The sequence below is a fragment of the Anolis sagrei genome, chromosome 1 (genome assembly GCF_037176765.1).
Source record: "Anolis sagrei isolate rAnoSag1 chromosome 1, rAnoSag1.mat, whole genome shotgun sequence".
Lineage (NCBI taxonomy): Eukaryota > Metazoa > Chordata > Lepidosauria > Squamata > Dactyloidae > Anolis > Anolis sagrei.
In genome coordinates, this window is record NC_090021.1 from 157837417 (window position 1) to 157981595 (window position 144179).

The window sequence follows — 144179 nt, forward strand, 5'->3', positions numbered from 1 at the left end:
CCAAACTGCACTAGTGTTCACATTTGGGCATATTATGTATTCGTGTAGAGTTTGGTCCAGAGCCATTATTTTGTGAGTCCACAGTGATCTCTGGATGTAGGTGAACTACAACTCCAAAACCAAAGGACAGTGCCCACCAAGCCCTTCCAGTATTTTCTGTTGCTCATGGGAGTCCTGTGTGCCAAGTTTGGTTCAATTCCATCATTGGTGGGGTTCAGAATGTTCTTTGATTGTAGGTGAACTATAAATCCCAGCAACTATAACTCCCAAATGACAAAATCAATTTTTTGAGTGAAGGACATACATTGGGTTGTTAGGTGTCTTTTGTCCAAATTTGGTGTCAATTTGTCCAGTGGTTTTTGAGTTCTGTTAATCCCACAAATGAACATTACATTTTTATTTATATAGATTTATTTATTTGCTATATTTGTATACCTCTCTTCTCAGCTCTCGGGCGACTCAGAGCAGTTAACAATAGCAAAATTCAATACTCAAAAACATCATAAAACAGTTAAATACAATTAAAACAGTAGCATAATAGTCAATATAAATCAATAAAACATTTCATTAGCGTCTCATAGTTAAAATCAAGATCTAGTCTCATCATCTGATTGTTCCATATTTCTATGTTCAATACACTGCCTATTGAGATGCCTGCTCGAACAGCCAGGTCTTCACTTTCCTCCAAAATATCAACAGGGAGGGGGCCAATCTAATATCCCTAGGAAGGGCTTTCCACAGCTGAGGGGCCACCACTGAGAAGGCCTTGTCTCTCGTCCCCACCAAACGTACTTGTGACACAGGTGGGACCGAGAGCAGGGCCTCCCCAGATGATCTTAACACCCTAATAAACATTGAACCCACTGATGCTTCAATTAATGAAATTAATATATTGATATCTATTTTTATTTCGAAACTGATCCGTAGCTGCTGCATTTCCCATCCTCGGCTTATACTCGAGTCAACAAGTTTTCCCAGTTTTTTGTGGAAAAATCAGGTGCCTCGGATTATATTCGGGTCGGCTTATACTCGAGTATATACGGTATCGTTTTCTTTGCTTTTTCATACACTTCGAAATCTTTGTAAATATTCTCACAGCTGTATTAACTTTCCAGCTACCAAACTATGTCCAGTGGAATTGATTCATCGTCTTGAATTTGGCCTTGGACACACTTTGTTCTCTTATACTGTGCCAGACCATATGTCAATCCAACTCAGGATTGGACAGCGATATCTCTTTTGTAGAGATGGGTGGCCCACGCATTCTTGTGATCTTTGATGTCACCAACAGCCCCTTTCTGGCCGCAAAATGATCATGTAGGTTGTTGTCTACCCGCCTCACCCTTTTAAAATGGTTAAAGTGCTAGCTTTTTGAAAACAGAAGAAAATTTCTGGAGATTTGTGGATTTATTTATAACTAGCTGTACCCTGCCACGCGTTGCTGTGGCCCAGTCTAGTGATCTGAAAAATAAAGTAATGAGAAAGTGTTGGTTTCTAATATATGTAATTCCTTTATGCTTGTGAATAAACAGTATTTCTTGTTGTTTCTTTGTCAGTATTGATGTGGAGAGTGTCTGGTTTGCCTACTCTGGAATATGCAACATATCATAGTCCTTCTTTAGGGGTCTCTTTCAAATCTGTGATACTATATCTGTGTGTGAGAGAATCATATCTATCTATCTATATCTATAGCTGGATGGCTCTTGTCAGGAGGGCTCTGATTACATATTCTTGCCCTGGTGAAGAGAGTTGGACTGGATGGCCTTAAGTATTTCTGTTGGTCATGGGGGTTCTGTGTGGGAAGTTTGCCCCATTTCTGTTTCACAATGCTCTTTAATTGTAGTTAACTATAAATCCCAGTAACTACAAATCCCAAATGTCAAGGCCTATTTCCTCCAAACTCCATCTGTGTTCATATTTCAGCATATGGAATATTTGTGTCAAGTTTGGTCCAGATCCATCATTGTTTGAGTCCACAGTGCTCTCTGGATGTAGGTGAACTACAACTCCCAAACTCAAGGCCAATGCCCACCAAACCCTTCCAGTGTGTTCTGTTAGTCATGGAAGTCCTGTATGCCATATTTGGTTCAATTCCATCATTGGTGGAGTTCAGAATGCTCTTTGATTGTAGGTGAACTATAAATCCCAGCAATGACAACTCCCAAATGTCAAGGTCTATTTTCCCTAAACTTCACCAATGTTCACATTTAGGCATATGGAGTATTCGTACCGAGATTGGTCCAGATCCATCATTGTTTGAGTCCACAGTGCTCTCTGGATGTGGGTGAACTATAATTCCCAACTCAAGGTCAATGTCCACCAAACCTTTCCAGTTTTTTTCTGTTGGTCATGGGAGCCCTGTGTGCTAAGTTTGGCCCAATTCCACCATTGGTGGAGTTCAGAATGCTCTTTGATAGTAGGTAAACTATAAATCCCAGCAACGACAATTCCCAAATGACAAAATCATTTTTTTGAGTGGAGGACCTAAATTGGACTGTTAGGTATCTTGTGTCCAAATTTGGTGTCAATTCCCCCAGTGGTTTTTGAGTTCTGATGGTAGCATGAACTAACATTACATTTTTATTTATATAGATATTTATACCCTGCCCTTCAACCGTTAATAAATTAATAAAGTTGGCTTCTTTCATCTCATATCTTGTTATTCCTTTGGTAGGACAGCAAATGCCTTCAAAGTCAAGAGTACATTTGTCACTCAAATGACATGGTAACCACTTGCCAGCTGCTTTTGCGACATCTATCACGAAGTATTTCTGAGGTTTCACAGTCACAAGATTGATAACAGCGAAACTGGGGAAGGCTGCTGTCTTCAACCCATACCTCAACCAGGGCCATGCCAGGCTGCCATCTACAAAATGGATTCACAGTTGAAATGATATCGAAATCACCAGGCTCTAGTGAAAAGAAGTAATCTATATAAATAAAAAATGTAATGTTCGTTTGTGGGATTATTTACTTTATTATTTATTATTTTATTTACTTTATTTCTATACCGCTTTTCTCAGCCCTTAGGCGACTCAAAGCGGTTTACACAACAATGCAAAATATCACAAAACAGTATAATGCAATTAAAATAGATTATAACATCAACAATTAACAACAGTATAACACTCATAACGCCTCAACAATAAAATCAGAATCCACTCTCATTATCCATTGTTCCGTATTCCTATGTTCAATTTCACTGTTTAGTCAAACGCTTGTTCGAATAGCCAGGTCTTCACCTTCCTCTGAAACGCCAACAGCAAGGGGGCCGATCTGATGTCTGCAGGAAGGGCATTCCACAGCCGAGGGGCCACCACTGAAAAGGCCCTCTTGTCCCCGCCAGGCATTGCAGGTGCGACCAAGAGCAGGGCCTTCCCAGACGATCTTAGTATCCTGATTAGCATAACTCAAAAAACACTGGACGAATTGACACCAAATTTGGACACAATACACATATCAAACCAATAAGTTTGATATTCCAGTGTTTTTATGAGTGACCATCACTCATAAAAACACTGGAAAACACAGCAGAAGAGACTTAAAAAGCAAAAAAACGAAAAACAAAACATTACAACACATGTGCAAAACATATACACAAATAAACACACACAAAACACATATACACAGACTGGGCCACAGCAACGCATGGCAGGGGATGGCTAGTTGTATAAATAAAAATGTATTGTTAGTTTGTGATATTAACATAACTCAAAAACCACTGGGCCAATTGACACCAAATTTGGACACAATACACCTTTCAGGCCAACAAGTGACCATCACTCATAAAAACACTGAAAAACACAGCGGAAAAGACTTAAAAAGCCAAAAAAAAATACATTGCAATGCACACACAAAACCACAAATATGCAAATATACAATATATACACAGACTTGGCCACAGCAACGCATGATAGGGGATGGCTATAAAAATGTAATGCTTGTTTGTGGGATTAATAGAACTCAAAAACCACTGGGCGAATTGACACTAAATTTGGACACAATTCACCCCCACACACACAAACACACAAAAACCCCAGCAAAACAGACTTTAAAACCCCAAAATACACTATATATATATATCCTCCCCCTTTCTCTCCTTTCTTCCTTCTCTACCTCTTTCTTTCTTTCCTTTCACTACTTGGTTTCATCCTTCTCTCTTTCCTTCATTCCCTCCCCCTTTCTTCCTTTGCCTTTCTTCCCTCCCTGTTTGCTTCCTTCTTTCTCTTTTTATTTCCTTTTATTTCACCACCATCATAACAATAACAATAATGCAATGCATTGCCTCTGGGACCTGACACCTCTCCCATTCCCCCTAAAAGGGTCTCAGAGGAACAATAGCATAATAATAATAATAGAAATAACAACCTTTACCCGCCACGTGTTGCTGTGGCCAATCTTCCCTCTTTCTCTCCTTCTTTCCCTCCCTCCCTCCCTCCCTCCCTCCTTCCCTCCTTCCTTCCTTCCTTCCTTCCTTCCTTCCTTCCTTCCTTCCTTCCTTCCTTCCCATCTTTCCTTCTCCTCTTCTTTCTCTATCTCTTTCCTTCCTTCCCCCTTTTTCTTTCTCTTCTGCTGTCTCTTTTCTTTCCTTCCATCTTTCCTTTTCTTTCCTTTTCTTCTTCCTCTAACTTTCCTTCCTTCCCCCTTTTTCTTTACCTCCCTTTCTTTACCTAGTTTCCGCAGAGGGAACGTTGGCCGGAAGGCCATGTGCGCGCGCCAGGGAACTTGCGGCTGGGCGCCAATGCGCATGCTCAGTTGTTTTGCCATTTTGTGAGTGTGTTGTTGTGTTGTTTTTCATTTTGAGTAGATATGTTTGTACCTTGTGGGTTGTGTTATGGGCACGGGGATTTTGGTTAAGTTTCGTTGGGGGATTTTTGAGTTTTGTTGTTTTGCCATTTTGTGAGTGTGTTGTTGTGTTGTTTTTCATTTTGAGTAGGTATGTTTGTACCTTGTGGGTTGTGTTATGGGCATGGGGATTTTGGTTAAGTTTCGTTGGGGGATTTTTGAGTTTTGTTGTTTTGCCATTTTGTGAGTGTGTTGTTGTGTTGTTTTTCATTTTGAGTAGATATGTTTGTACCTTGTGGGTTGTGTTATGGGCACGGGGATTTTGGTTAAGTTTCGTTGGGGTTTTTTTGAGTTTTGTTGTTTTGCCGTTTTGTGAGTGTGTTGTTGTGTTGTTTTTCATTTTGAGTAGATATGTTTGTACCTTGTGGGTTGTGTTATGGGCATGGGAATTTTGGTTAAGTTTCGTTGGGGGGTTTTTGAGTTTTGTTTCCTCGTTGGATGCCCCTAACAAATTTATATATATAGATATATATATATATATACACATACACTCATATTCATATACACATGCACACATTCATACACACACACGTATATATATGCACAAACACCCATAAATATATACACATACATATACATACACACGTGCAATTACACACATACATGCACACATGCATATATACACATGCATACACATATAAAAATCCACATACATACATATATACACACAAATATGCATATGGACAAGCACACACATATACACAATATGCATGTACACATATAAACACACAAATACACAAATATATACACACACATATATACACAAACATATACACATATATACACACAAAACACATATACACAGACTGGGCCAAGCAACGCGTAGCAGGGGACAGCTAGTACAAATATAATATAGAAATGAAATGCTGACAGTTATTCTCAACTTAAAATTCAGACACTTAAACTGAGCTTTTCTTATGTTTCAAATGGTACATTTTGAGTTGAGGTTTTTGTGCTTTGAGTTATATGTTATACTAAATTTTGACATAAATCTAGTCATTACTCCCAACTAAATCAGACCCAATGAATCAATGGTAACTTGGGAAGCCAAAATCTCTGAAATTTCTGCTGATTTGGTGGGCTTGCCCTGGTTGAAAATAAAATTGAAACTAGGATGGTGATCAAGCTGCCAGTTGCGCCCGTATCTTGGGAAGTCAGACTTGGCCACGGTGGTCTACACTCTCGTTACAAATAGATTACTGCAACACACTCTATGTGGGGTTGCCTTTGAAGACTGCTCAGAAGCTTCAAATAGTCCAACGAGAGGCAGCCAGGTTAATAACTGGAGCGGCATACAGGGAGCATACAACTCCCATGTTACGCCAGCTCTACTGGCTGCCGGTTTGCTACCAGGCACAATTCAAAGTGCTGTCTTTGGCCTATAAAGCCCTAAATGGCCTCAGCCCAAATTACCTGTCTGAACGCATCTCCCCCCATATACCATCACAGAGATTAAGATCCTCCAGGGAGGCCCTACTTTCTGTCCCGCCATTGTCACAGGAGCGATTGGTGGGGACGAGAGACAGGGCCTTCTCGGTGATTGTTCCCTGGCTATGGAACTACCTTCCTGGTGAGATCAGGTCAGTCCCCTCTCTCCTGTCCTTTAGAAGGATGGTAAAAACTTGGCTGTGGGACCAAGCTTTCGGGACAGGGCAATGAAGCGGCAATAGGAAAGATGACCAGGCCAGTTAGATTTGACGCGGATGATGGTTTGAAATGGTGTATTTTAATATTTTGATATTTTTTTTAATGTTTATGTATGTATATATGAATTTGTGTCCCGGCATTGAATGTTTTCTGTGTATATGCTGTGTATATAAATGTTTTAAATAAATAATTAATAAATAAACCCACGCACCCCATGGACTGCAATTGCCAGCATTTCTTGTCTACATATCCAGTGGTGAGACATACTGGGAATTGTGGTGAGGAACATCTGGAGAACTACATTATCTCTACCTCTAATATCTTTTTAGACTGGATTTACACTGCTAAATAATTCAGTATAATTACATTGAACTGTGTAGACTCACATAATCCAGTTCAATGCAGTTAAACTGCATTCTGAAACTGCACTATTTAGCAGTGTAGATTCAGCCTTTATGCAAAAATTAAGTTCTGTATATTCGAGCTCTGTTTAAAATAATTAAAATATTCTAAGCTGTTCCCATCCCTAAAATGGAGAAAAAGTTACTCCATATTCCTCAAATCAATGTATTCTATGTATGTTTTTCCGCTCCTGTTTGCAATTACAATAAAAAGCTACACCCTACACTAACTTTTATTGCAATTTTATACAGAGAGGGACAGAGATTCAGAGATGGCATTTTGGGGAGCAACTATCTTCCATATATATCATAGGTTTAGCACAGCTGGTAAATCATCAGCAATTCTAAGATCTATCAACCAAAATGTTGCAAGTTCGAAGCCCCAGGTTGGCGTGAGCTGCCAACTGTCAGCCTAGCGCATTGTTTACCTAAGAATTCAAAAACAGCTTTAGCTTTGAGTAGAGAAATTAGGTACCGCTAAAAGTGGGGGAGGTGTTTTACGACGCCATAAAGAAAGAAGATCAGAAAATGCTGGGCGACCAAAAGGAAGGAGGAAGTCCTGATGGCTCTTCATCATAGAGGATAGAGCAACAGCACCCCCTGGACTCAAGCCCAACCTACCATGGCACCAAAAACAGCTGAAACAAACCACCTCCTTCTGTTCTGTCTGTCTGTGTATTGTTTATACAAAGCGGCATTGAATGTTTGCCATGTATGTGTACTGTGATCCGCCCTGAGTCCCATTCGGGGTGAGAAGGGTGGAATATAAATAAAGTATTGCTGTTGTTGTTGTTGTTGTTGTTGTTGTTATCATCATGTAAGTTGTTTTGTTGCTACTGTTGCTGCTATTTGTTGCTTGCACATCAGTTAGAGCTTACTTTACATGTTAATAAATTAATGGCAACAACTAACGCTAAAAAAAGAAAATGTAAAATATTAATGCCTGACTTCTATTGCTATGAGGTTCCTTATCATTAAAACATGAAAAGAAGGAAGGGATGAGCACCATTTGGTCTGGCTGCAGACAGGATTTTTGTCACCGAGCTTATTTAGTTCATGAATTCATAATGAAGGAGATGCTGAAAAACATTGTCAGGCATATATGATGTTACTACACTAACTAACCATAAAACAGTAAAAAAAATAGTTTATTGATTAGATGACAAGGAAGGTACAGGAATACGAATTCAAAAAAGATAGTGCCCAATCTATATGCATATAATGACTTTTATTCTATGGGAAGGTGCTAACAGAGGAAAATATTAGGATATTGAATAGAGCAGCCTGAAAGTTTAGATTGGTGTTCAATAATTGCTTTGTATGGTGCTTAGAGCACTTAGAGCTAGCTGTTACATTTTTTTATCTGTTCCATCAACAGCTGTGCATAATCCTTCATGAACAGATCGATAGAAGCCAGAGGTAGTGTGCTAAGAGATGGTAATTCCCAAGGAAAAAAGGGAACATGCATTTAGGAATGCTTTGTAAATAAATGAGCAAGCTAAAAGCTAGTGATGAATCCACCCTTGAAATATAGATCATTCAGAAAGTTTGTGTTTGCTTGGCTGCATGTACAAGCATATGGAAAACAAGCAAAAACACTAAGGGAATTAAAAATGAAAGAGGATACACTGGGTTGTAGGTTTTTTCGGGCTATATGGCCATGGTCTAGAGGCATTCTCTCCTGACGTTTTGCCTGCATCTATGGCAAGCATCCTCAGAGGTAGTGAGGTCTGTTGGAACTAGGAAAAAGGGTTTATATATCTGTGGAAAGACCAGGGTAGGACAAAGAACACTTGTATGTTGGAGCTAGGTGTGAATGTTTCAATTGACCACCTTGATTAGCATATAATGCCCTGACAGTGCCTGGAGCAAACGTTTGTTGAAAGGTGATTAGATGTCCTTGTTTGTTTCCTCTCTGTTGTTGTGCTGTTGTAATTTTAGAGTTTTTTAATACTGGTAGCCAGATTTTGTTCATTTTCATGGTTTCCTCCTTTCTGTTGAAATTGTCCACATGCTTGTAGATTTCAATGGCTTCTCTGTGTAGCCTGACGTGGTGGTTGTGAGAGTGGTCCAGCATTTCTGTGTTCTCAAATAAAATGCTGTGTCCAGGCTGGTTCATCAGGTGCTCTGCTATGGCTGATTTCACTGGTTGAAGTAGTCTGCAGTGCCTTTCATGTTCCTCGATTCGTGTTTGGGCAATGCTGCATTTGGTGGAACATGAACATGTTGTCGTTGTTGTTGTTGTGTGCTTTCAAGTCATTTCAGACTTAGGTTGACCCTGAGCGAGGGCTGGGTAAATGACCTTGGAGGGCTGTATCCGGCCCCCGGGCCATAATTTGAGGACCCCCAGTCTAGCCGATGTGGTCTCAGCACAGATGGTGAATGTGAATTGTGCCCATCACCATCTGGCTAGTCCAAAGCATTTTTGCTCCAGACTAGCTGGGATTTAACAACCTGTGTAGACACTTCCCCAACCGAGAAAATGAACTTGGTAGCATAAGGTTTCATATACTAATTCTCCTTCCTCATATTCCACATAAGTCATAGAATCATAGAATCAAAGAGTTGGAAGAGACCTCATGGGCCATCCAGTCCAACCCCCTGCCAAGAAGCAGGAATATTGCATTCAAATCACCCCTGACAGATGGCCATCCAGCCTCTGTTTAAAAGCTTCCAAAGAAGGAGCCTCCACCACACTCCGGGGCAGAGAGTTCCACTGCTGAACGGCTCTCACAGTCAGGAAGTTCTTCCTCATGTTCAGATGGAATCTCCTCTCTTGTAGTTTGAAGCCATTGTTCCACGTCCTAGTCTCCAGTAAGAGATGTGATCTTCCTCCAGGCACAGCAAGAGTTACTGCAAGTTTGGTGTTCCATTTTTGTCCTTGAATGGGAGACCTTTACTGTGTCTCATGGATCAAAAGAGTAAAGCCTCAGGGATTAACTGGATATGAAATGGCCACCTTTAATCCTGAAATGGTGTTACTGAGATGTTTTTATCCTTTTATACAAACTGTGGCAGTATGTCTGTTAAGAGAGGCAAAGCTGTTCATTAAAAAGAGCTGGATGAATGTGGTAAAAACAATTAGATTCAAAGAATGGGTAAATAATATTTGAGAGTAAGAGCATTTATTAAAACGAGTGAGATAAATTAAGCCATGGTAGAGTGCAGAATCCCATATTCATAAAAAGAGTGCAGTCCTTTCATGGATTAATAAAGAATAAATTTTAAATGTGGGAATCAATACACATTCATATTTTAATTAACAGCTTAATCAGATTGCACGGCATTCATGTACAATTTTATAAATGGAAATATTGTGTAATATCATAAATTAATCATGTTGGCAATATTGCACCATTTTATTACTTATACATTATGGCGAGAAAATTAATATGTATTTATTTTTTCTGCATTCTGTTCAATGATTTAATTAGATGGATCATTTTGTATTACTTAGTTAATGAATTATATACAGAATGTTAATATTAATATGATATTCTATCTACTTTTTTTTTTAAGAATTCCTATGTAACAAATCCTGAATACATGCAGAACAGATGAAAAGGAAACAAAACTGACAAAACCTTGAAACATATCTTAAAACAACTTAATCTTGTAATAGTGGCAATAATTGACAGATCGTGGAAACAGAATCTCAGAATGCTATCTCCTCCAGGATGGACTAGACCTGTGATGGGCAACCTTTTGAGCTTGGTGTGTCAAAATTCGCCAAAAAACAAAGCATAATTCAGGTGGTGTGTCACTTCAAGAAAAAACCCATAATTTCGCAATATTTAGTTTAAATAACAAAAAATATATAATTGTAATATATAACTATATGTAATAAACCAAAACCTAATTATAAAACTTACCTGATTTGGTATGCCCAGACCACCAAGAACTTGCCACAATTTATTATGATCCACAGTCAAGGGCTTTAGAATAGTCAATGAAGCAGAAACAGGTGTTTTTCTGAAACTCCTGTCCTTTCTCCATTATCCAGCATCCAGATATTGGCCATTTGGTCTCTCGTTCCTCTGCCTTTTCTGAACCCAGCTTGTCCATCTGGCAACTCTCTCTCCATGTCTTGCTGGAGAGGGATTAGGCTTTCGGATATCTATATCTATTCCTAGAGAGCTCTCACCCCCTGAGGGTGCCTTTAACCACAAATGTGGGCAAAACGTCAGGAGAGCATGGTTCTGGAGCAGGACCAGGCAGCCCTATGGAACACTCGCCGCAGCCTCTCTGCTTGCAGCCTGAACTCAGCCCTGCTTTGGCAGCAACAGGCCGAGGAGTCTCCCAAAGCCTGGTGCGGCCTAGTCAGGCCGAGCCTCCGAACCCAAGGTTAGCCAGATGCCTCAGGCTGGCCAAGGGGAGGGAGGCCTAGCTTTGGGATGGCTCTTGGCCTCACCTCCCCTCCTCCTCCTCCTCCTGGAGGTGCTTCCTCCCGAGGCCGGATCCCTCCGTCGCTCCCGCTCATCTCGAGGAGGGCGCCTGGCGGCCTGCTTTCTCTTCAGACACTCTTCCATGTCCATTGTGGGCGTGAGGCATTGTGGGCGCAGAAGCACCAAAGGCCTGGGGGGCCGAAGGCTCCTCACTGCCCCTTTTGGCGGTGGCAACCACTCAACCAAGGGCCAAGCCAGAGGGAGGGAAGAAGGCCCACGCAGAGGAAAGGCCTGCTTCCCATTTAAACATGCAAATAAGGCCCATGGGAGGGAGGGAGGGCAGCTCTGAAGGGAGGAAGAGAAGGCAGTGGTGATATCACCCAGGTCCTGCCCCCTCTGCAGCCGGTGCCATTTTCGGAGGAAGAAGCGGGAGCGATGATGGAGGCGAGGAGGAGAAGGCCTGTTTGGGAGACGAGGGAAGGAAGGAAGGAAGCAGGAAAAAGGAATTTGACATGTGATATATATTCATAATGTAATTTAGCAACTGAATTTCTAACAATGATCGTATGTGATGGTACTATTTTTGTGTCGGAAAAAATAATTTTTAAAAAAAGAAAAGAAAAGGAATTTGAGGTGAGAGAGAGGTGGAGGGGAGGGGTGGATGGGCGAGTGGGCGCGTGTCAGTAGAAATGGCTACGCATGTCAGTACTGACACGCATGTCATAGGTTCACCATCATGGGACTAGACCATCTAAACTAGGCTCTACAGGCCAATGGATATTCCACTACAGACATCAGAAGAGCTGCAAGACCAAGAACAAATGACAAGAATAAGGATAAAGATCAACCCAGAGGAAAAGTATTCTTACCATCCATGAAGGGAACCACTGACCACATAGGGAAACTGATGAAGAAACACAACCTACATACAATCTACAGATCCACCAAAAAAAATCCAACAAATGCTACTTTCTGCAAAGGATAAGAGGGATCTGCAGCAGTCTACCGTATATCATGCAACTGAGGACAAGTCTACATAGGGACCACCAAACGCATTGTCCAAACACGAATCAAATAACATGAAAGGCTAATTCAACCAGAGAAGCCAGCTATAGCAGAGCACGTGATGAACCAACCTGGACACAGAATATTATTTGAGAACACAGAAATGCTGGACCACTCTGACAACCATCATGTCAGACTACACAGAGAAGCCATTGAAATCCACAAGCATGTGGACAATTTCAGCAGAAAGGAACAAAATCTGGTTACCAATATTTTGAAAACACCAGAACCAAGACAGTAAATAAAGAAGACCAGTAAGAAACAGGGGAATTCCAGGCAGCAAACAATCAAGTGCCAGTGAACACCTCCCAAACAGAAGATACCCCCAGGCTTTGCAGCTAGAGTCTGCAGCTGCAAGGCTACTCAATGCGAATCAAGCTGGCTAATTGCAACATTCACACATGCTTCAAAAAGACAAGAGTTCTTTCTCCCACCCTGGACATTCCACAGATAGATAGATAGATAGATAGATAGATAGATAGATAGATAGATAGATAGATAGACAGATAGACAGATAGATAGATAGACAGATAGATAGAATAGATCAGTGGTTCTCAACCTGGGGTCCTCAGATGTTTTGGCCTTCAACTTCCAGAATGATATACTGGCTGGGATTTCTGGGAGTTGTAGGCCAAAAGCATCTGGGGACCCCAGGTTGAGAACTACTGGAATAGATAGATAGATATAGACAGACACACACACATCCCACTTGCCTCTGAACAAACCTCTGAGGATGCTTGCCATAGAAGCAGGCAAAATATCAGGAGAGAAAGCTACTGGAACATGGCCATACAACCCAAAAATCTCACAGCAACCTAATAGTAGCTGTGTACCATTGGGTGGAAATTGAGCAGCCCTCCAGATATTGTTATACTAAAACTATCAGCATTCCTCGCCATTAGCCACTGTTGGATGGAGTGGTGGGAGCTGCACTTCAACAACAGGTAGAGGTCCATATTATTCTCACCTTGTCCTACTTTTTAAATATAAAACACTGTGATGAAGCTGTTTACATTTTGAAAGAAGTGAGTGAAGGTTAGACTTCCCACCACACATTCCTAAGAAATCTGTCTATGACTAAAGGCTAAACACTTTTGGACAATGTATTGTCGAAGGCTTTCATGGCTGGAATCTCTAGGTTCTTGTGGGTTTTTTCGGGCTATATGGCCATGTTCTAGAGGCATTTTCTCCTGACATTTCGCCTGCATCTATGGCAAGCATCCTCAGAGGTAGTGAGGACCTCACTACCTCTGAGGATGCTTGCCATAGATGCAGGTGAAACGTCAGGAGAAAATGCCTCTAGAGCATGGCCATATAGCCCGAAAACCCCCACAAGAACCACTTTTGGACAACTTTGGACATGGAATTGGATATGGAATTGACTGGAATGGTGATACGGCTATTACTGTTTTTTTTACTGTTTTAAAGAATGTTTTACTTATTGTTTTAATTGTTATTATATTGCACTGTTATATGTAGTGGCATCGAATTGCTGCCGAATGTAAGCTGTCCTGAGTCCCCCTTCGGGGGTTGAGAAGGAACAGGATAGAAATAGCGGAAATAAATAAAATAAATAAATACGCGCATCGGTAATTAGAAAAACGTGTGTGTTTGTGCCTTCAAGTCAGATGTTGACTTTTGGTGGCTTAACTATACAAGCTCAAACCTTCAGATTAGATTAGGAGTCACTGCTGGATGTCTACATAACATCTAGGGACCTCTGGTTCTGATTGTGCATTGCTCCAGGAGAGCACCCGTGTTGGCATCAGAAAAGACACTTATCTCTCTTTGATACCTTCTTAGAGGATAAAATTCCCTAGAAAGAAGTGTCTCATTGATATAAAGTATCTAAGTCAGAATTTGTTATCTAAATTAACCCTGTTATTTCATAGACCTTAATCAAACTGCACAGTTACATCAGAACTACCCAGATGTCTTCATCCTCCTTAAAGTGTGCAGACAACTTATTTGAGTCACATATCCCAGTAGATATTATATGCTGCTGGGCAACAGTGTCCAAATACGTTCAACATGATATTAAATGGAACAAAATGGATTCTTACCAAGGGTGCGCGAGTACACACACACTATCTTAAGATCCTTGCAGATTTGTAAAGAATACAGTCCTTTAAATACCCTGGCCTTGAGCTATATGGGGCTTTATAGGTCATGGCCAACATTTTGAATTGTGCCCAGAAACAAATCAGTAGCCAGTGAGGCTGTTTTGGTACGGTTGTACCAGGAGCTCCAACTCTATTTCCTTTGTATTAAATGTTTGTTTTCAGTCCTAGGTTTCAGGGACTTCCTTTAGTTGCAGTCATAGGGCAAGTCACCTGTCCATCATCGTTAAGTTTTGGTCCCGCCCCTTGCTCAGGGCAATTGGGAAGGGAAGGGAGCCATTTTTAGTTAGTCTCAGCAAGGAAAGCTAATGTACAGGACGTGTGCAACCTTCCCCTGTACAAAAGCTTCAACCCTTAAGACATTCTGGGGGGAAACAGTCTTAAGAGCATCAAGACCTTCTGGGGGAGAACAGTCTCAAGAGTCTCCAAAGAATTTCCAGGAAAACAGCCCTAAAGACCAAGGAACTCCAGCTGGAGAACATCTAAGCCTTTACTGGTAGGTCCACTCGGCGTTCGAGAAGCGGTTCGACCCGGTAGCGGATCCCACATCAGTAAGGGTTAGATTACAGTCAGCCTGGGAGAAGTTAAAAAGAGGATTTTCCTTTAAAGAAGAAGTTATTGAAGACAGTTGCCTGTCCTTCATGGGCAAGATTAGGAATTCACCAGTTGCCTAAAAGCTTGGAATCATTTGCTTAACTTTATTGAAGACAAGAGAAGTTTCTGTTTGATTTTTCATTAATAAAAGACTTTGTTGTACTTCACAAGCTATCTAAAGACTATTTGTGGTGAAAAACCTCTGAGAACTTCTCCTTGGGGCCCCTGGCTTCCCGCTGGGCAAAGGTTGCACGTCCTGTTCTAAAGGAAATTCTTCACAGGCCCAGTGCGCGACAGAACAGAGGCTGTTTTAGCAGGGAGATATATGCACCCTGTAACTAATCCAAATCAGCATTCTGGACATAGTATTTTGGACCTGCTGAAGCTTTCAAACAGTTTCCAAAAGCTGTTGCATATAGAGTACATTTCAGTAATCCAAATGGGATGTAATCAATGCATATGTCACCGTAGCCAAATATGACTGTCATCCCATTAGTTAGTCACAACTGAGTAGACCCATTTAATCAGACAACACATAGGTACATCCCATTTAACAGTCTGGTCTAGTGAGGACTAACAATGGGGGGCCATTCTACATTGCCTTCAAAAGAAGTTGAACAGTTCAGGTGGAACATGCTGCAAGACGGCTTGTTCTGACAGGGACAACAAAACGTGACAAATCTATGTTGAATCAATTATTCAGCTTCCACATCCCTCAGTCTCTCTGTATATCAAAGGTGGCTGTCTGTACTTGGCTCAGCATGGCAGAAGAATCAGCAGACCAGCTTCTTAGGTGGCCACTTCATGCCAGTTGCCTGCATGAATTGATACTTCTCCATGAAAATATGACTGTATTTAATAATTCCATGAAAGAAGGGAAACTAGGAATGGTGGTAGCATTGGGAGATAATTGGAACTTTGTTCTTGTGTACCTTCAAGTCATTCCTTAGAAACCTTTAAAAAGAATCTCAAGACCTGGCTCTGCCATTGCACTTTTGGAAAGTAGTCACATTAAGCTATTGCTCCCCTCAATGTTCTTGTCCTAGGAGTACACCCCCCTTGTACGAAGGTCTGTCTATCACCCTGTCTCTCTATGATTTCTCTCTTACAAATAATTCTGCTCCTTTATCTCACCTTGAATTTTTAAATCATTTTATGTACATGCGGTCCGCTCACTGTCACTATTTGGTTTACGGGTTTTTTTTTAATGTTTTGTGTATATTGTTTATTATATATGTTGTTTATTTTTGTCAAAACTTTAAAAAATTCTCAAAAATCAGTACATGTATGAATATTTCTGAAACTTGGGGGGAATGATCCCCTGTTACTTTGTGTCATTGTACAAAAAATTCAAGGAAATAGCTCTTGTAGTTTTGTAAAAAAATGTTGTTTGTAAGAAAATTCTCCAAAAATCCATGGATGAGAGAAACATTTTGAAACTGGATGGGCTAACCATGGTAAATCTGTTTTATAATCGTAGCGAGTTTCATGCCAATAGCTCTAACAACGAGGGAGAAAGGCACCCCAGAAGTTTACTGAAAAGAAAAATGGGTTGCCCTGAAGCTTTGGAGACCAAAATCCATTGATTATGGTAATGCGAATGTATCTAAATTAACGCAATGTATACTTACAAATACACATAACAAAACACAAAGCTGCCACATTCACATTAAGCAGAAACAATTGGTTCTTCTCTTAAAGTATGAAACAAAACCTTCATGTGAGGAAGAATAGACCTTGAATGTTAATAAATGTTCTATTCTTTATTGCATACGAGTAGACTCCAGTAATCAGAATAGGTGTCCTATTTCCTTCGTTACACACACATCGACTCAAACCTGCAACCGGTTTCGACTCACATGAGCCTTCATCAGGGGGTTGGGTCTACAAAAATACATATCATTAATACACACATACAGTTGAACAAATTGTAACAACAAATTTGTAAGTATATATACAGGCACTCTACTTACTCGTTTATCAAAAAAGGCTCAACTTTAGAGGTAAGTGATTCACCAACAATGTTCTTGGGAAGTGGATCCTAAGGGGACATACATAGTGACTAGAGGTAGTATTGCATTGTAACATGAATTATAAGCCATTCATAACAAGAATGTAATATCTATGAAATAAAAATAAACTATAATACTCACAACTAGTCTTTGCTGATCAGTATACTCTGCAAAACGTTTTATTCTGTAGCGAGTATGGGATCGAAATAACTCAACCCATTACTAATATAGCAAGTCCATTGGTCAGGTGATGATGACATCATTATCAATTCAGAAGTTTACCCATTGGCGCAATTACTTAATGAAAAGTAATGAAAAAGTAGTTAATTCATAGTAGTTACGATACAGACCCATCCAATTTTGGACACACTTTAGAAATGATTTTCCTTCCCCCCCCCCACCCCTTAATTTCATAATGAGTATTGATTTTTTTTCCTCATTAATAAAACAAGCCTAGTATAGGAAAAAAAAAGCAAACCTGGACAAAAACCACCCTGTCTCCTTTCACCATCTTCTCCTTTATGTTATCCACCAGTTCCCATGTCCACCAACCTATACTTGTTCCCACAAAGGTGTCAGGATTATTTAGTTATGTATGTGTGTTTTTCAATGTGTTTCTATGTAATTCAAGATGAATTAAGATGTATTTCAAGATGGATTCTATTCAGTTCAATTGTGTATTAGAAATACTGTGCTGAGACTGTGTAATGTAACCTTGACAGAAATGAGATAACGTGTTCTCTGACTGGGAAGAAGAGGGAGGAACTGGTCTCAGCCAGAAGTCAGATAAGCAGATGTTCAGAGACTATTGTTTTTGCCTATGAGTTCGTGTCTGTAGCTTGCTGTGAATAGACATGTGTAGATGTACTTAGTAAACTTAGTTTTCTGTTGTAACTGAAAGCTTGCGGAGTCCTTATTTTGGAACACAGTGTCTGCTGATCTAGCAATCCTTCCGCTGGCAAGCGTCAATACTCTGACAAAAGGCACCACAGCCCTGGTGGGTGTTTAAGGCCCCATTCACAGGACTGCTAGTCACAACCATCAATACAAAATTGCATTTTAGTTTTAGAAAATGGGAAATTCTCCTCTGCTAAACCACAGAAGTTTAAGCAGTTGGAACTGTAAATAAAAAGTATTATTGTTTGCATCATTATGATTATTAAGCCAAAACACATCAATAGCTCATAAAAAAGAAGTAAAAACATGCCAGGAAGGCCAAAAGTTACAGTGCTAATTGGATCAGTGGCTGCTTCTAGGCAAGGACTTGACATTCAGAATCAATTACTGAAGGACCTCAGCTTTCCCTTTTCAAAAGCTGCCTTTGAAAAAGCAAAAGCAGAGAAGATGGTGATTATTTTTGAAGTATTGGTGGTAATGATTTCCTATCAGTTGTGGACTGGAGAGACAGAGAAGAGGGAGGCTTTTTGTGCCTGCTCTGCCATTGCTGAGACCTGTCTTTTAAATGACAAAATACTTATTTTCTTACTGAAAAGCTCGGTCAGCAGGACATCCTCATTAACCTGATAATAAAGCTGTCCCTTTGCAGAGCCATTTAGAAACGTCCCTCCAGGTTCTGAAAGCTGTCTTTATAATCCATAGGTCAGGCCAGGCCAAAAGGGAGGGGAAAACCCAGCAGACTCCGTAAAATCTGAGCCGAGAACAGAAAGGGTTGGAACATTTCTGCCTCCTGGGGTTAATCATGGCACACGCCAGTGTTAGCGACAACACAGAGTTTCTCACTTAGTAAGCAGCATTTCTGAAAATGCAGCAGAAAAGACAACACACTTCTTAGCCCTGCCTGCTCCTCCACTCTTGGCTTTGCTTCAGTGTTTTTGACCCTTGGTCTACACACAGAGTATCCAAACAGATTCCCCCTTTAGAAAGCAAGTAAACAAAGTGATTGGCAGAAATCTCTGAGGTGCTAGAAGGAAAGCAATTGCATGAGTACCCTGGGTGGCACGATGCAGTATTGAAAGCCCTTGGTTCATAATCTCATTTATTATCAGAAATTGTGTTGCCCTGAAACACTAGACTATCTACCGAGATAGGCTAATTTTAATGATTAACTGAGGAACTGTTAAATTTTACTCCAGTGTTCCACTGTCATCATGGAATTAGTATTAACAGCCATGTGCTGCGAGAATCCTAATGAGGCCAACTGTGATCGACAGCTCAGAGGGGCAGCCGAAGAACCACAAAATATAAAACCAGGATAAAGCTGGTATCCTTGGCAGCAGGAGAGGGAAGGAGAGGCCATTAGAGTCCTGCCATTTGATGCCCCAATGATTTCGGCTCTGCTAAAAAATCATTGCTCTCTCTCCTCCCATCTCCGACTGCCTTTAATTGAACGTGGATAAAATTAGCAAGCAGAAAATCAACACTTGTAAAAGGAGAAACTCATTACAAAATGATAGGCAGCCCAGGTGCTTTAAAATTTAGTAGTTTTTATTTTATTTTGATTTTTTGTTTTTATATGTTCCATTTTTATTTTGTTTCATTTTGAGGCTTTCATTTTTTGGGGGGGGATTAGCTGAGATATAAAATCTTGCAATCCCATGCTTTAAAAATTTAGTAGATTTTATTTTATTTTATTTTATTTTGACTTTTTGTTTTTATATGTTCCATTTTTAATTTGTTTCATTCTGAGGCTTTCATTTTTTGCGGGTGGGTGGGATTAGCTAAGTATCCGTAGGTGGGATTAGCTTGGTATCCATAGGGATACCAAGGTGCTTGTCTGTAAAGCTATTGTCCTCCCAACCCTGCTCTATGCCTGCGAAACGTGGACTGTCTACAGACGTCACATGCAACTCCTGGAACGATTCCATCAGCGCTGCCTCCGGAAAATACTGCAAATCTCTTGGGAAGACAGGCGGACAAACGTCAGTGTGCTGGAAGAAGCAAAGACCACCAGCACTGAAGCGATGATCCTCTGCCATCAACTCCGCTGGACCGGCCACGTTGTCCAGATGCCTGACCACCGTCTCCCAAAGCAGTTGCTCTACTCTGAACTTAAGAACGGAAAACAGAACGTTGGTGGACAGGAAAAGAGATTTAAAGATGGGCAATTAAAAACTCTGGCATAGACACTGAGAACTGGGAAGCCCTGGCCCTTGAGCGCTCCAGCTGAAGGTCAGCTGTGACCAGCAGTGCTGCAGAATTCGAGGAGGCACGAGTGGAGGGTGAAAGAGAGAAACGTGCCAGGAGGAAGGTGTGCCAAGCCAACCCCGACCAGGACCGCTTTCCACCTGGAATCCAATGCCTTCACTGTGGGAGAAGATGCGGGTCAAGAATAGGGCTCTACAGCCACCTACAAACCCACAAAAATAGTCATCAAGTAAGACCATCTTACTCATCCAACGAAGGATCGCCTAAGCTAAAGAAAATCTTCCAATCCCATATTTGTAGAATAACATGCAAATGCAGAAATGCTATAAGCAGGAGAAATTTGGGAAGTTTGACCCTTATATTTATCTGTTTCCTTCTCTGTTATGTAAGAGGGAGGGAAAGAAAGAAGGGAAGGGAGAAGGAAGTATGGAAGCAAAGAGAGAAGGAAGGAAGGAAGGAAGGAAGGAAGGAAGGAAGGAAGGAAGGAAGGAGGCAGAGAAGAAAGAAAGGAGAAAAGAGGGAGGGAAAGAAAAAGGGGGAAGGAAGGAAAGTTAGAGAAGGAAAGAAGGAGATAAGGAAAGAAAAAAGGGAAAGAAGGAAGGAAAGAGGGAGTGAAGGAAGGGGGGAAGATGCAGAGAAAGAGGAAGGTAAGGAAAGAAGGAAAGAGAAGGAAGAAAAGAGAGACAGCAGAAGAAAAAGAAAAAGGGGAAAGGAAGGAAAGAGGTAGAGAAGGAAGGAAGAAGAGAAGGAAAGAGGGAGTGAAGGGAGGAGGAAAAGAAGGAGAGAAAGAGGGTAAAGTTTGCCACAACAAAGTGTGGCAGGTACAGCTAGTAATAATATAAATAAAAATGTAATGTTCGTTTGTGGGATTAACAGAACGCAAAAACCACTGGACAAAATGGCACCAAATTTGGACACGACAAACCTAATAACACAATGTCTGTTCTTCACTAAAAAAAAATGATTTTGTCATTTGGGAGTTGTAGTTGCTGGGATTTATAGTTCACCTACAATCAAAGAGCATTCTGAACCTCATTAATGATGGAATTGAACCAAACTTGGCACACAGGACTCCCGTGACCAATAGAAAACACTAGAAGGGTTTGGTGGGCAGCGTCCTTTGGTTTTGGAGCTGTAGTTCACCTACATCCAGAGATCACTGTGGACTCAAACAATGATGGCTCTGGAACAAACTTGGCACAATATCCCATATGCCCACAAACGACAGAAATGGAGCAAACTTCCCACACAGAACCTCCATGACCAACAGAAAATACTTAAGGCCATCCAGTCCAAGTCTCTTCACCAGGGCAATAAAATGTAATCAAAGCCCTCCTGATAAAGAGTCATCCGGTCATAAATATAGATAGATAGATATGATTCACACACAGAGAGAGATATAGTATCATCGATTTGAAAGGGACCCCTAAAGAAGGACAATTATATGTTCCATATTCCAGAGTAGGCAAACCAGACAATCTACACATCAACACTGACAAAAAAAACAACAAGAAATTACATATATTAGAAACCCACACTTTCACATTACTTTATTTTCCAGATCACCAGACTGGGCCACAGCAACATGTGGCAGGGGATGGCTAGTAGCTATATAAATAAAAATGTAATGTTTGTTTGTGGGATTAGAATAACTCAAAAATCATTGAACGAATTGACACCAAATTTGGACACAATACACCTCTCAGGCCAACGAGTGACCATCACTCATAAAAACGCTGAAAAACACAGCAGAAGCAACCTAGAGAGCAAAAAAACCCAACAAAAATACATTACAGCACATGTGCAAAACCACATATGTATATACAAACACACATATACACAAATATACACACACACATATATACACGCACAAAACACATATACACAGACTGGGCCACAGCAACACGTGGTAGGAGACAGCTAGTATAAATAAAAATTGTAATGTCCATTTGTGGGATTAACATAACTCAAAAAACACTGGATGAATTGACACCAAATTTGGACACAATACACCTAGCAGGTTAATGAGTGACCATCACTCATAAAACATTGGAAAACACAGCAGAACTTAAAAGATACTTAAAAAGCCAAAAAATTAAACAATACATTACAACATGTGTGCAAAACTACATATATATGCATGTATATACATATACACATTTGTGTACATGTATACACATATACACAAATATATACACACATATATACACACATATACATACACAAAACACATATACACAGACTGAGGGGACAGCTAGTATTAAATATATTAAATGCTGCAATTTAATCTATTCCCCATTTTTCAGATTTCGTCTGACTTTTTAGAAAGCCTCTCTTCAAAACTTTGGCAATCTTTGAGAAATTGTCTTCTTGGCATTCTCCTCTGAGTTGAAGCCCATCCAATTCTGTCCCAGATGTTCAATTCCCATCTTGAGGAACCAGCTTGCACTCCATCACTTCCTATGACAAGTGAAGGTTCAACCCCAAATGTTTCCTCTTCTTTGACAGCTATTTATGCTTCATTATCTTCTAGACAGTTTTCATTTTTCACTCTGTCCACATAACTGCGTGGAAACATTTGTTTTCCAAGTAGTTGGAATGCCTCATTCTTTAATTTTTTTATGAGTTGCAATCTTGAGATGGACCCAGAACTCACCGTGGCTGAAGCTCTTTATTACACTGGATTTGATCTGAAGAAGAAGGATATCTAATAGGAAGGTCCATGAATCAATGCCAGGGTGTATACATGACACCTGGCACCTACAGAAAGGAAACACCAAACTGAAGCAGCACAGCTACGAAAGAATACTGTTCACTGGAGAAATGCCACACACTGCATAACATGGTTCAATGACTATACATCAGTGGCAGCATGAAATCTTTGGTTTTCAAACATCTCCACTCCACTTAATGGAGGCTCAGTGGTGAAGGGTTATCATGAAGAATGACTCCTACTCTAGGACTCATTGTGAACACTATCTGTTCTGTCATGCGCTAAGCCTGTAAATAGTTGTCTTTAAAACAGGACATCCAACCTTTGCCCAATGGGAGGCCAGGGGGCCTAAAGAGAAGTTCTCAGAGGTTTCCACCACAAACAGTCTTTAGATGGTTTGAGAAGTTGTTGTTGTTAGGGAGCTGTGGTGGCACAGTGGATTAAATCCTCGTGCTGCTGAACTGCTGAGCTGAAGGTTGGCAGTTTGAATCTGCAAGATGGGTGAATTTCTGTCAGCTCTAGTTCCTGATAACCTAGCAGTTTGAAAACATGCAAATCTGAGTAGATAAATAGGTACCGCTTTGATGGGAAAAGGCAAAGAGGCACTCCAAACAATCTTACCAGCCACACAACCAGGAGGTGACAACACAGGCTCCTCGGCTTGAAAATGGAAAAAGCACCTCCCCAGAGCAAGAGATGAGCACTGTCTCCAGAAAACAGAAATGAAAGGAAAAGACTCTGCCTTTGTGTCTGTGTGTGTCTCATTGTGTATGATTATAAAGGCATTGAATGATGGCGGAGACCAGTAACTGATTAATGTATTGACCACAAAGTGTGGATTGAGTCGGACGTTGTTTTTAACTTGGCGAACTGGTTTTATATGTATGTTTTTTTATTGTATTTTTATCTATTGTTATGTATGATGTTTAAATGGTTTTATTTGTTAGCATTGAATCCTTGCTGTGAACCGTCCTGAGTCCCTCTATGGAGGTTAGAGAAGAACAGTATATAAAAGTTTTAAATAAATATATAATAAACAAATGCTGTAATCTGCTCTAAATCCTCTAGGGGAGAAGGATGGAATATAAATAAAGTGTATTATTATTATTACTATTTTACTGACACAAAAACACAGTATGTCACAACAAATTATATATATATAGCTATCATCATCATCATCATCATCATTATTAGGGTGAGTCTATAATGTAGATTTAGTGCAGTTTGATTCCATTTTAATTACCATGGCCTAATGCTATGGAAACATGGTGACGTTGAGCATGTCACACACCCCCCCCCCCCAACAAGGGATGGTGACCTATAGTTCTGCAAAGGACAAAGGTACCAGACTGCACAATAGGGGTTAAGTCTTGGTCAATTTGCCAAGGCCTTAACAACAATGAGGACCCCATGAAACTTTGGGAATAGCTAGATCTTGGGGTCTCTGCCTCTCTCGAGAGAGAGCTGTAGTTTTCCAAGGACCATGGGACCGGCTTCCATCCCAGCACTGCAGGGCTTTGCGTCTTGGCCCAGTGGAACTCCATAGACTCCCTTTGGTGGCTTTTTGAATTCTGCTACATTCCTGGACTTCACTCTCTTCAAGGACTCGCTCTCTACCCATGAACGTTCTTCAAGACAACTTATGAATTCATGCTGTGTCCTGATATCATCTGCTTTTTATAATTGGTATTATTAATCTCTCTGGGGTCCTGGATGGGAAGATAACTGCATATGATTTCCCTGTGTATAATGTCTATATGATTTTTATGTTTCCTTGTATTCCTGACCCTTTGCCCCTTCTCCCTCCAAAGAAATATGTAAGGGAAGCCCCTGGCCTTCAGAAACAAAAGCCATTAGTGATTACTGAAACCTCCCGGCAAAGACACACTTGCATGGATAAAAGAAGGAGATTCTTATCTCTAGCATCGGAAGATGGCCCACTAGAGTGAAGAATTGTTTGATAAAAGTTTCTGTAAGATAAGGTGAAATCTTCCCCTCTGCTTTTGTTTACTTAGCATTAACCTCAGGCTGCCATCATTGTTTTCCTGTCTCACAGCCAGAAAGGATCAGGACACATGTTGATTCACAACACCCAAAGCAGCCCTGCTTGAGCTCTTTGTCTCAGGCTACATGGCATTTCCTTTATTTACTCCTTTCCCAGATTCCATTGTGTTCCCTCATCCCGCCTCAATCTCTCCTGATTGGCTGTCACCACCAGGAGGCAGAGGTCTCCCCATTGGTTCCTACGGACCACTGGAGCTTCCTGATTGGTCCAGAGGCACCGGGGGTGGGAGGGCCCCCTCCCAACTGTTTGCCCATCGCCCAATCATGGCAGGGAACAACAGGGAAGCCGGGGCGGGGAGTTTGAACTTTGCAACTTTGAATTTGCTATAAATATGACTGTATTGGTGTACTCCCCTCATGCTTAGCTTTGGCGAATTATTGCAGCTTTGCATCAGTTTCAGCTGAATCGCATTAAACCTCGATGGCTTTTCTTCAACTGGTGAGACTTTTCATTGGGAAATCAGGGGAAAATATGATATACTTCTTTGTCTCGCCAGGGAAAAAGAACTCTTTGATGAGTCTAATTGGTCTCTGCCTCCTGGGAAAGATCCCTAAATTTTAGCTCTATAACAATGGGAGTTATTTATAGTTTTACAAGTTTTGAGCGTACCTTGCTGGTGCCTCATCAAACTACAACTACCAGGAATTCATAGTGTTGAACCATGGCTGTTAAAATGTCAAATTGCATGAATTCTACAGTGTAGATGCACTCTAAATAAAATAAATCAATTCTGAACTGTGGATTACTAAGGAAGAAACACACAGTAAAGCATGTGTGTGTACAATAATTATGTCCATAAAGGTATGATCTACTTTGTGTACTTCTGATGGCTCATTCACACATTACACTGAACCAAGAAACGAATTGTATTCCTGCCCTCAGCATGAGGGAGGGGAAGCGTGGTGTTGTCTTGTGATTTCACTGGTGGGAGAGCAAATACCAGCACTTGCGTTTTTCTCGTCAGTGTTTGGAAGAGAAAAAAAAAACCTACCAGCTTTGTAGAGTATATAAAGAGGGCATTCAGCCCATTCTTTAAAAGACCATAATTTTTTAAAGGCAATATGAAATTCACTAGCAATGGCTATTAAGATAACAACTATGGTTAGTGAAAGAAAGATAGTGTGATGCCAGAAGAGGTGAATAATTTACTGTTCCATCTGCTACAGCAAACACTGCATTTAAAAATTATTTACTATCTCAGCATGTTGATATTACTGCTTAGGGCATTTTATTTTTCCCCTCTCCAAAATGAAGGAAAGAAAAAGAAAACAAGAAAAAGCTAGCGGCAGATTATCTGAACTGTGTCAAATATGGAATAGACTGGAAACTTCAGGAAGTGTGATGCAGTAGTCGGCCTTAGCATTTCTGCCAAGGAAGAACTGAGGTGGATTTTGTTTGATTCGACCTTTGCAGCTTTGCATCCCACATAGGATTTGTCAAGATAGAAATCTTATGATGTTGTGCATGATTAGCATTGCTAGTGGTATTACTCAGCCACCTTACTCACCAAATACGGCCTTTAGTTGGCTCCCTGCCCTTATCCCTCAAGCAACTGACCTCTTACCCTTCTCATTTCAAGGATAATTTGAGAAAAGGTTCTGAAATGCTGTTCTCCCCTTCCTAAAATGATGGTTCAGCCAGATGCTTGAAGCAACATGTTAAACTTGTCTGATATTTGCTCCTTAAAGAAAAGGAAAGGGAAAAAAAACCCTTATACCCAGGGAATACAGGAGAATTGGCTTCCCCAGAAATAGTTCTAGCAGAAATGCTAAATTAAAGTGAAGATATGTCAAAAGAAATCTCATAGGGAACACCCATTCATTCCTTCAAGCACTATTCCAAGAAACCACCCTTAAGCCAAACCTGAAAGCTGACATGCATGGAGGACCAGCCAAGTGCCACACAAACAGGTTCTGCCTCCTATATCAAAAGTTACCTATCTTCTTTTGCCTCTACGATATGTGGAAGTTATCTTCTTCCCCCCCCCCCGAAATTCTCATAGTGGTTCGCGAAAAGGCCTTACTGGTGCATTATTTAAACTGTTATGTTTATTCATATCATTATCTGATCACCATACTCAATATATCCCATATGCATGGGGGTATTGGGGTAACGATACAAAAGGTTTGCTAGGGTAGACCCTCTTTCACTCAGACTCAGCCCCCCCGAAACTCAGCCCCCCGAACTCCCCCTGAAAAAAATTCACCACCCCCCCCCTGAAACGAAATCCTGGCTACGGGCCTGATCACCACCATAGGTAATCATCATTCATGGACAAATATTATTTCTTAGTGGTGGATCTGTGACGGCGCGAGTGGTGCCACCTATGTATAGAACTGTTAGTTGCAAGGTTTTAACTGTTGTATCATGCTTAATCCTGCCCCTTTTTACCCTGCTTTTGTATAGTTGTATGGATTGGTTGCTTGTAGCTGTCAATCAGTACAGTTTGGCTCCACCTCTTCCTGAAAGAGGGGAGAACTTCCTTTTTCTCTTCATTCTTCCTTCAGAGTTCGTACCAGATGGAAGTGAGTAAGAGACCTGACTCTAAAGGACCCTGATTTAAGTTACCTCTTAGCACCAGTTCTGAGGTTTCTTACCCCTGGGACTCATGCTTTATGTCCAGATTGTCCTGGACAGTTATTGAGGAGACCCAGGTGCCTTCAAGCTGGTTCTTTTGGCACCAAAGGTAGATCCTGAATCTTCAAGACATAGGCCATCTGAACTGGGGTTGTGGTTTGCTCCGGCATTCACAGCCATTGAGGAAAGAGGAAACTTGATGAGGCTTCTCAGCTTCAAACCCCTTGGACCCAGGACTGATTGAGACTGTAACGTATGTTTTCCTTCACCCCTCTAAAGTTTTCCAGCTCATTGCTTTGAAGAAATGACTTTGTGATAAATAAAACTTATTTTGAGCTATTTACAGCGTTTTGGGTTTTTGGGAGTTCCAGTTTCCTATAGGAGGGCAAGAAACACTCCCCTGGGGGAAAGATGCCACATCCATCCCTCCTTCATTAAGAAAAATAGCCCCCAGGCGCGACGGCACAGGATCTGTAAGTGACTGTGAAGATCTATCCTAGATCCACATGGTCTTTTGCATGGCACATCCACACATGCCAGAAATGTGCACTAAAGTTGATTTTTAAAATTCACTTTGGCATGCATTTCTGTCCCCACAACCTGGAAAGCCCCCCAAAAGAACTTCAAAACTCATTTCCCCACCATTATGGTCCTCCTCATACCCTCCTAGCATGAGGAAATGACACATCGGGAGACTGGGGGGGGGGGGGGGGGAGGAGCTCAACCTGTAAATGGCATTCATCGACCTTGCAAAGGCATTTGACACAGTGAACCGCAGTGCTCTCTGGACCATCCTCCAAAAAATTGGTTGCCCTAACAAATTTGTGAACATTCTGCGGCTCCTCCATGATGACATGATGGCAACTGTTTTGGACAGCAATGGCTCCCAAAGTGACCCATTTAAGGTGGAATCGGGTGTCAAACAGGGATGTGTTATTGCCCCAACTCTATTCTCCATCTTCATTGCCATGATACTTCACCTTGTTGACGGGAAGCTTCCCACTGGAGTAGAAGTCATCTATCGGACAGATGGCAAGCTGTTTAACCTCAGCAGACTGAAAGCCAAAACCAAGGTTACAACAACACCTGTTATAGAACTCCAGTATGCTGATGACAATGTCGTCTGTGCGCATTCAGAAGAAGATCTACAAGCCACTCTAAACACCTTCGCAGAAGCATACACGAAGCTTGGCCTGTCACTGAACATCGAGAAAACCAAAGTGCTGTTCCAGCAGTCACCAGCCATCCCCTCCCCAATGCCAGAGATACAGCTTAATGATGTAACATTAGAAAATGTGGACCATTTCCGCTACCTTGGCAGCCACCTCTCCACCAAAGTCAACATCGACACCGAAATACAACACTGCCTGAGCTCTGAGAGTGCAGCACTTTCCCGAATGAAGCAGAGAGTGTTTGAGGACCGAGACATCCGTAGGGATATCAAGGTGCTTGTCTACAAAGCTATTGTCCTCCCAACCCTGTTCTATGCCTGCGAAACGTGGACTGTCTACAGAGTCACATGCAACTCCTGCAGATCTCCTGGGAAGAAAAGCGGACAAACGTCTGCGTGCTGGAAGAAACAAAGACCACCAGCATTGAAGTGATGGTCCTCTGCTATCAACTCCACTGGGCTGGCCACGTTGTCCGGATGCCTGACCACCGTCTCCCAAAGCAGTTGCTCTACTCCGAACTTAAGAATGGAAAACAGAATGTTGGTGGACAGGAAAAGAGATTTAAAGATTGCCTCAAAGCCAACCTTAAAATCTCTGGCATAGACACTGAGAACTGGGAAGCCCTGGCCCTTGAGCGCTCCAGCTGGAGGTCAGCTGTGACCAGCAGTGCTACAGAATTCGAGGAGGCACGAGTGGAGGGTGAAAGAGAGAAACGTGCCAGGAGGAAGGCGTGTCAAGCCAACCCCGACCGGCACCACCTTCCACCTGGAAACCAATGCCCTCACTGTGGGAGAAGATGCGGGTCAAGAATAGGGCTCCACAGCCACCTACGAACCCACAAGGAAATGCATAATGGAAGACCATCTTACTCGTCCAACGAGGGATCACCTAAGTAAGTAAGCATACCCTCCTAGCATGAGGAAATGACACATCAGGAGACTGGGGGGGGGGGGGGGGGGGGAGGAAGGGGAGGAGGAACTCACCCTCCCAATGTTTTGGTGAATGTATTTTATAATGCTGTATACGTATTTTGTTGTATGCATTTTATGGCAATCTGTTTTAATTGTGCTGTGCCCTGCATCAAGCTGCGAGGAGAGGTGGGCAACAAATAAAATTTATTATTATTATTATTAATAATAATAATAATAATAATTTGTTATGTATATGAGTCTATCATTTCTTTCCATGGTATTACCTCCCACCCCGAAATTGAGCCACACCAATTTGGATTGCTTCAGACTTCCTCAATTTCCCCTTGTTGGATCCAGTTCATTTTGGAATTGAGCATTTGTCTGAATTGAGATGCCCACCCCTACTAAGTAGTTACTATAAAATATCAACCCATTTCATTAGTCCCTTAAGGTAGGTGGTGTCCCGGCCATCAATTTGCCCAGTTGACCCATCTGTGGGCTTTTACAAGTGAGATAAAAAAAGCTGTTAAAATAAATCTAGCAATATTTCCCTCTTTCTCTTAGTGTTTTTGTTTTTATTGATCCAAGGTTTTACATTTTCCTCTTTTGAAACACATTTGCTCTCCTCCTGGGCAATATAAATTTGCCTTCCTCTTGAACTACGGTGCCGTAAGCTCCCTGAATACAGTCATGCATTCTATATGCTGTTTCCTTTCCCCAAGGAAAAAGAAACCTAAGTCTGAAGAGCTATATAGTACTTCTTTATGACATACACATTCTTCCAATTTCCCACATAGCTTTTTGATTCAACTTTTACACAGCGAGAATGTCTTAATTTTTCATTCAAATGGTCTGCTAATTTCCAGCATATTGGGAAAGTGATTTTTCTCTCTGTCATCTTCTTCAACATGATTGCCCAACTGGTTTCTTTTGTATTTTGAAATATTTTATTCATACTGTGCAAGAAAATGTCAGTGAAAGAGGAATATAACTATTTAAATTTTCCAGCAAAGTGGAAGTTGGGTGGAGGATTCAGCCAAAAATCTATTTTCATTGAATTTCCCCAAAACAGAAAAAAAACAACAAAGCAAACACAAAGGAAAGTAAAATACAACAGTCAGCTTTCCATGAGTGTAGGTGTGCTGATTATTTGTGGTTTCTCTAAAAAATTCTGGGCCTTTAAGTGGAACTATATGGTCAACTTCTGTTAGATGTTGACCATAAAATTGTTAGCCACCTTGAGTCCCTATGGGGAGAAAGGTAGGGTAAAAAAAGTCAACAACAAGAGCAATAGAGTTGTGCAGCAAAATCCTGAGATTCGTAGAAAATGTTCTCTCATGTTAAAAAGGACATTTTTTAAAATTCTTGGTTTTTCCACTTTTGCAGGGATCTTTTGCTCCTAAACCCATGTGAATAGATGCAGGGATAGATGCAGGGAATGCTGTGGATGTAGCCTACCTGGATTTCAGTAAGGCCTTCGACAAGGTCCCCCATGACCTTCAGGCAAGGAAACTAGTCCAATGTGGGCTAGGCAAAACTACGGTGAGGTGGATCTGTAATTGATTAAATGGACGAACCCAGAGGGTGATTCTCCCCAATGCTTCCTCTTCATCCTGGAAAGAAGTAACAAGTGGAGTGCCACAAGCAGAGTTCTGTCCTGGGCCCGGTCCTGTTCAACATCTTTATTAATGACTTAGATGAAGGGTTAGAAGGCAGGATCATCAAGTTTGCAGACGACACCAAATTGGGAGGGATAGCCAATACTCCAGAGGACAGGAGCAGGATTCAAAACGATCTTGACAGATTAGAGAGATGGGCCAAAACTAACAAAATGAAGTTCAACAGGGACAAATGCAAGATACTCCACTTTGGCAGGAAAAACAAAATGCAAAGATACAGAATGGGGGACAATGCCTGGCTCGAGAGCAGTACATGCGAAAAAGATCTTGGAGTCCTTGTCGACAACAAGTTAAACATGAGCCAACAATGTGATGTGGCGACAAAAAAAGCCACTTTTTTTGGCCTGCATCAAGAGGAGCACAGTGTCTAGATCTAGGGAAGTAATGCTACCCCTATATTCTGCTTTGGTTAGACCACACCTGGAATATTGTGTCCAGTTCTGGGCACCACAATTCAAGAGAGATATTGACAAGCTGAAATGTGTCCAGAGCAGGGCGACTAAAATGATCAAGGGTCTGGAGAACAAGCCCTATGAGGAGCGGCTTAAGGAGCTGGGCATGTTTAGCCTGAAGAAGAGAAGGCTGAGAGGAGATATGATAGCCATGTATAAATATGTGAGAGGAAGCCACAGGGAGGAGGAAGCAAGCTTGTTTTCTGCTTCCCTGGAGACTAGGACACGGAACAATGGCTTCAAACTACAAGAGAGGAGATTCCATTTGAACATGAGGAAGAACATCCTGACTGTGAGAGCCGTTCAGCAGTGGAACTCTCTGCCCCGGAGTGTGGTGGAGGCTCCTTCTTTGGAAGCTTTTAAACAGAGGCTGGATGGCCATCTCTCAGGGGTGATTTAAATGCATTATTCCTGCTTCTTGGACTGGATGGCCCAAGAGGTCTCTTCCAACTCTTTGATTCTATGATTCTATGAATGACGAGGTCCTACCATAACTGAAATCTCATTATTAACAGACAGAACTATATTTAAAGTTTTCTTTCCTATATATTTCACTATTATACATATAAATTAAATATCTTAATGGCTTGGATAGCATTCTTCATATTCTGATTTGTATTTAATCTCTTTCCATAATCTAAGACAGGAGTTCTACAACTTTTAAGCCAAGGGTGAGCTTTAAATTTTTTAATCTACATCTGGTCCTGCCATAATGTTTTTAAATCTTTTGTGTGTTATTGCAATTGTATTATTTGTATTGTTTTATTTCCTTGCTAGCTTGTGGATGTATTGTTGTGTTGTATTTTATGGGCTTGGCCTCATGTAAGCCACCCCGAGTCCCTTCGGGGAGATTTTTTTTTGTTGTGTCAGGAATGACTTGAGAAATTGCAAGTCGCTTCTGGTGTGAGAGAATTGGCCATCTGCAAGGACGTTGCCCAGGGGACGCCCAGATGATTTGAGGTTTTATCATCCTTGTGGGAGGCTTCTCTCATGTCCCCGCTGAGGAGCTGGAGCTGATAAAGGGAGCTCATCCACCTCTCCCTGGATTCAAACCTGCGACTTTTCGGTCTTCAGTCCTGCCGGCACAGGGGTTTAACCCACTGCGCCACCAGGGGCTCCTTTGGGGAGATGGTGGCAGGGTATAAATAAATTATTATTATTATTATTATTATTATTGGTCCCTCAAACTGTTGAGGAGGCAGACTATAAATTGAAAAAAAAAAACCATGAATGAATTCCTAGGCATACACAGCACATATCTTAGTTGTAGTACAGAAAAACCAACGAAAGAACAATACAATGTTTAAATCCCTCTCCAATGCCAGAAATACAGCTTAATGGTGTAACATTAGAAAATTTCAATTATTTCCAATACCTTGGTAGTCACCTCTCCACAAAAGTCAACATTGACATTGAAATACAACACTGAGCTCTGCAAGTGCAGCATTTTTTTGAATGAAGCAGAGGTGTTTGAGGACCGGGACATCTGTAGGGATATCAAGGTGCTTTTTTATTAAGCTATTGCCCTCCCAATCCTGCTATACACCTGCAAGACGTGGACTATCTTCAGATGTCACATGCAATTCCTAGAACAATTCCATCAGTGTTGCCTCCAAAAAATCCTTCAAATCTCTTGGGAAGACAGGCGGACAAACGTCAGTGTGCTGGAAGAAGCAAAGACCACCAGCACTGAAGCGATGGTCCTCCATCATCAACTCCGCTGGACCGGCCACGTTGTCCGGATGCCTGACCACCATCTCCCAAAGCAGTTGCTCTACTCCAAACTCAAGAACAGAAAATGGAATGTAGGTGGGCAGGAAAAGAGATTTAAAGACGGGCTCAAAGCCAACCTTAAAAACTCTGGCATAGACACTGAGAATGGGGAAGCCCTGGCCCTTGAGCACTCCAGCTGGAGGTCAGCTGTGACCAGCAGTGCTGCAGAATTTAAAGGATTAAAGGATTGGTAATATGGACGACGAAACTGGATCACGATTTTAGTCAGGAGATGCATTGGATTGTTATTGATGTACCAATATTGTGTATTATGTTTTTATGGTTTTAAATTGTATACTGTTGACTATTGTATTTGGTATTTTGTTGTAAACCGCGTTGAGTCGCCAGCTAGGCTGAGAAACAGCGGTATACAAGTACAGTAAATAAATAAATAAATAAATAAATAAATAAAATTGAAGAGGCATGAATAGAAGGTAAAAGAGAGAAACATGCCAAGTGGAAGGTGCATCAGTCCAACCCCAACCGGGACCGCCTTCCACCTGGAAACCAATGCCCTCACTGCGGGAGAACATGCCGGTGAAGAATAGGGCTCCACAGTCATCTACGGACCCACCACCAGTACACCGATCTTGGAAGACAATCCTACTCAGACAACGAGGGATCACCTAAGTATATAAGTATAATGAAGAACAATTTTAACCAATATAAACTTACCAATATTTCAATGGAAAGTGGGCTCCTGCTTTGACTGATGAAATAGTTAAGTAATAATTAGGATTGTTGTTTTTGTCTGACTTTGGGTCATTTCAGATTTAGGGTGATTCTAAATCTAAAGTTTAGGGCTGGGATCAAGTAAATTACCTTGGAGGGCTGCAGTTCTCCAATTTGTGTACAAGGTAAAGTCATGAAATACTTGGGAGAAATCAGATACTTCAATTAATGTAAGTTGGTGTGTCTCTTTTCTTGCCATATTGATTTGCTGCACCTCTATAAGCCAAAAATGTAAAGGATTTTAATGTTAAATAATCTGCAGTTTTCAAACCACATGCTATTAAGCTGTGGGGTGCCCTGAGCATAGACAACATTAATCCTTTAGATGTCATTTTTTTCCATTTTCCAGATTGTTAACAAAGTCAATGCTAAGACAAAGTGAAGAGTCTGTAAATAAATATATTTCCTCAAAAATGTAACACTACATGATATGACTGTCATACATTCTCCAGCATTTTGAGCTATTTGTCTTTGTTATTTTTGCCACAAGCACCGGAACAGTGCACTATCCATATAATAATTTTCAAGAATTCTCTAAGCTGCATTCTTGAACACTGTGAGCTACTTTACTATCTCTATTGTTTTTTATCACCATTACAAAGTACTCTAGGTTTATAGCAACTGCTATTATATGTGGCACACATGAGACCTTCAAGCTGGAGTCTTTTATAATAAAAATATTGCTTCTCTTTCAATTGGTACTTTCGCCTTCTAACACACTCTTGCTTCCTGCAAGTCATATTTACTGGAACAGCCACCCATTATCTTTTCAAACTGGGACACTCCATTTGTGTTCTTCAGAAGAAAAAACATGCAAAAAATTTATTGTGTCCACTTTATCAATGGCTATCTGCTAGAAATCTTGCCGATTAACAACTATTCAAGTGAAATGCTTCTTTGGTAGCTGTTCCATCAGTATTTCTGTTTTTATCTGATTATGGAAGAACTGACAGTCTGGATTTGTAGAACTGAAGGAAAGTACTTGTCAGGTTTTACAATGTATTGTAATGTAATATAGCTGAGTCATGCACTGCTAATAGGCTTCTATTGGAAATGCTGAGTCATGCATTAACTGTATATAGAGAATCATTTGGGGAATGTGTTCTGGCCTAGTCCAGGTGATTGTGAATGATGTAATCCTGGGTCTGAGTTAAGTCAATGAGTTGGGAACCAATCAGAGATTGCTATGTGTAATTGTATAGAATTGTATATAAGGAAGTCATGTACAGTGTATATTCCTCCTTGTGCTGTGATGTTGTTCGTTGAAGGCTATATGTAATTAAAAGAACCTGTCTGCTAAGACAAGATATAACTGTGTGCTGTGGTAAGTCTGTAATATCATCTAGACTGGGGAAAAGACAATGGTAAAACTGACAATGGCCGGGCATGTGCTCAAGTGTCTGTAAAAGGTTCCAGCGTGTCTGCAGGCTGTGGGAGCAGTTGACTAAAAATACTGTGCAGGAAGAAGCTACTGGAAAGCGCTGAAGTTGTGCAACTGATCTGCTGCTGAATTGTGAAGTTAATCTCAACAGTACTTTCTTAGCTTGGCTATGAACTTTGGGAGGGAGCAAGGACCATTGAGGAGGGGAAAGTGGCAAGAAGGCTGCAACCTTCCCTGACTCACAAAACGACATCATAAGATGTTGGAAGCTGCAAGGAAGAGATGTAGGATGCTTGTTTCCTTTTCAGAAAAGATGCCTGATCTGTTGTCCCCTGAAAGTAGAGCTAATGGAAACATAAGTCACAACCTTCTATTAGCTGGATACAACGCACACCATCAGCACAACACACACAGGCACCTCCTTAAGAATATATATGAACAAAACATTCACCCAAAAATATATGAAGCCATCAAAAGGAAGAGGGAGTATGTTTGCTGAACCAACTGTATATTCAAATAATAGGAACTGAGAATCAATGGAACTGAGAGACTTAAAATGAACTTTCAAATGAATTCCGCTGCCACCATTTCAATATTAATCAGGCTGAGGTAATATTAAGATTTTGTTCTGTAACACACACTGTCCCACTGTAGTTTCTTAGAGGCTGCTGTGAAGCTGTTTTTAACCACAAAAGTACTCACATTGAGGCTGGCATAAGTTGATAAAATAACAAGAATGTTTATTGAACAAGCTTGAAGTAATTCAGGTACAAATGCTTAATGGTTTCAGTAAAATACTGGCATAAAAAGCTTGTGGTTGTGTTAGAGTCAAAATCTTAAAATCTTCTGGGTTACAAGTCTTCAAAGTTCCACCACGGAAAAATACTTCAGGAAATGAATCTCTGAAAGTAACTCCCAAAAATGCCCCTCAGGAATCTCGCCAAAAATACCCTGAACTAGACTTTCCTAGGAATTGAACAGACCACTAACTGGGTACTGCTCCTCCACAGTATTCTAGCTATTTACTCAATAGCTATTCGGAATACTTCACAAAAGACTAATCCAATCTTATTCTCTAAACCCAAACTTGCTCTCACTAACACCAACTCTTCTTTTCTAACACCCAAACTCCAACTGACTAACCTGGGATTTCAAGTCCCAGTTTAAAAGGATACTTTCCCCCTCTAGACCACTTAGCCTCCGCCCCATCTTCCTAGCCAATCGTAGCCTTCTTATTTTCCCTCTAAGACTTGAACATGGCCCCTCAAGGCAAACTTAACTAAAATGGCTGCCCCCTGTCTCCCTTTTCTAAAATGGATGCCGTAGCTTCGCCAGGCCCACTCCCTTAGTCTTTAGGCAGCCAGCTAAGGTAAGGGTTTCATTACAACGTATAACTGTGTTCTGCACATGTGTGTCTTTACAGATATATATGCAAAAATATGCAGTTAGCCAACAAAATGTATTTCTCTAGATCAGATGATGTTGAAATTATATAACTTCAAGAATTAGTGGCTAGAATTATTTGCTTTTCCTTTTCCTTTGCTTTCTTCTTTGGTGTCGTCTTTTGAATTATGATTGTCAAAGCAGGAATGGTCCTATTCCTTATGTCCTGTTCAGCCATGGAAACCTGCTAGGTGATCTTGGGTAAATCTCTCAGTCTTTGAGAAAGGCAATGGCCACCTTCTTATGAATTAATCTTGCCAAGAAAAAAATGAATGCAGGGTCACTTTAACTTAGAATTGACTTGAGAGTATGTAACAACAAACACCTGCCAAATTATTAGCCCCCTTCTACACCACCATATAATCCAGATTATCTGCTTTGAAATGTATTATATAAAATCCAGTTGACCTATATCAGTGTTCAGCAAACTTTGGTTTTCCAGTGTTGCCATGCCTCTATGCTCAATATGGGATTCTAGAGAGAGTTAATCTACAGCAGTGGTTCTCAACCTGTGGGTCCCCAGGTGTTTTGGCCTACAACTCCCAGAAATCCCAGCCAGTTTACCAGCTGTTAGGATTTCTGGGAGTTGAAGGCCAAAACATCTGTGGACCCACAGGTTGGGAACCACTGATCTATAGTATACCAGTGTGTTTCCAACTCCGGTCTTCCAGGTGTTTGGGATTTCAAACATGATGGTTTGGTGCTTAATTTGTAAAACCATAATGTAATTTGACAATTAATAGGCCTTTCCTTAATCCCTCCTTATTGTCCAACATTTACACTTATCCAACATTCTGCCAGCCCATTTATGTTGGATAAGTGGGACTATACTGTAGTAACAACCTTCCCAATAATCACACATGGCTATCATGCCATGTCTTAAGCTTCTCTGAGGTGGTAGGGAGTACCTACTGCTTATGTTTATTTATTTTTTTATTTTATATACTTGTACCCTGCCCTTCTCACCCCTGAGGGGGGACTCAGGGCAGCCTGAGCCACACCAAACATGGTTTGGTGCTGTTGGAAAAGCCACACTAGTTCTCTCTTCCGCCGCCCCCACCCCATCTTTTGTCATGGTGGTGTCTTGTTGTGACTTAGTACAGGGTGAGGCAGCAAATCTTCCTTTTTTCAAAACTTAATAAAACCCATTGTATGAATCAGATTTTTTTTATAATGTAGGCGCATACCTAAAGTTTTGTTTTACGTAGTTTTGAACATCAAATTAGGTATGTGACATCCCCCATTCTCCATACATTGAGTAAACCAATTTCTGGTGTTTGTCATGACTCTTGCCAGCATAGCAGGCGTTGCGTTGGCAATTTCTTCCTGGATGTTGGTCTTCAAATCTTGTAGGGTCCTTAGGTGGTTTACAGAAACATGGGATTTCAAAAAGCCTCATAGAAAAAAAAATAACAAGGGGCCAAATCTGGAGAGCGGGCCGGCCACTCCAAATCCTCTCAAAAAGTAGGCCTTAACAGCAAAAGCATGCTCCTCACTGTTCCAATGCATGATGGTGATTGAACTGTGTCAGGACAAAACTTTATACTCCCACCTCTTGAAAAGGTATGGCCCGACTTACCGGGCCAAAGAAGTTGCGGGGCAGGGCGTCCCCCACCCCCATTCTTGCCTCGGGGGGGGGGCTTCTTTCTCCCAGAATCCCCCTCTGATGGCGGGAAGGTTTCCCGCCGGCAGGTCAAGGGGCCAATGGCCAGCTGACCACGCCCACCGCAGGTGAGGCCTGAGCTGGCCTCTCCCTCCTTGTGGGCAGCCTTCATTACGCTGCCCCAGGCTCCCCAGCAGGCATTCGGCCTGCAACAGCTGATCCATCCCACCCACCCTGCATGCGGTTTATGTTTTCTTTGGCAGTTAACTTTTGTTGGTTAACTTGTCATGGTTACCTGTTAACAGTTACTTGTTTGTTATGCTCCTTGTCACAACTCCTTGTTGGCGTGGGGCATGGGCCCTGGATCTGGTTTGGTATCCCCCTCTAGCGGTTAAGGGGGGGCGCCCGGTGGTCCCAGGGGTGCCGAGTTGCGTCTGCCCGGTATTGTGCCGGCGGCACCCTGGTGTGTGCGGATCGGGCAGTATTGGGCTGCCCGATCATGATCCAGGACCCATACTTGGCTGCCAACCCTTGTTCCTGTTATCAATAAATGAGTTGTGGCCATTGTTCATCCCACATCTTGTGTGAGTGTACTTCTTGGGTTGGCTGTGGGAGGTGTATTGCACTTGCACACACAACAAGACTACTAGCGCTCTGCTGCGTCTTCAACCAACTGAATGGCGCACATTTTAAAAAAGGAAGTTATGCCGCCTCACCCTGTACTTACCTTTCCCTGGTGTTGACTCTGACATCAGTCAGGGTGATGGTGCACCAAGGAGAAGAAAAGGGGGAAGAGCAGGAAAGCCATTCAGCACTCATTCCCCTTCCCTCCCAGCCTCTCACTGCTTTGTAGTTATTTCTAACTTTGCTCAAAAATATCTGAGATCCATAAATAATAAAAAATAGCAAATAAAAATGTGCTTCATTGTGTAGGAATACAATCAGAAGTCTAAGCAATGCATATACATTCAAAGAAGAAACTGAGATTTTAAAAAGGATGATTTTCAGCATTGTTTCCCTGTAGTTAGACAGTGTGGGAAAATGTGTGTGTGGGAAGGGCTGTACATATGATAGATCAAACTTTTTTTTAAAAAGGGTTTTTTTTAACCAATTCTACTGAGAAAACAGAAGGGTATAGAAAAAAACCCAATTAAAGTACAAAACATCCTTAAAAGAACAGTAATGATTAAATGGGCTGCCAGTAGGAAGTATAAATATTTAACAAAGATGACTGAACTCAGGGATGGAACAAAGACAGTAAAATAAGGAAAGAGAATCAGAGTCTCAAAGTATGTTAGAAATCAAAAAAACTAATCAGGTTCAGACTACTACAGAAAAGGAAAAAGAAGCTGGCAACGCAAAGACGAGAGTGCATTAAGCTGCAATTATTTTTTACTTCACAGTTCAAAGGAGTATAACAATTACAAATACGATCTCACAGAAAGCAAGACAAGGAAAGGAATCGTTGTGGGTTTAAGAGAAATATTGGAAGGTGGAGATTCAAGAACCTCCAAATAGCTATAAATTCCACTGCCTTGTCAAATGAATACAGAAAATATACTATATGTATTATTAATAGAAACTGTGCCCTTCAAGATTGTGCAGGATGGATTATAAAAATCAATCGAAATCAAGATATTAAAAAAGAATCACAGGTTTGGAAGAGACAACAGGGCTATCTAATCCAACTCCCTCCCATGCAGGAATATATCATAGCATAACATTATAAACCTTGGCCAGAATTCTGTATAGCAGTTATGAATGCACAACATGCAGTTATGCACTTATGAGTGTTATGTATTCACAATCCCTACATAGCCCAACTTTTTACTTACTAGAAAGCAGCTGCTGTGATCAGTTCAGCTCTAGTCTCCTGTCCCTCAGGAAGCAGCTGTCTGATAATCTAATTGCCCCATGCACAAATAATCTCTTGGACAAGGAGGAATTGTGACAGGAATCCTGTTTCTGCTCCTCCCAATAGGGATTACTCATGGGATGGGATGGAAATGACAGCCAGCTAATTCTCATAAAGAGGGTAACAGACCCTATTGATCAACTGGCGACTGCTGCTTGGTAAGTGCGTATTCATTCCATATTGTGTTACTGCAGTGTTTATGATTGCACATATATACAAGCCATACAAGATTCCAACGAATTTGAAATTAACAGCTCCTCAGACCTATACAAGTAAGTGCAATTAAAGCCATATCATCAGCGTATAAAATAATAGAAACTCTTTTACTCAACAATTCTGAGCCAGACAAAAATGCTAGAATCATTTTATTTATTTATTTATTTATTTATTTATTATTTAAACTTATATGCCGCCACTCCCCTGGGGCTCGGAGCGGCTTACAAGAATAGCTAAAATCTAACAAAATTTAAAAGCATGTCATTCGGGTATAAATTTAAAAAGCAATACTGCCAATAGATATCCTTGTTTTACTTCTTTGGATCAATTTATGAGCAAGTAATGCAAACCGTTAGTCTTGTAGTTGTATTAGAATAAATAACTTTGATTAAAAATCATTATTATATATATTAGTGTTTGGCCAGTTTATGCCTCAATAGGTTTCTGTCACTTGAGTGCTGCTAATGGCAAAAGTAACAAATAAATGTTTGACATTACCAGCTATTCCTTGTTAAGCCTAAAAATAAAGAGTCCAACAATGGTCAATAATATTCTTATTTTTATTATGTTTATTATTATTATTATTATTATTATTATTATTATTATTATTATTGAGTTGTAGTTCACCTACATCCAGAGAGCACTGTGGACTCAAACAATGATGGATCTGGACCAAACTTGGCACGAATACTCAGTATGCCCAAATCTGGGCCAAACTTCCCACACAGAAGCCCCATGATCAACAGAAAATACTGTCTTTTTCTGATGGTATTTGGTGACCCCTCTGACACCCCTCAGGGGCCCCAACTCCTAGGTTGGGAAACGCTGCAGTAGACAGAGGGGGCTCATCACACCCCTTTAAGAGTAGCTATAGGGCCCTTCCACACAGCCATATAACTCAGAACATCAAGGCAGATAATCCACAATACCTGCTTTGAACTGGAATATCTGTTGTCCATACTGCCATATAATCCAGTTCAATGTAGATTTTATACAGCTGTGTGAAAGGGACCATAGAGTGTGCAAACCACTTTAAATCCTATGACTGCTTCCTGCAGAATTCTGGGTTTTGTAATTTAGGGAGTTGCCTTTAAAATGCTCAGCCAGGGAGGCCCTGAGTCTCAATTAACTGCAGCTGCACCAAGCAAAGGAGTTTCAAGAGCTGAGAATGGAGCAGTGAATGATGAATTAACCAGCCTCTTGCAAGGTATGATGCAATAACCAATTGATGTATAGATTATGCCTTACTTCACAAACAGAAACAATGGGTGCTCCTGGTGAAATGGGGGTTGTGCAAACCCCAGCCTTAATATTTTTCTTTGGAGAATATTCCATCTGCAAAATTCCAGAATCTTGAATCCCAGAAGAAAATTGTGTTCAATTCTCCTTTATTCTTCCTGATGGGGTTTAGCATGTATTGTCGAAGGCTTTCATGGCTGGAATCACTGGGTTGTTGTAGGTTTTTTTCCGGTTATATGGCTATGTCTAGAGGCATTCTCTCCTGATGTTTTGCCTGCATCTATGGCAAGCATCCTCAAAGATAGTGACATGCTGCTTTCCTCTCTAATGACAAAAGGCCATTAATTTAAAGAGGAATGGCAACCTTTTAGACTTTGCTTTGTTTGCTTATGTGGAAAATGAAATTGACTTTGGGAGGCTTTCGAGGTGTACAAAATTCTGATGAAAAAGTATTGGGTAAGTTCCTCACTACCTCTGAGGATGTTTGCCATAGATGCAGGCGAAATATCAGGAGAAATGCCTCTAGAACATGGCCCTATAGCCCGAAAAAACCCACAAGAACTTAAGTTTTGATTCTTGGGTAAGTTTTTGGCCATGGCCATGTGTCGGATTTTGCATCCTAAGTATGAATTTAACTAATGTGATCCAACTTATGAGGACTTATGAGCCAACAATGTGATGTGGCGGCAAAAAAAGCCAATGGGATTTTGGCCTGCATCAATAGGAGGATAGTGTCTAGATCCAGGGAAATCATCTTACCCCTCTATTCCGCCTTGGTTAGATGACACCTGGAATATTGTGTCCAATTCTGGGCACCACAATTCAAGAGAGATATTGACACGCTGGAATGTGTCCAGAGGAGGGTGACTAAAATAATCAAGGGTCTGGAGAACAAGCCCTATGAGGAGTGACTTAAGGAGCTGGGCATGTTTAGCCTGAAGAAGAGAAGGCTGAGAGGAGATATGATAGCCATGTATAAATATGTGAAAGGAAGCCACAGGGAGGAGGGAGCAAGCTTGTTTTCTGCTTCCCTGGAGACTAAGACACGAAACAATGGCTTCAAACTATAAAAGAGGAGATTCCATCTGAACATTGGGGGACTCCTGTTCCGCACCACAACCTTTGACTTGTGGGGTTCCTCAGGGTTCAATACTGTCCCCCATGTTGTTTAACATCTACATGAAGCCGCTGGGTGAGATCATCCGGAGTTTCGGGGTGCGGTGTCATCTGTACGCAGATGATGTCCAACTCTGTCACTCCTTCCCACCTGCTACTAAGGAGGCTGTCGAGGTCCTGGCCGCTGTAACGGTCTGGATGAGGGCGAACAAACTGAAACTAAATCCAGACAAGACAGAGGTACTCCTGGTCAGTCGCAAGGCCGAACGGGGTATAGGGTTACAGCCTGTGCTGGACGGGGTCGCACTCCCCTTGAAGGCGCAGGTTCGCAGCTTGGGTGTGACCCTGGACTCATCGTTGAGCCTGGACCCCCAGGTTTCAGCGGTGACCAGGGGAGCATTTGCACAGCTCAGGCTCGTGCGCCAGCTGCGCCCGTATCTCGGGAAGTCTGACTTGGCCACGGTGGTACACGCTCTTGTCACATCCCGCCTGGACTACTGCAACGCTCTCTACATGGGGCTGCCCTTGAAGACGGCCCGGAAGCTTCAGCTGGTTCAGCGCGCGGCAGCCATGTTACTAACTGGAGCGGGTGGCAGGGAGCACACAACGCCCTTGTTGTCCCAGCTCCACTGGCTGCCGATTTGCTACCGGACCCAATTCAAGGTGCTGGTTTTGGCCTACAAAGCCCTAAACGGTTCCGGCCCAAAATACCTTTCCGACCGCATCTTGGCCTACGAGCCCACGAGGACCTTGAGATCGTCTGGGGAGGCCCTTCTCTCGATCCCGCCTGCCTCACAGGCACGGCTGGCGGGGACGAGGGAGAGGGCCTTCTCGGTGGTGGCCCCCCGGCTGTGGAACACTCTCCCTGCACACATCAGACAAGCGCCTTCCCTCATGTCCTTTCGAAAAAGCCTTAAGACATGGCTGTTCGAGAGGGCATTTAATTAAGTGCTAAACAATACGGTAATGAGAACTGGAATGGAACAAGGAATATGAGACTGGCTATGATTCCACTAAGAGACGAAGCGGATTTTTAGTGTCGTCTGTAATTGTTGTATAGTTTATATGTTGTTGAAACTGGCTTTTTGTAATTGTCTTTTATGTGTACTGTACACCGCCATGAGTCGCCCTTATGGGCTGAGAATGGCGATTAATAAGTGCATCAAATAAATAAAAATAAATAAACATGAGGAAGAACTTCCTGACTGTGAGAGCCGTTCAGCAGTGGAACTCTCTGCCCCGGAGTGTGGTGGAGGTTCCTTCTTTGGAAGCTTTTAAACAGAGGCTGGATGGCCATCTGTCAGGGGTGCTTTGAATGCAATATTCCTGCTTCTTGGCAGTGGGTTGGACTGGATGGCCCATGAGGTCTCTTCCAACTCTTTGAGCAGAGTAGCAGCAGAGTAGCATAGCGCAAGGGCAGATGTCTTCACTGTGCCTGGTTGTGATCCCCAGGTTCTGCCAGTCACCTTTCGTATGATATTGTTTCTAGTGCCCACTTATTGCTTGATGTTCAGGCAGTGCTTCTTGTAGGTCAGAGCACGGTCCAGAGTGACTCCCAGGTATTTGGGTGCGCTGCAATGCTCCAGTGGGATTCCTTCCCAGGTAATCCTCAGAGCTCGGGATGCTTGTCTGTTCTTAATGTGAAAGGCACATGTCTGTGTTTTAGATGGATTAGGGATCCGTTGGTTTTCCCTGTAATAGGCAGTAAGAGCACCTAGAGCTTCGGAGAGCTTCTGTTCAACCATCTCAAAGCTCCCTGCTTGAGCGGTAATGGCATGATTATCAGCATAGATTAAACTCTCTGTCCCTTCTGGCAGTGGCTGGTCATTTGTGTAAATGTTGAACACACTTCCCTGAGGCAGGCCATTCTTTTGTTTCCGCCATCTGCTTCTCTGGCCCTGGAACTCAACAAAAAAGCTCCTGTTCTGTAGCAGGTTTCCTATGAGGCGGGTGAGGTGCTAGTCCTTTGTGATATTATACATTTTTCTCAGGAGGAGGCGGTGGTTCACAGTATCATAAGCCGCTGACAGGTCTATGAAGACAGCTCCTGTGATCTGCTGCCTTTCAAAGCCATCTTCTATGTGCTGAGTCATGTTCAGCACTTGGGATGTGCAGCTTTTGCCTTTCCTGAAGCCAGCTTGCTGTGGAATCAGACAGGGGCCTATTTTTTCCCGTAATTCTATGCAAAATAAGTCTCTCCAGAACTTATTTTGGTGGCACAACAGGGAGATTGGTCTGTAGCCTTTTGGATCATTACGGTCTTTGCCTATTCCCCTGACAGCTGGAAAATCACCTGGTTGATGTTCCCACTCAACTCGAGGTGAGAAAATGTGTATCTGCTCTGGTAATGACCACAATTACGGATGTGAGAGCTGGACCTTAGGGAAGGCTGAGCGAAGGAAGAGAGATGCTTTAGAACTGTGGTGTTGGAGGAAAGTTCTGAGAGTGCCTTGGACTGCGAGAAGACCCAACCAGTCCATCCTCCAGGAAATAAAGCCCGACTGCTCACTGGAGGGAAGGATACTAGAGACAAAGTTGAAGTACTTTGGCCACATCATGAGGAGACAGGAAAGCCCAGAGAAGACAATTATGCTGGGGAAAGTGGAAGGTAAAAGGAAGACAAGTCTGAAGATTGTAAGTCTCTAACTGCCATTCACTGACAAAAAGTGTAGTGTGTAGCATGTGTGAAACAATGCTGTAATGGGGGAGGAAAGCGCCAGACACTCCAAACTATGGAGACCTGTCCTTCACTGTCAGAGACATTGTCGTCTCATGCATTGTGCTTCTCACAACACTGGTGCCACAACATTGAGATGTATTCTTATCATGCCACTTGCTGTGGTGTGTACCAAAAATATATGGAACATCTCCCTATTGTTCATCCCATTTCGGGACTTTGATATGAAAGCAGTGAACTTGTGGACAAAGGAATGGAAATGCCTTCTTTAATTCCCCCCTTTCTACATATATATGTGTTGTGAATATAGCTCTTAGTAGAATCTTAGTTGAAGTACTTTGGCCACATCATGAGGAGACAGCAAAGTCTGGAGAAGACAATTATGCTGGGGAAAGTGGAAGGTAAAAGGAAGAGGGGCCGACCAAGGGCAAGATGGATGGATGGCATCCTTGAAGTGACTGTATTGACCTTGGAGCTGGGGGTGGTGACGGCCGACAGGGAGCTCTGGCGTGGGCTGGTCGTCACGAAGAGTCGGAGACGACTGAACGAATGAACACAATGACCACAGCCTTCTCCAAAGCCAATGGGGTATCAGTCAGAGCAAGGAGGTCTCCAACTCATTGACTCTTCATGGAAATGCATCTTGCACCCTCACCTCAATAGTTCTGTTTTGAAAAGGCTGCGTTGGCATCCTCCATTTTCTCTTTTAAAAATTATCTTCAGCAAATGGCGGTTTCCAAAGCACTGCTGCATAAAATTAGTAAAAATTAGATTGCTTTTCTATGAGTAACTGATCAGGCCCCCTTAAGCCTTTTAAAAGAGTGTCAGTCCCCACATTTAAACAAATGACAAGCTGAAGGATAATTTCAGTTCTGTGGCTTTATTAAAAAAAAAAGTTCAGGCAATAAATGCATTTGAGCGTCCTCCCTGAGCAGCGAAAGCCTGGGCGCCTTTCCATTTTATTTCCTACAGGACTAGTAATTCATGTCATTTAGACCCTGCACTCATTTAATTCTGAGAGCTGCTAGCCTTCCCCTCCACATTTCCCCACCCCTCCAAGTGTTTGGTCCCTCCGGATGCTCACTAATTCAAGCAGAAGGGTTCATTAAAGGCTGAACTCTCTTTAGGGACATGCCATTTTCACCATTTGTCCTTGTTCCTCCTTCACCAAGCCCATACATTCATAGCACAGTCCTTGCTGGATAAGAGAGAGGTGGCAGGGCGGGCAGGGGGAACAAAAGCAAACTGTATGAGCCTGGAAGTGAAAGAAAACCGAAACTCTCCCAATTGGACCAGAGGGAGCATCTGTAATTCATTTTGTTGGAAAAACAACATCCAATCACCCGCACACATATGGTGTTAGTGTTTGAAAAGTTCACAGCCTGGCAAACAGAGCCACTGTGGTCCCATCCAAGTTTGCAGGAAACAGAAAGGTCCATCTGTGAGCTAAGTCCTTGGCTGGCTTTCTTACTTGATGGAATATATAAGTTACTGTGCTTCGGCAAGGCCGGGTAGGCAGCAGGATCAGATTTATGGCACCAATGCTATCTAGTTCTCATTAATATTGAGTTTTGCATATTTCATCTCTAACTGCAGTGGGGTGAGCCAACACGATACTTTCCTTCCCATTTCCTCATCTGCAAAAGGAAAAGGGATATGCCTTCTTTATTTAAATTGGGGGGGGGGGGGGCATTAGCTGCTGTTTGACTGACTTCATTACTATAACAGTGAGCCCCCAGTGGCGCAGTGGGTTAAACCCCTGTGCTGGCAGGACTGAAGGTCGCAGGTCGCAGGTTCGAATCTGGGGAGAGGTAGATGAGCTCCCTCTATCAGCTCCAGCTCCTCATGCGGGGACATGAGAGAAGCCTCCCACAAGGATGATAAAAACATTAAAATCATCCAGGCGTCCCCTGGGCAACGTCCTTGCAGACGGCCAATTCTCTCACACCAGGAGTCACTCCTGACACGACAAAAAAACAACAAACTATAACAGTATTTCCATTGAACAAATTGTTTGAAGTGCTGGGCTCTTGTAGTATTTTTCGGGCTATATGGCTATGTTCTAGAGCAGGGGTCCTCAAACTATGGCCCGGGGGCTGGATACGGCACTCCAAGGTCATTTACCTGGCCCTCGCTCAGGGTCAACCTAAGTCTGAAATGACTTGAAAGCACACAACAATAACAAGAACAATCCTATCTCATCAACCAAAAACAGGCCCACACTTCCCATTGAAATACTAATAAGTTTATATTTGTTTAAATTGTTCTTCATTTTAATTATTGTATTGTTTTTAAATGTCTTTTGCACTACAAAATAAGATATGTGTCGTATGCAAAAGAATTCATTCATGCTTTTTTTTCAAATTATAATCTGCCCCCCCAACAGTTTGAGGGACTGTGACTTGGCCCTCTGTTTAAAAAGCTTGAGGACCCCTGTTCTAGAGGCATACTCTTCTGACGTTTCACCTGCATCTACAGCAAGCATCCTCAGAGGTGTCAGAGGTGGACCCCCCAGTGGCGCAGTGGTTTAAATCCTTGTGCCGGCAGGACTGAAGACCGACAGGTCGCAGGTTCAAATCCGGGGAGAGGCGGATGAGCTCCTTCTATCAACTCCAGCTCCCCAAGCGGGAACATGAGAGAAGCCGCCCACAAGGATGATAAAAACATCAAATCATCCGGGTGTCCCCTGGGCAACGTCCTTGCAGATGGCCAATTCTCTCACACCAGAAGCGACTTGCAGTTTCTCAAGTCGCTCCAGACACGACAAAAAAAAAATCCTCAGAGGTTTTGAGGTCTGAGGATGCTTGCCATAGATGCAGGCGAAATGTCAGGAGAGAATGCCTCTAGAACATGGCCATATAGCCCGAAAAAAACCCTACAACAACTCAGTGATTCCAGTCATGAAACTCTTCGATAATACATTGTTTGAAGTGCATTGAAAATTACTATTACAAAATAACAAAAACAACACCAATGTACAGAGTGAGGAAGCATAACTTCCTTTTTTTAAATGTGTGCCATTCAGTTGGTTGAAGACGTAGCGGAGCGCCAGTAGTCTCGTTTGAGAGGCAGGAGTATAAAGTTTTGTCCTGACACAGTTCAGTCGCCATCATGCGTTGGAACAGTGAGGAGCGTGCTTTTGCCGTTGAGGCCGACTTTTCGAGCGGATTTGGAGTGGCCGGCCCACTCTCCAGATTTGGCCCCTTCTGATTTTTTTCTATAGTTTTTTTTTTTAATCCCATGTTTATGTGAACTGTCCAAGGACAAGATTTGAAGACCAACATTCAGGAAGAAATTGCCAACATAACGCCTGCTGTGCTGGCAAGAGTCATGACAAATACCAGAAATCGGTTTACTCAGTGTATGGGGAATGGAGAATGGGGGACATCACCTACCTAATTTGATCTTCAAAACTATGTAAAACAAAACTTTAGGCATGTGCCTACATTATAAAAAAAATCTGATTCATACAATGGGTTTTATTAAGTTTTGAAAAAAGGAAGTTATGCTGCCTCACCCTGTATATGTATCAGGTGAATTGATGCCGTATTACTCCTAGTAATATAGCCATGATATAAAACCACAATAATGAAAACTCTTGAGCCTACAGAATTAACCGATGAAATAACCTTGAAAGCCTGATAGAATACTTCTGTGTTCTTGTAGGAAGCCCACCCTAGCTTGGTGCTTCTCCGGCCATCTGATATGGGACACCAGCAACTTTGTCTCCATATTCATATTGATTACAAACTTTCCAAGGATCAGCAGCCAGGAACCATCATTTTGGTTAGCACTGATTTAGATGCTACCCATGTTCTGTGGCTATTGGTAGAGTGATTACACATAAGCTTGAATCCTATTGTTAGTCCTATGCTAGAGTATAAGCATGGGATTACGGGGAAATTATCCACATCCTGTCTTACCATCCAACAAATGAATAAATAGGTCTACTGAGATTGGGACCAACTAAGAGGGTTTGGGAAGTAATAGCTATTGCATCACTGCATTCATTCAGTCAACAACAACAATAATAGAGTGACCTAAACCATAGTAAATAACTATATACAAAGTGAAACAATAAAAACAATACTTTTATGGATATGAGCGCTTCTTAACTGTAGAATTAATATAATGTTTAATATATTGTCGAAGGCTTTCATGGCTGGAATCACTGGGTTGTTGTAGGTTTTTTCGGGCTATATGGCCATGTTCTAGAGCAGTGTTTCTCAACCTGGGGGTCGGGACCCCTGGAGGGGTCGCAAGGGGGTGCCAGAGGGGTCACCAAAGACCATCAGAAAACACAGTATTTTTTGTTGGTCAAGGGGTTTCTGTGTGGGAAGTTTGGCCCAATTCTATCGTTGGTGGGGTTCAGAATGCTCTTTGATTGTAGGTTAACTATAAATCCCAGTAACTACAACTCCCAAATGTCAAGATCTATTTTCCACAAACTCCACCAGTGTTTACATTTGGACATATTGAGTATTCGTGCCAAGTTTGGTCCAGATCCATCATTGTTCGAATCCACAGAGCTCTCTGGGTATAGGTGAACTACAATTCCAAAACTCAAGGTCAATGCCCACCAAACCCTTCCAATATTTTCTGTTGGTCATGGGAGTTCTCTATGCCAAGTCTGTTTCAATTCCATCATTGGTGGAGTTCAGAATGTTCTTTGATCGTAGGTGAACTATAAATCCCAGCAACTACAACTTCCAAATGACAAAATCAATCCCCCATCCAACTCCACCAGTATTCAAATTTGGGCGTATTGTGTATTTGTGCCAAATTTGGTCTAGTGAATGAGACTACATCCTGCATATCAGATATTTACATTACGATTCGTAACAGGTGCAAGATTACAGTTGTGAAGTAGCAACAAAAATGATGTTATGGTTGGGGGTCACCACAACATGATGAACTGTATTAAGGGGTCGAGGCACCAGGAAGGATGAGAACCACTGTTCTAGAGGCATTCTCTCCTTACGTTTCACCTGCATCTATGGCAAGCATCCTCAGAGGTAGTGAGGGGATGCTCATCTCACTACCTCTGAGGATGCTTGCCATAGATGCAGGCAAAACGTAAGGAGAGAATGGCCATATAGCCTAGAACATGGCCATATAGCCCGAAAAAACCTACAACAACCCAATATAATGTTTACTGCCATTGCCCATTGCTATGCAATTCTAGTTGGGTGAGACACTAGCACTCTTTTGCAGAACTCCCATGATTCCATAATGTCGAGCCATGCCAATTGAGGTGATAGCAAACTGTATTAATTTTACAATGTAGATGCACTCTGTGTGTGGTTTTTTACTTCCTTATTAATTCAAGGCAAATTGTATAACCAGCTCCCCCCTCACTAAAGTTAATCTCCGAAGGGACTGAGAAATTGCACATTCCCCAATCTTTGCTTCTGAGAGCAATTTTCGCTCCATTGTATAAATCACTTGGACTCCCATTTCCTTACTGAGAAGAACATTTCTTGGCTCAGCTATCATCTGAAGAATGGTTTTGTTTTTGCTTCCCTTGTACCTGAATGGAGATGCATTTTGTCAGCACCATGCCAACTTTTAATCACTGGCATTGTGCTATTCCTGCTCAAGATGTCTTGCTTGGTGCTCAGCCTGGACACTGGCAACCATAAAGGGCATGTGTGTGGTGGGCACGTCTACAGGTTACCTGTCAACTCAGCACACAGTTGTGCAAATCAGATTTAAGCAAGATGTGCCTGTATTGGAATTTATGGGCTTACATTTGTGCTATAGAAATATGCTCTGACTGAAGGCAAATGTTAAAGCACGTGTGCTGGTTTTCTAGCCGCTTGACAGAAAGCAGAACTCCAAGGCAACTCAAAAATAGCAATTAGGAAATTCTGCTGAGAACGTTTGCTGACTGAAGGCAGGAGTAAGAGTATCGACAGACCTTCAAATACTGGATTACTTGCAAGGTTCTTAGAAACATGTTGCAAGATTATCAATAGTTCTCATGAACCATTGAGTGCATTTATTGCTTCCGTAGCAGTCAGGAACTTTAAATTGGCATGATGGATTGGTTGCAGAGCAGGCTGCAATCAATATGGCACATTTCAATGAATATCATGGCTTTAAGGTTCATTAAGGGTGAGTGGCTTATTTAGCATTTCAAGGCAGTGAGACGGCTTAGATCAGCTGTGCGATTTGTTAACAATGGTTCTTCTGACTCATTTGGAAGCTTTTGTTCATTATGTCTGTAGGCAATATTCTTTGGCGTTTTTATGAAGGGTATCATTGCTGTGTTTTGCATTTTCAGACTAGGGAAAAAAATGTCCTTCCGGGAAAGTTGGAAAGAAAGACCCTTGTGGGCAAAACTTTGCCGAAAATGAAGTGCAATGCATATATAATCCATTTAAGTTCTTCTTCTGCAAGACCCACTAAAACAAATGGAAATTGAGCAAGAGAGCGCAAGTATTGACACTGTCATTCCTTGTAGTGGAACTAGGGCTGGGCAACCACGGAAAAATTTGTTTCTAAACTCGATTCGTTTTTTGGGGGTTTTTGCGTTTTGATATTTAAAAGAATTCCAAAATTTTTCTTTAAAAAAGTTAGATATTTACGAAATTTCGTAAATTACGAAACAATTACGAAACGATTTCGAAACAAATACGAATCGATTCGTTAATGGCGGACGCGACCGCGCAATACGCTAAAAAACCTCCATATGGGACAGGGGGAACTTTTGAAGCTTCCCTCTCCCTCTGTTGTTGACTGTTGGTGTGATATTTATAATTTTTTTTCACTGATTAAACAAACAACAGCTATAAAACTTGCCCCAGACATGCGGAAATAATAACGAAACGATTTCGAAACGATTTCGAAACGAATACGAAGCAATTACGAAACGAATTGAAAAATTCGTTTCGTTTTTTAGATGCTCCCGAATGGTTCAAAATTGCTTCATTATAAAAAAATAACGAATTTTTAACGAATTACGAAATTACGAAATGAAACCGCCCAGCCCTAAGTGGAACTCATAGGGAGAAACTTTCCCTTTTATCTGTAGGCCAGCAGGCATCACACCCATAATGAGTTTCTAGAATGAAACTCATTTCAACCATTTATTGTGGAATAAAAATAAAAATCCAACTCTTGTGCTGACAAATTAAAACATGTGCCATAGACATTTTTCTTCTAATATCTCTTGAATAGGACTGGAAACTGTAATACCCAAACTGAAGTGGCTTGCTTTTACAGTAGACCTCCTTTTGGATTCTGCATCCATAAATTCAACTATCCATGGTTTGTGAATGTTTTAAAAATCCAGACAGTATATCTTAATTTTTACCATCTATATAAATAAAAATGTAATGTAAGTGTACATAGTCTACATACATATGTAAGTCTACATAGGGACCACCAAACGCAGCATTGCCCAAACACGAATCAAGGAACATGAAAGGCACTGCAGACTACTTCAGCCAGAGATATCAGCCATAGCAGAGCACCTGATGAACCAACCTGGACACAGCAGATTATTTGAGAACACAGAAATGCTGGACCACTCCGACAACCACCATGTCAGACTACACAGAAAAGCCATTGAAATCCACAAGCATGTGGACAATTTCAACAGAAAGGAAGAGACCATGAAAATGAACAAAATCTGGCTACCAGTATTAAAAAAAACCTCTAAAATTATAACAGCAAAACAGCAGAGAGGAAACAACCAGGGACATCTTAACACCTATCAGCAAGAGATTTTCCCAGGCTCAGCCAGGCCTTCAAATGCTAATGAAGATGGTCAGTTGAAACATTCACACCTAGCTCCAGCAGAGAAGAGCTCCTTGCCCCACCCCAGCCATTCCACAGATATATAAACCCATTGTCCTAATTCCAACAGACCTCACTACCTCTGAGGATGCTTGCTATAGATGCAGGCGAAACGTCAGGAGAAATGCCTCTAGAACATGGCCATATAGCCCGAAAAAACCCACAAGAACCTAATGTAATGTTTGTTTGTGGGATTAACATAACTCAAAACCACAGGATGAATTGACGCATTATTCACCGATACATCACACAGTCTTAGACACTTGGGAAGTGTCCAATGTGTGTTCCAATAAAAGAGCCAGCAGAGTGATCTTGTTTGCTTTGGACCCATCTTGTTGTGTTTTTAATAATAATAATAATTATAATAATAATACCACCTTTATTTGTATACTGCCCTGTCTCCTCAAAGGGACTTACGGTGGTTTTCAGCATGTAAGGCACACATTGAATCTATATTTTTTAAAATGTTCTGTGCATAATGAGTTCCTTAAAAACAAAAGAACCAATGAACGAAATCACACCAAATTTGGCAACAAAACGTCTCACAACAAAAGGAGTGACCATCACTCAAAAAATTATGATTGTGTCATTTGGGAGTTGTAGTTGCTGAGATTTATAGTTCACCTACAATCAAAGAGCATTCTGAACTCCACCAGTGATGGCATTGAACCAAACTTGGCACACAGAATTCCCATGACCAACAGAAAACACTGGAAGGGTTTGGTGGGCATTGACCTTGAATTTGGGAGTTGTAGTTCACCTACATCCAGAGAGCACTGTGGACTCAAACAATAATGGATCTGGACCAAACTTGGCACAAGCACCCAATACGCCCGAATATGAACACAGATGGAGATTGGGGGAAATAGACCTTAACATTTGGGAGTTGTAGTCACTGGGATTCACAGTTCACCTACAATCAAAGAGCATTCTGAACCCCACGAACGACAGAATTGGGGCAAACTTTCCACACAGAACCCCCATAACCAACAGAAAATACTTAAGGCCATCCAATCCAACTCCCTTCATCAGGGTAAGAAAACGTAATCAAAGTCCTCCTGACAAAGAGCCATCCAGCCATAGATATAGAAAGAAAGAAAGAAAGAAAGAAAGAAAGAAAGAAAGAAAGAAAGAAAGAAAGAAAGACAGACAGACAGACAGACAGACAGACAGACAGACAGACAGACAGATAGTGAGTTGTAGTTGCTGGGTTTTATAGTTCACCTACAATCAAATAGCATGATAGAATTGAATCAACCGGGGCATACAGGACTCCCGTGACCAACAGAAAACACTAGAAGGGTTTGGTGAGCATTGACCTTGAGTTTGGGAGTTGTAGTTCACCTACATCCAGGGAGAAATGTGGACTTAAACAATGATGGATCTGGACCAAACTTGGCACGAATATTCCATATGCCCAAATATGGACACAGATGGAGTTTGGGGGAAATAGACCTTGACATTTGGGAGTTGTAGTTACTGGGATTTATAGTTCACCTACAATCAAAGAGCATTCCCGAATCCCACGAACGACAGAATCAGGGCAAACTTCCGACACAGAACCCCCGTGACCAACAGAAAATATTTAAGGCCATCCAGTCCAACTCCCTTCACCAGGGCAAGAAAATGTAATCAAAGCCCTCCTGACAAAGAGACATCCAGCCATAGATATAGATAGATATGATTCACACACAGAGACATAGATATAGTATCATAGATTTGAAAGGGACACCTGAAGAAGGACAATTATATGTTGCATGTTCCAGACAAACTAGACACTCTCCACATCAACACTGACAAAGAAACAGCAAGAAATACCGTTTACCCACATACATAAAGAAATTACATATATTAGAAACCAACACTTTCTCATTACTTTATTTTCCAGATCAAAAGACTGGGCCACAGCAACACGTGGTAGGGGACAGCTAGTTGTCTATATGTGTGTAATGGTCTTGCTAATTATTGTCTTCCTCCTTTCCTTGCCTCTTTTCCATACAGAGAAAGAAAGCCCCTCGTCCACAGTTGGAAAGTTAAAATCCTTTCATGTATAAGAGCCAGTCAATGTCTCTGATCCAAATCTTCTGGGCAAGCACTCACTAACCATGAACCCCTCTGCTATTCATCTAATTCCACTGTCTCTGTGGCTGGGGATTCATACTAGAGAAGAAACCATAACAACAATCAGTAAATCGGCCCTTTGGCTGCAAACCTGACATTCCAAAGGGTCTATTTAAACTTTTCCATGTAAGCAACCTTCTTTTAAGTACTTTTTAGACAGCAAGTCAAGGAGAGGAGTGGAGACTGTGCCTCCTAAACTGTCAGAACAATATTGCTTGGCTTAGCTGGGTTCAGAGTGCAACAGGAAGGATAGTGGCTGCAATATTGCAAATGACAAATGGACCCCTGTCGGCTCATCAAGATAAATTAGTTCTATAAACCACTGCTCTGTCCACCCCCAGCTTGCCTTTAGCGCACTTTAACCTGCATCAAATGCAATCTAAGACAGGGCTGGGGAGCATCGCCTACGTTAATGGAAGCCTTGACGAGGCATACATGGAGGACTCTCAGCGCTGGTCTGTACCGTTGTCCCATTTCAATTGTCTGCTCTCACAAGGCTTTGTATTCTTTGAAGCTTGTCAATTAGTTGTAAATCTGCTGCCAGGAGAGCTGGTCCCAGCTCGGGAATTTGATCATTGTCAGACCTGGTTGAAGATTTTTGAAAAGGAAGAAGAATGGGGGAGAAGGGAGAAACAGAATGACAACAGGAAAAAAAAATCATGTTTCGGTACATTGGTAACTAATAGCTTTTGGAGTTGGTGCATGGTCCCCTTGCTTGCTGTGTTTCATTGTTGTGATGTGCAGGGCCCACCTTTCCACTGTCTGTCACAGGGCATCAGAGTCAGTGATAGAAAACCTCCCTTACATGCTGAAATCAGTATGACCTGCCTCTTACCAGTGGGCATAACTCTACAACATGTTCTTTGGCACATTTTCAGTTCATTGTTGGAGGGTGATGAGTAGGAACTTTTCTTTAGCCCAGCAGGTGCCTTTTACTAGTATTTCCACTACTCTGATTTCCTTTTTTTTTTTTTTGCAGTCACTCCATAATTTTTCAGAGTTTCTTCACTGCTATTGTAAGATAAAAGAAGACATAGCTTTATGTAACTGCTTTATGTAACTTGAGCTTGGAGAAAACTGTTACAGGTAAATAGTAGATACTAGGGCTGGGCGGTTTCGTTCGTTAATTTCGTAATTCGTTATTAATTTGTATTTAAATTAGCTTACAATCCGATATTGAGCCATGCAGGAATAGTGTGAGGAGTAATTAAAAATCAAAACAATTTTTCCAATTGTTTCGAAATTGTTTCGTAATTGTTTCGTAATTATTTCCGTATGTCTGGTGCAAGTTTTATAGTTGTTGATTGTTTTATCAGTGATAAAAAATAAATTATCACACCAACAGTCAACAACAGAAGGAGAGGGAAGCTTCAGAAGTTCCCCCTGTCCCATTTGGAGGGTTTTTTAGCATATTGCACAATTGCGTCCGCCATTAACGAATCGATTCGAAATAAATGAAATTTCGTAAATAACGAAATTTTGAAATCTCAAAATTTCGGAAGTATTAAGAATTTGGAAACGCTAGCGCCCCCTGGAAATGAATCGAGTTTAGAAACAAATTTTTCCGTGGTTACCCAGCCCTAGTAGATACTCTAAACTTATTACTTTTTCTTTTTAAAAATGTAATTACATGACATTAGAGTTTATCACACGAGGCAAGGCAATTACAATTACAGCAAGACTGCAGAACTTTCATATGATGTTGCTCTCCCAGTAAGTAGGAGACCATTAGAAAGTGTTTCTTTTACAAGAGCAGTGATTAATGGATTTTTGTATTCGTATTTTTGTATCCTTAAACGACTCCGGCCCAGTTTACCTGTCCGAACAAATTCTCCCCTATGAACCATGAAGGTTGTTAAGATCTTCTGGAGGGGCCTTTCTCTCAGTCCCACCATCCTCGCAAGTGTGTCTGGTGGGGACGAGGGATAGGGCCTTCTCGGTGGTGGCCCCTCGGCTCTGGAACTCTCTCCCACTGGAGATTAGAACTGCCCCTTCTCTCCTGACTTTTAAAAAATTGGTGAAATCCTGGCTCTGGAATTTAGCATTTGATGAGTGAGTCAAGAACTTCTGACCACACGGACGGATGGTAATGAATTGTGATTTCCTTTTTGGATGACTTGGCTTTATGTAATTATATGATTGCTTTTTAATATATTTTATGTATTAGTGTGTTATATGGTCTGATGTTTTAAAACTACTGTTTATGAATCTTGTTGTAAACCGGCCTGAGTCCCTCTCTGGAGGTTGAGAAGACCGGTATATAAAAGTTCTATATAATAATAATAAATAAAGGAAAGGCTTTCCAGGCTGTTTCCTATCAGGAAAGCAATGGCAAAAGAGTGATCATGTAGTAAGTTCAAAACAAAGAAGTCCTTCTGAAAATGCAGTTGGTCTGTCTCATATGCTATACTCCATTTATCTATATAAATAAACATGTAATGTTCGTTTGTGGGATTAACATAACTCAAAAACCACTTGACAAATTGACACGAAATTTGGACACTACACCCCCAACAGACCAATGAGTGACCATCACTAATAAAATCCCCACCCTCAAAACAGTGGAAAGGACTTAACCCCCCCCCCCAAAAAAAAAGCTAAATGGTGAAAAACTAAATGACAATACAGAAAAAACAGAAGGAAAAGGGAGGGAAGGAAGGGGAGAAAGAAAATAAGAAAGAAAGAAAGAAAGAAAGAAAGAAAGAAAGAAAGAAAGAAAGAAAGAAAGGAGGATGGAAAGGGAAGTAAGGAAAGAGGTAGAGAAAGAAGAAAGGAGAAAGAAAAGAAAAAGGGGGAAGAAAGGAAAGAAGTAGAGAAGGAAGGAAAGAGAGAAGGAAAGAAAATAAGGGAAGGAAGGAAAGAAGGAGCGAAGGAAGAGGGAGAGAAGGAAAAAGAGAAAGAAGGAAGGAAAGAGGTAGAGAAGGAAGAAAGGAGAGGAAAAAGGGGAAAGAAAAAGGGAGGAAAAGGAAGGAAAAGGTAGAGAAGGAAAGAAGGAAAGAGAGAAAGAAGGAAGACGGAAGGAAGGAAAGAGGTAGAGAAGGAAGGAAGGAGAGAAAGAAAGAAAAAAAGGGAAGGAAAGAGCGAGGGAAGGAAGGAGAGAAAGAAAGAAGAGAAAGAGGGAGGGAAGGTTGGCCACAGCAATGCGTGGCAGGTACAGCTAGTAATAAATATAACTATAAATATAAATGTAATGTTCATTTATGGGATGAACTTAACTCAAAAACCACTGGACGAATTGACACCAAATTTGGACACAATACACATATCAGGCCAATGAGTGACTGTCACTCATAAAAACACTGAAAATCACAGCAGAAGAGACTTAAAAAGCCAAGAAACAAAAAACAACAACATTACAACACATGCACAAAACCACATATATACACAAACACACACACATATACATATAAACAAATATATATACACACATATATACACACACAAAACACATATACACAGACTGGGCCACAAAAACATGTGGCAGGAGATGGCATTGTTGTGGCCCAGTCTGTGTATATGTATTTTGTGTGTGTGTATGTATATATATGTGTTTGTATATATTTGTGTATATGTGTAAATATGTTGTTTTGTGCATGCATTGTATTTTTTTTTGCTTTTTTGTCTCTTGTGCTGTGTTTTTCAGTGTTTTTATAAGTGATGGTCACTTGTTGGCATGATATATGTATTTTGTCCAAATGTGTGTATTCTCCCAGGGTTTTTTTATTTATGTTAACCATAAATACATAGACAGTATTTTATTTATTTTTATAGGATGTCTTTAGCAGTGTTTCTTTACTTTTTTAATGGCACAGCCTCTTAAAGCAGTTCCTCATGTTGTGGTGACCCCCAACCATAATCCTATTTTCGTTGCTCCTTCATAACTATAATTTTGCTACTCTTCTGAATCATCATGTAAATATCTGATATGCAAGATGTATTTATGTTGAAAGCCTTCGACAATACATTGTTTTTCAGTTGTTATAAATTGAACATAATTAAAGCAAACTGATTAATCACAAAAACAATAAGTTTGGGGTGTATGGACAACGGATGATGGGGTTTGGAGTATCTTCAACTGATTCAGCTCAGACTTCCACAAACCATGAAGACAGTCTCTGTGGCCATCTGTTAGCAGTTAATGACAGATCTGAGCCAAACTTGGCACACAGAACCTTCATGGCCATCAGAAAATACTGGAGGGGTTTGGGAGGAATCCACTGTAAAAGAATCCTAGTGTTGCAAGAGATCTCCAAGGGCCATCCAGTCCAACCTCCCTCTGTCATAAGGGAAAAACACAATCCAAGCACTCCTAACAGATGGCCATAGAGACTCTGATTAATATTATTATTATTAGAAATAGAATCCAAGGGCCATCCAGTCCAACCTCCCTCTGCCATTAGGGGAAAGCACAGCAAAACACTCCTGATAGATGGCCATTTAGACTCTCCGTAATAATAATAATAATAATAATAATAATAATAATAATATAATAATAATGATAACAATAATAATACATATTATTATACATAAATACATAAATACATCTTGCATATCAGATATTTACATGATGATTCAGAAGAGTAGCAATAATAATAATAATTCCTTTCTTCCTCCCTTCCTTCCTTTCTCCTTTCTCTTCCTTCCTTCCTTTCCTCTCCCATCCCTGCCTCCTTTCCTTTCCTTCCTCTTTCTTCTACCTTTCCTTCCATTCCTATCCTTCTCTTCACCAGTCCTTTTCTTCCTGTCTTCTCTCCTTTCTTTCCCTTCCTTCCTCCCTTCCTTCTGTGGCAGTTTGTAAGGGGTTTGCATCCTCCCTTCATCCGACGGTTCTGAGTGGGGGGACGGGCGTGTGCAGCCAGGCTTCCCTTTCAAACCTCTGCCGGGGCTTGCCCTCCCTCTCTCCTTTCTTCCTTCCCACTTTCTTTTCCTCAATCTCTCCCCTCCCGAAAAGAAAGAGGAGTCTGCCTTCTTACTTGGAAAGGGACTCCATGGAGAGGCAAGGCAGCCCCTTTCTCTCTCGACGGTTGGTGCCTCAGGCTTCTCGCGTGCGTGCTGGGGAGAGGGACTTTTGAGCGTGCTCGGTTAAGTACTTTTTTTGGGGGGGGGATATTAAAGTTATTTCCCCTTCATTTTTAAAGATTTTTTCCTTTGGAAGACATAGATCAGATAAGAATGTGTTTTGCTACCAAATTTGGTGCCAATTGGTCCAGGGGTTTTTGAGTTCTGAGAATAGCACAAACACAGACGTCTACAGACGTCACATGCAACTCCTGGAACGATTCCATCAGCGCTGCCTCCGGAAAATCCTGCAAATCTCTTGGGAAGACAGGCGGACAAACGTCAGCATGCTGGAAGAAGCAAAGACTACCAGCATTGAAGCGATGGTCCTCCGCCATCAACTCCGCTGGACCGGCCACGTTGTCCGGATGCCCGACTACCGTCTCCCAAAGCAGTTGCTCTACTCCGAACTCAAGAACGGAAAACGGAATATTGGTGGGCAGGAAAAGAGATTTAAAGATGGGCTCAAAGCCAACCTTAAAAACTCTGGCATAGACACTGAGAACTGGGAAGCCCTGGCCCTTGACCGCTCCTGCTGGAGGTCAGCTGTGACCAGCAGTGCTGCAGAATTTGAAGAGGCACGAATGGAGGGCGAAAGGGAGAAGCGTGCCAAGACGAAGGCGCTTCAAGCCAACCCCGACCGTAGACCACCTTCCACCTGGAAACCAATGCCCTCACTGCGGGAGAAGATGCAGAGCAAGAATAGGGCTCCACAGCCACATACGGACCCACAAGAATACTGGAAGACAATCATCCTCGGAAAGCGAGGGATCGCCTAAGTAAGTAAATAGCACAAACGAACATTACATTTTTTTATTTATATAGATTACCAGGGTTCCTGTAGACATAAAGGAATGACTTCATAGCAAGTGAGTATGTAATTAGATGTTCAAGACTCAAGGGGAAATGGTAGGATGGGTAAACACAGAAAATGAGAACTATTTGGCTTTGCCTCTGGTGACCTCTTGGCCATTTCACCAGTGACCTCGCCTTAGTTAGCATAAAACATTGCTATATATGTTTGCCTGTAAATCGCTTAAAAATCTAGTGTTGCATAGTAAGAAATAGCATCAGAGGCCAATAAAAACATTAAAATGAATATTCCGTATAGACCTTTATTTGAGAACTGATGTAGTGTAGTAGAGCGGGCTAGAGAATGAATTTTGTTCCAGGAAGGCCATGTTTCAAAGAGTGACTCAGTCATAAGCTCACAAGGTGCCCTCAAGGCAACCCTTTGCTCTTCCCATTTCGGTCTTCTTCCCTTCATCTATTGTGGGGTGTGTAATTCTGCCGACCTTCCACACAGACATTGTTATAAGGGTTACGGAGCTGTGAAGCTTTTTGAAGACTCTGCAGTGCTCTATGAATGTTAAACATTATATTCACATCTTTCCCTCAGGTTTTCCTCACAGAACATTACAAATACCTCACAGTCTCTTTAGGTCTGCCATAAACCTAATACGTTTCAGTAAATTAATGGTAGTCACACTGCTTTCGTTAGACACTTCTTGCCAATATATAATCCTGTTATGAAAGGTCATCACCTTATGAAACTGTTTGTCTTCTGGGCAACGATATTGGGAATCCCAGCTTTCTTCTTGGCATGCCAATGTCCTGAGTGCAAGAAAAGCTTTCAGATATATAAACCCCATCTGCAATCTGATATGAAGTATTCCAGTCTAGGGGTAACATACGCTTGCATGTTAATGAGGACTAGGCTTATGTGAAATTGTTATTGTTATGTACCATCAAATAATGTTTGGCTTAGGATGCCTCTGAGAATGAAAGACTTCTGTAACAGAGGATAACGGTCTTTTATCACATGTGACAGGGGGGAACCTTTCTTTTCAATCCCACCGCTGCCACCAATGTAAAAGAAAATACGAGGGAATTACAGGTGATGAGAGAGAATGATGTGTGTGTAATGGTAGGTTTGCTGCCACCACCCCAAACTACAGTTTGAGGAATTGTCTTGTTGTTGTACTTGAGGTAAAATGTCCCTATACACCGGCTCTTCCTTTTAGCTCCCTTTCTGGTGACTGAACTGTAGAGATGTGGAGGCTTACTGGATCTAACTTTATATGATGAAACAAGGCTGAGACAGATTAACAGTAAACTAGAGAACAGGTTTATTGAAGTATTTGAAGCAAACAACTGACTACTGAGGTACATATGCGTAGTTTGTTTCTGAAGCACAGACTTATTTAGAAGGAGTAACTTTTCCTTAACATGAGCTACTTTTCTCTCTTTATTCTGTAATAAGTAACAGTGCGACTCTGACCAGCCGCCCCTGGCTGCCTTCCAGAGTATCTAGGTTTCCTCTAGACTACTCTGACTTATAGGGAAATAACCCCACTTGTATTCTGTCCTAATACAAGTAAACAAGCCTTCACTTTGACTGCCCTAGTCAACCTATACAGAAGCACTTGCCCTTTAATTATTCCCTTATAGTCTAATTCCTAGCTCACTAAGAAACTCTCTTCTCCCTGTCTGAAATCCTAATCTTTTCTCTGCTAGATCAAATCCTTCTCTCTTCTGTCAGAAATGACAGCCTATTTACACTCTCTTTCAACTCCTCCCCTTGGGGTCTAAACCAATCAGGAGTTAGCTGACTCCTCCCCTTGCCTCTCTGCCTATACCATCATGTCCGCCATCCTGAGCTGCCTTCCCAACATGGAGGCCAGCTCACTGATTTCCAGGCTGTGGCCTACGAAGCAAAGGTATGAGTTCATTACAACTTCCAATACTTCTTCATCTTAACAGCCTTGCTGTAATCTTGCAAGCTGAGGGCCATCCATGCAACCCAGCTATAACATTGCTCCCCTCTTTTCCTACTGCTTTCAACTTCACTGAACATTATTATTGTCTTTCCAAAAGAGTCATACTGAATCATGTTATATCCAAAGTAAAATTGCCCCAGTTTAGTTATTCTGGCTTTGGTACAGGCTTGATTTGCTCTGAGACCTACAACCTCATCAGATGGGCTGCTGGAATTGCCACACATCATGGAGAATCCAGCAGTGCCCATTAAGGGGACGTGGGGAACCCATCACCCCACGCCTTCCATCATCTGATTTATTCATGGCCCCTTACTTACGTGATCCCTCATTGTCTGAGTAGGATAGTATTCCTAGATCAGTGTACTGGTGGTTCTGTAGGTGACTATTCTTGATCTGCATCTTCTCCTGTAGTGAGGGCATTGGTTTCTAGGTGGAAAGCGGTCTCAGTCAGGGTTGGATTGACGTGCTTTCCTCTTGGCAAGTTTCTCTCTTTCGTCCTCCATTCATGCCTCTTCAAATTCTACAGCACTGCTAGTCCCAGCTGACCTCCAGCTGGAACGCTCAAGGGCCAGGGCTTCCCAGTTCTCAGCGCCTATGCCAGAGTTTTTAAGGTTGGCTTTGTGCCATCTTTCAATCTTTTTTTCCTGTCCACCAACACTCCTTTTTCCATTCTTGAGTTCGGAGTAGAGGAACTGCTTTGGGAGACGGTGGTCGGGCATCTGGACAATGTGGCCAGTCCAGCGGAGTTGATGGCGGAGGACCATCGCTTCAGTCCTGGTGGTCTTTGCTTCTTCCAGCACACTCACATTTGTCCGCTTGTCGTCCCAAGAGATTTGCAGGATTTTCTGGAGGCAGCGCTGATGGAATTGTTCCAGGAGTTGCATGTGATGTCTGTAGATAGTCCACGTCTCGCAGGCATATAGCAGGGTTGGGAGGACAATAGCTTTGTAAATAAGCACCATGATATCCCTACGAATGTCCTGTCTGTGCTTATGTACTTTTGGAGGTTTTACCTTGGGGAGATTCCTGTGTTCATCTTCATGGAAATATCTTGGATTACTTCTGTATTCTGGATTTTGGGGTTTACCATGATATTTTTGCATTCCTGCTACTGAACACTGGCTTATTTTGTAGATTGCATTTTATATTCTGATTGTCTCTTTTGGATTTGACCTTTCCCCCCTTTTATGCTTCAATAAACATTTTATTATTGGACCATTGGACCCTGGTGTGGTGATGGATGAAAGGGTATCTCAGTGCTAGGGTGCAACACTGGCACATACTACTGAAAATACCCCACCTAATGAGGTCGCTATTTATTTATTTGGTTGCCCATAACATCTTAAAACTCCAGCACCACATTTGAAAGAACTTCATTTTTCAATATATGGATGTAAAGTTTGTACATCCTATACATACTATGGCATGGATGATTCTGATGTGGTATTAGTAAATCCAGAGGCGGCCCTAGGTAATTTTCAATGGTAAGCAAACAGTATTTTGCCCCCCCCCCCCCCCAAACCAATCACTGATATATATTTTCTGTTCATCATGGAAATTCTGTGTGTCATATTTGGTTCAATTCCATCATTGGTGGAGTTCAGAATGCTCTTTGATTGTAGGTGAACTATACATCCCAGTAACTACAACTCACATATGCCAAGGTCTATTTTCCCCCAAGAGCGCCTCAAGAGCGCCCCTGGGCAAAGTCAACTATACTGCAAATGCCTACTTTGCGTAACGGTTGAGCCGCCCCTGAGTAAATCTTTGCATGTGAGAATCTTATTTAGTTTCTTTGTAGTCACTTTTGAAGTCTTAGCCAAATCCTGGTTGCTTAACTACAGTCTCCATTTTGAGTAACGGAATAGAAAATCTTTTAACTATTCGATGTCTTCACTCATTTTAACGTTTTGTAAACCTTCTGTGGTCATTTCTTATTTTCTCAATATTCAGCCACTGTCTTGCTTTCCTATCTAACTTCCACCAGTAGTTGTTCCAAGTCTTTGCTATTCTCATTTAGTAATATGGTGAGCTGCATATCTTAAATTATTGATGTTTCTTCCTCTAATTTTCATACAGCCTTTCTTTGAATGTAATCAGCATGATATATTCTGCATATAAATTAAACACATAAAGTAATAAAAGACATCTTTGTCTGACCCCTTTGCCTGGGCCTGTGACCATCCAAGGTTGGGGCATTCTTATTCTTTTAGAGCTATCCATAGTTTTTCATGATGTACACAGTCAAAGACTGCTCATGTTTTTAAAAATATGATCAGCAGACTTTGTATTAAACAAAGCTGTACTCCAAACACAATTCCAAAATCTTTCTCTGGAATGTGTGATCACAGTGAAAAAGGTAAACAATTCTAATAATATTTTTACATGCATTGAGGGACCACCAGAGATCAGAAATAAAAGATTTGATTAATATCATGATAGTATAATGACTAATAATAAAATTCTAACTGGCAAAAAAGGCCAAGGGTGAAAACCGTGTTGACTCCAAATCCCACTCAAGCTATTGGTGTTGCAATTTGAGGTTGTGTCTATTTATTTATTTATTTATTTATTTATTTCGGGTACTTTTACCCCGCCCTTCTCAACCCCCGAGGGGGGACTCAGGGCGGCTTACAAAAAGGCACAATTCGATGCCTATACAAATTACACATAATGTACAAAACCATACTTAAAGCAATTATCACAGTTAAAACAATCAAAACAATCAGTATATAACACAATCAGTCTACACAGCCAAGTACTTTTCCAGTGTGTGATGGGAGCGGCGGCAGCGGCGGCGGGGGGGGGGGGGGGCATGGCAAAACCGCAAAAAACCCATTGCCACCGATTTATAGCCCATAACTATCCTTAACTCCCTATAGCCAGATATCCTTGAGTTAAGAGTGTTCTGCCCATTCTGATGAAACCACTTGGAAAAAATGGTTTAAATTCTTAACCAAGTTGCTTCTCAGGGTATAAAATACAAAAATGGCCAGTACGCTTGAGAGCAATTTGAACAACCAATTAGAACGCAGCTGTCCCACTGCGGTGGAATTTAAACGAGGCTGTGAATCATGTTAGTGATATCTGTCTCTTTCCCATATTGGCTTTTTCTTCCCTGTAAGAATTAATTCATCTACATTTCAAAATACTTTGATTTGTATCTTCATTGATTAAGTGAAAAGTCAGGAGGTTTAAATTGCAGTGATTGATTGATACAAATGTTAGCTCCAATCAATGCTGCACCTTGGAACGAAGATAGCCTTTGTACACTTAATTAAAGGCAACTTGGCAATTTCCCAGAGGATGGTGAGGCAGATAGCTGGTCAGGTGTAAGTACTTTCAGTTTTAGAAACCAATATTGCCAGACTGTGACTGTAGCTTGACTTGCAAACTAATGTTTATCTCATTATTTTCACAGGAACAATGTATGAAAGGGCTTGTTAAGGAATGCTTTGCATATTGAATAAAGACTAGCATTATGAATTGCAGTTATGGATGTGCAATCTAGGATTATAGATCCATAACTGCTTTGTATTCAGTGACACTATGTGATCTCAGTGTAAGGCTGTGTTGGACGGAGTTACACTCCCCATGAAGATGCAGGTTCGCAGCTTGGGTGTGATCTTGGACTCATTGCTGAGCCTGGAACCCCAGGTTTTGGCAGTGACCAGGGGAGCAGTCGCACAGTTAAAACTTAGGCACTAGTTGCGCCCGTATCTTGGGAAGTCTGACTTGGTCATGGTAGTCCACCCTCTGGTTACATCCTGTATAGACTACTGCAACACTCTCTATGTGGGGTTGCCTTTGAAGACTGTCCGGAAGCTTCAAATGGTCCAACGGATGGCAGCCAGGATACTGACAGGAGTGGCGCTCAGGGAGCATACAACTCCTCTGTTGCGCCAGCTCCACTGGCTGCCAGTTTGCTACTGGGCACAATTCAAAGTGCTGGCTTTGGCAGGTAGGTGGGACCCGCCTACTTGTGAGACCGCATCTCTGTATATGAACCCACACAATCTCTTCATTCATTTGGAGAGGCCCTGCTCTTGATCCCACCAGCATTGCAGGCATGATTGGTGGGGACGAGAGAGAGGGCCTTTTCGGTGGTGGCCCCTCGACTCTGGAACTCACTCCCTAAGGACATCAGGCAGGCCCTGGCAGTCTTCAGGAGGAGCTTGAAGATGTGGTTGTTCCAGTGTGCCTTCCCGGAATAATGATTTCATAGCACTTTGTCCCTTCAAAGCACTTTACATTTTTTAGGTCTGCTCGTATGTCTTTCCACAAACTCTACTATCACCTTTTTATCCATGCTTCAGCACTAATTCCAATTTTAATTTTACATTTGGCCTTCCCACAGTTTTAATTGTATGTTGTCTTATTGATAATGTTATATGTTTATTGTCTATGTTCTTATTTTAATTGCTTGTATTGTTGTGATTATTGCTTGTATTGTTGTGTTTGGGCTCGGCCTCATGTAAGCCGCACCAAGTCCCTTGGGGAGATGGTAGTGGGGTACAAATAAAGTGTTATTATTATTATTATTATTATAAACGGTTCTGGCCCAACTTACCTGTCTGAATGCATCTCCTCCTATGAACCAGTTAGGACGTTAAGATTGTCTGGGGAGGCCCTTCTCTCGATCCCACCTGCGTCACAAATACGTGGCGGGGACGAGAGACAGGGCCTTCTCAGTGGTGGCCCCTTGGCTATGGAACACCCTTCCTATAGACATTAGATCAGTCCCTTCCTTGTTAGCATTTCGAAGGAAAGTGAAAACCTGGTTGTTTGCGCAGGCATTTCAAAAGGCAGTGTAATGAACATAGGAATATGGAACAATTGGATGATGAGATTGGATCTTGATTTTAACCAAGAGATGCTAATGAGGTATGTTTTATTGATTTTGTAATGGTTGTCTGTTATGCTATTGTTTTAATTGTTTTTAACTGTTTGATGATGTTTTGAGCATTGAATTTTTGCTACTGTAAACCGCTTTGAGTCACCCAAGGGCTGAGAAAAGCGGTATATAAATATAGTAAACAAACAAACAAACAAACAAACAAATAAATAAATGTCACTCCAAACCACCTTAAGAGCCAGCAGTCGACCTGAGTGAAGGATGTCCATTCAGTTTCTATTCTGGGGACAAGGAGGAGCCAGACAAATCAGAAGTAGGACCACTGTCCAAGCCCTTGTCATAGCCACACTCATAGATGGGAGAAGGCAGAAATGTCATCTTCCTGGCATCTTTATCATGAGCTTGAATGGACTTCCTACCTCTGATCTGATGGCTGGATTTTAAGGTGTTCTGGAATGGTCATGGCAGAATACATACACTGTCATATAACACAGCTTCAGATTGCAGTTTAACTATATTGAATAATTTAGTTCAACGCAGTTAGATTGCATTCTGAAACTGTGTTATATGGCAGTGTAGATGGGGCCTCAGGAAAGTACATGGAGACATAACTAATCGCAATGTGCATTTCTTTGTTAGTCCTCATAATTTGGATCAAATTTGTTAAATTCATACTTACAGGGCATTATCTGATATGTGGGTATGGCCCGCATAAAAAATTTAAGAATCAAAACTTACCCCATACTGGGTTGTTGTAGGTTTTTTCGGGCTATATGGCCATGCTCTAGAGGCATTCTCTCCTGACGTTTCGCCTGCATCTATGGCAAGCATCCTCACTACCTCTGAGGATGCTTGCCATAGATGCAGGTGAAACGTCAGGAGAGAATGCCTCTAGACCATGGCTATATAGCCCGAAAAACCTATAACAACCCAGTGATTCCGGCCATGAAAGCCTTCGACAATACATTACCCCATCCTTTTTTTGTTTTAATTTTGTAAATCTCTGAAGACTCCCAAAGTCAGTTTCATATTCAGTGCAAGGAAGCAAAGCTGAAAAAACAAAGCCAAAAAGGCTGCCTTAGTGTCTGCCTTGACTTTCCTTTGTAAATTAATTTCTTTATTTTATTTATCATGTCAGAAGCAAATGAATTAATGGCCTCTCACAATTAGGAGCGGGAAAAAGATGAAGCAGTGTTTTCTCAGAATAGCACAGATCTCTGTGAAATGTAGTTTTGGAAGGGAAGAGCCAAATGCCAGAAAATTCAAAAGGCTCTGCCTCAACCTATGTTTCCCAGAATGCAGTGCATTGCTCAGCATCAGAGAGATTTGCCCCTCCATCACCAGCCAGAGTTCCAATAAATTATGTTTTTTTGTTATAAATGTCATGTTCTAATTGATTCTATCATAAAAATGTGGCAAAAGTTTATTAAACTGCAAAAACTTTGTCTTTGCACAAGGAACATCATGTTATAGGACATTTTGCTATCCAGTCCACCTATTTATTTATTTATTTATTTATTTATTTATTTATTTCGAGTATTTCTACCCCGCCCTTCTCAACCCTCAAAGGGGGACTCAGGGCAGCTTACAAAAGGCACAATTCAATGCCAGCAATACACATAGTAAGATAAAATACATAGCAGCAACAATGATAAAACAATTAAAACAATCCAGTTATACAGTACAACTAATAAAAACCAATCTAGTGATCAACGTTCGCCAAGCTCAAAATCCGTAAGTTCATTCCGCATTGTCATAATCCTATCCAGTTCTAGTCGTCATTGTCCTTTGTCGGTCTGCCAGGTTACCCAAAGGCCTGGTTCCATATCCATGTTTTAGTTTCCTTCTAAAAGAGAGGAGAGATGTCGATGACCTAATTTCCCCAGGAAGCAAATTCCACAGGCGAGGGGCCATCACCGAGAAGGCCCTGCTCCTCGTCCCCACCAACCTCACTTGTGATAGAGGTGGGGCCGAGAGCAGGGCCTCCCCAGAAGATCTTAAACTCCGAGGTGGGACATAGAAGGAGATACCTTCCGACAGGTACGCTGGGCCAGAGCCGTATAGGGTTTTGTAGGTCAAAACCAGCCATTTAACCATCATCCACCCATTTAACAAAGTTTTTGGCACAAAAACAAAGTCATGTTGTAGAACCACTACTTTAGAAGTAAGGACTACACCATTAAACAGGAAATAATACAGCCAAACTAGGAACATTTCTTAATTATTAAAAATATTGTTTATAAAAACTTTGAAAATTTGCCAAAATGCCGTGGATAAGTGAAACGTTCTGAAATTTAGTGGGCTAATAGCAGTAAATGTATTCTACTATTGTAGTGAGTTTCACCCAAATAGCTAGAGAAATGAGGAAGATATGAGCCCCTGACATTTCCCCAATTATGGTTGTTATGTGCAATTCCTATAACAAAATAGTAATGAAATGTCATTATTTACCTTATAGCAAAGAATTTTTCACTAACTATACTTTAGAAATGAAATGCAAGTGCCCCCCCCCCCCCAGTTCTGTGATGACATTCGAACCATTTTTATGCATCACATATCCCTAATAACTAACATCTTAGATACATTGTTTTATGTGTGTAACTAAGCAGCAGAGGTAGAATTTTTTTCAGTGAAATGCCTCCCTCCAAATGTTTCACCATCTCAACTGGAAAGCAATGAATTGTAAATACACTGTTACTGGAACTAGGAATGTAGAGAATATGCACCAATTTACTTACTCTTGGTGACAAAGTATGTTCCAATCCATTTCAAGACGTTATGAGCCGTTTTGAACATTTTTTGTTTTTGTTCCTTTAATTTAAGGACTTTTCACAGCTGCTTCGTTTGTACAAAACCAAAAACTTATATTCTTAGTCTCAAACACAGTGAACACATGGTATAAGTGGTAACTAAATCAGCAGATCTATAAAATCCAATTCAATAGGTTTGCTCTAGATGAGAATAACAATAGAATCCAGGCCATTGCATTTGGTACAGAATGCATTTTTTGTACTAAACAATGTGTATATGGGCATACTGCAGGGCCATAGAACCCTATGCAAGTTCCTGACCATTACGCTGACGATATTCTGACATCAACAAAGACATTTGTTCAAGCAGAAATTCAGGGGCTAGATCACTCCTTGCTTTCTTACTGCATGAATGGGCATATCAACTGAATATCAAGCAAAAAGTGAGCGCTAGAAATAATATCATACGAAAGCTGACTGGCACAACCAGGAAATCACTACCAGACACTGTGAAGACATCTGCCCTTGTGCTATGCTACTCTGCTGCTGAGTACGCATGCCCAGTGTGGAACACATCTCACCACACTAAAACAGTAGATGTGGCTCTTAATGAGACATGCCTGCAATGCCTACCAGTTCACACAGAGCTCTGTGGCCAGCTGGGAGTGGTGGTGAGGTGACAGTCCAGCAGAAATGATGTGATTCTAGCCCGGCTGGATTGTATGGAAGCCAGTCTGGCATCACATTTATGCTCTTCACTGGCCCTGGATTTAGCATCTGGTTTAGAAATGTCTCCAGCCACATAACCCTGGACTTGTCAAAGAAATTGTAGAGTTCAAATGTAACAAATAGATATACTCCTAAATTAATGTATTGATGATATTATGGGAGTGATAATATTCCCATATCAACAGGATATCTACATAATCTTTAATGTGGAATAAACCAATCAAATATCAAATATGAGACAACTCCTTAACAGAAGTTGGATAAGCTTCTTTATTGGCCTATAATCCAAGTCCTCCATCGCAGCAGTATTTTGTGAGTAGTCCATATATTTAAGTTTTCCAAGACATCAATTAATCACAACATAGCAAGCCAAATGACAAGAGTGTGGGGTATACACTAGTACAGTGTTTCTCAACCTGGAGGTCGGGACCCCTGAGGGGGTCGTGAAGGGGTGTCAGAGGGGTTGCCAAAGACCATCAGAAAATACAGTATTTTCTGTTGGTCATGGGGATTCTGTGTGGGAAGTTTGGCCCAATTCTATCATTGGTGAGATTCAGAATGCCCCTTGATTGTAGGTGAACTATAAATCCCAGCAACTATGTCAAGGTCTATTTTCCCCAAACCCCATCAGTGTTCACATTTGGGCCTACTGAGTATCCATGCCAAGTTTGGTCCAGATCCAACATTGTTTGAGCCCACAGTGCTCTCTGGATGCAGGCGAACTACAACTCCCAAACTCAAGGTCAATGCCCACCAAACCCTTCCAGTATTTTCTGTTGATCGTGGGAGTTCTCTGTGCCAACTTTGGTTCAATTTCATTGTTGGTGGGGTTCAGAATGCTCTTTGTTTACATGTTAACTATAAATCCCAGCAACTACAACTCCCAAATGACAAAATCAATCCCCCCTCCAACCCCACCAGTATTCAAATTTGGGCATACCGGATATTTGTACCAAATTTGCTCCAGTGAATGAAAATACATCCTGCAGATCATTATTTACATGACGATTCATAATATTAGGGTTATAGTTGGGGGTCATCACAACATGAGGAACTGTATTAAGGGGTCGTGGCATTAGGAAGGTTGGGAAACACTCCACTAGTATGTCCTTTAGGATCAGTTAGAAATGGCTGCAGCCCAACATATCCATGAAATATCATTATTCAGAAGGCATTCAGATGTCAACAAATGGTAATATTTGAGCTTTTGGTACATACAGAGGAAAAGAGTAATTGGCATTTACAAGAGTACTCTGAATTTCGTGTAGAAGTAAAGGTTATAGTCAATAGTATGACAAAGCTTATTCCTGTCTAAAGGCTCATTATATGATCATCAATAATATCCACAATCTTCACACACCTTAGGTGAATGTCCAGGCAGATGTCAATGTTAAAGCCTTTGCTACCCATTCCCTTTGCAATCAGGTATCAGTCTTCTACTCTTTATTATTACTTGAATTTCAACAGAAGAGCTTGTTACTTTGTAATACATTTTTTAAAGAACCCCTCCCCCCCCCTTCTGGGAATATATTATTTTGACATGAATGCTGGCACTGTTTTCATATGCAGATAGAATCCCACACAGGGTAGGAAAGCATGGTCTAATGCCTTTATGGCTTCTCCACAGTAATGTGATGCTAATATAACTTCCCTGAAGGGTTTTACCAATGTAAAAGTTCCTTGAGTTACGAATACTTTTGCTGATCAACCCACAAGCATATTTTAATATGCCTCAGACTCAAAGTATAAAAGAATTAGTTGCTAAGAACATAAGAAGAGCCATGCCGATCAAATCAAAGACCCATCTAGTCCAGCAGTTTCTTCATGAAGTGGTCATACACTTACTTATGGGAATCTCACTTGAATGGAAGAGTACTCCAGCAATTCAAATGAGAATCTCCTCACCGTGGAGAAGACTGTATAGGCTATAACGGTTAAACGGTTCTTGCCCAACTTACCTGTCCGAACGAATCTCCCCTTATGAACCTGCGAGGACTTTAAGATCATCTGGAGAGGCCCTGCTCTCGGTCCCGCCACCATCACAAGTACGGCGGAGACAGGGCCTTCTCAGTGGTGGCCCCTCAGCTATGGAACACCCTTCCTAGGGAGATTAGATCGGATTCTTCCCTCCTATCATTTCAGAAGAATCTTAAGACATGGCTACTTGAGCAGGCATTTGTGAATACTGAGTAATGGATATAATAACGGAACAACTACATGAACATTGGATATTGGTTTAATGAGTATCGATTGAAGTATGTTTTATTATAATGTGATGATTTTATTGTTGATCTTTTATACTGTATATTGTATCTATGTTTTTGATGGCATTGAATTTTTGCCTTGTAAACCGCTTCAAATCGCCGGAAGGCTGAGAGGGGCAGTATATAAATATACTAAACAAATAAATAAGCATAATTTATCTGGAATTTGAAATCCAAAATGCTCTAACATTCAAAATTGTCCACGTGAGTGGCTGAGATAATAATATTTTTGCTTTCTTTGTTTCATGAACAAAATTATTAAAATTATATTAAATTACCATAATTTATAGGAGCCTCCAAAGGCGCAGTGGGTTAAACCCCTGTGCCAGTGAAGGGAACTATTTCTAATTGGCAAATTGATGATTCCAAAAAGACAAGCAGTCTCCATGAGGTTTGAAGCAAAAATCCTTTTATTTCAAGTGCGGCTGCACAAGGACAGAAACAGCCAAACAAATCAGATGTCTATCAAAAGGCTGCCTGTGCCATTTGATTATCCAGTTCCATTCTTTATACCCTTTTCTCCTGCCGTGTCATGAACAGATCATGAACAGATCCACCCTCTTCCAAACTTCCTTTCAAAAACATGTTCTTTCACCTTCTTCCACTTTGGCGCCGACAGAACGGATAACCTCTGGCATACTTTGGCATACTTCAAGCAAACATACATGTTATGACTTCAAATTCTTGGATGTCATCCTGTTCCTTATCCTTCACCTCTGCATCCTGTGCTTTCCAAAACTCTATCTCTCTTTTGCCCTTGCTCTTTTTGTAGGCCAAAGGACAAACCTCTTTCTTAGGCTTGCATTTTCAGCATTTCAAACATCTCTTTCACCTAATAAGCTCTATTCACCCCTTCACCAGCAGGACTGAAGGTTGCAGGTTCAAATCTGGGGAGAGGCGGATGAGCACCCTCTATCAGCTCCAGCTCCTCATGCAGGGACATGAGAGAAGCCTCCCACAAGGATGGTCAAACATCAAAACATCCGGGCGTTCCCTGGACAACGTCCTTGCAGATGGCCAATTCTCTCACACCAGAAGTGACTTGCAGTTTCTCAAGTCACTCCTGACACGACAACCCTCCCCCCCAATAAAACCCCATAATTTATGATATCCCAATGAATTTGGTGTTTATACTTGGGCCCCATCTCCTACATATCTCATGATATGGAAAAACAGATATGCCAAAATCTATAAATAAATAAATACATCTAAACACTTTGAGAGCCTAGAGTCTCGTCAGTTGTGAAACTCTCAGCAAGTGAATGACCTGGATCCCATTGTGAAACCCAGCTACAATAGACCCATTGCATCAATGGGATTTGCCTACAGGTAGATACATCACTTTAGTAATTGATTCAGAAAGATCACAGACGAGCAAAAAGGTGTCACTATCTCAGACATCAATGTGGATAATGTGGGATTTTGGAATACAGACAGTCCCAAGTTACAAACATCCAATTTATAAAATGACTTATAGTTAAGAACAGGGGTGAGACAACAGGAAGTGAGAGAAATCTACCCCAGGGAATTATAGAATCCTAGAGTTGGAAGAGACCTAATTGACCATCCAGTCCAACCCCCTGCCAAGAAGCAGGAAAATCACATTCAAAATACTCTTGACAGATGGCCATCCAGCCTCTGTTTAAAACCCTCCAAAAAAGGAGCCTCCACCACACTCCGGGGCAGAGAGTTCCACTGCTGAACAGCTCTCACAGTTACAAAGTTCTACCTTATATTCAGGTGGAATCTCCTTTCCTGTAGTTTGAAGCCATTGTTCCTAGTTTCCAGGGCAGCAGAAAACAAGCTTGCTTCCTCCTCCCTATGACTTTCCCTCACATATTTATACATGCAGGTTAAACATGCCTAGCTTTCCAAGCCGCTCCTCATAGGGCTTGTTCTCCAGACCCCTGATCATTTTAGTCACCCTCCTCTGGACACCTTCCAGCTTGTCAACATCTCCCTTCGATTGCAGTGCCCAGAATTGGACACAGTATTCCAGGTGTGGTCTAACCAAGGCGGAATAGAGGGAAGGGAAATTCATTCCTGGAAGAGTTATCATGGGGAAAGCTATCTCTACTACCTCTGAGGATGCTTGCCTTAGATGCAGGTGAAACATCAGGAGAGAATGCCTCTAGACCATGGCCATATAGCCCGAAAAAACCTACAACAACCCAATTATATAATTGTTTTACTTTTGGTCTTGGGGACCTTTTGCTTTTTGCATTTCAGGGAACCCTTGCTCTCTATTCATAGCATTGAACTATGGCAGTTAAAGTGGTGTCAAGCTGCATTAATTCTACAGTATAGATCAGTGGTTCTCAACCTGGGGTCCCCAGATGTTTTTGGCCTTCAACTCCCAGAAATCCAAACAGCTGGTAAACTGGCTAGGATTTCTGGGAGTTGTAGGCCAAAAACATCTGGGGACCCCAGGTTGAGAACCTGGGGATGCACTCCTTAGAGATCTCCAGGGAAGATGGATCCAGGAGTGCATCCAGGTATAGATGCACTCCTTAGAGATCTCCAGGGAAGTTCAAGTTACTGTACTATCGGAAAAAAGGGGTTCTGAAAGTGTTTCAGGTAATAATGTAATCAGTACTTGGTGGACCACTTCTTCATGTGCCAAATATTCTCATAAAAGGTGTCGGTGTGTCAAGCCATTGTTCTACATTGTCAAAATTCTGTTATGCAGAAAGTTCCTCAGACTTGCTGCTGAGAAGCTGCAAACTCAACTGTAATTTCAGTATGGTTGAAGAAGTTAAAACAATTACAATTTTGCTTGATTAGATCTTCCCAGTAGCACATTTTTCACTATTGTTGCTGTTTGAAATAATATTATATGTGACCCTGTTGGGAAAAAAAACTTTCCAGATTCAGCTGCAGGTTTAGTTCCATCTGCCTCTTTAGATACACCTATTGTGTCCCCCCTTTGTGTCTTCAGCCACTGCCTGTCTTCTTTTCATCATTGCTCTGCGGGATCCCTATGTGACATATATTCTTATACCAAAGATTTTTTTTTTCAAAACCAGTAGAGGCATAATCTTTTAAAGGCACCGAAAGGCCAAGCTCAGCATGCTCACCAGAAGCCAGTGTGTGTAGTGGACAGAGTGTTGTACTGAATGTTTGGAAACCCAGCTTTTAGCTATGTGCAGCAATGACACCCATGACTAATGGGCTGGTCACTGACTTTCAGTCTTACCTTCCTCTGTGAAATCTCCAGAGTTCAAAGATGGAATATGTTTGGGTGAGGCATTATTATTCCCACACTGCCACTTGTAGAGCTTTGCTTTGTGGTTTTTCTCCATTAGGTTTGTGGAACTCATGTTTACTATTTCCACATTTCCAATGGAATTGACAATAATAGGCAGTATCACTATTAATAAAGGCCCCTCCATGTATGAGTTCTCCCTCCTATTTGAAGCTTGTGCAGTGGTTCTGGATCAAGGGAAGAATAGGAGATCTTCCATAAGAGATCTTCCTGATCATTGGAGCAGGACACTGGAAGACCAGAGTTTGAATCCCCGCTCATCCATGGAAATGCACTGTTTATTTATTTATTTATAACATTTCTACCCCACCCTTCTCAACCCTTGAGGAGGGACTCAGAGTGGCTAGCACTGGGAACAATTTGATGTCGCAATATCAATATCTGTATAAATAAAAATGTAATGTTCGTTTGTGGTATTCACAGAACTCAAAAACCACTGGGGCAATTGGCACCAAATTTGGACACGATACACCTAACAACCCAATGTATGTTCTCCACTCAAAAAACCCATGAAACCAAAAAGCAGAAAGGACTTCTGAACTGCATGTCCACAAAGGAGAAACTGCATGTCTACAAAGAGACTCATGGCCATGCCCCCTCCTCCTCCTCACGGGGAAACGGCCGGCCGTTAAAGCCTTAGAAGCCAGGCATGTGTGCATGGCCACACACACACAAGTGAGAGTGGGCACCATGGGAGTGAAGAAAAGGAGGAGGAGGACGGTGGATGGGCTCCTAAAGTCCCTCCTTCGCCAGCAGAAGCAGCAGCCTTTTTCCTCTTGGCTGTCCCCCCTCCCTTTCGTTGCCTCCTCTTCCTCCAAGATGCCCCGGTAGAAGCAGCAGCTAGGAGGGAGGGAAGAGGGGAGAGAGACTGTTCCCTTCTTCATCAACTCTTTCTTGCCTCCCTTATCTGCTCGGCTATCTCTGGTAACACGAGCACACATTTAACACACACACTCTCTCTCTACCCCCCCCCCCCCATTAAAATCCAGACCATTAGGTAGCTGCCTCTGCTACACTCCACTCCTTCTCTCCCTCACTCCCTTCCCTTCTTTCCTCCCATTTTTTCCTTTTCTTCCTTCCTTCTCCTACCTTTCCTTCCCCCCTCCTTCCTTCCCTTCCTTCTCCTTCCTTTCCTTCTTTCCCTCCTTCCCTTCTTTCTGTCCCTTCTTCCTTTCCTTCCTCCCTTCCTTTCCTCCTTCTTTCCCTTTCTTCATTTCCTCCCCCTTAATTTCCTTCCCTCCCTCCTTTCTTCACCCCCTCCTTCCTTTCCCTCTTCCTTCCTTTCCCTCTTCCTTCCTTCCTCCCTCCTTCCTCCTTCCTTTCCTTCCTTCCTGTCCCTCCTTCTTCCATTTCCTTCCTTCCCTCCTCCCCTCCCTCCCTTCCTTTTTCCTTCCTTCTTTCCTTCCTTCTTTCTATGTAAGATATAAATACTTTATATATTGTTATATAGATTACTATATAATATGTTACTATTATATATTACTACATAATACAAATTAAATATACTCACAGAATAGAGTTGGAAGGGACAGTCAAGAAGTAACGAGAGGAGGGAAAGAGGGAAGGAATGAAGGCGGGAAAGGGGGAAGGAGAGAAGGAGGGAGGGAAAGAAGGAAGGAACGAAAGAAAGGTAGAGAAGTAAGAAAGGAGAGAAGGAAATAAAAAAGTGAAAGGAAAAATACAGGGAAGGAAGGATGTAACCAAAGAGCAAAGAAAAGGAGGAAAGAAACAGGTAGAGATGGAAGAAAGAAGAAGATAAATAGGAAGGGAAAGAAAAAGAGGAAAGGATAGAGAGGAAGAAGGAGGGAAGGTTGGTCACAGCAACGTGTGGCATGTACAGCTAGTAACAATATAAAACCATACACATGCAAAAGATTAAAAACAATAACATTAATTATACAGTCACATAACCATTTCCATTAACATAACAATCATGGTCCAGTTCAATGTCCAAAGTGCCACTGTGCCTGCTAGCCGAAAGCCTGCTTCCAAAACCATGATTTCAATTTTTTCCTAAAGGAAAGGAGGGAGGATGCCAATCTAATCTCACTGGGGAGTGAATTCCACAAGCTTGGGGTCACCACCGAGAAGGTCCTGTCCCTCATCCCCAGCAGACGCATTTGTGAGGCCGGTGGGACTGAGAGAAGGGCCTCTCCAGTGGATCTTAAACTATGAGGCAGAACGTAGAGGGAGATACCTTTGGATAGGTAAGCTGAGCTGGAGCCGTATAGGGCTTTATAGGCCAAGACCAGCACTTTGAATTGTTCTCGGAGATGGATGGGCATATCACACTTTCTCAGTTACATAGGAAGTGCATGCAATCCACTCCTGAACAACGTCAAGAAAACCCTGTTATAGATTCGCCTCAGGGTTGCCATATGCCAGAAATGATTTGAAAGCATACAACAACAAAGAAGGAGGCATACTTAGATTGGTGGACAGAAAGTATGGTAATCTGTTGGCAGAGCAGAGTAAGCAGAAAAGCTACAAGTGAGGATGAATTAATTAGTAGTACAGAAGTAGACAAAGCAAATGCATGGTCCAAAATTTTCCAGGTCTCTGGCAAGTTGTCAGTTCAAATTTTCAGTAAGCGAGGCTTCTCTGTCCTCTTGCTGCTTCCAATGGAGGATGAAAGAGAGCAAGACAGAGAAAGAGCAAGACAGAGAGACCTAGAAAAAAAGAGAAGGCTCTATGTGAGAGGGAAAGGGGGGAGGCAGATGAAAGGTGGTTGGATATTGATTCCAAATCTTTAGTTCTGTCTCAACCACATTCCTTCATCTTTCCCATTATTGGCAAATGAAAGTGACCCTCAAAAGAAAAAAAATCATTATCCCAACGCACGAGGACCTTTGCTGAGTCCTGCAACATTTCAAGAGAACCAGGTGTTTCATGCTGAACATGCTCCTTCCACTTCAGTTTCCCATTCGGTAATGATCACCATTATTTTAACTGACTGAGCTTCTCCTTGGTTTGCTGTCATTTGGAGTGACAAAATTCCTCTATAGTCCACTTGGGACATACACATATAAAATTGGTCAGTGTGTAGAGCTCAGGCCAGATATATTTTCATAGTAAATGAAAAGGACAGTACACAAATGCAAAAAGTATAATGTGCATTCGTTGCTACCCACACCTACACCATCTTTATATTACCTTGTGGCCTTCGGAAAATGTGGAAAATGTAATCATACAATTATCTACAGAAATTGGTAATAGCCTTTCTTCCTACATCCTGCCTTGAACAAGTTTATTAAGTATCCTGTTAGCATATTTTGAGGATTTGTTTCATAATTCATGTCAGGGACAAAAGTTAAGTGGCTTTGGGTGACTGCAAACATTAAGGTTGATGGAAGCTTTGTAGGCAGTGAAGTATTAAGCATTTTGTTTCCACTGGAAATGTATGACTTTAGTGTTATTGAATGAATGAGTGAACAAATTGATTAATAGCTTATATCTAAACCCTGTCCATTGTCCTGAAAGGCTTCTTCCTCCCTCCCTCCCTTTCTTCTTCCCACCCTCCCTCCCTCCTTCCCTCCCTCCCTCCCTCCCTTCCTTTCCTCTCCCATCCCTGCCTTCTTTCCCTTCCTTCCTCTTTCTTTCCTTCTACCTTTCCTTCCATTCATATCCTTCTCTTCTCTTTACCGATCCTTTTCTTCCTTTCTTCACTCCTTTACCTTTCTTTCCCAAGGCGAGGCAAGGCGAGGCAAGGCAAGACTCCTGGGGTGGACCATTTAATGGGTCCACCACCCCTGCAGAGGTTCGGGGGTGCAATTAGTCTAAATTTGATCAGGTGTTGGTTGGTCCATGGCAATGGAGTGATGGTCAGTTCTTCTACACCACCACCACCTTCCCATCCCTGACAGAAGACCAGATCTAATGTGTGTCCAGCACTGTGGGTGAGACCAGATACTAATTGAGACAGGCCCATGGTTGCCATGGCAGCCATGAAATCCTAAGCCACTCCTGACAGAGTGGCCTCGGCATGAACATTGAAGTCTCGCAGCACTATTAGCCGTTGAGACTCCAACGCCAGGCCCGAGACCACTCTGGCTAGCTCAGGTAGGGAGACTGTAGTGCAGCGGGTTGGTCGGTACACTAACAGAATCCCTATCCTGTCTCGGTCACCAACCCTTCAAAAGTGGTAGACTGTGGGATGGAGCACCTGATCAGGGGGATGGTACCCTTATAGACCATTGCAACCCCTTGTCCCTTCCCCCCAGGTCTCGATTGGTGCTGCACAGAATAGCCTGGTGGACAAAGCTGGGAGAGATTACCCCCCCCCCCCAGCCTCGTCCAACCGGGTTTCCGTTATGCACACCAGGTCAGTGTGTTCATCAAGGATCAAATCTTGAATGATAGATGTTTTTCCATTTTTCCGTTGACTGACCTGGAGTTGAACAGCACCACTCTTAACCTGGAGGGACCGCCAGTTTCACCTGTCCCATAACTGTCTTCTAAGTTTGAAGAATTTATCTTTTGTTAAACCCACCATTGCTTCTGCCTAAGTCTGCATAAGAATATGAAGGACATGTGATTTGTCTCCTTCCAAAGATATAACAGTCTCCATCATATAAATAGAGTTTGATTAACTTGGCTCAAAATCCAGTTCCAAAAGTCAAGAACCATACTTTCAAACCCTTCTGTACCTAGGGCAAAGTAAAACACTCTTCTATTTCCTACCCCGATTTTTTTTTTTGCTTTTTTACTTTATTTCTCATAAAAATGCAGCTGCCAAATATTTACTGCCATTTTTTGAAAGCAGAAGTCCCAGCCTTTTTTTTTTTAGTGGTGTGACCTTCAGCTTTATTGACCATGATAAAATGCACATGCCAGTACTACCAAAATGCTTTATTGCCCTGCATGAGATAAGCTAAATTACATTCGCTCACCCAAACTATGAAGCATTCATTGATGGGAGCCTGAAGCATTTCTATTAGAAAACGGCAGGTGCAGGACTAGGAATTAGTAGATGGTTGCCATTTCAAGAAATATTTCACGGAGACTACCTTCTGTGTTTGACCTTCCCATTGAGCTGCTTATCAGAGCCAATAAAGCCCAACTCATTAATTAGAGTTGCCCTCGAAACTGAGGGCGTTTCAGACAGACTTTGAAAAGATAGGGCCTGCTGGAACACACACAAGAGTGGGCTGACTCAAAGGAGAAACAGGGTCATCTATGAGCTTAATAGGGCCCCATGCAGTGAGGCTGCTGAAATCCATTGCTACCTGCTTCAACATAGAAATATGCCAAAGTAAAAGAATCAAATGACATTTTCTCTAGGGGACTGCTGTTCAACTGGGAATCTTAAATGAGATACTGAGCAGTTGTGGTCAGAAATGCAGCAGCACACCAGAAATTCATAACCAGGTATTTTTGAGATTTATGAGACTGAAAGCCAAGAGGGCACCTGTACCTTTAATGGTTGTGTAGAAAGGGGAATTTCAGTTGGTGTTACTAAAATTCCCTCGTACAAGGAGGTGCTGATAAGTCTTTGGCTTTACCCAGAAAGAAATGAATAGGAAGATGAAACTTTACATTTATTCCACATACTCCCCACTAATATTAACACACTTCTTACATTGGTATTCTGAGTTCTGTAAGCCTTGCAAAAAGAAGGATTTTGGTTCTGCCTCAAGCCACTCATCTGTAGCAGCCATGGCATCAGAAATGGTGTGAAATTTGGTACCCTTGAGGTGTTTCTTCAGGTTTGGAAACAGATGATTGTTGGAGGGAGCTAGATCTGGTGAATACAGTGGATGGTCAACCAGCTGGAAGCCTAGCTCCACTAGTTTTGCCATGGTCACTTGTGCAGTGTGAGCAGAGGCATTGTCTTGCAGGAACAAGATTTCTTTGGATAGCTTGCCGTGCCTTTTGGCCTTCAGAACTGCCTTCAATTGGTCCAAAAGTTCACTGTCACTTCTTTCCAGGATGAAGAGGAAGCATTGGTGAACACCCTCTGGGTTCGTCCATTTAACCAATTACTGATCCACCTCACCGTAGTTTTGCCTAGCCCACATTGGACTAGTTTCCTTGCCAGAAGGTCATGGGGGACCTTGTCGAAGGCCTTACTGAAATCCAGCTACGCTACATCCACGGCATTCCCCGCATCTATCCAGCTTATAACTCTATCAAAAAAAGAGATCAGATTAGTTTGGCATGACTCGTTTTTGATAAATCCATGTTGACTATTAGCAATGACCGCATTTGTTTCTAAGTGTTCGCAGACCACTTCCTTAACAATCTTTTCCAGAATCTTGCCTGGTATCGATGTGAGGCTGACAGGACGGTAGTTGTTTGGGTCATCCTTTTTTCCCTTCTTGAAGATTGAGACCACATTGGCCCTCCTCCAATCTGCTGGAACTTCTCCTGTTCTCCAAGAACTCTCAAAGATGGTTGCCAATGGTTCCGAAATGACTTCCGCTAGTTCCTTCAATACTCTTGGGTGTAGTTGATCTGGCCCTGCCTGGGGACTTGAACTCATTTAGAGCAGCCAGGTATTCCTGGACGACTTGTTTCCCAATTTGAGGTTGGATGTCCTCTAATCCCTCATCCACTCCATCTTGCTGAGGTTGAAGATGACTTTCTTTTTGTGAGAAGACCGAGGCAAAGAAGGCATTGAGTAGTTCTGCCTTTTCCCTACCCCCTGTCAGCATTGCCCCATCTTCTCCTCATGCCTGCTAGCAATTGGTCTGAGGCCGAATTTTCACCATCTTTGTAGTCCAAAACACCTGGGTCCCACAAGTTGAGAACCACTGCCCTACTTGAATCCATTCCATATAGATTCAGGTAGGAGATCTATAGGGAGGCTATAACATTTGTCCTTCTTAAGAGATGGAAGAAAAATCCTCTGAAAGCAGCCTCAGTGCATTCACTTGCTGAGATGACTCATAAATACTGAACCACTTCTGAACTGGGCTGAAAAGGGGTTTGCCTCTTACTAATTCTACTTATCCTCCTTCCTGTGCCATCTAAGCCTCAACCCGCCTTCTCCAGTACCCTGTAAGTGCTATTGCAGCTGCACTAACAATGCTGCCTCCACAGATCACATTTATTCCTTCTTCATATTGACCCGAAAATTTTCCAGTGGAGTGTTGGCCTCTTCTGCAATCCAGCAAGTTCACAGCAACTCTTTATAGAATAAATTGAATATTGAAATTGAAGTTACAGAAGAATGGAGGCATACGTATTAAATGCACTTTCCATGGCTTGAGAAGCTAATATGCTTCTTGTGCACACCAATACATCAGTTAGAGGAAGGCCTGCTATTTTGTCTTTTGTGGTTATGTCCTTGTGGCAGTTTCTGATTTGCACCCTAGTAGTTCATGTAGAAGGCTGAATTTCTCAAAAGAGTTAGTGGGAAATGAGTCTCAGTAGGCTTCTATCTTAGTAAAGCTACTTGGAATTGGGCTTCCTGACACTGATCAATAACTTTTCTTAGCCTCTTTTCCAACTCATTTTCAAAATTTATTTCAGGTGCTTGGATCCCACCTGCCCATTTAAGAAAAAGGAAAAACTACAGCAGCAAATCATCATGTTACTTCTAGGGGGATAAGCAACATACAAAAAAATCTAACAAAATAGATAAAAGCAGGAAAAGTAGCATAAAAACAAGCTGAAATAACAACATAGTCCTAAAACATAAAAATTTGGTAGCACTCAATAGAACATTCAAGTCAGCTTGCGGATTATTTATATTCTTTCTCAATAAATGAAAAAAATGTAGGGTGATATTTCAAGGTCCTGAAACCTTATTTTTTATTTTCTGTACTTTCAAAAATGTTCAGAGCTGCATCCATAATTGCTATTATGGCACAGGTTCAAAGGGGATATATCGAAATCTCCCCAGATGCAAAGTGCCAGGCGCTACTAGAATACTTTGTCTGTGAAGAAATGTGTTTCTTTGTATGAGATTTGGCATTTCTGTCCTGTCATATTTCAGTTGATGTTTCTTTGCAATGTTTTCCCTTTGAGCTTTGCTGTGTATAAAATACGTGGGGTTGGAGGCAGTGTCATGTGAGCTTGGGATGTTCATCTAGCATGATTTTCCCCATCCTCCCTCCCCCCAAATACTCCCCCCCCCCATTCTTTGAAGGATGAGCTGAGCCTTCAAAGTGAGAGTTTTACAGTAGGAAGAAGGTGAAAATTGGCAGCAAAAAGTGGAGATATTTTGCCCAAGCAGGCTTTCATGCCACAGTCCTATCTCCCCACTTCATATCAATGTATACAGAGATGGGTGAAACCCCACAAATCTGGCTAGAATTAATTTGAGAAGTTAGATCTTTCATTTGAAAAGAAAATCCCCTGGACAATTTGGTTCATAGAATCATAGAATCAAAGAGTTGGAAGAGACCTCATGGGGCCATCCAGTCCAACCGCCTGCCAAGAAGCAGGAATGTTGCATTCAAATCACCCCTGACAGATGGCCATCCAGCCTCTGTTTAAAAGCTTCCAAAGAAGGAGCCTCCACCACACTCTGGGGCAGAGAGTTCCACTGCTGAACGGCTCCCACAGTCAGGAAGTTCTTCCTCATGTTCAGATGGAATCTCCTTTCTTGTAGTTTGAAGCCATTGTTTCGCGTCCTAGTCTCCAAGGAAGCAGAAAACAAGCTTGCTCCCTCCTCCCTGTGGCTTCCTCTCACATATTTATACATAGCTATCATATCTCCTCTCAGCCTTCTCTTCTTTAGGCTAAACATGCCCAGCTCCTTAAGCTGCTCCTCATAAGGCTTGTTCTCCAGACTCTTGATCATTTTAGTCGCCTTCCTCTGGACACATTCCAACTTGTCAATATCTCTCTTGAATTGTGGTGCCCAGAATTGGACACAATATTCCAGGTGTGGTCTAACCAAAGCAGAAGAGAGGAGTAGCATTACTTCCCTAGATCTAGACACTATGGTCCTATTGATGCAGGCCAAAATCCCATTGCCTTTTTTTGCCGCCACATCACATTGTTGGCTCATGCTTAACTTGTTGTCCACAAGGACTCCAAGATCTTTTTCACACATACTGCTCTTGAGCCATGCGTCCCCCATTCTGTATCTTTGCATTTCATTTTTCCTGCCAAAGTGGAGTCTCTTGCATTTGTCACTGTTGAACTTCATTTTGTTAGTTTTGGCCCATCTCTCTAATCTGGTTAAATTTTCCAAGCTGATCTTGAGGGCTTGGGAAAAAAAACACCATCTATACTAGCTTTTTCCAATAACCTTCCCTGTTAGCCCCTCCACCCCATCCTATTCTACAAAGTTGCGTTGATTATCTCTTTTTAATTTGGGAATGTAGCCTTCAGACAAAGTGGCGATGGTGATAATGCTAGCTACCTCATCATATTGAGAGGGGAAAGCATGGGTGACCATCCCTTTAAGAGTGGATAATCGCCCCTCTTATATCATCAGCCGTCCTGTTTCCAGTTCTGCCGCCTCATCACACTCACACTTGGAAACTTAAGAACTGGCAATACATTCATCTTATATAACAATCACACTGCAGCCTACCAAATTATAACAATGACACAACTACAGATTAGCTCACCAAAATATAGAGGGAGAATAGTTGTTGAACCAACTGTATGTTTACAAGCTAGGAACTGGGAACCACTGGAACTGTGAGACTTAAAAGAATTCTTTAAAAGGATTTCCGCTGCCACCATATTACTAACGAACAGGCTGAGGTACTATTGAGAGGTTGTTCAGTAACACACTCTGTGTTAGTCTAGTTTTCTTAGAGGCTGGTAAGAAGCTGACTTGAATAACACTTTTACCACAAAGGTATTCACACTGAGGCTGGTATAAGTTGGTAAAAATAACAAGAACTTTTATTGAACAGACTTTGATATTTCAGATACAAATGCTTGATGGTTTCAGTAAAAATCTGGCATACAAAGCTTGTGGTTATGTTTGAGAAGAGATCTTAAAACTTCTGGGTTACAAGTCTTAAAAACATCTGGGTTACAAGTCTTAAAAACTTCTGGGTTACAAGTCTTAAAGTTTCCACACAGAAACTTACTTCAGGAAATGAATCCCTGAAAGTAACTCCCACAAAAATCACCCTTAGGAATCTAGCCAAAACCGGAACTAGCCTTCCTTAAGCACCCCGCTGCTCCCCACAGTATTCTAGCTATACTTCTCTATAGCTATCCTGAATACTAAACAAAATCCCAAACTGCTCTCACTAACACCCTTTGCAAGCTTCAACTCTCAACTCTCAACTCCCAACTTCCCTGTTTTGATGTTTTATAATCCTTGTGGGAGGCTTCTTTCATGTCCCTGCATGAGGAGCTGGAGCTGATTGAGGGAGCTCATCTGCGCTCTCCCCGGATTCGGACCTTCGACCTATCGATCTTTAGTCCTGTGCCACCGGGGGCCCCTAGCTGTTATTCTAATGAGGCAGAGCTTGAAAAGGTTTAGGGTCTGTACATCTGGGAATCCATTATCCCATACTAGGTGAAAGATTCTTGTTGTTCATTCGTTCAGTCATCTCTGACTCTTTATGACCTCATGGACCAGCCCATGCCAGAGCTCTCTGTCGGCCGTCACCACCCCCAGCTCCTTCAAGGTCAGTCCAGTCACTTCAAGGATGCCATCCATCCATCTTGCCCTTGGTTGGCCCCTCTTCCTTTTACCTTCCACTTTCCCCAGCATAATTGTCTTCTCCAGGCTTTGCTGTCTCCTCATGATGTGGCCAAAGTACTTCAACTAAGATTCTACTAAGAGCTATATTCACAACACATATATATGTAGAAAGGGGGGAATTAAAGAAGGCATTTCCATTTCTTTGTCCACAAGTTCACTGCCTTCATATCAAAGTCCCGAAATGGGGTGAACAATAGGGAGATGTTCCATATATTTTTGGTACACACCACAGCAAGTGGCATGATAAGAATACATCTCAATGTTGTGGCACCAGTGTTGTGAGAAGCACAATGCATGAGACGACAATGTCTCTGACAGTGAAGGACAGGTCTCCATAGTTTGGAGTGTCTGGCGCTTTCCTCCCCCATTACAGCATTGTTTCACACATGCTACACACTACACTTTTTGTCAGTGAATGGCAGTTAGAGACTTACAATCCTCAGACTTGTCCCCAGGTGATAACAAAAATGTTTATTATTTAACCCAATGTGCCTGGCCTTACAATATACTGTATACTGCTAAATTTCATTACATTTCCTTCATTCCATTTTATAAGGTCATGCAATTTATTCTGCATAAATGAGCCATTCTTCTCTCCATTTACAATGGCTCCCAATTTGGTGTCCTCCACATTTCTTCAGATCTCTGTAACTTCCTTCTCCAAGGTCATTGCTGCATAAAAACAATCCCCAAAGAATGGCCCTGAGACTCAGCAAGTCATTTCCCTCAAAACTAAACCTTGCCTTTTTGGGTAACTTTGGCTTTTCTTTCAAATCTTGCAGTATGTGTGCTGTGGAGCATGAAACACTCTTGCCAGTATAAGTAATATTGTTCAATGGGATCATATATCAAGTACTTTACCAAAATGCAAATAGGCAAGGTGTTCTGCTTTGCCTCTTATTGAAAAGTTTAGCATGGTCTCCTCATACCGAAGCCTTGCTTTGCATCGGATCTTGCTCTTGTGTGTACATACAGTCTGTTGGATGGGAAAGTAGCGAGGGGGATAAAAATAACTGAGCTAGAGATGAGGATATCCCTAGTTCAAATCTCATCTCTGCCATGAATTCACTAACTCAAAGTTATGGTTTGTGGAGGAGTGCTTATCTGCAAGCTATTGGTTACCGGTCTGCAATGAAATTCTAGGAAAGAAAGAAACAATTGCAGCCAATGTACACAAATACCCTCCCAGGCCCTGACACATTAAGAAAAATGAAACCTGCAGGACCCCTAAACTTGATCAGGGTTTTGAAAGGACATCTTGTGGCACTGTTCACAAGAGCTAGCTCCCTCCCTCCCTCTCTCTATGAAGCTCTTATCTCTCTCTCTCTCTATATATATATAGTGTATATATATTTAGAAGGAGCTCTTATATGTGAGGTTCTGGGATATAGAAATCTGATATTCAAAAGGAACCTTTCCAAGCACTGGGCCATTTCTCCATAATCTCTCCTTCTCTCTATTGTGGAGAAGCATCTCAGTGCTTGGAAAGGTCCCTTTTAGATATTTTATTTATTTATTTATTTATTTATTTATTTATTTATTATTCGAACTTATATGCCGCCACTCCCCTGGGGCTCGGAGCAGCTTACAAGAATGGCTACAATCTAACACAATTTAAACACAATTTAAAACAATTTAAAAACACCAATATTAAAAATCAAAGGCCTGTCGAAACAGGTATGTCTTACAAGCCCTGCGGAAAGCTGATAGGTCTCGCAAGGCACGGACTTCAGGTGGCAGAGTATTCCAGAGTGATGGTGCCACTGCTGTGAAGGCTCTGCGTCTGGTTGCTGATAGACGCAAGGCCTTGACACTGGGAATTTCCAATAGATCTTGGTCCTCAGAACGGAGGGATCTCTGGGGTCGGTAGGGGGTGAGGCGGTCCCTCAGGTACATCGGCCCCAGACCATGCAAGGCCATAAAGGTGAGTACCATCACTTTGAAAGTGATCCGGTGCTCAATTGGTAACCAATGCAGCTGTAGTAAGATTGGTGTTATGTGGCATCTCATCGGAATTCCTGCAAGAAGCCAAGTAGCTGCATTTTGTACCAACTTGAGCTTCCGGATCACCAACAGAGGAAGGCCAATGTAGAGGGCGTTACAGTAGTCCAGTCTTGAGATGACCGTAGCCTGGATCACCGTAGCTAGGTCGTCCCTGGACAGGTAGGGGGCCAGCCGTCTAGCCTGCCGCAGATGAAAAAAGGCGGTTCTGCTAACGGCGGAGACCTGGGCCTCCATCGTCAGCAGAGGGTCCAAAAGGACTCCCAGACTCTTTACCAATGATGATGGGCGTAGTGCCTCGTCATCCAGGGTAGGTAGCTGGATGTCCCCACTGCACGGGTGACCCAGCCATAGGATTCCCGTCTTTGCTGGATTCATCCTCAACCTGCTGGCACGCAGCCATCCAGTAACGGCCTCGAGGCACTGATGAAAATAATTGGGTATAGAGTCCGGTCGGCCTTCCATCTTCAGCACCAGCTGAGTGTCATCAGCATACTGGTAACACTCAAGCCCAAAACCTCGAACCAGCTGAGCAAGTGGTCGCATATAGATGTTAAACAACAGAGGGGAGAGAATGGCCCCCTGAGGAACCCCACAAGATAGAGGGGACCTCTCAGAGACTAGGCCTCCCCTCTCCACTTGCTGTCCACGGTTGTGAAGAAAGGAGGACAGCCAGTTTAAAGCTGTCCCCCTGACTCCAGCAGCAGCAAGGCGGTGGGTCAAAAGATTGTGGTCAACTGTGTCAAATGCTGCTGTGAGATCCAATAACACAAGCAGTGCTGACCCGCCCTGGTCAAGCTGGCATCGAAGGTGATCCATGATGGAGACCAGCACAGTCTCTGTCCCGTGCCCCACACGGAAGCCGGACTGGAAGGGATCTAGTCCGGCTGTGTCCTCTAGGAATCAAATCTCCAAACCTTATAGCCACTGCTAGAAATGTTTTGGGCCTATAGACATGGTTGGCCAAAATAGTAACTTTTCCCAGTTTATCCAGGATTATCAGGCTCAAACTAATCATTACGGGAAACTTAATGACTAGTTGCATGTCTCAGCAATCAGACTTGCACACTAGATTTGTTTTTATATTGCTTTCAATTGTGTTGTTATTTGTTTTATCTGATGTTTTAATTGGTTAAAGTGTTTTACATGTGTGTTTTAATTGTAATCTTGGGCATGATCCTTGTAAGCCGCCCTGAGTCCCCTAGGGGAGATGGTTGGCGGGGGATAAAAATAAAGTTATTATTATTATTATTATTATTATTATTATTATTATTATTATGAATTTTTCCATGTCAGGAGTGACTTGAGAAACTGAAAGTCACTTCCGGTGTGAGAGACTTGGCTGTCTGCAAGTACATTGCCCAGGGGCTTCCCAGATGCTTGATGTTTTACCATCCTTGTAAGAGGCTTCTCTCATGTCCATGCATGGGGAACTGGAGCTGACAGAGGGAGCTCAACCTGCTTTCCCTGGATCCGAACCATTGACGTGTTGGTCAGCAATCCTTTCACCACAAGGGTTTAACCATTGTGCCACCTGCTTAGCTTCCAATACTCAATGACCAATCAAAAACAAATCAGATATCCTTGAAAGATACATAGCTGAAGGGAAGCGCATGGTATTTCCAGCAAATGTCTTTCAGCCCTTAAGGGAGCACTTAACACAACTGCTTGCATTTTTGGATTGTCCTATGGCAGGGGTGTCAGACTCATTTTCACCAAGGGCCACATCAGTTTCATGGTTGCCATCAAGGGGTCAGATGTAACTGTAAGACTGTATCAATGTGCTTATGTTGCCCTGGCACTGAAAGCCTCATGGGTCACATAAAATGACATTATATGTTATATTTGGCCCACGGGCTTTGCTTTTGACATGTGTGTCCAAGGAGATAGCTCTATAGAGACTGTCCTTCAAAATTTTAGACTACACCATGCATGGAAGATCTCTGAAAGGATCAATTTGACTTAAAGTGTTGTGACTCAGCTGGAGCCTCAGGAAGAGCAGGAAGAGGATGATGGGTTTCAGATTCCTGAAAATGTTCCTATTGTTGATACAGACGATGTTGATGCTGAAGACGAGGAATTCCAGTTTCCCATGGGAAGGGATGTTGTCTTAGAACATGTTTCTTAGTAAAACTTCACAGGTGCAGGTGGAGGAGGCGGGCCAGCCTGTGAGCTCTCTGCCTTCTCATTCTCAGGCTGCCGATTCCCAGCTCCAGGATAATGAGTTATTCGACCTTGAAGGCTCTGCAGATTTAGATAGGGTGGATCGCTTGCAATTCAGGGTTCGCCGTAGTACAAGGCTTGCAAACAAGAGAGAGGCTAGAGATCAAAGGAATGCTTTCATGCTGGAAAAGTATATTTAGAGAGCTGATTGAAGGCAACCTTTTGTCAGTGCAACTTCAGCGAACACCCTGATAACTTCTTTGGATTGCCTGGGCTTTTAGGCAATGCTTCTGGCTTCTTGATTTGGATCTTGGCTTCTTGGGACTCTGTCATGCTGCCATGGAATCTTGTTTGATCAATGCTTATGGATTATGCTTTATGTTATTTGCCTTTAGACTTTGAAAACTCTGCCTTTGCATTTAGGACTCTGTTTGGATATTGAACTTTTGCAACTTTACTTTTGTGTTTAAGACTTTGCCTACAAAACCTACAGCCTTGGTGTGTGTGGTGTTCTGAGTAAGGTGAATCTATCCTGAGGTGCGACATAAGGTATGATTTAAGAAGTCTCTATTTCTATGGCTGTCTTGGGTGACTTTTATCAGTTACTGTAACTATCCATGGCTGGAATTTTGCTTGTTAGTCTGAACTGGAACTAACTCACTCAATCAATGACTGAATGAGGAGTTGATATACTGTATAGGCAATTCCAGATAGGATAAACAATAAGATTTAGTATCTCTGACACCACCACCTTTCCATCTCTTGTGAATAATAATAGTGGTAAGCTCTTTGGAGCAGCTCTGTAGAGCAACAAGCAAATCAATTGTTCTGAGCAAATGTACTAGTACAGGTCATTGGACAATCACAAATATTTAAATAAGTGCTGCTGTTTCAGATGGCATTTGTGTCACACTATCTGACATTTTCAGCTCTCATAATTATAAATTAGTGCTGCATTATTTATAAACCTAAGCCAGCAACCAGTTCCTGTTGCAATCATGGATCATAAACTCATTTTGAAATTCGCACTTTTCCCATGGAGAAAATGCTACACAATCATTGAAGACTTGCTAGGAAATGCTAGGAAGCAGGTGTAAGACTTTATGAGGTAGATTACGTTTGCTCAGATTTCATTCTTTGATTAAGAGAGAGGATCCTAAATGAGCCATTCTGTCAGATTTTTTGATGTCAGAAGAGGGGCACTTTTGTCTCTCCAGATGTTTTGGACTCCTGTCGAATGGTAAGCCCTGTCAGCCCTAGCTTCTGCCAACCTAGCAGTTCGAAAACATGCAAATGTGAGTAGATCAATAGGTACCGCTCCGGCGGGAAGGTAACGGCACTCCATGCAGTCATGCTGGCCACATGACCTTGGAGGTGTCTATGGACAACGCTGGCTCTTCGGCTTAGAAATGGAGATGAGCATCACACCCCAGAGTCAGACATGACTGGACTTAATGTCAGGGGACTGCCTTTACCTTTACCTTTACCAATGGTAAGGTTTTGTGGGAATTTAAGTAAGATGTAGGAGCAATGATTCTGGCAATCCTCACAGATTGTTCTTGAACTACTATCTCTATGACAGTATGACAGAAGAGGGTAGGTGTGCAATACACCACCACCACCAACACCACCAACACCAACAACAACAGTAACAACAATGCAAATTTTAATCTGCCTTTCATTAGTAGATTTTAACTTGAATTTTATCTCTGTCATCTTATTATATGTGTTTTAAGAGTGTTTTATCTCTTGTTTTAATTATATTGTCCTTAGAGGTTCCCTGGCTTGATGTCACACCCTTCCATCAGCTGTACTCGAGGGCTGATACCGGAAGACCACCTACCCAGAGAGACCATGCCCCTGTGGCTCGGGCCAAATAGAAACAACTGAGCATGGACTCCTCCATGTTCTACAGGGATATTTGATCCAGACTCATCTTGCCTTCGCTGTAAAATTACCCGGGTCATTCAGGACAATTTTACACCGCCCTGCTGCTCTCAGGTACCAACTCAGTTATAACCTACTAGCTGTCCCCTGCCATGCGTTGCTGTGGTCCAGTCTGTTTTCCTGGAAAATAAAGTAATGAGATAGTGTTGGTTTCTAATATAGGCAATCTCTTTATGCTTGTGGGTAAACAGTATTCCTTGTTGTTTCTTTGCCAATGTTGATGTGAAGAGTGTCTGGTTTGTCTCCTCTAGAACTTGCAACATACCATAGTCCTTCTTTAAGGGTCCCTTTCAAATCTATGATACTATATTTGTGTGTGTGTGAATCATATCTATCTATCTATCTATCTATCTATCTATCTATCTATCTATCTACCTATCTGTCATCTATCTATCTATCATCTATCTATCTATCTCTATGACTGGATGCAGGCCTGTAGCGAGGGGGGGGGGGGGGGTTAGGGGTTCAACCCCCCCCCCCGAAATGTTTCCGATTTTTTTTAAAAAACCCAGTTTACTCATGAATTTTAACTGGTTAACCAAATCCCCATGCTAAGTCTATAAGATGCAAAAAATTAAGAGTCCCTCCAGAACTGCAAACACTATCTCAAGCAAATATTTATTTGTTTGTTTGTTTGTTATTCGAACTTATATGCTGCCACTCCCCTGGGGCCCGGAGCGGCTTACAAGAACAGGCTAAAATTGAACATAATTTACAAACAATTTAAAACAATTTAAAAACAGCAATATCAGAGATCAAAGTCCCTTCGAAACAGATATGTCTTACATGCCCTGCGGAAAGCTGATAAGTCACGCAAGGCACGGACTTCAGGTGGCAGAGTATTCCAGAGTGATGGTGCCACTGCTGTAAAGGCTCTGTGTCTGGTTGCTGTTAGACGCAAGGTCTTGACACTGGGAATTTCCAATAGATCTTGGTCCTCAGAACGGAGGGATCTCTGGGGTTGGTAGGTAAGTACATCGGCCCCAGACCATGCAAGGCCTTAAATATTGACAATTTATTCACACTGTCATTACTTGCAGCAATAGCCGATGTAGTGAAGCAACCAAGTTGGGTGTGTGTGTGTTGAATGCTCTCATTAAGGAGGCCAGACTTGGTGGAGGTGGTTGACAGGGGCGGAGCTGCAGGCTATTGACGGCTGCACTGTCCCCTGCTGTGCTCTTTGCTTCAGCCTGAGCTAGAAGGCAGGTTTCAACCCCCCCCCCCCCGTGAAATTTTCACCGCTCCCTCGAAAATTTCAACCCCTCCCGAAATTTGTTTCTGGCTATGGCCCTGACTGGATGGCTCTTTGTCAGGAGGACTTTGATTACATTTTCTTGCCCTGATGAAGGGAGTTGGATTGGATGGCCTTAAGTATTTTCTGTTAGTCATGGGGGTTCTGTGTGTGGAAGTTTGCCCCGATTCTGTCGTTCCTCTAGTATCTGTCGTTCCTTGAGTATTCATGCCAAGTTTGATCCAGATCCATCATTGTTTGAGTCCACAGTGCTCTCTAGATGTAGGTGAACTACAACTCCAAAGCTCAAGGTCAATGCCCACCAAACCTTTCTAGTGTTTTCTGTTGGTCAGGGGTGTCTTGTGTGCAGAGGTGGCCCTAGGTAATTTTCAACAGTAAGCAAACAGTATTTTGGCAGTCCCCCCCCCCCCCCCCAACCAATCACTGATATATATTTTCTCTTCATTGTGGGAGTTCTGTGTGCCATATTTGGTTCAATTCCACCATTGGTGGGGTTCAGAATGCTCTTTGATTGTAGGTGAACTATACATCCCAGTAAATACAACTTGCATATGTCAAGGTCTATTTTTCCCCAAGAGTGCCTCAAGAGCGCCCCTGGGCAAAATCAACTATACTGCAAATGCTTACTTTGCGTAATGGGTTGAGTTGCCCCTGCCTGTGTGCCAAGTTTGGTTCAATTCCATCGTTGGTGGAGTTCATAATGCTCTTTGATTATAGGTGAACTATACATCCCAGCAACTACAACTCCCAAATGACAAAATCATAATTTTTTGAGTGATGGTCACTCCTTGTGTTGTGAGACGTTTTGTTGCCAAATTTGGTGTGATTTCGTTCATTGGTTCTTTTGTTTTTAAGGTACTCATTATGCACAGAGCATTTATATATATATAAATATACATTTTAGATGCCTTGCAGTATGGATTGGCCTCAAAGTGGAAGCAGCAATTAGTCTGAGCTGTTCAGACATACAAAAACTGTAGCTGACATTTCATCAGACATGCTATTGTTGGTGCAATCAAATTTTACTTTAGCAAGAGCTACTTTTGTGAAGTAACTGAAAAATCTTTCCTTGGATCATGCACTGATCGAAAGCATATTTGAGGAAAAATGGTCTGTTTCCATAAAGCTATTCTCTGAGAGACTTAAAGAAATATGATTTTCACACTGCAACCTTGAGTGAATTTGAAAAGATGCTGGTCAATAGAATGAATTGTTTGACCTTCGTACTCAAGAACCTGCTTCTTCTTGTTTGTTTCTGATGCAATGTAGTCTCTCTTATGTAACCCAAAAATCCTATTTTCTAAATAATGATATATAAATTTGTTTTGGAAACAGGAATAACTTTTAAACGGCCTTTTTCAGCAATGCAAACACATTGGGGGAAAAGAAAACAGACCAAGATTTATTTCAATTCCCAAAAGTCCCTATTATTTTGCTTGTTCATATGCATCTCCTACTGTGAAAGCAGAAGTCTGTGAAGCTGTAGATAAGGGAAGATGCTGTCCCCAAATCCCGAGTTTGCCTTTCTTCCTTTGGCATCCTCCAATATTACACAACAGCAGATTCTTCTCAAAGCTCTACACCCTGGGAACGTGTTTATAATGCTACAAATAGTATGGGGCCAGTATAAATGGTCTTTGAAACTCCTCACAGCCGAATGATGGTGATCATGAAAGGGGTTGATAATGTTAGTGGGAAGATGTCCCCACTCAAGCATATGTTGGATTGATTTTGACCAGATGTATTTTGTTGAGTTCCCTGAATGAAATATGTCTTCTCCTTTGGGTAGCAACTCAACCAAAAGGAGGAAACTGTTGGGCTTCGGTGTATGTATATGTAGGAAATTGATTAGTTATGCCAGACTAATCTGATCTCTTTTTTTGATAGAGTTACAAGCTGGGTAGATGTGGGTAATGCCGTGGATGTAGCGTACCTGGATTTCAGTAAGGCCTTCGACAAGGTCCCTCATGATCTTCTGGCAAGGAAACTAGTCCAATGTGGGCTAGGAAAAACTATGGTGAGGTGGATCAGTAATTGGTTAAATGGACGAACCCAGAGAGTGATTCTCCCCAATGCTTCTTCTTCATCCTGGAAAGAAGTGATTAGCGGAGTGCCACAGGTTCCCGTCCTGGGCCTGGTCCTGTTCAACATCTTTATTATTGACTTAGATGAAGGGCTAGAAGGCATGATCATCCAGTTTGCAGACGACACCAAATTGGGAGGGATAGCCAGGGGCGGCTCAACCATTACGCAAAGTAAGCATTTGCAGTATAGTTGATTTTGCCCAGGGGCGCTCTTGACGCTCTTGGGGGGAAATAGACCTTGACATATGCGAGTTGTAATTACTGGGATGTATAGTTCACCTACAATCAAAGAGCATTCTGAACTCCACCAATGATGGAATTGAACCACATATGGCACACAGAACTCCCACGACGAACAGAAAATATATATCAGTGATTGGTTGGGGGGAGGGGGCAAAATACTGTTTGCTTACCGTTGAAAATTACCTAGGGCCGCTTCTGGGGATAGCCAATACTCCAGAAGTCAGGAGCAGAATTCAAAATGATCTTAACAGATTAGAGAGATGGGCCAAAACTAACAAAATGAAGTTCAACAGTGACAAATGCAAGATACTCCACTTTGGCAGGAAAAACTAAATGCAAAGATACAGAATGGGGGATCCCTGGCTCGAGAGCAGTACGTGTGAAAAAGATCTTGGAGTCCTCGTGGACAACAAGTTAAACATGAGCCAACAATGTGATGTGGCGGCAAAAAAAGCCAATGGGATTTTGGCCTGCATCAATAGAAGTATAGAGTCTAGATCTAGGGAAATCAAGCTACCCCTCTATTCTGCTTTGGTTAGATCACACTTGGAATATTGTGTCCAATTCTGGGCACCACAATTCAAGAGAGATATTTACAAGCTGGAATGTGTCCAGAGGAGGGCGACTAAAATGATCAAGAGTCTGGAGAATAAGCCCTATGAAGAGCGGTTAAAAGAGCTGGGCATGTTTAGCTTGAAGAAGAGAAGGCTGAGAGGAGATATGATAGCCATGTATAAATATGTGAGAGGAAGTCACAGGGAGGAGGGAGCAGGCTTGTTTTCTGCTTCCTTGGAGACTAGGACGCGGAACAATGGCTTCAAACTACAAGAAAGGAGATTCCATCTGAACATGAGGAAGAACTTCCTGACTGTGAGAGCCATTCAGTGGTGGAAATCTCTGCCCCAGGATGTGGTGGAGGCTCCTTCTTTGGAAGCCTTTAAAAAGAGGTTGGATAGCCATCTGTCAGGGGTGATTTGAATGCAATATTCCTGCTTCATGGCAGGGGGTTGGACTGGATGGGCCCATGGCCCAACTCTTTGATTCTATGATTCTATAGGGCTAGGGTTAAGGTTGCTAGGGCTTTGGGCAGCAGCAGCGCATGGAGGGGGGGGGGGTGGATAAAAGAGGCTAATTTGTGCCAACAAACTGACTGGAGGTGGTAGACAGCTGAGTTCACTATTTACATAAAATCTTATGTCCCTTTGTTTTGTCTGAAACCTGTGTGTGTGTGTGTGTGTTTTGGGTGTGGGGAGATGAGATGATTGTAGAGCAATAATCCTGCAAAAGCTCAGCCTGCCTCTATGCTCTCTTTGCTGTTTGCGGCACTGGTGCACCCTTCAAATGAAATGACTACAGATTTAAATCCAAGAGGGTAGATTTCAACCCACAAAATATTTACAACCTTCCCCTCCTTTCCATTTAAAACATTTTAAATACAGGACAGAAATGTGTCCTTTAATCTGTTATATCAGGTTCCAAATACGTCGCTGCAGTGTATGAAAGATAGACTGCATGCTGCACAGTACTTGAGCTTTCATCTGCCTCCTTTGATAGGGATGGGAATCTAACCTTTCATCCAGAGAATGGACTTACAGAGACTTGGGAAGGCACCTGAACCTTGGACCTGAATGCAAACATTGTCAAAATGGGGAGTGGCTGACCAAAGGTAAATAAGGGCTTGACACAAAGAATTTGCTCAGTATTTTAGTTAGGCAGTGAACCACATGAAAATAAACTGAGAAGCCATGTATTGATCATTAACTAGAAGGGGGTGGGATAGGGTGAAGAAGTAAAAATAATATTTCTTATAAAGAAATATTATTGGGAAAAAATCCAGCCTCTGAAAATTCATGGAATATATATAGAATCATAGCATTCAAAGCACCCCCGACAGATGGCCATCCAGCCTCTGTTTAAAAGCTTCTAAAGAAGGAACCTCCACTACACTCCAGGGCAGAGAGTTCCACTGCTAAACAGCCCTCACAGTCAGGCAGTTCTTCCTAATGTTCAGATGGAATCTCCTCCTCTGTAGTTTGAAGCCATTGTTTCGCATGCTAGTCTCCAGGGCAGCAGAAAACAAGCTTGCTCCATCCTCCCTATGAATTCCTCTCACATATTTATATATGGCTATCATGTCTCCTCTCAGCCTTCTCTTTTTCAGGCTAAACATGCCCAGTTCTTTAAACCACTCCTCATAGGGCTTGTTCTCCAGACCCTTGATATAAACGAATGCATCCCTGTCTACCAGGAGTCTAGGCCCTGTGAATTATCATACTGCATGTTCTCTTTTGCACAAATCTATATAAATAAAAATGTAATGTTCATTTGTGGGATTAACATATCTCAGAAACCACTGGACAAATTGAGACAAAATTTTGACACAATACACCTAACAGCCCAATGAGTGTTCATCACCCTCAAAACATACAACCCCCCCCCCCCAGCAGAATGGACTTAAAAAAACCCAAAATACACCATATATACATATACACATATACTCATATACATATACTCATATACATACCAGGCATGTAGCCGGGGGGGGGGGGGGCTCTTGGGGGGCTTCAGCCCCCCCCCCCAATTCTCATGGTGGTTCACGAAAAGGCCTTACAGGTGCATTATTTAAACTGTTATGTTTATTCATATCATGATCTGATCACCATACTCAATATATCCCATATGCATGGGGGTATTGGGGTAATGATACAAAAGGTTTGCTAGGCTAGACCCTCTTTCACTCAGACTCAGCCCTCCCCCCCCATCGAAATCCTGGCTACGGGTCTGATTTTACATACACACATGTATATATATATACACAAGCACACACAAATATACACACATATATACATACACAGATATATACATATACACATTAAAAACGATCTTGACAGATTAGAGAGATGGGCCAAAACTAACAAAACGAAGTTCAACAGTGACAAATGCAAGACACCCCACTTTGGCAGGAAAAACGAAATGCAAAGATACAGAATGGGGGACAATGCCTGGCTCGAGAGCAGTATGTGTGAAAAACATCTTGGAGTCCTCGTGGACAACAAGTTAAACATGAGCCAACAATGTGATGTGGCGGCAAAAACAGCCAATGGGATTTTGTCCTGCATCAATAGGAGCATAGTGTCTAGATCCAGGGAAGTAATGCTACCCCTCTATTCTGCCTTGGTTAGACCACACCTGGAATATTGTGTCCAATTCTGGGCACCACAATTCAAGAGAGATATTGACAAGCTGGAATGTGTCCAGAGGAGGGCGAATAAAAAGATCAAGGGTCTGGAGAACAAGCCCTATGAAGAGCGGCTTAAAGAGCTGGGCATGTTTAGCCTGAAGAAGAGAAGGCTGAGAGGAGATATGATAGCCATGTATAAATATGTGAGAGGAAGCCACAGGGAGGAGGGAGCAAGCTTGTTTTCTGCTTCCTTGGAGACTAGGACATGAACAATGGCTTCAAACTACAGAGAAGGAGATTCCATCTGAACATTAGGAAGAACTTCCTGACTGTGACAGCCGTTCAGTAGTGGAACTCTCTGCCCCGGAGTGTGGTGGAGGCTCCTTCTTTGGAAGCTTTTAAACAGAGGCTGGATGGCCATCTGTCAGGGGTGATTTGAATGCAATATTCCTGCTTCTTGGCAGGGGGTTGGACTGGATGGCCCAGGAGGTCTCTTCCAACTCTTTGATTCTATGATTCTACATGCATGCATACATACATGCACACATATATACATATACAAATGCATACAAATATACATATACACATATATACACACAAATATGCATATAGATAAGCACACACATATATACATACACATATATAAACACACAAATATATACACACACATATATGCATACACACAAACGCAAACACACATATATACACATGTACACAAATATATACACACATATAAACACATTTATACACACACAAAACACATATATACAGACTTGGCCACAGGAACGCATGGCAGGGGACGGCTAGTATCTTCTAATTTTCCCAAAACCAAGTCTGTTTATGGCTAGTAGACCAGACATAAGTTGGGGCACCCACAAAAATGTGTCAGTAGTTCCCAGAAAACAAGGACTGTTTCTTGTGAAAATAGAGTAATATGCAATCCATGAAATTATATGTTCTCCATAGCTATAAGGGAGTGCTTGCCCTTATTTTGCATTAGGCCAGTCTGTTACTACATCTCTCAGTGGTATTGCTATTGCTATTGCTTTGATTTCTGTTTGTCCAACACGAGATGCAATTAAGTAAACAAATGACTAACTGATTTCATAAATTAGAACTGGATTGAAAAGGGCAGTTGAAATGCTTAAACTGAGAAGCTGTTCAAAATATTCTCTCGAAACAGGATTCTAATTTTATCTAACTATGGACACCGAATTTACAAATAAACAAACATAATTTAAAATATAAAAAGAAGGTGGTGGAAATGTTTTGGAAAGTATTAAAATGGAACAAGTAATTCCAAAACCAGCGGGGTGTCTTGCATCTTTGAACAGGATGAATGGGTGGATGGACAGCAATAGGAAAATGTCTCCTGTGACCTTTTAACACTTTTTTTTGTGGCGTGTGTTCAGCTTTGAGATATATTTATCTCCTTGAAATGCAAACCATAACTAAGAAGATGGACTTGTCTCAAAATTCATCCTATTTTAATTGTGTGTGGGTTTAATTTAAACTGAAGACAGCCAGAGATAGAAGACTAATTTACAATACCAGCAAGACATTTTTTGTGAGCAATTACGAGACCTGCTGCTCTATCTTCAAAAGAGAAGAAGAAATAGTAAAGGAAGGGAAAGAATGGAGATAACAGACATGTTCTCTCTCTTCAAAATGCTCTCTACCACATAAATCTCAAGAATAAGTTGTAGCTAACTACCCAATGGAAGCCCTCCCTCCTAGTAATGATAGGATTGCTAGGAGGGATTTACAAAAACATGCAAATATGAAAAACACCCAGAGAACAAGTATCATATAGTGATGTAGTGTTGGTATAGAACACTAGAAGACTAGGGTTGGAAAACCCACTTGGCCAGGGAAACTCATATGGGAAGTCATATTCTCTCTTCTTTTTTTTTGAAGGTACAAATATTTAATTTATTTGCGCAGTGTGACATTAGGACTGAATAATAATAATACTGGGTCTGAACCCTCCGTCTCCCTAGAGGAATTGTACTTTTGCAACTCTCAAAGAGAGCACAAAGAACCAAGGACTGGGGATGCCCCTTTATTGAGACACACCCAAGAGGGATGAAGTGAGATGAGTGGGTGGCCCCAATTCTTGGCCGGCCGTGCTTCACTGGCTTGTAGGTGATGGAGAACTCCCCCAGGTAGTCGCCAATCATCTCAGGCTTGATCTCCACCTGGTTGAAGGTCTTCCCATTGTAGATTCCCACCATGCTGCCCACCATCTCGGGGAGGATGATCATGTCTCGCAGGTGGGTCTTGACCACCTTGGGCTTTTCCATCAACGGGGCCTCCTTCTTGGCCTTACGCAGGCGCTTCAGAAGGGAGTGCTGCTTGCGATGGCGCTGGCAGGCTCTGTAGAGCTGCACTAGCTGTTCATAGGTGTTCTAGAACAGCTGTACCAGGAGCTCCAAATTTGTTTGCTTTGCATTGAATGTTTGTTTGTAGTCCTAAGTCTCAGGGACTCTGCAGATAGGTGGATTCTTTTGGCTGCAGTCATAGGGCAGGCCACCTGTCCGTCATCGTTAAGTTTTGGTCCTGCCCCTTGCTCAGGGCAACTGGGAAGGGAAGTGGGCCATTTTGTTAGTTAGTCTCAGCCAGGTTAGCTTATGTATAGGATGTGTGTAACTTCCCCTGTACAAAAGCTTCAACCTTTAAGAACTCCAGGGAAGCATTCCTACAGCTTTAAGAACTCCAGGGAAGCATTCCTACAGCTTTAAGAATTTCCAGGAAAACAGCCTTAAAGACTAAAGAACTCCAGCTGGAGAATATCCACTGCCTTGCTGGTAGGTCCACTTGGTGTCCGAGAAGCAGATCGGCCCGGTAGCGGAGCCCACATCAGTGAGGGTTGGATTTCAGTCAGCCTGGGAGAAGTTAAAAAGGGGAATTTTCCTTTAAAGAAAAAGTTATTGAAGATAGTGCCTGTCCCCTGTGGACAAGATTGAGAGAGCCAATAGTTTATCAAGAAAGCCTTGAAGTACCTGTTTGATTTCATTAATAAAAGACTTTGTTTTACTTCTCAAGCCATCTGAAGGTTCTTTGTAGTGGAAACCACTGAGAACTTCTCCTTGGGCCCCTGGCTTCCCGCTGGGCAAAGGTTACACATCCTGTTTTTAAAGCCAACCAAATACAGGCCCAGCGCGCGACAGAACAATAAGACATGTCGAGGAGCTGTTCCAGATCAACGCCCCGGTACGTGAACTTCTGGGAGGTCCGCTTCTTCTTCTGCTTCACTTTTGCCATCTTGGCTTCAGTCTTCTCAGGGAAAAGTCATATTCTCTTAGGACTTTATCATATTAGCTAGTTGAAGCATCCCACTTTGCCACCAATACAAAGGGCAACTGGGGTGAATCTGTCACCCTATGTGCTGCTCCCTTGTAGTAACACTACTCCCATCACATGGAGGAACAGTCACCCCAGAAGCCTCCCATGTTGAGGAGAAAGCATTGTACAATTCTTGACCCTCTAGTTGGAGAAGGGGCCTCCACAGGAAGTTCCCTTATATCATGTGATAGGCGGTGGGCCCATCCATCCTCCAACTAGAGTGGAAGCATTGTAGGATGCTTCCAAAAGTAAAAGTGATGAGTTCATATGTCTCAGAAAAGGAAAAAGGCAAACCTTGTCCAAACAAATCCTGTCCAATTCTGGGCACCACAATTCAAGAAAGATATTGACAAGCTGGAGTGTGTCCAGAGGAGGGCGACTAAAATGATCAGGGGTCTGGAGAACAAGCCCTATGAGGAGTGGCTTAAGGAGCTAGGCATGTTTAGCCTGAAGAAGAGAAGGATGAGAGGAGATATGATAGCCATGTATAAATATGTGAGAGGAAGCCACAGGGAGGAGGAAGCAAGCTTGTTTTCTGCTTCCCTGGGGACTAGGATGCGAAACAATGGCTTCAAACTACAAGAAAGGAGATTCCATCTGAACATGAGGAAGAACTTCCTGACTGTGAGAGCCGTTCAGCAGTGGAACTCTCTGCCCTGGAGTGTGGTGGAGGCTCCTTCTTTGGAAGCTTTTAAACAGAGGCTGGATGGCCATCTGTCAGGGGTGATTTGAATGCAGTATTCCTGCTTCTTGGCAGAATGGGGTTGGACTGGATGGCCCAGGAGGTCTCTTCCAACTCTTTGATTCTATGATTCTACGATTCTATGAAAGCATCTGATTTGATTTCAATATGGTAATTTTCTTATTACTGTACCTCCTTCTCTGCCTCTCAGATCCCGCACTTGCGCACCTGCACCACTTCACTGCAGTCTTCAGGAGCGAGATCTGAGAGGCAGAGGAGGAGGTATGGTAATAGGATACAAGGGCGGCCAGACAGGTAAAAGAGGTGTGTTTTTCTGGGCCCAGAGCCACTCTATCTCTTTTTTCCATACCCCGGGTGCCTACAGCTTTACTTACCCCTTCCCGGTGAGGTGCCCCTTCACCACATCATCGGGACTGCATTAAGTCCATGAATCCTGATGAATGGATTTTCTTCTACCATACTTGTACAGCGTCGCCCTTAATGCTTTCATACAGTCGCTGCATACGGCAGGGACACGGCCACTGCCATTTTTGAGCTCCCCCTACAATACGCGGCAACCACAGATTCTCCAATCCAGATTGGAAGTTTCAGCACCCGCTCTATAAGACGACTCTTGGCGTATAAGACTATTCCCACATATAAGACGACTCCCGGCGTATAAGACTATTCCCACATATAAGTCGACTCCCTTGCTTATATTCCAGCGTATAAGACGACTCCCACATATAAGATGACCCCCGACTTTTGAGAAGGTTTTCTTGGGTTAAAAAGTAGTCTTATACACCAGAATATATGATAGCATCTTCTACACTAGGAGTCAAGATGGCCATAAAATATAGCTACTGTTTCATTGAGAGTAAGGGGTTAAACTAGTAATGAGTTCTACGGTGTCTGTCTGGATATGGTGATCATGTGTTTTGAAGACTTCCTAGTGTGAATGCAAGCCATATACATGTAAAATTGGCACATAAAGTTGTGATTGTCTCCAAAGCAGAGGAAGAATTTCAAGGCATGGAAAGTTTTGCTTGTATAAATTTGGACATTACAAGTCAAGAACATGTATATTCCAAGCTCTTTATTCTGAAACACCACCAGCCTCACTTCTCTTCCCTATGTAATATAACAATTAGCTTTGAATAATACAATGCCAGAACGTTGTCATGGTAGCTGCCTCTCTAATGCCACCCCCCAAAAACCTACCTCATAACCCAGGCAGTACTCCAATAAAAGGGCTTCTGAAGCATTGCAGATTAAAGACTTGCAGCATTGTTCAAGTCAGATGATGTATTGAGACAGTCAGCTGGAGAGATCACACTGTGTCCTGTCATAACTTCAGGCTTGCTATATAAACAAGCATATTCAGAGTCACTGTGAATTGAAGGCTGTCTGTCTTCATGACATCGGCAGAGGTATCCACACCATCAGTCACTCTTCCCTTCTTCTGCCACAATGGCTAGGAGCTCTCAGAGAGCTTTGTGCTGAGCTGTTAACTTGCTGACCGTAAGGTCACAGGTTCGAATCTGGGGAGCGGTGTGCGAGCTTCCGCTGTTAGCCCCAGCTTCTGCCAACCTAGCAGTTTGCAAACATGCAAATGTGAGTACATCAATAGGTACCGTTCCGGTGGGAAGGTAACAGTGCTCCATGCAGTCATGCTGGCCACATGATCTTGGAGGTGTCTACGGATAATGCCATCAATTCCATCGTTGATGGAGTTCAGAATGCTCTTTGATTGTAGGTGAACTATAAATCCCAGCAACTACAACTCCCAAATGACAAAATCATAATTTTTGAGTGATGCTCACTCCTTGTGTTGTGAGACGTTTTGTTGTCAAATTTGGTGTGATTTCGTTCATTGGTTGTTTTTGTTTTTAAGGTACTCATTATGCACAGAGCATATATATATATATATATATATATATACACACACACACACACACACACACACACACACACACATATACATATACATATACACATACATACATACACATACTAGCTGTCCCTGCCACGCGTTGCTGTGGCCCAGTATGTTGATCTGGAAAATAAAGTAATGAGAAAGTGTTGGTTTCTAATGAGCAGTACATTTTTATTGATCTGGATGGTCAGTTGTAGGCCTGAAAGGTGTATCCTACCCAAAAGAAAGTAAGAAATACCACTGTCTATATAATGCAGTCTCAGTATATAATGGTATAAGTGTTAAATATGTATGTGTGTGTATATGTCTTAGACTGTGGTGATCTGGGAAATGAAGTAATGAGAAAGTGCTGGGTTTTGAATGTATGGTGTTTATTGATGCTTGTGGGTAAGCAGTATTTCTTGCTGCTTCTTTGCCTGCTTTGGCCACCCTGGAACATGAAATATATCATTGTCCTTCTTGAAGGGTCCCTTAGAAATGTGTGATACTATATCTGTGTGTGAGAGAGTCATATCTTTTTATCTATCTATCTATCTATGTATGTATACATCTATCCATATCTATGGCTGGATGGCTGTTTGTCCGGAGGAGTGTGATTGCGTGTTGTTGCCCTGGTGAAGGGAGTTGTTCTCGATGGGGTAAAGTTTGTTATGTTAGTCATGAGGGTTCTGTGTGGGAAGTTTGCCCCCATTCTGTCGTTTGTGGGATTCAGAATGCTCTTTGATTGTTGGTGAGGAGTGAATCCCAGTGACTCCAACTCCCAAATGTTAAGGTATATTTTCCCCATAGTCCATTGGTTTTCATAGAAGTGCGATGTTTGCTTCAGATCCATCATTGTTCGAGTGGACAGTGTTCTGTGGATGTAGGTGAACTACAATTCCCAAAGTCAAGGTCAATGTCGACGAAACCATTCCAGTATTATGTGTTGGTCATGGGAGTTAAGTGTGGGAAGTATGGTTCAATTCCGTTCATGGCAGAAAGGAGTAGTAAATTGGTATTGATGTGAAAAACCGGGCAGGATCACCAGTTGGGAGAGACCCACCTCCCCCCGGGCTTGTTTGGAGGCGGCGGAAAGCAAGAGGGGCGGCGGGGCGTGGCAGAAATCGAGGCCCTGGCTTATGTGAAGATGGTGGGCCTCCCGTCTCGGTTTGTTTTGGTTCCCCTTGGTGCCCCCCCCCGCATCTTTCATGTCCTCCCCGGCCAGACGGCGGGCCTCCCGTCTCGGTTTGTTTTGGTTCCCCTCGGTGGCCCCCCGCATCTTTCATGTCCTCCCCGGCCGGACGGCGGGCCTCCCGTCTCGGTTTGTTTTGGTTCCCCTCGGTGGCCCCCCGCATCTTTCATGTCCTCCCCGGCCGGACGGCGGGTCTCCCGTCTCGGTTTGTTTTGGTTCCCCTCGGTGGCCCCCCCCGCATCTTTCATGTCCTCCCCGGCCGGACGGCGGGCCTCCCGTCTCGGTTTGTTTTGGTTCCCCTCGGTGGCCCCCCGCATCTTTCATGCCCTCCCCGGCCGGACGGCGGGCCTCCCGTCTCGGTTTGTTTTGGTTCCCCTCGGTGGCCCCCCGCATCTTTCATGCCCTCCCCGGCCGTTTGAGCTTACATCGGCCTGGTGGGCTTCCTCTGCCTGGGCTTGCAGTGCTCCGCAGCTTCCTTGTTGTTCTTCTCCGGAGCGATGGGGTAGAGGGAGGCAGGGAGGCGGGGCTGCGCATGCGGCGGCGCGGGGCAAGCAGGGAAATGGAGTCCTTCGTCCTCATGGTATTCCTCCTGAGGCCTCTGCACATGCTCCATGTTTATAGGAAATTGTGAGTTTGTTTTTTTGTGTTTTGTAATGTTAAAGGGTTGTTGGTCATACCTTGGGGGATGAGGTACCTGAAGGGCAAATTTGGTGAGATTTGGTCCAGTGGTTTCTCCATTTTTGAACGCCGATGGACAACCGTTAGGATTTTATATATATAGATAGATGTATTCACATGTTTTATGTAATTATGATGTTGTTGTTTATTGTTTGCATTTTTGGTTTGCGTTTTCGATTTTACTCTGTTGTAATTTGTTGTTTGGGCTTGGCCTCATGTAAGCCACCCTGAGTCCCCATCGGGGAGATGGTGGCGGGATCTGCACATTGCACTTACCCTAATATCCTACATTTCACCTGACATACTCAGCACTTTTTAATCTGTACCCATTACATTTGGCCCGGCCCTAGTTTTATTGTAGTATGATGTATTGTTACTGTTATTGCTTATGTTTTGATTTGCTTTATATTGTTTTTGTGTATTGTTATGTCGTTGTTTTATTGAGGCCTTGGCCTTTGTAAGCCACTTCGAGTCCTTCGGGAGATGTTAGTAAGGTAGTTCCCTGACATTAAGTCCAGTCATGTCTGACTCTGGGGTGTGGTGCTCATCTCCATTTCTAAGCCGAAGAGCCAGCGTTGTCCGTAGACACCTCCAAGGTCATGTGGCCGGCATGACTGCATGGAGCGCCGTTACCTTCCCACCGGAGCTTTACCTATTGATCTACTCACATTTGCATCTTTTTGAACTGCTAGGTTGGCAGAAGCTAGGGCTGACAGCGGAAGCTCACGCCGCTCCCCGGAATCGAACCTGTGACCTTTCGATCAACAAGCTCAGCACCTTAGTGCTTTAACCCACTGCGCCACCGGGGGCTCCATCGGGAGATGTTAGTGGGGTACAAATAAAGTTTAATAATGTTGTTGCTGTTCATTCGTTCAGTCGTCTCCGACTCTTCGTGACCTCATGGACCAGCCCACGCCAGAACTCCCTGTCGGCCGTCACCATCCCCAGCTCCTTCAAGGTCAGTCCAGTCACTTCAAGGATGCCATCCATCCATCTTGCCCTTGGTCGGCCCCTCTTCCTTTTGCCTTCCACTTTCCCCAGCATTATTATTAAACTACAATAAAGTTTAATAATAATAATAATAATAATAATAATAATAGTTTATTATTTATTATTATTATTTTAAGTCTAGGTTCTATAGTTTTTGGAATTTCTCCAAGGTTCATACAATGCCAACAACTGACAAACATACCCTCCCATTTCTTCCAGGAAAACACAAATGTAAATGTCTTGGAGTGAATAACAGCATAGAGACTATGCAATGAAGGATTTTAAAAAAATGCAAATCTAGTTTAAAACAAGCAATCCAGCTTTCATTGTCAGAACGAGTTTTATTCTGATTTTGCTTTTAACAAACATTTTAGTATGAAGGCATCATTTGAGAGAGTTTTTAGTTATGTATGGCACAGACAAAAGGAAAAAGAACAGATTCTTCAGCAAGTCCAGCATTTAAATGTCAGATTAACAGAAGAGGCTTGTGTTAACCCTACTTAGCAGTCTATTATTACATTTGAGAAGATATTTTTGCAAGCAAGAGACTACATTTATTTGCATTGAAGTAAAAACATATTTTTGATCAAGAAAAATTACATTTTTTTCTGACGTTATATCACAAATGTCAGGGTAAGGCAAATCCTTGATGAAAAGTATGATAAAAATCCTATTTCCCAAGAAAATATATCCAACATATTTTGCTAACTTTGTCGTTTTAAAAGCAAAGCAGACATGCACTGCATACAGAAAAATGTCATCTTCTTTTCTTAAATCAAGTGCATAAGCAGAACAGTGTTAATTCACAAAAGAGGCTCTTCAGTGCTTTAGAGAGAGATTCACAATTAGCTGCAGTGAATAATATATGGTCCGATACTAATAGACAGCAATGTCTCAGACATCCCTCTGCGTACTTATATTCAAAGGAAACTTGTCCATGATTGACATTTGCTAGAGTAGAATGCCTTTCTCTCTGAGTATAGAGGAAGAATGTTTAAAAGACACCTTCAGACAACTGGATCGAGAACATATGCTTTATATAGAAATACAAGTAATACAGGAATTTTGTTCTCCGCATACATTGCGAAGGTGGCTGGAAGGGGCAGGATTTAGGGGGAAGACTAGATATGCTAGATGTTACTAAAACCTGATGTTAATGAAAGGATTTATACATTTTAAAATCTTCTACAGAGCCTAATGCATGTGCTTCTCTAACAAAATCTACTCAGGCTTGCCTGCGAAGCATCTATAGCACTAGCCAAAAGGATACGTATGGGAATTGTATTATTGCCTACACATTATTTACCTTCTACACACACGCACACACACACACAGAGTGGCATACAAGATCTACAAGCCACTCTAAACACCTTCGCAGAAGCATACACAAAGCTTGGCCTGTCACCGAACACCGAGAAAAGTGCTGTCCATCAGTCAACAGCCATCCCCTCCCCAATGCCAGAGATACAGCTTAATGGTGTAACATTGGAAAATGTTGACCATTTCCGCTACCTTGGCAGCCACCTCTCCACCAAAGTCAACATCGACACCGAAAAACAACACCGCCTGAGCTCTGCGAGTGCAGCATTTTCCCGAATGAAGCAGAGAGTGTTTGAGAACCGGGACATCCGTAGGGATACCAAAGTGCTTGTCTATAAAGCTATTCTCCTCCCAACCCTTCTCTATGCCTGCGAAACATGGACTGTCTACAGATGTCACATGCAACTCCTAGAACGATTCCATCAGCACAGCCTACGGAAAATCCTGCAAATCTCTAGGGAAAACAGGCAGACAAACGTCAGCCTGGTCTGGCCTGGCCTGGCCAAAGAGAAGAGAAGGATATGAATGGAAGGAAAGGTAGAAGGAAAGAAAGAGGAAAGGAAGGGAGGGAGGGAGGGAGGGAGGGAGGGAAGAAGAAAGGGAGGGAGGGAGGGAGAGAGGGAGAGAGGGAGGAAGAAATGTCACATGCAACTCCTGGAACGATTCCATCAGCGCTGCCTCCGGAAAATCCTGCAAATCTCTTGGGAAGACAAGCGGACAAACGTCAGCGTGTTGGAAGAAGCAAAGACCACCAGCATTGAAGCGATGGTCCTCTGCCATCAACTCCGCTGGGCTGGCCACGTTGTCCGGATGCCTGACCACCGTCTCCCAAAGTAGTTGCTCTACTCTGAACTTAAGAATGGAAAACAGAACGTTGGTGGACAGGAAAAGAGATTTAAAGATTGCCTCAAAGCCAACCTTAAAATCTCTGGCATAGACACTGAGAACTGGGAAGCCCTGGCCCTTGAGTGCTCCAGCTGGAGGTCAGCTGTGACCAGCAGTGCTGCAGAATTCGAGGAGGCACGAGTGGAGGGTGAAAGAGAGAAATGTGCCAGGAGGCAGGCGCGTCAAGCCAACCCTAACTGAGACCGCCTTCCATCTGGAAACCAATGCCTTCACTGGGAGAAGATGTGAGTCAAGAATAGGGCTCCAAAGCCGCCTACGAATCCACAAGGAAACCCATCATGGAAGACCATCTTACTCGTCCAACAAGGGATCGCCTAAATAAGTAAGTAGTAAGTAAGTACGAGTGGGAAAAATCATAAAACATACTCCAGTCTAGGGAAACAGACTGTTGAGATTTAATAAATCTTTTCTACCGTTGTCTTCGGAGACTATCATCATTACTTCACATTTTGTGATGGCATCCTGAGGCAAAACTTTCAGAGCCTGGAAGAAGCACCAGTGATAAGGAGGACCAAGGTTAAGTGGAGATGACAATAAAATTACTATCGAGGACTGTACTACGGTGGGTGGGGGAAAGAGCTCTAATCAGAGCATTTTGGTAGTTAATTACCAACTGATTTCAAACATCTCTCTGTCGAAAGTAGGAGTGTGACAAGCTCTTCACGTCTCTGCATATTTTCTGACTTTTTTTTTCTTGCCTAGCTGCTTCCCCACTTTCCCCGCTTCTTTATAAAACTTAATCACAACAATGCTTGGGGGAATTGGATGCCAAACTGTGGTGATGTTTCTGTACAGTACATAGATGAGCCCAAGAGAGCAAAACACGAATTAGATCTATAGAAAGTTGACAGCACTATCAAAAAGAAATTGAAAACAATTGATTTCTTTTTTTTAAAAAAATGGCCTGCTTCATGGAGGTTTCCCAACTTTCCTAGAGGAGTTGAAATCTCAAGCCTGGGTTGCTTGAAACAAAATGCAAAATTGTGGCAGAGCTGGCTGAGTGTCAGCTGCATTAAGATCACTCTGACCAAAAAGTCATGAGTTCGAAGCCAGCCTGGGTTGGAGTGGGTTTCCAACCAATTGTGTAGCCTGTTGTCGACCTTTGCAACCCAAAAGTCAGTTGCATCTGTCAAGGAGAAAATTAGGTACCACCTTAAAGTGTGGGGAGGCTAAATTAATTAATTTATGAGGCCATAAGAAAAGACTCCAGCAAAGCATTCCAGCGGGGAAGCATGTGGGGAATGTGGAAGTACTTCATCAGTGTCGCAGATGGACGATGAAAGCGACAGCTCCCCTGGCGGCCAGGAAAAGTTAAATAGCCTCTGTCTATGTCTGTATATGTTGTATGTCAAAAATTGGCATGAATGTTTGCCATATATGTGTACGCTGTAATCCGCCCTGAGTCACCTGCGGGGTGAGAAGGGCGGAATATAAAAGTTGTAAATAATAATAATAATAATAATAATAATAATAATAATAATAAAGAGCAGGATTGATGTCAGGGGTGCTACATACAGGGTGAAGCAGCATAACTTCCTTTTTTCAAAACTTAATAAAACCCATTGTATGAATCAGAAAAAAATTATAATGTAGGTGCATACCTAAAGTTTTGTTTTACATAGTTTTGAAGATCAAATTAGGTAGGTGACGTCCCCCATTCTCGATACACTGAGTAAACCAATTTCTGGCGTTAGTTATTACTCTTGCCAGCATAGCAGGCATTATGTTGGCAATTTCTTCCTGGATGTTGGTCTTCAAATTAAGTTATATGTCTAAGAATACATCTGGTAAATGTTGGAAGTGTAGTGATCAAATAGGTACAGTCTATCATATGTGGTGGACATGTAAAGAAACATCTAAATATTGGTCATTAATACATGAGGAAACACAAAAAAATTGAAGAGGAAGTTTAAGAAAAAAACAGAATATTATCTATTAGGCTTCACAGACCTGGAATTACAACTAAAAGAAAATGAAGATAAATTGTTAACATATATTACAACAGCAGCTAGAATTAGCTTTGCAAGACATTGGAAAAAAGAACAAATTCCCATTATTGATGAATGGATAGATAAGGTTAAAGAGATAAGAGACATGGACGAACTAACTTTTTTGATGAGAAAAAATACCGGAAAATCGGTAAAAAGGACAGATTGGACCCTTTTTTACGATTAGGAAAAAAATAGAAGAACAGTAGAGACTAAGAATACATAAATTTGAAAAAGAATCAGTTAAAGAAGATCCTGAGGTTGGAATGGAAGTCATTTTAGTATAGTCTTTGTTTTTTGTATTTTCCGTATTTTTTTTCCTCTCTTTTCTCCCTCTTTTTGCTTTTTTTCTATGGTGGTCGGGTTTCCTACTTTTCTATCCTCTTTTTGAATGTTCTCCCTCTTTCCATGTGTTGGTGTTTAAACTGTTTAATAAAAATCTATTTAAAAAAATCTTGTAGGGTCCTTGGATGGTTCACATAAACACAGGATTTTAAAAAAAAAACCCATAGAAAAAAATCACAAGGGGCCAAATCTGGAGAGCGGGCCAGCCACTCCAAATCCGCTCGAAAAGTCGGCCTCAACGGCAAAAGCATGCTACTCACTGTTCCAACGCATGATGGCAACTGAACTGTGTCAGGACAAAACTTTCGAACGAGACCACTAGCGCTCCGCTACGTCTCCAACAGACTGAATGGCGCGCATTTTAAAAAAGGAAGTTATGCTGCCTTACCCTGTATTTCCCCCATTTCTCATGGGACTGGGGATTTTGGAAATGTCATAGGCCAATTTTGCTTTCCATGCAGAAGGTATCAATCCTGGAGTTGGAAAAACTCCTCTTTAAAATCTTGAAAGTCACTAAAGTGGATCAGGAATTAATAGCCAAAACTGATAAAACCTAACGTAGGGAATGTCAGAGATGCAAAACACAGAAGAAAGGCATCTGCTTTCATGCTTGGTGGACTTGTAGGATGTAAAAAAAAAATTGGAAAAAGGAGGCTAAAGAAACTAATGGAATGATTACTAAAAAGGTTAAGAAAAACTCAGGAATGTGTTTATTGTGTTTGTTTCATGAGAGAATTGGTAAGGAAGTTGTAGAAATTTGCCAACACAGTTTTGTGGCAGCAAGAATTATAATAGCAAAATTTTGGAAGGGGGGAAAAGAACTACTCATTAAGGACTGGAGAATAAAAATAGCAGAGTATATCCAAATAGTATATCCTAGAGAAGACAATTATGCTGGGGAAAGTGGAAGAGGGGCCGACCAAGGGCAAGATGGATGGATGGCATCCTTGAAGTGACTGGACTGACCTTGAGGGAGCTGGGGGTGGTGACGGCCGACAGGGAGCTCTGGCGCGGGCTGGTCCATGAGGTCACGAAGAGTCGGAGACGACTGAACGAATGAACAACAACAACATATCCAAATAGTATATTCTTGAAGTGACTGGACTGACCTTGAAGGAGCTGGGGGTGGTGACGGCTGACAGTCAGCTCTGGCGTGGACTGGTCCATGAGGTCACGAAGAGTCGGAGACGACTGAACGAATGAACAACAACAATCCAAATAGCCAAGCTCTCCAATGACATCCAGGGAGCAAATAATGAAGATTTTGTTAGAAAATGGAGACTTACATTTGGATCTTTAAAAAAGAAGACAAAAGTTGACTTTGAAATAGCCACACAGGGAATTTATTAATGTAATGATAAGAATAGGCTTCTATTAGATACTAGCTGTACCCGCCACGCGTTGCTGTAGCCAACCTTCCCTCCTCCTTTCTCTCCTTTCTTTCTCTCCTTCCTTTCTTCCCTTCCTTCCTTCCCTTTTTTCTTCCATTCTCCCTTTCCTTCCTTCTCTATCTAATCTTGGACTGGGTTGTTGTAGGTTTTTTCGGGCTATAGGGCCATGTTCTAGAGGCATTTCTCCTGACATTTCGCCTGCATCTATGGCAAGCATCCTCAGAGGTAGTGAGGTCTGTTGGAACTAGGAAAAAGGGTTTATATATCTGTGGAATGACCAGGGTGAGACAAAGGACTCTTGTCTACTGGAGCTAGGTGTGAATGTTTCAACTGGACTGCAACTTCCAGCAGTCCTCCTGATCAATCTATCTACCTATCTATCTATCTCTATCCAATCTATCTATCTTATCTATCTGGAGGATTGCTGGGAGTTGCAGTCCAGGAATAGGAAATTGGAAACATGCAGGGATTGGGATGCTCTCAAAGAAATCCAAGGAGAAGCAATCTTGCATCTTGGAAGTAGTGTATTTGGATCATCCTCCTCTCCTAAAGGGCCTGGTCTAGAGGATGCTGGGAGCTGTAGTCTGGAAGAGAGTGTGGATTTGTTATTGTGTGTTTTGTTTGCCAGGGGGGAGTCATTTTTGCTCATGCGCTGTAGTGCCTTTTTGCTTTTTTTTGGCTTTTTAAGTCCCTACCACTGTGTTTTTCAGTGTTTTTATGAGTGATGGTCACTCGTTGTCCTGATAGGTGTATTGTGTTCAAATTTGGTGTCAATTCATCCAGCGGTTTTTGAGTTATGTAAATCCCACAAACTAACGTTACATTTTTATTTATATAGACTAGTTCTATACTGAGTGGTGTTTTGAAAGTCATGAGTGGGGGTTCACAGGTGAGGAAGGGGAGGGTTTGGCAAAACAATATTTGTATTTTGATTACTGTATGCTATTTTCACATAATACAATAAAAATTATATCACACACACACACACACAAAAGGATAGGGAGGCACTATGAAGGCCCAGGAACTCCATGGGTTGCACCCACCCTTTTTCAAAACCTTTTGGTCACATCCAGTTTGGAACAGTTTGATATGTTATAGTAAGGGAAATTTCAATTAAATGGACGATTGAAGATCTCTGGAGGGATAATCCTCCATTTCTGTCTGAGTGGGTTAGTTGCAGTGAAGCCCTCTATGTCATGTGGACAGTTGGTAGCAGCATTCCTATCCCTCATCTAGACTTATTCATGATATGACTCAATATAAAGCAGTTTCCTAGATGCATTTCTTTATCAATATCAGCTTTTAAGAGGAATCTTTGGAACTTGATATACAAATGACTCCAGTCCACAAAACCTCATTCACAACACTGGGCTACATATCCAGATATCTACAGGCACACTTACCAAACAAACCCGCACCTTTCCTAAGTGGTGATGGCAAAAGGAGGGTTGAATTTTACTTTCCCACATCTCCACAAAATCAACACAGCACTGGGTTGTTGTAGGTTTTTCGGGCTATATGGCCATGTTCTAGAGATATTTTCTCCTGACGTTTCACCTGCATCTATGGCAAGCATCCTCAGAGGTAGTGAGGTCTGTTGGAAGTAGGAAAATGGGTTTATATATCTGTGGAAAGACCAGGGTGGGACAAAGGACTTTTGTCTGCTGGAGCTAGGTGTGAATGTTTCAACTGAATGTTTAAACCCATTGTGGGCACCACAATTCAAGAGAGATATTGACAAGCTGGAATATGTCCAGAAGAGGGCGACTAAAATGATTAAGGGTCTGGAGAACAAGCCCTATGAGGAGCGTCTTAAGGAGCTGGGCATGTTTAGCCTGAAGAAGAGAAGGCTGAGAGGAGATATGATAGCCATATATAAATATGTGAGAGGAAGCCACAGGGAGGAGGGAGCAAGCTTGTTTTCTGCTTCCTTGGAGACTAGGACGCGGAACAATGGCTTCAAACTACAAGAGAGGAGATTCCATCTGAACATGAGGAAGAACTTCCTGACTCTGAGAGCCGTTCAGCAGTGGAACTCTCTGCCCCGGAGTGTGGTGGAGGCTCCTTCTTTGGAAGGTTTTAAACAGAGGCTGGATGGCCATCTGTCAGGGGTGATTTGAATGCAATATTCCTGCTTCTTGGCAGGGGGTTGGACTGGATGGCCCATGAGGTCTCTTCCAACTCTTTGATTCTATGATTCTATGATTCCTACTTCCAACAGACCTCACTACCTCTGAGGATGCTTGCCATAGATGCAGGTGAAATGTCAGGAGAAAATACCTCTAGAACATGGCCATATAGCCCAAAAAACCTACAACCACCCAGTGATTCCAGCCATGAAAGCCTTCGACAATACATCAACACAGCACTTCTCTAAATTCTAACAAAATCTATGTGTTACGCCTTAAGATGTGCCTATACAGCTCTCATCAGCCCGCTCCCCTGTGAATTACATTAGTCCTATTTGGATCACGACTTCTCCACTTTTGGAACCTTCCGATATATTAAACCGTGGAATCCCTAAACATTGACCATATTGGATGCGGTTTGTGGAAGCCCAAAACAGCAGCAATGGGTGGAACTGTCCAAGTGCTAAACTCTATTTCAACATAGATTCAGCTCTAATTTCACACTGAATTCTGGAACAGATACACCCACCACTGTTATGGAAGCTACCAGTCAACAATGCGCATAATGTATTGTCGAAGGCTTTCATGGCCGGAATCACTGGGTTGTTGTAGGTTTTTCCGGGCTATATGGCCATGTTCTGGAGGCAATTTTTTTCCTGGCGTTTCGCCTGCATCTATGGCAAGCATCCACCCTCTCACTATCTCTGAGGATGCTTGCCATAGATGCAGGCGAAACGTCAGGAGAAAATGCCTCTAGAACATGGCCACATAGCCCGGAAAAACCTACAACAACCCAATGCACATAATCTTACAATCCTATGTGATAAAATCACAATCCAAGACTAAAACTGAACTGTCAAGATAGAAGTTGTAATTTTGTATCCATTGGATGGCAAGCAAGATCCAGTGGCTGACACTTGGGGACTTATGCATAGGATTGCACTGCTTGATAGCGTTCTACTTCTTTATTTTGAGTTTTCAATCTTTGCTTACAGCATCTTGATATGAAACCCACAGGACCAGAAAGAACTGCTATAATCGAGATTACACACAGACCACAAGCTGGCAAAAGTTGTCATCTGAGCATCCCCATATAATTCATTCAGAGAATGAGTTTCTTTCGACCCCACACCTCTCCTTTCCCAAACATGGATTGAATCAATCCATGCCCTGAAGGCTTTCTGCACATGCAGACTGATATTGCAAAATTGGGATAATACCTTGCGATGCACAGCTAGCTACTTCTTTGATCACAGGGATGACAAATCAATACAAAGAAAGCTGGTGAAAATGACATACATTATAACAAGAAGAAATATTTCCTATTCTAGCTAGCAGGAGGGATGGGGGAAAAGGTTTGGGAACGGCATGGGTAAACTCAAGATGGAAATACATTCTTGCTGAGCAAAATTATATATATACTAGCCATCCCCTGCCACGCACTGCTGTGGCCCAGTCTGGTGATCTGGAAAATAAAGTAATGAGAAAGTGTTGGTTTCTAATATATGTAATTTCTTTATGATTGTGGGTAAACAGTATTTCTTGTTGTTTCTTTGTCAGTGTTGATGTGGAGAGTGTCTGGTTTGCCTACTCTGGAATATGCAACATTTCATAGTCCTTCTTTAGGGGTCACTTTCAAATCTATGATACTATATCTCTCTGTGTGTGAATCATATATATATGTATCTATATTTATGACTGCATGGCTCTTTATCAGGAGGGTCTGATTACATTTTCCTGCCCTGGTGAAGAGAGTTGGACTGGATGGCCTTAAGTATTTTATGTTGGTCATGGGAGTTCTGTGTGGGAAATTTGCCCCAATTCTGTCATTTGTGGGATTCAGAATGCTTTTTGATTGTAGGCGAACTATCAATCCCAGTAACTACAACTCCCAAATGTCAAGAGCATAGTGTCTAGATCTAGGGAAGTCATGCTACCCCTCTATTCTGCTTTGGTTAGACCACACCTGGAATATTGTGTCCAATTCTGGGCACCACAATTCAAGAGAGATATTGACAAGCTGGAATGTGTCCAGAGGAGGGCGACTAAAATGATCAAGGGTCTGGAGAACAAGCCCTATGAAGAGCGGCTTAAGGAGCTGGGCATGTTTAGCCTGAAGAAGAGAAGGCTGAGAGGAGATATGATAGCCATGTATAAATATGTGAGAGGAAGCCACAGGGAGGAGGGAGCAAGCTGGGGAATAGGACGCGAAACAATGGCTTCAAACTACAAGAAAGGAGATTCCATCTGAACATGAGGAAGAACTTCCTGACTGTGAGAGCCGTTCAGCAGTGGAACTCTCTGCCCCGGAGTGTGGTGGAGGCTCCTTCTTTGGAAGCTTTTAAACAGAGGCTGGATGGCCATCTGTCAGGGGTGATTTGAATGCAATATTCCTGCTTCTTGGCAGGGGGTTGGACTGGATGGCCCATGAGGTCTCTTCCAACTCTTTGATTCTACGATTCAAGGTTTATTTCCCCCAAACTCCATCTGTGTTCATATTTGGGCATATGGAATATTTGTGCCATGTTTGATCCAGATCCATCATTGTTTGAGTCCACAGTGCTCTCTGGATGTAGGTGAACTATAACTCTCAAACTCAAGGTCAATGCCGATCAAACCCTTCTAGTGTTTTCTGTTGGTCATAGGAGTCCTGTATGCCATGTTTGGTTCAATGCTCTTTGATTGTAGGTGAACTATAAATCCCAGCAACTACAACTCCCAAATGACAAAATCAAAATTTTTTGAATGAAGGACATACATTGGGGTGTTAGGTGTATGCTGTCCAAATTTGGTGTCAATTGGCCCACTGGTTTTTGATTTCTGTTAATCCCACAAACGAACATTACATTTGTGTTTTTGCTTTTGTTTTTGTATGTGTGTGTGTGTGTGTATGTGTGTATGTGTATGTATGTATGTATGTATATATATATGGAAGCACAGACTATAGTGATGTTACATTAATACTACTGTTGCATTACAGTATTGTTCTCAATTTTCATTGGGCAACATGGCTAAAAATCCCATTTGAAAACAAGGGCTGTGTTTTGATCTGCCTACAAGTGCCACATCGCATTTGAATGTATATATTTTTGAGGAAATTTAACTATGTTTACTACCTTATTCCAAATCATGTTGCGGGAAGCTTATATAATGAGCAGGAATGGCAAATTTTAACATCTTTTTATGCTCAGACACCTGTATTTTTCTTTTGCAAGCCAGAAATAAACATTATTTTGGGATTGTGGAACATGGTGCATATGCATAATTAGGTAAAAGCAGAATCTCATAATACAAAAAACATCTCTCTAATTGTTTTTAGCAACAGTTGGAAAGCAGCTTACAGAATATCAAACCCTGGACCCATGCTGTGTGTTCTTTCAATCTCGAGAAGAGAGTATCAGCTTAATTTACAATGTGGGTGAAAAATGGATGTAAAATTCTTGTTTTTAAGTCGAATACAGCATTTGCTAGCAGAACTGATGACATATGGTACAACATTCATCACCACATAACTGTTAATTGCATTTGTATGTATTAGAGTGTGCATATGCAGCTGAAAAATATAACAAGAATTGAGGAGAAAATGTTAAAACCACATGTCATATTTTTTTATAATGTGCTGAGATGCCGAAAATCTGTAATGCCTTCCTCAGAGAGTACTGAGAATAACAGGGGCTTTAATAATGTTCAGGGACATTAGTAGCAAACAATACAATGTATTGTCGAAGGCTTTCATGGCCGGAATCACTGGGTTGTTGTAGGTTTTTTCGGGCTATATGGCCATGTTCTAGAGGCATTATCTCTTGACGTTTCGCCTGCATCTATGGCAAGCATCCTCACAGGTAGTGAGGTCTGTTGGAACGAGGAAAAAGGGTTTATATATCTGTGGAATGACCAAGGTGAGACAAAGGACTCTTGTCTGCTGCAGCTAGGTGTCAATGTTTCAACTGACCACCTTGATTAGCATTTGATTGCCTGGCAGTGCCTGGAGCAATCTTTTGTTGAGAGGTGATTAGATGTCTTTGTTTGTTTCCTCTCTGTTGTTTTGCTGTTGTAATTTTAGAGTTTTTTAATACTGGTAGCCAGATTTTTCTCATTTTCATGGTTTCCTCCTTTCTGTTGAAATTGTCCACATGCTTGTGGATTTCAATGGCTTCTCTGTGTAGTCTGACATGGTGGTTGTGAGAGTGGTCCAGCATTTCTGTGTTCTCAAATAATATGCTGTGTCCAGGCTGGTTCATCAGGTGCTCTGCTATGGCTGATTTCTCTGGTTGAAGTAGTCTGCGGTACCTTTCATGTCCCTTGATTTGTGTTTGGGCATTCCTGCATTTAGTGGTCGCTATGTAGACTTGTCCACAGCTGCATGGTATACGGTAGACTCCTGCAGAAACTCTAAAATTAGAACAGCACAACAACAGAGAGGAAACAATCAAGGACATCTAATCACCTCTCAACAAAAGATTGCTCCAGGCACTGCCAGGCAATCAAATGCTAATCAAAGTGGTCAGTTGAAACATTCACACCTAGCTCCAGCAGTATTAAAAAGCTCAAAAATTACAACAGCAAAACAACAGAGAGTAAACAATCAGGCACATCAAATCACTCTCAACAAAAGATTTCCCCCAGGCACTTCCAAGCCATTACATGCTAATCAAGGTGGTCAGTTGAAGCATTCACACCTAGCTCCAGCAGACACGAGTCCTTTGTCTCACCTTGGTCATTCCACAGATATATAAACCCTTTTTTCTAGTTCCAACAGACTTCTGAGGATGCTTGCCATAGATGCAGGCGAAACATCAGGAGAAATACCTCTAGAACATGGCCATACAGCCCGAAAAAACCTACAACAACCCAAACAATACAATATCTCAGTGTTCAGCACCAGTATTAGGGCAGATAATAGGGTTGATGCCAAAAACACAGGTTGAGTCTCCCTTCTCTGAAATGCCTTTGATCAGAAATGTTTTGAATTTCTTTACTTTAAAAATTTGGAATGCCTGTATTTGCATATACATACATAATGAGATATCTTGGAGGTACCTAAATCAATCTAAACACAAAATTCATTCATTTATAGACTTTATACACATAACTTGAACTTGTTATTCAATATTTTTGATAACTTTGTCCATGAAACAAATTTGTATATATTGAACTATCGGAAAGCAAAGATGCCACCGATGAGGATGATTTTGGAATATCTTCCGAATTTCGATTAAGGGATGCTCAACCTGTATTAGGAAAGAACTGGCTAATTGTGAGAATTGATTGTCATATGAAAACCTCCAATCCCTGATTAGAAAACCTCCAGTGCCCAGGATGTGAATGAACAAAGTATGAAAAACAGGTTTTTTTGGGCTATATGGCCATGTTCTAGAGGCATTCTCTCCTGATGTTTCGTCTCTAGAACAAGGCCTTATAGCCCGAAGAAACCTACAACAACCCAGTGATTCCAGCCATAAAAGCCTTCGACAATACAACGAAAAACATTTCTTTCTCTCCCTCGCCAAGTTGTTTGGTATTTGGAAATGGAAGGTATACTCTTTCTGAGCATGGATTATCCATGAGTGACACTTGCTAACAGATATATTCTCCATGGCATATTTCTTCATTTTCCTTATGGGTCGCCACTAGGCATGTGCAAACATGGTTCTTACAAAACTTACAAAACTAAAGTTCTGGTGGTGAAAACTAGGGGGCGCTGGTGCTTTGCTTCTACAGTGTTGCTAAAGTTCTGGTGGTGAAAATGTCAGAACTCTTACAAAACTTTCAAAATTTCATTATTTTTTCATTATTGGTGATTTTTTATGACCGAACCTATTAGGAACTGCAATTTATAATGAAATTTTGAAAGTTGTGTTAGAGTTCTGAAAGTTTCACCACCAGAACTTTAGCAACACCGTAGAAGCAAAGCACCAGCACCCCCTAATTTGTTTGTTTTTTAAATTATTAAGCATTTTTTAACAGTGAGGGATTAAAAAAAGCCCGGTATATGGGGAAATGATGATTTGATGATTTTCTCGTCCTTGAGGGAGGCTTCTCTCATGTCCCCGCATGAGGAACTGGAGCTGATAGAGGGAGCTCATCCGCCTCTCCCCGAATTCGAACCTGCGACCTGTCGGTCTTCAGTCCTGCTGGCACAGGGGTTTAACCCACTCTTCATCCAATTCCACCCCCTAGTTTTCACCACCAGAACTTTAGTTTTGTATCTACTTTAGAACCATTTAGAACCATGGTTGCACATGCCTAATAGCCACAGCCATCCACATTGGACAACTTAAAAAAAAGTCTGAGATTCGATTCCACTATCCTTTCCCCTGTGTGGAGGCCACCAAGTAACACCTTGGCATGGCATTGGTAACACTCCCATGCAGCCACATATCGACCTTTTAAGGCTCCTGCCAAATGCAGAAAGTCTCTACATGGGGTGACTTTTCAGCCTCTGACTTTCACAAGAATTCACATATAGCATTTCAGTCACAGGAAAGCATATTCAGGGCAGTTTCCACAAAGGGACACAATATTTGGTGCAAGTACCTCTAACAAGCTATTCGTACCAATCTCTCTATTTACTCCTACGTCTCAATAGTTTTTTGAATGACAGCAGGAGACATCTAACCTGCCGAGATTGCTATTCCTTGGCATTGGTAGGCTTGCAGTACCAGGAGGAGAAAGGGGCACTAAACATCTACCAACAACAAAACTGTAGACGAAAAAGCTCTAAAATCGGAACCTCTTAGACTTTTGAGGAGCAGTAGGCTTGAAATGTCCTTCACACCTGTTGACTTAAAGAGAAGGACATGTAACTGAGAAATCGTATTCAAACTTAGGAAAGTTTATCTTATACAGAAGCATGTGGCTGACAAGGAGGTGGGTTCAGGATTAGGTTTCCGAAATCAGACACAGAAAATCCAGGGATGAAGCAAAAAACAAACAAAGAGAAGACACCACAACCAAACCAGAGAAGCTCCGCATTGCTTACAGAACAAAATGAAAGAGAAGAGAAACTAAGTTAAGAAGACTCGTTGTCCATTCACCCCCCTGCCCTCCCCCATCCCCTTTTGCACTCGCGGGTGTGCTGTGAGCTGCTAAGTCAGAAGGTTGCCATACAATCCACCAATGACTGCAGTTCTTGTTTCACAGCCTGTTCTCTTCTCTTGTCATGGTCCTCTGTGGAGAAAGAAACAAAAGAGTTCATAAGGAAATATCCCAAAAGAGTAATAATAATAATAATAATAATAATAATAATAATAATAATAATCGGGGTATAGGGTGGCAATCTGTGCTGGACGGGGTAACACTCCCCCTGAAGTCACAGGTCTGCAGTTTGGGTGTCATCTTGGACTCATAACTTTCGCTTGAAGCTCAGGCGTCGGCGGTGGCCGGGAGGGCCTTTGCACAATTGAGACTCGTGCGCCAACTGCGACCGTACCTCGTGAAGGCAGATCTGGTCCATGCCTTGGTCACCTCCAGATTGGACTACTGTAATGTGCTCTACGTGGGGCTGCCCTTGAAAACGGCCCGGAAATTCCAACTGGTCCAATGGGGGGCGGCCAGGTTGTTAACTGGTGCTCCTTACAGGGAGAGGTCAACCTTCCTGTTTAAGGAGCTCCATTGGCTGCCGTTCATTTTTCGGTCCCAATTCAAGGTGCAGGTGCTTACCTACAAAGCCCTAAACTTTGTAGTTTGGGACCCGCCTACCAGCGTGACCGCATCTCCGTATACGAACTCACACAATCTCTCCGATCATCTGGAGAGGCCCTGCTCACGATCCCACCTGCGTCGCAAGCGCGATTGGTGGGGACGAGGGACAGGGGCTTCTCCGTGGTGGCCCCCAGACTCTGGAACTCTCTCCCCAAGGACATCAGACAAGCCCCAACGTTGGCAGTCTTTAGGAAGAGCTTGAAGACGTGGTTGTTCCAGTGTGCCTTCCCAGAATAGGAAACTCCAAGCATCATGTCCCAAATGCACTTTAGTAGAGATTTAAGATTGTCTGCACACCGCACCTATCTCCAAAAACCTATCCATTTCACCTGTCATGTCCAGCATTTTTTAAATTTTTAATCATTACATTTGGCCTGGCCTTAGTTTTAAATGCGTTGTGGTGTTATTGTCTAATTTTTATTGCTAGTCTTTTAATGTTTATTGTTTTGTTTTATGAATTAATGAGTTTATTTATTGTTGTATTTGTTATGCTGTTGTTTTATTGATGTGTTGGGCCTCGGCCTCTTGTAAGCCGCACTGAGTCCTTCGGGAAATGTCAGCGGGGTATAAATAAAGGTTTATTATTATTATTATTATTAATAATAATAATAATCTTTATTTATACCCCGCCACCATCTCCCCAATGGGGACTCAGAGCGGCTTACATGAGGCCAAGCCCAGACAGCAAATTACAGTAAAATAAAACCGAAAACGCAAACAATAAACAACAACAACATCATTATATAAAACATGTGAAAACATAGCAATATAGAATTACATTAGGCACAATGACAATGGGTGGGCTACATGTAATGGTTAAAAGAGAGACTGATTAAAACTGATTAAAACTCAGGTGAGATAAGAAAGAGACAGATTATTTGCGGAGGAGGGCTCATTATAGTGGTGGTTGTGGAATCAAGCTTTCCCACAAAAGGGGGGGGCATGTACTCCAATGACAAAACATTGAGGCTAAGCAATAGTGTGAGAATATAAACCTATTCATCAAAAGCGCAGTGGAAGAGCCAGGTTTTAAGGTTCTTTTTAAAGGTTTTTAGGGTAGGGGCTTTCCTAATTTCTCCAAGTAGTGAGTTCCAGAGTCGGGGGGCCACAGAGGAAAAAAGCTCTCTCCCTTGTACTTACCAGGTGAGCTTGTGAAATTGGCAAGGGCAAAAGGAGGGCCTCCCCAGAAGACCCGAGTTGGTTCATGGAGGGAGATATAGTCATGAAGATAGGAGGGTCCTGCACCTTGAATTGGGACTGGAAAATAAACGGCAGCCAGTGGAGCTCCTTAAACAGGGGGGTAGACTGCTCCCTGTTAGTTGCCCCAGTTATTAATCTGGCTCCTGAACGCTCTACAAGTTGTAGTTTCCGGGCCGTCTTCAAGGGTAGCCCCACGTAGAGTGCATTACAGTAGTCCAGTCTAGAGGTAACTAAAGCATGGACCACCATGGTCAAGTCAGACTTCACGAGGTAAGGTCGCAGTATTCTCTAGAGAGTATTCTCTAGAGAGAGCTATTGGGCTACTGAAGATGTATTTTCCATATATTTTCTGCGGGTTCCTGCCAGCATTTACATTTTATAGAAAATGGATGAGCAAGAAACAGGGAATGGAGGCTGTCTTGTGTGATTTATTTTTCTGTGAGCTAGCTGTGTACTACATTCTGCTCCAACAACTTTCCCATTTAACCTGAACAAAATTGAAAATCAATATTAAAAGCTGGAACCTAAACATTGTGGAGCTGTTCCCAGTTTGTGTATTTCATCCTACAAGTTATACATGGCTACAAAATGTACAGAACAGATTCTCTTATTGGGCCAACTAAAATGAACAAAATGCATTAAAGTTTCACTGGCTTCTTAGTCAAAAGAAAAAAAAAAGATATTCAAAATAATGTGGCTACATTGGCACTGATGAAAACATCCATAAACAATCATGATGAAACTTTGTGATTGCATAATGATTCCATTTTGCACATATATAAATTAATCAATGTATGCTCCTGTGCACATCGTCAATCTGTGAAGTGAAAACAACAAATTGAAATGAGCATCCATAGAATGAGTAATTGTTGCCTAGAATTCAAGTGCTACCAATTTATATATGCTCGTGGGTGGTTTTTTTTTTTAGGGTTTTTTTTTTTGTCATGCCAGGATTCCATCTGAACATGAGGAAGAACTTCCTGACTGTGAGAACCGTTCAGCAGTGGAACTCTCTGCCCCAGAGTGTGGTGGAGGCTCCTTCTTTGGAAGCTTTTAAACAGAGGCTGGATGGCCATCTGTCAGGGGTGATTTGAATGCAATATTCCTGCTTCTTGGCAGGGGATTGGACTGGATGGCCCATGAGGTCTATTCCAACTCTTTGATTCTATTTATTTATTTATTTATTATTTTAACTTATATGCCGCCACTCCCCTGGGGCTCGGAGCGGCTTATAAGGATAGCTAAAATCTAACAAAGTTTAAGAGCAATTTAAAACAATTTAAAAACAACAGTATCAAGCATTAAAAGCCTGTCGGAACAGGTATGTCTTACATGCCCTGTGGAAAGCTGGTAAGTCCCGCAGGGCATGAACTTCAGGTGGCAGAGCATTCCAGACTGATGGCGCCACTGCTGTGAAGGCTCTGCGTCTGGTTGCCGTTAGACGCAAGGTCTTGACACTGGGGACTTCCAATAGATCTTGGTCCTCAGAACGGAGGGATCTCTGGGGTTGGTAAGGGGTGAGACGATCCCTCAGATACATTGGCCCCAGACCATGCAAGGCCTTAAAGGTGAGTACCATCACTTTGAAAGAGATTCGGTGCTCAATTGGTAACCAATGCAGCTGTAGTAAGATTGGTGTAATGTGGCATCTCATCGGAATTCCCGCAAGAAGCCGAGCAGCTGCGTTTTGTACCAACTTGAGCTTCCGAATAACCGACAGAGGGAGGCCAATGTAGAGGGCGTTACAGTAGTCCAGTCTTGAGATGACCGTGGCCTGGATCACCGTAGCTAGGTCGTCCCTGGACAGGTAGGGGGCCAGCCGTCTAGCCTGCCGCAGGTGAAAGAAGGCGGTTCTGCTCACGGCCTCCATTGTCAGCAGAGGGTCCAAAAGGACTCCCAGACTCTTTACCAATGATGACGGCGTAAAGCCTCACCATCCAGGGTGGGCAGATGGATGTCCCCACTGCCCGGTCCACCCAGCCATAGGATCTCCATCTTTGCTGGATTCACCCTCAACCTGCTGGCACGCAGCCATCCAGTAACGGCCTCGAGGCACTGATGGAAACAATCGGGTACAGAGTCCGGTCGGCCTTCCATCTTCAGCACCAGCTGAGTGTCATCGGCGTACTGATAACACTCAAGCCCAAAACCTCGAACCAGCTGAGCAAGTGGTCGCATATAGATGTTAAACAACAGAGGGGAGAGAATGGCCCCCTAAGGAACCCCACAAGATAGAGGGGACGTCTCAGAGACCAGGCCTCCCCTCTCCACTCGCTGTCCACGGTTGTGAAGAAAGGAGGACAGCCAGTTTAAAGCTCTCCCCCTGATTCCAGCAACAGCAAGGCGGTGGGTCAAGAGATTGTGGTCGACTGTGTCAAATGCTGCTGTGAGATCCAATAGCACAAGCAGCGCTGACCCGCCCTGGTCAAGCTGGCATCGAAGGTGATCTGTGATGGAGACCAGCACAGTCTCTGTCCCGTGCCCCGCACAGAAGCCGGACTGGAAGGGATCTACTCCAGCTGTGTCGTCTAGGAATTGCTGCAACTGCTCTGCTGCTGCCCTCTCAATCACCTTGCCCAGGAACGAGAGATTTGAAACTGGGCGGTAACTGGAGGGAACCGAGGGATCTAAATCTGGTTTCTTCAGCAAAGGAGAGACCACCGCCTCTTTCTCTAGAAAGACTCCTTGTTCAAGGGAGCTGATCTTCAACAGATTCTATGATTCTAGGAAGGAAGGAAGGAAGGAAGGAAGGAAGGAAGGAAGGAAGGAAGGAAGGAGGGGGGGAGGGAGGGAGGGAGGGAGGGAGGGAGGGAGGAGGGAGGGAGGAAGGAAGGAAGGAAGGAAGGAAGGAAGGAAGGAAGGAAGGACCGACCCTTTCTGGGAGAAAAAAATGACTCAAACCCCTGAGATCTTAATTGCAGTCAAGCTGCAGAAAATCCCATACGGGAGAGGAGTGGGTTATAAATTAAATAAATGAATAAAAATACATCAATCTGTGTTGGTGGTAAAACTCCTGTAATGAGGGCAGTCTTTTCTATCTTTTTCACTCCCATACTTTGAGTCACCTGTGCCAACATGAACTATTGCATTTAATTATGTGACTGTTAGGGAGAACCCATGATAATCTCTGTAAATCATCACAGACTAATTAAAAGGCAAGCCTGGTATCCAAAGTATTATTTAGCAGCAGTAATTAATCTTGGATTACCGAGACTATTCTGTGCAGTGTATCTTAAACCCCGTGTACCCCTTTTTATGAGTTCCATATAATAAAAAATCTTTCGGTTCATATGGAATTCAAAAAGCTTGGTACAAAACGAGAGTATCTAGCTCACTGTACATTTCAAGCAAAGTTTCAATCTTTTCATACTTATTGTTTTTAAAGTTTTCCGGTGGCCTAATGAGTTAAATATCACACGAGTTATAAATATTAATTAGAGGAGAGATATTAAGTAGCTCATCCAATTAGTGGCTGCTTAAAATTTCTTTAGTCCAGATAAAAGCAGTTTAATCAGATGAGATGATAACATCAGACGCTGTAAAAGGTCTGGAATGAAAAAGATGCTTTGTTCTGACATGATGCCATCTCCCTGAGCTCTTCTTTGTATCCCAGTCAGATATGCAGGCATTCCTATTGGGGTGAGAGAAATCCTTCATCTAGCCCCCTTCCACAATATATGCGCCATTACATTATCTTTTAGTATAAGCAAGTAATTACACTGCTTCGTTCAGGGTTTGACTTGAATGAACTTATATAAAATTTCTTACTTTGTGTGCCTGAACACAATACCTGCACCATCTTTTCTTTTAGACTTCCAACACAATGGTTCTAGCCAATCTCACGAGGAAGTTAACCACACTTCCTCGTGAGTATTTCTTGTTGTTTCTTTGTCAGTGCTGATGTGGAGATTGTCTGGCTTGCCTACTCTGGAATATGCAACATATCATAGTCCTTCTTTAAAGGTCTCTTTCAAATCTATGATACTATATCTCTGTGTGTGTGAGAATCATATCTATCTATCTATATTTATGACTGGATGGTTCTTTGTCAGGAGGGCTCTGATTACATTTTCTTGCCCTGGTGAAGAGAGTTGGATTGGATGGCATTAAGTATTTTCTGTTGGTCATGGGGGTTCTGTGTGGGAAGTTTGCCCCGTTTCTGTCGTTTGTGGGTTTAAGAATGCTCTTTGATTGTAGGTGAACTATAAATCCCAGTAACTACAAATCCCAAATGTCAAGGCCGATTTCCTCCAAACTCCATCTGTGTTCATATTTGGGCATATGGAATATTCATGCCAAGTTTGGTCCAGATCCATCATTGTTTGAGGCCACAGTGCTCTCTGGATGTAGGCGAACTACAACTCCCAAACTCAAGGTCAATGCCCATCAAACCATTCCAGTGTGTTCTGTTGGTCATGGGAGCCCTGTATGCCATGTTTGGTTAAATTCCATCATTGGTGGAGTTCAGAATGCTCTTTGATTGTAGGTGAACTATAAATCCCAGCAACTACAACTCCCAAAATATCAAGGTCTATTTCCCTTAAACTCCATCTGTGTTCATATTTGGGCATATGGAATATTCGTGCCAAGTTTGGTCCAGATCCATCCTTGCTTGAGTCCACAGTGCTCTCTGGATGTGGGTGAACTATAATTCCCAAACTCAAGGTCAATGTCCACTAAACCCTTCCAGTATTTTCTGTTGGGCATGGGAGAACTGTGTGCCAAGTTTGGTTCAATTCCATCGTTGGTGGGGTTCAGAATGTTCTTTGGTTGTAGGTGAACTATAAATCCCAGCAACTACAACTCCCAAATGACAAAATTATTTTTTTGAGTGAAGGACATACATTGGGTTGTTAGGTGTCTTGTGTCCAAATTTGGTGTCAATTCATCCAGTTTTGAGTTATGTTAATCCCACAAATGAACATTACATTTTTATTTATATAGATTGATATGTTTAATTTTAATTATATAGAATCAAATCAAAGATTTGGAAGAGACCTCATGGGCCATCCAGTCCAACCACCTGCCAAGAAGCAGGAATATTGCATTCCAATCACCCCTGACAGATGGCCATCCAGCCTCTGTTTAAAAGTTTCCAAAGAAGGAGCCTCCACCACACTCCGGGGCAGAGAGTTCCACTGTTGAATGGCTCTCACAGTCAGGAAGTTCTTCCTCATGTTCAGATGGAATCTCCTTTCTTGTAGTTTGAAGCCATTGTTTCGCATCCTAGTCTCCAGGGAAGCAGAAAACAAGCTTGCTCCCTCCTCCCTGTGGCGTTTTTAATTGTATTTATGATATTGTAAGCATTGAATTTTACCCTGTTAACCGCCTTGAGTCGCCTACGGGCTGAGAAAGGTGATATACAAATACAGAAAATAATTGAAATTGTCCACATGCTTGTGTATTTCAGTGGCTTCTCTGTGTAGTCTGACATGGTGGTTGTTGGTGTGGTCCAGCATTTCTGTGTTCTCAAATAATATGCTGTGTCCAGGCTGGTTCACCAGGTGCTCTGCTATGGCTGACTTCTCTGGTTACAACAGCAAAACAACAGAGAGGAAACAACCAGGCACATCTTAACACCTCTCAGCAAGAGATTTTCCCAGGCTCAGCCAGGCCTTCAAATGCTAATGAAGGTGGTCAGTTGAAACATTCACACCTAGCTCCAGCAGAGAAAAGCTCTTTGCCCCACCCCAGCCATTCCACAGATATATAAACTAGAGCTGGGCAACCACGGAAAAATTTGTTTCTAAACTCGATTCGTTTTTTGGGGTTTTTTGCATTTCGATATTTAAAAGAATTCCGAATTTTTTCTTTAAAAAAGTTTGATATTTACGAAATTTCGTAAAATTACGAAACAAATATGAAACGAATACGAATTGATTTGTTAATGGCGGACGCAACCGTGCAATACGCTAAAAAACCTCCATATGGGACGGGGGAACTTCTGAAGCTTCCCTCTCCCTCTGTTGTTGACTGTTGGTGTGATATTTATAATTTTTTTTCACTGATTAAACAAACAACAGCTATAAAACTTGCCCCAGACATGCGGAAATAATAACGAAACGATTTCGAAATGAATACGAAACGAATACGAAATGAATTGAAAAATTCGTTTCGTTTTTTAGATGCTCCTGAATGGTTCGTTATCGCTTCGTATCCAAAAAAAAAATAACGAATTTTTAACGAATTACGAAATTACGAAACGAAACCGCCCAGCCCTAATATAAACCCATTTTCCTACTTCCAACAGACCTCACTACCTCTGAGGATGCTTGCCATAGATGCAGGCGAAACGTCAGGAGAAATGCCTCTAGAACATGGCTCTATTGCCCGAAAAAACAATTGTGTGTGGAGTCCCACAGGGTTCTATCTTGTCCCCGATGTTATTTAACATCTACATGAAGCCGCTGGGAGAGATCATTCGGAGTTTCGGACTAAGATGCTATCTCTATGCAGATGACGTCCAAATCTGTCACTCCTTCTCACCTGTCACCAAGGAGGCTGTCCAGACCTTGAACTGGTGTTTAGCCGCTGTATCAGACTGGATGAGAGCTAACAAATTGAAATTGAATCCAGACAAGACAGAGGTCCTACTGGTCAGTCGGAAGGCCGAACAGGGTATAGGGTTACAGCCTGTGTTAGACGGGGTTACACTCCCCCTGAAGACACAGGTTCGCAGCTTGGGAGTGATCCTGGACTCATCGCTGAGCCTGGAGCCCCAGGTCTCAGCGGTGGCCGGGAGAGCTTTCGCACAATTAAAACTTGTGCGCCAGCTGCGCCCGTACCTTGGGAAGTCGGATCTGGCCACGGTGGTCCACGCTCTTGTCACATCCCGGTTGGATTACTGCAACGCACTCTACGTGGGGTTGCCTTTGAAGACTGCTCGGAAACTTCAACTAGTCCAGCGAGAAGCAGCCAGATTGCTCACCGGAGCGGCGTACAGGGAGCACACCACCCCCCTGTTGCGTCAGCTCCACTGGCTGCCGATCCAATTCCGAGCACAATTCAAAGTGCTGGTTTTGACCTACAAAACCCTATACGGTTCCGGCCCAGTGTATCTGTCCGAACGGATCTCCCTCTACATCCCACCTCGAAGTTTAAGATCTTCTGGGGAGGCCCTGCTCTCGACCCCGCCAGTGGCACAAGTGAGACTGGCGGGGACGAGGAGCAGGGCCTTCTCAGTGGTGGCCCCCCACCTGTGGAACTTACTCCCCGGGGAGATCAGATCGACGACTTCCCTTCTAGCGTTTAGGAAAAAACTAAAGACCTGGATGTGGGACCAAGCTTTTGGCCATGCTGACAACTGATTAAAGGACCTATCGACAGACAAGGACAATGGAATGGAATGGATATATGGACTCTGATATATGGACTCTGACATGAGATAGTTTTTATGATTTTAATAGGTATTGATGTTTCATTTTAATTGTTGAACTGTTATATTTTGTATTGTTTGTGGTGTGATTTGGGCATCTAATTGTGCCTCCTTTGTAAGCCGCCCTGAGTCCCCCCCCGGGCTGAGAAGGGCGGGGTATAAGTAGATGAAATAAATAAATAAATAAAAACCCACAAGAACCTTGAAATTAACATATTCTTGAACAAGTTAGCAACCAATTTTTCCCTGCCCCTCCTTCTGTTTTTGCTATTATACCTGACATTTGTTAATTTCATCTGTTATTATTATTACTACTTCCCAAGTCTTGTATGTCTATAGAACAGACATTCAGTTCACTACCATATGCTACTATTTATATAGTAAATGCTAACCATATTCCATATGGGGAGTAGAGAAACAGTATAAATTTTCCTACTCGGTAGAGGTCATCGCCCTTAAAATTATTTATAAAATGGCAAGCACTTGGCAGCTTTATTTTTAGTATATAAATGCAGAGAGGGATTGTGCGGGTGAGAACGAGGCAGTGAAACTGAGAAGGGGAATGTCAATGCAATGCTTTAATTGTTAAGGCGTGGGTGCAACCCCCTCTCCTTTTTGCTTGACAACTTTGTAAATGGAGGCCACAACAGATCCCGTTTCTCTCCCATCTGCAGCACTCCAGAATACTGTCAATATACTGACAAGGACAAAAAAGGTACACCGAGTAATAAGACTTTTTAGCATCTCTTTGACAGAGTTACAAAGCTTCTACATTTGGTTTTGAGACACATGAAATCCCATTATGCGAGTAAATAACACATTTTCGTACACAATACCGGTATCTTGTATGACAAAAGAAAGGAAGACATTTGTGTCTTTGAGCTGCCCATCTTTTGCAGGGACCTCAACTATGCATTTTATAATTAAAGTATGACAGGGATTTGCTTTCTCTCTGCCAGACACAGGTTTCATACTATCTAGGAATTGGGAATCAGGAATTTGCCCTCCTTCTGTCTATGTCATCTTTCTATGCAGTTTCTTTCATTTATTTGCAGCCAAACTCTGCAATAGCTTATCCTTCTGTTTCCAAAAAGCCAGACAGTTTAAAGGGCTGCCTAGTCAGAAGAAGTACTATTCAATAAGGCAGAGCCAAGGAAAAATTCTCATAATGCACTCCCACCATTCCCAGAATACAAATTTCAGACAAGCAAAGTTAATTTTAGCCAAGATAATGTGCTTATAGAATCATAGAATCATAGAATCAAAGAGTTGGAAGAGACCTCATGGGCCATCCAGTCCAACCCCCTGCCAAGAAGCAGGAATATTGCATTCAAATCACCCCTGACAGATGGCCATCCAGCCTCTGCTTAAAAGCTTCCAAAGAAGGAGCCTCCACCACACTCCGGGGCAGAGAGTTCCACTGCTGAACGGCTCTCACAGTCAGGAAGTTCTTATCACTAAGCAGTACGTGTGAAAAAGATCTTGGAGTCCTCGTGGACAACAAGTTAAACATGAGCCAACAATGTGATGTGGCGGCAAAGAAAAGCCAATGGGATTTTGGCCTGCATCAATAGGAGCATAGTGTCTAGGTCCAGGGAAGTAATGCTACCCCTCTATTCTGCTTTGGTTAGACCACACCTGGAATATTGTGTCCAATTCTGGGCACCACAATTCAAGAGAGATATTGACAAGCTGGAATGTGTCCAGAGGAGGGCAACTACAATGATCAAGGGTCTGGAGAACAAGCCCTATGAGGAGCAGCTAAGGAGCTGGGTATGTTTAGCCTGAAGAAGAGAAGGCTGAGAGGAGATATGATAGCCATGTATTAATATGTGAGAGAAAGCCACAGGGAGGAGGGAGCAAGCTTGTTTTCTGCTTCCTTGGAGACTAGGACGCGGAGCAATGGCTTCAAACTACAAGAGAGGAGATCCCATCTGAACATGACTGTGAGAGCCGTTCAGCAGTGGAACTCTCTGCCCCGGAGTGTGGTGGAAGCTCCTTCTTTGGAAGCTTTTAAACAGGCGCTGGATGGCCATCTGTCAGGGGTGATTTGAATGCAATATTCCTGCTTCTTGGCAGGGGGTTGGACTGGATGGCCCATGAGGTCTCTTCCAACTCTTTGATTCTATGATTCTAAGCAATATGTGGCATGATCTATCCAGATGTTCCCAAATGTCTGCTATTGTTAACACTGGGATTTTGGAAGTGCATACTACATATCCAATGGTCAGCTAAAGAGTTCTAAATATTCTAATATAATTATACTTAGAATTATAATTTTTGAATCAAATGTTAGCCCAAATCCTACAATGTTCTGCAGAGGATAGGAGTACTTCCATGACTGGGTTGTAGTTTTTTCGGGCTATATGGCCATGTTCTAGAGCAGTGTTTCTCAACCTGGGGGTCGGGACCCCGGGGGGGGGGGGGCGCAAAGGGGTGTCAGAGGGGTCACCAAAGACCATCAGAAAACACAGTATTTTCTATTGGTCATGGGGGCCTCTGTGTGGGAAGTTTGGCCCAATTCTATCATTGTTGGGGTTCAAAACGCTCCTTGATTGTAGGTGAACTACAAATTCCTGCAAGTACAACTCCCAAATCTCAAGGTCTATTTTCCCAAAACCCCATGAGTGTTCACATTTGGGCATATGGAGTATCCGTGCCAAGTTTGGTCCAGATCCATCATTGTTGGAGTCTAGAGTGCTCTCTGGATGTAGGCGAACTTCAACTCCCAAACTCAAGGTCAATGCCCACCAAACCCTCCCAGTATGTTCTGTTGGTCATGGGAGTTCTGTGTGCCAACTTTGGTTCAATTCCATTGTTAGTGGGATTCAGAATGCTCTTTGTTTACAGGTTAACTATAAATCCCAGCAACTACAACTCCCAAATAGCAAAATCAATCCCCCTGCCAACCCCACCAGTATTCAAATTTGGGCATACCGGGTATTTGTGCCAAATTTGCTCCAGTGAATGAAAATACATCCTGCAGATCATTATTTACATGGTAATTCATAATGTTAGGGTTATGGTTGGGGGTCACCATAACATGAGGAACTGTATTAAGGGGTCGCGGCATTAGGAAGTTTGAGAACCACTGTTCTAGAGACATTTTTGTCAGGATTATTTAGATATGCATGTGTGTTTTTCAATGTGTTTCTATGTAATTCAAGGTGGATTATGATGTATTTCAAGATGGATTCTATTCTGTGTATTAGAAATACTGTGCTGAGGCAGTGAAAATGTAACCTTGACAGAAATGAGATAACGTGTTCTCTGGCTGGGAAGAAGAGGGAGGAACTGGTCTCAGGCAGAAGTCAGATAAGCAGATGTTCAGAGACTGTTGTTTATGCCTAGGAGTTCCTGTCTGTAGCTTGCTGTGAATAGATGTGTGTAGTAGGGCTGGGCGGTTTCGTTTCGTTAATTCGTAATTCGTTAAAAATTTGTTATTTTTTTTTATAACGAAGCGATAACGAACCATTCTGGAGCAACTTAAAAACGAAACGAATTATGTATTCGTTTCGTTATCGGTTTGAGGTCGTTTCGTTATTATTTCCGCATGTCTGGGGCAAGTTTTATAGTTGTTTTTTGTTTAATTAGTGAAAAAAATTATAATATCACACCAACAGTCAACAACAGAGGGAGAGGGAAGCTTCAGAAGTTCCCCCTGTCCCATTTGGAGGTTTTTTAGCGTATTGCGCGGTCGCGTCCGCCATTAATGAATCGATTCATTATTGTTTCGTATTTGTTTCGTTAATGTTTCTAATTTTTTTAACATTTACGAAATTTCGTAAATATCGAACTTTTTAAAAGAAAAATTTCGGAATTCTTTTAAATATCGAAACGCAAAACCCCCCAAAAAACGAATCGATTTTAGAAACAAATTTTTCCGTTGTTACCCAGGCCTAGTGTGTAGATGTACTTAGTAAAACGTAGTTTTCTGTTGTAACTGAAAGTCTGCAGAGTCCTTATTTTGCAACACAGTGTCTACTGATCTAGCAAACCTTCCACTGGCAAGCATCAATACTCTGACAATTTTCTCCTGACGTTTCACCTGCATCTATGGCAAGCATCCTCAGAGGTAGTGAGGATGCTTGCCTCTGAGGATGCTTGCCATAGATGCAGGCGAAACGTCAGGAGAAAACACCTCTAGAACATGGCCATATAGCCTGAAAAAACTACAACATCCCAGTGATCCCGGCCATGAAAACCTTCAACAATACATTGTGCTATTACTCCTTTGTCACTTGTCACTAAATCAATAAAATAGCAGTGGAAAGCTGTGGGTGGATTGGAGAAACATCTACCTATAGTCCCACAGCCAACTGCAGATAAGGGCATCTCCCACTATGATCTGACAGGGTTGTGTTTTGGGTAGTTTAATAGATTTTTTAATGGTTTTATTGTCTTTAACTATATATTTAATTAGTCCTGTGTTTAATTCTATTTTATGTTTGTGTGTTCTGGGTTTTAATTTACATTTTGCATGATTTTTAGTGTTAGCCACTTTGAATCTCCTTTGGGAGATAGGTGGGATATAATGCTGATGACGATGGTGATGACTTTGAATGCGATTTTCCTGCTTTTTGGCAGGGAGTTGGACTGGATGGTCCATGAGGTCTCTTCCAATTCTATGATTCTATGTCTGTCTACTGATCTCAGCAAGTAGATCAAGAAAGGAGATTCCACCTGAACATGAGGAAGAACCTGATTTTGAGAGCCGTTCAGCAGTGGAACTCTCTGCCCCGGAGTGTGGTGGAGGCTCCTTTTTGGAAGCTTTTGCACAGAGGCTGGATGGTCATCTGTCAGGGGTGCTTTGAATGCAATATTCCTGCTTCTTGGCAGGGGGTTGGACTGGATGCCCCATGAGGTCTTGTCCACTCTATTATATGATTCAGCAGATAATGTCATTAGCCTGTGTCTGGCTATGAGGACATAACAGACAACTTCACTGATCGCTCATATCTCCACCAATAATAGAAAGGTCACTGAGGGTAATTACCAGACAGACATGTTGGTCTAAGGAGTAGAGGAAAAACAGGCAACAAATGTATATGCATGTGTAAGGTGGAATTACATTTCAATATATGATCAACAGGATGCTAGCCACTGTTTTAATTATACGTTGTTTTAATTTTTTACTGCAAGACACCTTGGTTCCCATATTGGGAGAAAGGGGTATGCACACTAATACTATTAAATATGGGATAGTGTAATAGCTGGTCTATTTTAACCGTTGTTTTACTGTTCGTTTTTTACTTTTGTGATATGAATTTTACCTTGGCATTTTAGTGAATATATTTTTAATTACTTTTTAACTTAATCAAGTTTTAATCTATGTTAGTTCACTATTACGGGAGTCTTCGGATAGTGATTAGTGTCTATTTGTGTGCCTTTTTGTTTTTGTCTTTCATGTTGATATGGTCAGTGGACTACTCAATAAACTTTGCTTTCAGGTTTTGGCTAATATTAAGCAATGCCTGTCCAACAATGTTGTTTATGTTTGTATAACAGCAGCTGCATTACACAATGAAAACAATGTATTGTCGAAGGCTTTCATACTCAGAATTACTGGGTTGTTGTAGGCTTTTTCGGGCTATATGGCCATGGTCTAGAGCAGGGATCCTCAAACTAAGGCCCGGGGGCCGGATATGGCCCTCCAAGGTCATTTACCCGGCCCTCGCTCCAGGTCTACCTAAGTCTGAAAAGACTTGAAAGCACACAACAACAACAACAACAACAACAACAACAACAATCCTATCTCATCAGCCAAAAGCAGGCCCACACTTCCCTTTTAAATAATAATAAGTTTATATTTGGGTTGTTGTAGGTTTTTTCGGGCTATGTGGCCGTGTTCTAGAGGCATTCTCTCCTGACGTTTTGCCTGCATCTATGGCAAGCATCCTCACTACCTCAGAGGATGCTTGCCATAGATGCAGGCGAAATGTCAGGAGAGAATGCCTCTAGAACATGGCCATATAGCCTGAAAAAACCTACAACAACCCAGTGATTCCGGCCATGAAAGCCTTCGACAATACAGTTTATATTTGTTTAAATTGTTCTTCATTTTAATTATTGTATTGTTTTTAAGTGGGGTTTTTTTTGCACTACAAAGAAGATATGTGCAGTGTGCATAGGAATTCATTCATGTTTTTTTCAAATTATAATCCGGCCCTCCAACAGTTTGAGGGACTGTGACCTGGCCCTCTGTTTAAAAAGTTTGAGGACCCCTGGTCTAGAGGCATTGTCGTTGTAGGCTTTTTCGGGCTATATAGCCATGGTCTAGAATGCCTCTAGACCATGGCCATATATCCCGAAAAAGCTTACAACAACCCAATGAAAACAATGTTAATCATATCCTTTAAAATCTCTCTTTCTTTTCCTATTTCGTATTCCATGTATTATAAATTAATGGGTGACTGCTCATCTCCGGCTGTGCTTCCCTTGTAATAAGAAACTAAAAGGATCCATTACAGTGGTCACAAATCTTCATCGACAGGAACATGAAGAATGTCCAGTGTTGCCAAGGGTTACTTTGTTTATCACATAAAGAAATGAAAGTGTGAAGTGCGTACTCCATGGACAGAAACAGCCGCAGTGTCTATGGAGATGTCAGCTTCTTTTCTAATGACTGAAAACCTGGCACACCCTGGGTTCACAGTTGTTTTTACTCAAGTAGGGAGTGCAATGATTTCCCTCAAATGCTGGAAATGAACATCTGGAGAATGCAACATCTTCTGCAAATCAATACATTCTCCCGACTTCTACATCTCCTGAATTCTAGAATGTCAGAAGGTAGATAAAATCAAACTTGTATTTTCTTTCCAAAATCATACTGTTATATTTCTTTTCTTTCTTGTGGGTACATCATGGGCTTCCATAGATTAAAAAACCTGCATAAATATTATATATGAAACAACTTTCATATTTTTTTATATAAAAATAGTAACAGAAATGGTGACTTACCTGCCAATTAATTTTCCATCTGGGATTCTGTAGGTTCATCTATGTTTTCAACCTGACTATTCATTTCAACTAAAAACAAAGATGAAAAATTATATTACTGTACATAGACCAATACTGTTCTTAAAACAGGGTTAAAATATAATACCTATGGTAATACATTTCAAAACAAGTACATTTGGGGGGGGGGGGGGAGGGTGCTCCATGGACATAATTAAAATAGCCCAGATGACAAAAACTACCACAAAACTTTGTTAGCATAGATGTGGGAAAATTGGCTCCTATTCCCACATGTGGTGGGAATGTGATAGAGTACAACAGTTCTATAACAAGGTAATGAACGAAATGGAGGAAATAATAGCATATAAACTGGCATTGAATAAAATATAATTTTTTATACAGAAATTGACAAAAAAGATAATATCAAAACCTGGGAATAAATGATAAAATATATGATATTAGTTCCCCAAGCAACTGTGGCATTGGAGTGGAAAGATTATAGAAAATGGGAGATTAAAAAATGGTATGAGTATTTAGCAGAATATATGCTTCACGATTATATCCATGAAAAAAGAAGCAAATACATAACACACCGATTTAAGAAAACTTGGGTACAGAAATGGGAAAGACTGATCGAAAAAGTAGAAGGAAAAGAAAGATATAATGTGCTAAATCATTCTCTTTTTACAATTGTTCAATGAAATTAAGATCTGAATTAAGGTAAATATTGTTCCCTGAGGGGGGGGGGGGGGAGGAGGCGTGTAAAACTGTCAGATACAAGGGTAAGGTGAAGGGGAGACAGATAAGAGCATTAGGAAAACAATATGTGATTTGTTATATGTGATATGTATACACAATGTAATTTAGCAACTGAATTTCTAACAATGATCGTATGTGTTGTTGTTCATTCGTTCAGTAGTCTCTGACTCTTTGTGACCTCATGGACCAGCCCACGCCAGAGTTCCCTGTCGGCCGTCACCACCCCCAGCTCCTTCAAGGTCAGTCCAATCACTTCAAGGATGCCATCCATCCATCTTGCCCTTGGTCGGCCCCTCTTCCTTTTGCCTTCCACTTTCCCCAGCATAATTGTCTTCTCTAGGCTTTGCTGTCTCCTCATGATGTGGCCAAAGTACTTCAACTTTGTCTCTAGTATCCTTCCCTCCAATGAGCAGTTGGGCTTTATTTCCTGGAGGATGGACTGGTTGGATCTTCTCGCAGTCCAAGGCACTCTTAGCACTTTCCTCCAACACCACAGCTCAAAAGCATCGATCTTCCTTCGCTCAGCCTTCCCTAAGGTCCAGCTCTCACATCCGTAGGTTACTACAGGGAATACCATGGCTTTGACTAGGCGGATCTTTATTGCCAATGTGATGTCTCTACTCTTTACTATTTTATCGAGACTGGACATTGCTCTCCTCCCAAGAAGTAATGTAATGATCGTATGTAATGGTACTATTTTTGTGTCGGTAATAATAATAATAATAATAATAATAATAATAATAATAGTACATTTGATTCTAGGATCCCACACCATCGAGTCCATTTTACTGTGAACCTAGAGGGCTTCAGCCCTGATTTGAAATATAGTTGTGAAGGGAATATGGTGCCCCTTTTATATCAGGGATATCTAGATGTTGCAAAGATTTCTTTTCCAGTCTGACAAGACTGAAAGGATCTAGGAGTTGTATCACAAACTAGACCTGGAAAGCAGCACAGTAATATCAAATCTGACTGTCAAATTGGCCCTAGGAACCATGGTTTCTTCAACCTGTAATTTGCTCTCTTCTGCATAATCTTTCCTCACTATTGCATAAGACACACATTCTATTCACTGCTAGATGTACAGACAGTCTCGAGTTGTGAACATACAACTTACGAACATAGTTATGAATGGGCCTCTCCCCTCCCTCCCTGCCATGAAATCTTAGTGCTTAATCTTCTTTTCTTTTTTTTCCTATCAACATCTCTCCAACCCTCTTTTCTTCCTATTGATCTCTCTAAACCCCCTTTCCCTTTTCTCTCCCTTTGGCAATTATGCTCTGGTATCAACAATTCAAGGTGCAGGTTCTTACCTACAAAGCCCTGAACGCTTTGGGACCTGCCCTACCTGCGTGAATGCATCTCTATTTACGAACCCACGCGATCCCTTCGATCATCCGGAGAGGCCCTGCTCTCGATCCCACCAGCATCGCAGGCGCGATTGGTGGGGACGGGAGAGAGGGCCTTTGCGTTGGTGGCCCCTCGACTCTGGAACTCACTCCCTAAAGATATCAGACAGGCCCCAACTTTGGCAGTCTTCAGGAGGAACTTGAAGAGGTGGCTGTTCCAGTGTGCCTTCCCGGAATAATGATCCCATAGCACTTTGTCTTCCAAAGCCCTTTACATTTCTTTAGCTCTGCTCGTATGCCCTTCCACAAACACCACTATCACCTTCCGTTCATGTCCCAGCATTGTTTCCAATTTTAACTCTACATTTGGCCTTCCCACTGTTTTTAATTATGTCACAAGTGAGGCTGGCGGGGACGAGGAGCAGGGCCTTCTCAGTGGTGGCCCCCCACCTGTGGAACTCACTCCCCGGGGAGATTAGATCGTCATCTTCCCTTTTGGCGTTTAGGAAAAAACTGAAGACCTGGATCTGGGATCAAGCCTTTGGTCATTCTGACAGCTAACTGAAGGATCTGATGATAGACAAGGACAAATGGAATGGAATGGATATATGGACTCTGAACCCTGAGCATGAGATTGTTTTATTATTTTATTATGTACTGATGTTTTTAATTAATTGTTGAATTGTTTGTATTTGTATTGCTTGTGAATTGTTTTGGGCATCTAATTGTGCCCCCACTGTAAGCCGCCCTGAGTCCCCCCCCCGGGGTGAGAAGGGCGGGGTATAAGTAAATGAAATAAAAAAAAATGTGCTGTTTTATTGATAATGTTGTGTATCTTATTGTCTATGTGTTTTTAATTGCTTGTACTGTGTTTTTATTGCTTGTATTGTTATGTTTGGGCTTGGCCTCATGTAAGCCGCACCGAGTCCCTTGGGGAGATGGTAGCGGGGTACAAATAAAGTATTATTATTATTATTATTATTATTATTATTA

General features: G+C 42.2%; 2 protein-coding genes across 2 annotated transcripts in view; both read right to left on the minus strand.

Annotated features, from left to right (window-relative positions):
• Positions 1–12041: 12041 nt before the first annotated feature.
• LOC132761984 (small ribosomal subunit protein uS19-like) lies at positions 12042–104225 on the minus strand. Its single transcript, XM_060755009.2, has 3 exons — positions 104130–104225; positions 103038–103354; positions 12042–12081 (listed from the first exon to the last, which is right to left on the minus strand). Exons 1-3 carry the CDS (start codon positions 104223–104225, stop codon positions 12042–12044), a joined length of 453 nt encoding a protein of 150 aa, XP_060610992.2.
• A 20431-nt stretch (positions 104226–124656) lies between these two features.
• Positions 124657–144179, minus strand: part of MACROD2 (mono-ADP ribosylhydrolase 2) — a 1709805-nt gene continuing 1690282 nt past the window's right edge. Inside the window, exons 18-19 of the mRNA XM_060784142.2 lie at positions 141082–141150; positions 124657–125012 (exon numbers count right to left, since the gene is read on the minus strand). Of these exons, the coding sequence (XP_060640125.2) occupies positions 141089–141150 (62 nt within the window). The 3' untranslated portion in view covers positions 124657–125012; positions 141082–141088. The remainder of the gene's footprint in view (positions 125013–141081; positions 141151–144179) is intronic.

Coding starts and splice junctions, on each gene's coding strand:
- LOC132761984 (XM_060755009.2), bottom strand. CDS start 104,225: ATGGCAAAAGTGAAGCAGAAGAAGAAGCGGACCTCCCAGAAGTTCACG. Junction 103,355..104,129: donor TCGACATGTCTTATTGTTCT/GTCGCGCGCTGG, acceptor ACCTATGAACAG/CTAGTGCAGCTCTACAGAGC. Junction 12,082..103,037: donor TCTCACTTCATCCCTCTTGG/GTGTGTCTCAAT, acceptor TTGGTCTTGCAG/CTCTTCTGATGTCTGTAGTG.